Genomic DNA, 144,179 nt, shown 5'->3' with positions numbered 1-144,179 from the left:
ACTGTCCTACTCATTCCTAGGGTTCTGGACCCCAAACTGGGATAGCTCTCACCTATAGCTAAGATTCCCATGAATGTTGTCTCTGTCAACACAGAAAGAGACTGCTGGAGAGAGAGAAGGCACTTTCTCCTTACCCTGAGGTTATTTCCTGGTGGTGAGTGTTGGAGTCAGGCAAATGGGTTCAGACACACCTGATGGAGATTTTGTCTCTTTTCTTGATCCCAGGGTTCAGTGCCAATATATGTTAGGTTTTTCAATTTGGAAGAGAAGAGATGAAAACTTGAGCCAAAGGAGTTTTATTGCCTGGCTTTGCACAGGCAGTCTGAAGCCTAAGAAAATGGCAACAGCTTTCATTTCCTTTTAAGAGTTTTGAATATTTGTGCATAGGAAAAGCTGATTTTATGTGTTAATATTTTACCCAACAATATTGATGATTTCATTCATTTACTTTAGTAACTTTTGGTTCATTTTTGGGGGGTTATATACATCAAGGATCATGTCATATGAGAATAGAGAACTTTAATTATTTCAATTCCAATTTTGATACTATTTATTTCTTGTTCTTGCCTAATTACACTGCCTGGAATTTCCAGCACACTGTTGAATAGCAGTGGTCAAATTGGGAATCCTTGTATTTTTCCTATTGTTGGGGCAAAACTTTCATTTATCCATTACTCAGTATGATATTAACTGAGTTTTCCATAAATACCTTTTCATGAAATGTTTACCCATGAATGGGTGCATAATTTTGTTATTAAATCATATCTCTACATCAGATAAGATGATCATATGGGATTTAATTTTTTTCATTTTATTCTATTAATGTGGTTTATTAGATTGATTTTCTTTTTTTGAACCCCCTTACCATACTGAGATATTTCACTCTGCTTTGGTGTATAATATGTTTTATATTACCTTGGAAATAGTTTGCTGGATTTGTTGAGGGTGTTTTGCATGTATATTTTATGCAATTTTATTGAGATATACTCATAAAACACACAAAGTGCACACTCAGTTATTCACAGTATTGTCATATAATTGTGCTTTCATTGCCACAAACTTTGAATATTTTCATTACTCAAAAAATAAAATTAAAATTAAAACAGAAAAGAACATCCAAAAAATCCCATTCCCCTCCTACCCACATTGTTCATTTACTTTTTTAATACAGTTTAATTGAGATATATTCAAACACCCTGTATTCCTCTAGTGTAAAATCAATTATTCACAGCACCAACATACATCACCAGAATCAATTTTTTAACCTTTTCCTTACTGCAAAATACAAATAAAAGCATAAAGATCTCAACTCTTTCCATCCCCTCCATCCTACCATATTCATCTAATTTTTGTTGCCATTTTTCCACTCTTCTGTCCATATCCTGGATAATGGGAATGTGAGCTACAAGGTTTTCACAGTCACACAGTCACAGTATGCAATCTACATAGTTATGCAATCATCTTCAAGAGTCAACATCACTGGGTTGCAGTTTGACAGCTTCAGGTATTTCCCTCTAGCCATTCCAACACACTAGAGACTAAAAGGTGATATCTATATACTGCATAAAAATACCTCCAGAGTGATCTCTCAACTTCTGTTGAAATCTCTCAGCCACTGGAACCTTATCTTATTTCATCTCTCTTCCCTCTTTTGATCAAGAAGATCCTCTCAATTCCACAGTGTGCATCTAGGCTCATCTCCAGGACACATTTCCCTCATTGCCCATATCACTCTGGGACATATTGGGATTTCACCCCAGCCTGTACAAATGCACCAATCCCACTTCCCATTCAAAGCACCATGCACCTATGATGTTCAAACAAACTGACTGGGTATCACATCCCATATGGGGAGAATGTAATGAGTTCACATGCCTAGGGGTCTTAGTGTGATTAGGGGCCATATCTGAGCAAAAAGGAGACTCCCTGGGGAGTACCCCTAGGCAAAATTATATGTGGGCTTAGCATCTCCCTTGTAGTAACTAGCCTCATAAGGGAAAGACCCCTTATCAAGGGTTTGGCCCCCTAAATTGGCATTACTCAATGTTTGTGTGAAAATCAGCAATAGCCCTGGTGGGGAAGTCAAACACTTCCACATTTCTCCCCAGCTCCTCAGTGGGTCCCCGCAAAGACACTTATACTCTCTGTCTATATCACTCTGGGACATATTGGGATTTCACCCCAGCCTATACAAATGCACAAATCCTCCTTCCCATTCAAAGCACTATGCACCTTTGGTGTTCAAACCAACTGACTGTACAAGCTAAATTGTCTAGTGTGCTATAGAAAATATAGATCTGCACTAAATAAACACCTTCTTCCTTGGTCTCACACAGAAGTTGTAGTTTTAAAACCAAGTCAGTGTCATCCTTCACCCTTGGGCCTGTTTTGCCTTTGTCCTAACCAGATCCTCTTCATTCTATTTGTAATTAAAATCTGAATTCTTTTTCAGCTCTTTCAACAGTTGCCATATGGGGTAACACTGCTCTTCATAGCTGCCAAGATCTAGCTCTGAGTCTCTTGTGTCACAAAGATACCCAAAGTTCCAGAAACCAACCAGGTTGTACACAAGTTGCTCATCATCTCAGGATTTAGAGATAACTAATACAACTCAGGTATAAATGTGACTACTCTAAGAGATTACAATCTAGGGATGATTACAATAAGCACTTCCCTGATAAGCTGTGCTCTAAGATTCAGTTCTCAGAGTTTACACATTATAGTTAGTCCATGTTAGTGAGATATTACAATGTTTTTCTTCTCATTTCTGGCATGTTCACTCAGAATGCTTTACTCAAAGTCCGTTCACTTGCATGTCTCACAGCTTCATTTCTTATTGTAGCCACTCAGTAATCTATTGCTTGCATAAACTACAGTTCACCAATCTGTTCATCAGTCCATGTACTCTTGGGTCACCTCCATCTATTGCAAATATGAATATTGCTGCCATATATACCGGTGTGTAAATGTCCATTTGTGTTCCTTCTCTGTGATCTTCCAACTATATACCCCATACTGAGGTTGCAAGACCTTAACACCCAAATAACTAGCTTTTATGGGATCACACTTCTGTCCTCCAGAGAGTCTATGCCATTCTACTCCCTACCAACAGTGAATACACACATCTCTCTCTCCAAGTTCTCTCCAGCACTTGTGTCCCTCTGTTTAATTTTCCCTGCAGTTTTATAGGGATATATTCAAATACCATGCAATCATTCACAGTGTACAATCAATTGTTTACAGTATCATCATATGGTTGTGCATTCATCACCAAAATTAGCACTTACACAGGTTCATTACTCAAAAAAAAAAAATGAATTGAAACAAAAGAATAATAAAAAGGATAAAAGGAAAAGTTAAAACAAAATAAAACACAGCAATAAGGCCAGTCAGCAACACCACTACCAAGAATCCTGTACCCCTCCCCAAACCCCAACCTCTGAGATATTCAGCTTTGGTATATTATCCCTGTCACATTTAATGGGAGTATACTACAATGTTTTGTTAACCCCAGGCCCAAGTTGTATTACTTACATTCTTTCCCCTAATACCCTCCAATTTTCAACATCCCATAAGGTTACCTGTCATCTGTTCTCCCCATGTAAAAACATTTTTACATTTGTTTGCTTAGTCACCATCTTTGACCGCACTAGATTTCACTAAGCTACACAGTCCCAGTCTCTACTGTCCATCTGTCTAGTATCAGATGTGACCCCAGCCCTCCTCCCTCAATGCTACTTACAGACATCCTTGCTCAGTGCACCTACAATACTATGCTACCATCATACAACACTGCACTCTCTATTTCTAGATCTACACAGTCAATCCTCAACAAAATACTCTGAAATCAAATCAAACAGCACATTAAAAGAATTATACACCATGATCAAGTGGGATTTATTCCAGGAATGCAAGCAAGGCTGGTTCAACAAAAGAAAATCAATTAATGAAATACAGCATATCAATAAATTGAGACAGAAGAACCACATGATCATCTCAATCACTGCAGAAAAGGAATTTGACAAGATTCAACATCCTTTCTTGATGAAAACAATTTAAAGGATAGGAATAGAAGGAAACTTTTTCAATATGTTAAAGGAAATGTATGAAAAACCCACAGGTGACATCATAATCAATGGGGAAAGATGTAAAGCTCTCCCTCTAAGATCAGGAAAAAGACATGGATGGCCAATGTCACCATTGTGCTGGAAGTTCTAGCTAGAGCAATTAGGTGAGAAAAACAAATAAAGGACACCCAAATTGGAGAACAAAAATTAAAACTTTCACTGTTTGCAGATGACATGATCCTCTATGTAGAAAATCCAGAAAAATCTACAGCAAAGGTACTGAGCTAATCAACGGACACAGCAACATTTCAGGCTACAAGCTCAACATGCAAAAATCAGGAGTTTTCCTATACACAAATAATGAGCAACAGAAGGAGGAAATCAAGAAAAACATTCATTTACAATAGCAATCAAAAGAATCAAGTATTTAGGAATAAACTTAACCAAGGCCACAAAAGACCTATACAGCAAAAACTACAAAAATTGCATATATATTCTTCAGGGATGTTGGTCTGTATTTTTTTTTTTCTTGCAATGCTTTTATTTTTTGTCTTCTGTATTAGAGTAATGCTCCATAAGACCATAAGTTAGGAAGTGTTCCTTTGTCCTCTTTTTCATAAAAGTTTGAGAAGGATTTATGTTAATAATCTTGTTTTAAATATTTGGAAGCATTCAAGGGTGAAGCTATCTGATCCTGAATTTTTATTTATTGGGAGACTTTGATTACTAAATCAATCTCTTGACTTGCTGATGTTCAGTTCAGGTGATCTGTATTTTATTGAGTCTGTATTATTAATTTTCAGTGTATATGGAGTTAATCCATTTCCCTTGTATTTTTCATTCTTTTTTCCATCTTTGTTCATATAATTTGTTCATAGGATTCTCTTATATTCATTTTTATACTTCATGGCTTTTGCCATTTGCACACTTTTATTTCTGATAATTTTTATACTTGTATGTTTGTTGCCATTTGCACATTTTCATTTTATCTTTGGTCGGTCTATCTAGATGTTTGCCAATTTAATTGCTTTTTTCAAATAACCAAAATTTAATTTTGTGAATACTCTCTTTTTTATTCTCTGTTTCATTAATATTTACTGTAGCCTTTTTATTTATTTCCTTCTGCTTTCTCTGGAGGTACATTTCTGTACTTTATTTTCTATGGCTTGCAGTTAAGCCTTTGATTTTCACACCTTTCTCTTTTCAATGTATGCATTTAGGGCTATAAATTTCCTTCTGAGCACTGCCTTTACTGTACCCCATTACATTTTTTGCATTTTTAAAATAAATATGTGTATATATATTATTGAGATTGTTAACATAACATACAAGTATCCAAAGATCCAAAGTGTACAATCAACTACCAATTTTACCATCATACAGCTGTGCATCCATCAACACAATTAATTTTTTTCAATTTTTAGAACATTTCATTACTCCAGAAAAGAAAGACAAAAAAAAGGAAACTCAAATCCTCTCACATCCCTAAACATGCCCCCCTCCATTATTGATTCATAGTTTTGGTATAGTACATTTGTTACTGTTGATGAAAGAATGTTAAAATACTACTAACTGTAGTATATAGTTTGCAATAGGTATATATATTTCCTTCCTATATGCTCCTCTATCATTAACTTCTAGTTGTAGTAACATACATTTGTTCTAGTTCATGACAGAGATTTATAATATTTGTATAGTTAATCATGGACATTGTCTACCACAAGATCCACTGCTTTATACAGTCTCATCTTTTAACCTCCAACTTTCCTTCTGGTGACATGCATGACACTGAGCTGATCATTTCCACCACCTTCACACACCTATCAGCAATGTTAGTTATTCTCACATCATGCTACCATCACCCCTGTCCATTTCCAAATGTTTTAACTTCACCTTATTTGAACATTCTGCTCATAATAAACAATTGCTCCCCATTCTTTAGCCTCATTCTATATCCTGGTAACTTATATTTCCTGACTATGAGTTCACATATTATAATTAGTTCATATCAGTGAGACCCTGCAATATTTGCCTTTATGTGTCTTATTTCACTCAATATAGTGCTCATAAGGTTTCTTCATGAACCCATTTCTTTTGAGATGGTTTTGTTCACACACCATACACTCCATCCTAAGTAAACAGCAGTTGGTTTCCTGTATAGTCATGTATTTATGTATTCAGCACCATTGCCACTACCTATATAAGGACATCTCCATTTCTTCCACAAAGATGGAGGTAGAGTCAGAGGAAGCAGAGAGGCAAAAGAAAAAGAAAAGAGAAAGAGAGAAAAACAAACATACAAAAACAAAACAAAACTTGACAGCTAGAAAGCAACAAAAGGAAAGATAGCATTAACCTAAAGTAGAATAGAGTCAGGCAACATCACCAATGCCAGGAATTTCATACCCTTCTCGTATTCCCCATGCCCCATATGCATTAGCTTTGGTATATTTCCTTTGTTATATTAAATGAAGCATCATACAATATTTCTGTAAATTATAGTCTCTAGTATGCATTGGTTTTGTTTCCCCCTCAATCCCACCCTATTTTTGATACCTTGAAGTGCTGGCATTCATTTCTTATACCTCACGTAAAAACACATTTGTGCCTTTTATTACAATAACTGAGCATCCTAGGTTTCCCTGAGTTATACAGTTCCAGTCTTTATCCTTCATCTTTTATTCTGGTTCCCCACATGGTCCCAACCTTCCTGTTTCAAACATACTCACAGCCATCTTTGTTCAGTATACTCACATTGCTGTGCTACTATTTTCCAAAATTATTTAGCAAACCTCTCATTCCTGTCTTTTCCTTTGTGTCTTCAGTGCTTCCTTTAGTGTTTGCTGTAGAGCATGTATCTTTTTCAAAAACTCTCTGATTGCCTGTTTGTCAGAGAATATTTTAAGCTCTCCCTCATATTGTAAGAACAGTTTTGCTGGATATAGTTTTCTTGGTTGGTGGTTTTTCTCTTTCTGTATCTTAAATATATCACCCCACTTCCTTCTTGCCTCCATGGTTTCTATAGAGAAATCACCACAGTCTTATCAAGCTTCCTTTGTATGTGATGGATCACTTTTCTCTTGCTGCTTTCAGGATTCTCCCTTTATCTTTGATGTTTGATAATCTGATTTTTAAGTTTCTTAGGCCTATTCAGATCTATTCTCTTTGGGGTGCACTGCCCTTCTTGGATCTGTAACTTTCTGTCTTTCATAAGAGATTGGAAATCTTCATTGATTATTTCCTCTATTATTGCTTCTCCCCCTTTTCCCTTCCCTTCTCCTTCTGGGACACCAATTATACATATATTCTTACTTTTCATTTTGTCCTTAAGTTCTTGGTGACAATGCTCATATCTTTCCATTCTTTTCTTTATCTGTTCTTTTGTATGTAGTCTTTCAAGTGCATTGTTCTTTCAGTTTCTGAGTGTTTTCTTCTGCCACTTGAGATCTGCTGTTGTATGTTTCCATCATGTCTTTCATCTCTTGTGTAGTGCCTTTCATTTCCATAGAATCTGCCAGTGGTTTTTTAAACTTTCAGTTTCTCCCTTATGAACACCCAGTGTTTTCAGTATATGGCTCAGGTCTTTTGCTATGTCTTCCCTAAACTTTTTGAATTGACTTATTAGTTGTTTCAATTCCTGTATCTCGATTGAAGTGTAAGTTTGTTCCTGAGCACTGCCTTTACTCTATCCCATTACTTTGATATATTCTTTTCTTATTTTTGTTCATCTCAAGATATTTACTGATTTCCCTTGTGAATTTTCTTGTGCCCATTAATTGTTTAGAAATCTGTTATTTGGAACTTAGAACAGGTAATGAGGTCTTGTTATTCTCTACTTGTTAATGCAATATTCTGATACATACCAGAGTAATTTGGACAGAATATAAAAAAGGTATTTGCAGAATTCCTTGAGGGACCAGAGAAAAATGTGGAAACAGTGAACTTCCCTATCTGGGAATCTCCTTATATTCTCTAAAACATCAGGGACTCCCAATCTGATAAGCCAAGCCCTTAATCTTTATGCATGTCCTTATATAACTTATCTTGTAATGGTGAAGCTTAGCGTACCTATAATTATGTCTGAGTCACCCCCAGAGATCATTGTTTGCTGCCTAGCTGTGCTGTCTCTCTCACAGCCCTCACTGCAAATAAACACACTACCCTCCCCCATATGAGACATTACTCCCAAGGATGAACCTTGCTCTGCATCATGGGGTTGTGAATGCCTTCATGAACAGAAGGGGGGGAATGAAATAGAATACATTTTCAATGGTTATATTTCAAATAGAGCCAAGAGGCCATTCTGGAGGTTACCCTTAGGCAAGATTTAGTCAGATATTGCAATTTGCCATTGTATGCCAAGCATCAACCAACCATTCCTGAAAACCCTAAAGAAAGACCTGAGATCTATCTAAGACTATATAAAAGTCAACTTATTAAGTTTATTTTTTCAGAAACTTAAAGCCTCCAGATTGTTCCTATGACAGATAAGCCCTGAAATCCAGTGGTACCAGTCTCTTCAAGAACATCAACCTGTTTCATTCCTTACCACATAATGCTGACACCCTTTTCAACATGAAGTAGTTAGAATGGTCATTTCCATGATACCCAGAAAATTAAGAGAATGATTAGGAGGAAGGTGTTGTAATGGAGAAGTAAGTATTTAACAAACAATTATGACTTCTGACTCATCATATAGATATTTATTTTCAGCTTCTATTGTATTAAAGTAGTCAAAAGGAAATACATGAAATTGTTGAACTATATTCCTGTAGCCTTGATCTTTGATATTGACTGTATAACCATATGAACTTTATCTTTGAATGTGATTGTTAAAACCTTGTGAGTAACACCTCCTTTATCCAGTGAATGGGTAGATGAGAATTAAGAAAAGACATACATAAAAGATAATAAATAAAAGTTTGGAATATGGGGAAATTACCCCTGTGTAAACTATGGACAATTGTGACTAGTACTATTTTAATAATCTTTCATAACTTGTAACAAATTTATCCATTTCTTAAAATAAGAATTGCAAAAAATTGCTATCATTAATTATAACAAGTTTTCCACACCAACGTAAATGTTGATGGTGAGGTGGTGTATGGGAATCCTGTATTTTATGCATAACATTAGGCATAAACTCACAACTTCTATAATAAAAGGAGTGCATTATTTGACATCCATATATTTGTGGATTTTCTTGTTCTCTGCCGGCTAATGCTTCCCAAATTCATTCCATTGATGTCTGAAAAGATGCTTTGTATGATTTCAATCTTTTCATGTTTATTGAGGCTTCTTTTTCTGATACAACATGTGGTCTATCCTAGAGAACAGTGCATGTGTACTTGAGAAGAATCTGTGTTCTGTTTGCTGGGGTCTAATGTTTTGTATATACCTGTTGGGAGTAGTTCATTGATGATATTATTCAAGTTCTCTCTTTCCTAATTGATCTTTTCTCCAGATGTGCTATCTATTGATGGAAGTGGTGTATTATAGTCCCCAACTATTATTGTAGAGATACCTATTTATTCCTTCAGTTTTCCCAGTGTTTGCCTCATGGTCAGGTGCCTAAATATTTATGATTGTGATTTCTTCTTGGTTAACCGAAACTTTATTAATATACTTTCCTTCTTTGTTTCTTATTACAGCTTTTGACTAAAGGTCTATTTTGTATTACATTAGCATAGCTAGAAAAGCTCTCTTTTGGTACTATTCACATGGATAATTTTCTTCCAATCTTTCACTTTCAAGCTATTTGAATCTTTATGTCTAAGGTGTATCTCTTGTAAACAACACATACTCGGATCATGGTTTTTTATTCCTTTGTGAATATTTCTTTTGACTGGAGACTTGAATCTTTTAACATGCAACATTATTACTATAATGGCAGTAATTATTTCCACCCTATTGTCAAGTGGTTTCTCTTACATCATGTCTTTTTTGCCTCTCTTCCCTGTACTGATGCCTCCTTTCCATATAGTTTATCTTTTACAAAGTATCTGATACCTTTCTCATTTTTGATCTGTATATATTTTAAAATAATTTCTGTGGTTTCTATTACAAACCTCCATCCATAACCTACTAATTTGAAAAGATTTCAACTTACATTTAATAGCAACCATGACTTCCACTCTGATGTATGTTTATTTCCCCTCTTTATGTGGTTTTTGTTCAACATTACCAATTAATATACTATGATACTGTTATCAAGAAATGTAACCCTTTGTTAATCTATTATATTCTAACACTTATAGTATTGGAGAGTAGAATTCTATGTTGAGGACACAGTACTATTGTGTTTTGCATGTCTTCTCTCTCTGCACCAATTAGGAAGGTAAAATAACTGTCCTCCCCGCTATGTGGGACATGATTCCTAGGGATGGAAATTTCCATGTCCATATGTTACATGACTTCTGGGAATGAGCCTGGATCCAGCATTGTAGGATTGAGAAAAGTTCTTGACCAAAAGGGGGAAGAGAAATTAAACAAAATAAAGTTTCAGTGCCTGAGAGATTTTTCAAAAGGAGTTGATTGTTCATTCTGAGGGTAACTTTGATGCCTATATAGATATCTCTTTTAGATTTTAGTTTATAAGTATAGCTAGAAGGAAATGTCTGAAACTTTGAACTGCAATCCAGTATCCTTGATTCTTTTAAAACTATATAGCTTATATGGTGTCGCTCTGTGATTGTTAAAACTTTATGGCTCACACTCCCTTTACCCAGTGTATCAATAAATGAGTAAAATGAGGACAAAAATTAAATGAATAATGGGGGAGAGGCATGGAATATTTTGCATGTTCTGTTTTACATTAATTTTATAATTATTTTAATTTTTGGAGTAATTAATTTGTTCAAAAATTGATTGTGATGATGAATACACAATTATATGATGATGCTGTGAACATTTGCACACATTGGAAGATTGTATGGTATGTAAATATATTTCAGTAAAGTTGTATTAGAATAATACTTAATGATTATAGACTGCTTAAACCCTAGGATTGGGAACAAGGAAATGAGCTCCATTCCCAAACTACCTAGCCATATTAAGAAATCATGAAATATAATAAAATCATAAAACTGCAATTGTATCTTCACAGAGTACATGATTTTCCATATAAATTTCTCAAGGAATCTACACAGAAAAATAAACTTCCTGTAACTAATAAAGTTTTGCTGAAGCAAAGGTTTCAGGATCAACACCTAAGAATGAATTGTATTTCTAAGTAATAGCAATGAAAAACTTGAAAGCCAAAATGAAAGAGAATATTACAGTTAACTACAATACTAAAGGGAAATAAATACTAAGATAAATATCTAAATGCAATATGTACAAAATCTGTAGGCTGCAAACTGATGTTTGAAAGATATCAAATATCTTACTAAGTTGAGATACACATAGTGTTTATAGAGTACAAGAATCATACTAAGGTGCCAATTTTTACACTGATCTATACATTGATTAGAATGCTACTGAAAACATCAGCAGGCTTTGTGTAGGTCTAGATTAACCGATTTTACATCTTACATGGCAAAGTCAAAAAACTAGAATAGAAAAAACAATTTTAAAGAAGAATAGATCTGGATGAATCACACCTATTTTAAGACTTATTCTAAATGTAAAATTTTGGAGTATTAGTGACAGATTAACAAAGGTATCAATATATATAAACAGATAGCTCTGTAACTCATACAAATGTGGTCATTTGATTTTTGAAAAAAATATAAAGGCTGTTTAATGGAAAAATAATGTTGAAAAATTTGTGTGGGACTCTTTGGGCATTCATGTGCAAAAGAAAATAAAAGAGAGGTCATTGACCTAAACCTCACAAAGTATGCGAATAATTAATTCAAAATGTCAAATGTCAATTGATAAAATTTATCAAAGAAAATCATTGCGAATAAGGTTGACAAAGAGTTCTTAGAGAAGACACCAAAAGTACACTTCAATAAGGGGAAAACATATATCTGAATTCATTAATTTTTTAGAAATATTCTCTGAAAGACAATCAAAAGACAAGGAATAGATTGGGAGAAAATATTTGCAAATCCCATGTTTGATGAGTGAATATCACATAGAACATAAAAAGTCACTTAATGTAATGTAAAGAGGGAAAAGATAAACAACACAATTAGAAATGGACAGGCACTTCACCAAGAGTGCAAATCATGCAAATAAGCAATAAAAATGTGTTCCTCATCAGTAGCCATTATGCAAAAGCAAATTTATGGGAAAGTTCAATTTTTCCCATTCTTTTCTCTATCCATTTTTTTGTCTGTAAAATTTCAGCTGTCAGTCTTCTCATTTGCTGATTCTTTTTAATGCTTCAATCTGCTGTTGTATGCCTCTATGGTATTTTAATCTCTTTTATTGTGTGTTTCATTCATATCATTTCTGTTGTGTTTCTTTTTTATATTTTCAAATTCTTCTGGTCACATAGCATCTTGTTAATATCTTTTATCTCTTTATCCATGTTTTCTTCCATCTTCTTAATTGACTTATGATATTTGTTTGAACATTTTTTGATTTTCCAAATTCTTGTCTCCTCTGAAGTTTTAATTTATTCCTTTGACTGAGCCATACTTTCTTCTTCTTGGTTTGGCTTGTAATTTTTTGCTGTTATCTAGGCATCTGATTATCCTGATGATTTTAATTTGGAGGTCAGTTTCTCTTTCATACCTAGGGTTGTCCTGTTGATTACCTAGTGCTAGGCTTTTCTTTGCCTCTTGGTTGAACTTACTCTAGACTTAGAAGAGCTCGACTGTTTTCACCTTATTCATCTGATTCTTGCCCTGTTCTTATGGTACAATTTTTGAGATTGTACATTTTGTACAGATGTTTCACACCCAGGATAAAGCTTATTTTATCCTGTTCCTTCTCTGGGAATGTTGATTTGTTCTATTTAGTTTTTACTTTCCTTTATACTTTGTTATCCCTCCTTTCATTGTCTCTAGCTGCATTGGCCTAGAGAGCAAGTTCAAGGAGAAACATCACCTCAGAATGGACTTTCACAAGTCAGTATTCCCCCATGAAAGGGGCATAGTTTGGTTCTAAAGACTGCAATATAATTTGGAAAACTTTGGTAATGGTAGTAGCACTAGTGTAGTAATTACAAAATTAGTATTTTCATAGACTATGGAAAATGATAAAATACAGTGATATATTTGAGAAACCATTATTTTTACTATGGGGATAAGAACTTAAAAATATGATGGGATATAAGTCAGGGTACTATGGAATATTTGATTTGTGTTTATTTGGAATTGAGATAAATATTTTTATCCCATTAAATCCTAAAATATACGTTTAGGCATGTGTGCCTTAAATTAAAAATAATTTATGAGTGTTTACAATCTCATAGGTAATCAATGCACTGCTCAAAAATAGAGCTGAAAGTTATATGCTAAATTAAGATTGAAATACCACTCATTTGGATCAAAATCATAAAAACAACATTTTTCATGTTCATGGTATATAGTTTTATCACCATAAAAGTGTGTAATAATACATTAAAATAGTGTTAATATTTACTGCTCTTTCATAAAAAATGAAAATTTGTAGAAAGTTGGTTGTATAATCATATTTTATAGGACTGATTTTTCAGATTACAGTAAAAAATGCTAAAAACATCAAATTATTACTTCTTTTGGCTGGCAATACAATACCTAGAAAAACTTTCGTTGTAACTTATTCTATGATATAAAAGAACACAGAATTGTTACTCTTCTACAATTTAGATTTCTGTTTCCACATATTAAATTGATTATTTATAAAATGAATCCCCATTATCATGTTGGTAGCTATTCAGTTTTATCAAGAAGAGAAGCATATTTCCTCCAGGGTTCTAATTGTTAATTTTCCTAAGGGGAAAGGAAGCATAATACAAATTATATAATAAATCACAATATGAACTCTCTATATAAGCGAGGAGTTAATTTTCCTTTACCAATGCATTTCAGTTGATTGGATCATTTTACTTTCATCTTGTTGAAACCTCAGATAGGTAATGAAATCTCTGAAACTGAGAAAAAAAATAATTTTTTTGCTAAATTCTGGATTTTCTATGCCAAAAGAAACATTTAAATATTTGTAAAGAGGTTAATGTAATGTGAAAATGTAGATATTTGGGGAACTTTTGAAACCAAATATTAATTAGTTAAGGTAAACAGTGTGTTTTAAATAATATTAGATTGAGTGGCTAAATAAATGTATAAAAATTGTTTGAGGTCTTAAAATTGTGCAAAGACACACAAGTATGTCCAGTGTCAAATTACACATGTGGGAATTTATGCTCTATCTAAAGCATGTTTTTGACCCATCCACCTAAATTTATATTTCCTTATTGACTCCATGAGACCTAATTGTTAATAACTTTGTCACAAATTAAGTAGAGAAGTTACATTGTAGAGATGTTTTCTATCTTCTTGTTCATCACCTAGTAGCCCCTTGTGTTAAAAAGGAAGGGGAGTGAATGCTTCTTTAGTAATATATTTTAAAAGAAAATTCCATAACCTACCTAAGAAATTTTAAATGTAAGATTTCCTTGTTATTGATGTACTAAACAAATTATAAATTTTAAGTTATTTTAAGGTTTAAGATCTATCAGTGAAAGTTTTGCTTAAAGAACTCATTTTCTTTTTCTCTATATAGTGGAAACTTAAAGTATCTGCTACAGAGAAGTTTCATATATATGTTTGCCACCGACAATATTTAAAAATGTAAGTCAGAAATAACAGGAAAAATTTTCTGGGTAGTATGCACTGTAAGGTTAGGCCTAGCCATAAGCCCATCATTTTTTCTGTAACTGCTTTTATCTATTTATCTATATAAAGCTACCTGTAAATATTCCTCTTAATTTCTTTACCTCAATTGCATAGTACTTATCCTCATTTGCTTACTTAACTTGAAAACTGCATTCTTCTTCCTCTGCAAATTTGGTTTCCACATTCTTCATTTTTCTCCTTTTCTTGTGACCACATCCGTTCTTGTTTCTACCTGTTCTTCCAAGTAGAGCACCTACTTTTCCATATCTTTTATCTTAGAAGTCTAATTTATTTGAATTGCTATCATCTTAACTTTAACAATTTCACAACTGAAATTGTGTTTTATGTCTTTCATAAAAGATGGGAAATTTTCATTGATTATTTCCTCTGGTATTACCTCTGCCTCTTTTCCCTTCTCTTTTCCTTCTGGGACACCAATGATATGTACATTATTGTACTTTGTTTCATGTTTAAGTTCCCAGAGATGTTGCTAATATTTTTTTCATTCTTTTCTCCATCTACTCCTTTGCATGTAGGCTTTCAGGTGTTTTGTTCTCCAGTTCTTGAGTGTTTTCTTCTGCCTTTTGAGATCTGCTGTTTTATGTTTCCATCGTGTCTTTCATAGATTCTGCTAGTTGTTTTTTTGAACTTTTGATTTCTGCATTATGTATGCCCAGTGTCTTCTTTACAGCCTGTATCTCTTTTGCAAAATATTCTCTAAACTTTTTGAATTGATTTAGCATTAGTTGTTCAAATTCCTGTATCTCAGTTGAAGTGTACATTTGTTCCTTTGACTGGGCCATAGTTCATTTTTATTAGTGTAGGTTGTAGTTTTCTGTTGTCTAGGCACCTGACCTCCTAGGGCACCCCGATCAGCTTTTCCCATATGAGAATAGGCGCAGGTCACAGAAGGAGGAAATATTCAGTATCTGGTTTCCCTGATGGTTTTTCTTAGAGGATTGATACACCTGTGCTTTTCTGCCTGGCAGGTGCACCTGTCTGCTCATCACTTGCTGGTGTAAGAGGGTGTATCCTGTGGCTCTCCTCCCCCAGGCTTTGGGGTCTGGTTCCAGAAAGGCAGGCAGTAGAGCTGGGCTTCTCCCTTTCCTCTTGGGAAGCTATGCCCCCTCCAGAGAGGTCATGTGCATATCAATAAGTTCTTTGTTTCTCTGACTCTGCTGATCAAAGTATTCTGATTTTGAAATGGCTGAGGCTGTCTTTACTGCAAAGCTCTGTGGGCTGAAAATGGCTGATGTTTTCTCCACAGAGAGAGAAAGGGACAGAAAATCTCCCAGGTTCACCCATGAGCCAGAGATAGCACCCAATCCTCTGGGCTCCCCATCCTGAGACAGATATGTCCCCTGACTCTCCCAAGGTCTGTTGTCACCAAAACTTCTGTCTGCTTGTTGAGGATTTGCTGTCTGTATTGAGCAGTTAACATTAAAACCCCAGTTGGAGCTGGGCTGAGAGAGTGCTGCTCTCTAGCACCATGAAACTTCCATGAGGGAGGGGCTCTTGGCTCTTGGCTCTCAGTGAATGTCCACAGTTTTACTTACAGATTTTATGCTGCAATCTCAGGCATTCCTCCCAATTCAGGTTGGTGGATGATGAGTGGAAAGTCATGTTTGTCTCCCCGCAGTTATTTCAGGTTATTTACTACTTTTTTGGTCATTTATGAATTGCTCTGGGGGGGACTAACTGTCTTCCACTCCTCTCTATGTGCCATCTTAGCTTCTCCATCTCATACACATTTAAATTTGGTATATAGTCTTTTTTACATTTAATGGAAGCATATTACAGTGTTACTGTTCACTACAGACTTGTTTGCCTTGATCATGTTTTTCCCCAAATATCATCCCTTTTCAAAACTCTGCATAGTTGACATTCATTTGTTCTCCCACATGTGAAAACATTTTTATATTTGTCCATTTAGTAACAGTCATTGGCCAATCCATTTTTGCCAAATTATACAGTCCCATTCCTCATCATCTATATTTATGTCCAGTATCATACATTCCCCTATCCCACCTCTTTCAACCTTACTCAAAGACATCTTTTTTCAGTGTACTTACAATATTGTGCTACCATCACACAGTATTATGCTATCTATTTCTGGATCTATACAACCAATCCTGCTGAACATTCTTTAGTCCTCCATCATCAAATGCCTGACTTCTACTTTCTTTCTATCTCCTTGTAGCCTGTGTTATCAGCTTTTAACTCTCAAAGTTTGTTCACTAATATTCATTCATATTAAAGAGACCATACACTATTTGCCCTCTTGTTTCTGGCTAACTTCACTCAACATAATGTCCTCAAGGTTCATCCATGTTATTATATGTTCCATGTCTTTGTTCTGTCTTACAGCTGCCTAATTTTCCATCATGTGTATATGCCACAGTTTGTTTATGCACTCGTCCATTGATGGATGCTTGGGCTGCTTCCATCTCTTAGCAATCATGAATAATGCCACAATAAACATCAGTTTATAAATGTACATCTGTGTCTTAACTTCCTGTTGCTCTGAGTATATGCCTAGCAATGGAATAGCTGGGTCATATGGCAAATCTATACTTAGCTTCCTGATGAACCACCACACTGTCTTCCAGAGTGTTTACACCATTTTACATTCCCACCAGCAGTGAATAAATGTGGCTTTCTCCATATACTCCTCAAATTTTCTGTTTTTGGATAATGGCTATTCTGGTAGGTGAGCAATGATATCTCATTGTGGTTTTGATGTGCATTTCCCTAACAGCCAGTGCAGTTGAGCATTTTTTTCACATATTTTTGAGCCATTTGTATTTCCACTTCAGAATAGTGTCTGTCCATGGCTTTTGTCCATTTTTTAATTGGGTTGTTCGTCTTACTGTTGTTGAGTTGTAGGATCTTTTTATATTCATGGGATATTAGATGCTTACCTGTTATATGTTTTCCAATTACTGTCTCCATGGCATTGGCTGCCTTTTTACTTTTTGGACAAAGTCCTTTTATATACAAAAACATTTTACTTTGAGGAGCTCCCATTTGTCTATTTCTTCTTTGTTTCCTTGAACTTTGTGTGAAAGGTCTAGGAAACTATCTCATATCACAGGATCTTTCAGATATTGCCCTACATTTTCACCTAAGAGTCTTATGGTCTTAGTGCTAATGTTTAGGTCTTTGATCTATGTTGAGTTAATTTTTCTTTATGGTGTGAGATAGGAGTCCTCTTTCATTCTTTTGAAAATGGATACCCAGTTCTCCAAACACTATTTATTGAAGAGGCTGCTCTGTCACAGTTGATTTGTCTTCACTGCTTTATCAAACATCAATTGTCCATAGATGCAAGGATCTATTTCTTTTTTTCTTCCCAGAAATTGTCTACATAAACTTTTATTTTTTTAAAATTTTTATTGGGACTGTTCAGATACCATACAATTATCCAAAGATCCAAAGTGTACAATCAGTTGCCCCTGGTACCCTCACACAGCTGTGCATCCATCACTGCACTTAATTTTTGTTCAATTTTTAGAAACTTTTCAATAACTCCAGACAAGATATAAAGTGAAAGATGAAAAAAGAAAAAAAAATGAATAGGAAACTCAAATCCTCCCATATCCCTGACCAACCTCCCTCAATTGTTGACTCATAGTGATAGTATAGTACATTTGTTACTGTTTATGAAAGAAAGTTGAAATACTAACTGTAGTATATAGTTTGCAGTAGGTATATATTTCTTCCCTATATGCCCATCTATTATTTACTTCTAGTTGTATTATAATACATTTGTTCTGGTTCATGGAAGAGTCTGCTAATATTTGTACAGTTAATCATGGACATTGTCCACCATAGGATTCAGTTTTATACATTCCCACCTTTTGACTTCCAACTTTCCTTCTCGTAACATATATGACTCTGAGCTTCCTCTTTCCACCTCATTCACGTGCTGTTTGGCACTGTTAGTTATTCTCACATCTTGCTACCAACATCTCTGTTCATTTCCAAACATTTAAGTTCATCCTAGTTGAAAATTCTGCTCATGATAAGCAACCACTCCCCATTCTTAAGCCTCATCCTATATCTTCGTACCTTATATTTCATGTCTATGAGTTTACATATTATAATTAGTTCTTATCAGTGAGACCCTGCAATATTTGTCCTTATGTATCTGGCTTATTTCACTCAGTATATTGCCCTTGAGGTTTTGTTCACACACCATACCTTCCATCTTAAGCAAGCAATCAATGGTTCTCTGTATGGTCACATATTTATGTGTCCACCACCTTCACCACTATCTATATAAGGGCATCTATGATTCTTCCACAAGGCAGGAGGGAGAGTCAAAGAAGGTAGACAGGCAAAATAAAGAGGAAAAGAAATGACAGCTAGGAAGTAGCAAAAGGAAAAGTAACCTTAAATCAAAGTAGAGTAAAGAGTCAGACAACACCATCAATGTCAAGTGTCTAACATGCCTCCCCTATCTCCCTGTCTTATCTGCATTTACCTTGGTGTATCACCTTTGTTACATTAAAGGAAGCATAATACAATGATTCTGTTAGTTACAGTCTTTAGTTTACATTGATTTCATCCCTCCCCAATGCCTCCCCATTTTTAACATCTTGCAAGGTTGATGTTTGCTTGTTCTCCCTCATAAAAGAACATATTTGTACATTTTATCACAATTGTTGAACACTCTAGATTTCACCAAATTACACAGTCCCAGTCTTTACCTTTCCTCCTTTCTTCTGGTGTCTCACATGCTCCCAACCTTCCTGTCTCAACCATATCGTAATTATCTTTGTTCAGTGTCTTACATTGCTGTGCTACCTTCTCCCAAAATTGTGTTCCAAACCACACACTCTTGTCTTCTCCTATCACTCTGTAGTGCTCCCTTTAGTATTTCCTGTAGGGTGGGTGTCTTGTTCACAAAGTCTCTCATTGTCTGCTTGTCAGAAAATATTTTGAGCTCTCCCTCATATTTGAAGGACAGCTTTGCTGGATATAGGATTCTTGGTTGGCAGTTTTTCTCTTTCAGTGTCTTAAATATATTACACCACTTCCTTCTTGCATCTGTGGTTTCTGCTGAGAGATCCACACATACTCTTATTAAGCTTCCTTTGTATCTGATGGATTGCTGTTCTCTTGCTGCTTTCAGTATTCTCTCTTTGTCTTTGACATTTGATAATCTGATTATTAAATGTCTTGGTGTAGACCTATATGGATCTATTCTGTTTGGAGTATGCTGCAATTCTTGGATCTGTAATTTTATGTCTTTCATAAGAGATGGGAAATTTTCATTATTTCCTCTATTATTGCCTCTGCCCCTTTTCCCTTCTCTTCTCCTTCTGGGACACCAATGATACATACATTCTTGTACTTTATTTCATCTTTAAGTTCCTGGAGACTTTGCTCATACTTTTTAATTCTTTTCTCCATCTGCTCCTTTGTGTGTAATCTTTCAGTTGTTTTCTTCTCCAGTTCTTAAGTGTTTTCTTCTGCTTCTTGAGATCTGCTGTTGAATGTTTCCATTGTGTCTTTCATCTTTTATGTTGTGCCTTTCATTTCTGTAGGTTCTACTAGTGGTTTTTTTGAACTTTCAATTTCTGCATTATGTATGTCCAGTGTTTCATTTACAGCCTGTATCTCTTTTGCAAAATGTTCTCTAAACTTTTTGAATTGGTTTAGCATTAGTTGTTCAAATTCCTGTATCTCAGTTGAAGTGTACATTTGTTCCTTTGACTGGGCTATAGCTTTGTTTTTCTTAGTGTAGGTTGTAGTTTTCTGTTGTCTAGGCATCTGACCTCCTACGCCACCCCAATCAAGTTTTCCCAGACAGGAACAGGCTCAGGTAACAGAAGGAGGAAATATTCAGTATCTGGTTTCCCTGATGGTTTTTCTTAGAGGATTGATACACCTGTGCTTTTCTGCCTGGCAGGTGCACCTGTCTGCCTGTCACCACCTGTGTAAGAGGGTGTGTCCTGTGGTTCTCCTCCCCCAGGCTTTGGGGTCTGGTTCTGGAAAGGCAGGCAGTAGAGCTGGGCCCCTCCCTCTCCTCTTGGGAAGCTATGACCCCTCCAGAGAGGTCATGTGCATATCAATAAGTTCTTTGTTTCTCTGACTCTGCTGAGCAAAATGTTTTGATTTTAAAATGGCTGAGACTGTCTTTACTGCAAAGTGTTGCTGGCTGAAAATGGCTGATGTTTTCTCCACGGAGAGAGAAAGGGACAGAAAAGCTCCCAGATTCACCCATGAGCCAGAGATAGCACCCAATCCTCTGGGCTCCCCATCCTGAGACAGATATGTCCCCCAATTCTTCCAAGATCAGTTGTCACCAAAAGCCTCTGTCTGATTGTTGAGGATTTGCTGTCTGTATTGAGCAGTTAACATTAAAACCCCAGTTGGAGCTGTGATGAGAGAGTGCTGTTCTCTAGCACCATGAGTCTTCCATGAGGGAGGGGCTCTTGGCTCTTAGCTCTCAGTGTGGGTCCACAGTTTTACTTACAGATTCTATGCTGTGATCTTGGACATTCCTCCCAATTCAGGTTGGTGAATGATGAGTGGACAGACATGTTTGTCTCCCCACAGCTATTCCAGGTTATTTACTAGTTGTTTGGTCATTTATGAATTGTTCCAAGGGGGACTAACAGTCTTCCACTCCTCTCTATGCTGCCATCTTAGCTCCTCTCAAGGATCTATTTCTGAATACTCAATTTGATTCCATCAGTCAGTATATGTCTATCAATTTGCCTATACCATGCTGTTTTGAACACTGTAGGTTTGTAATATATTATGAAATCAGGTAGTGTGAGGTCTCCAAATTCATTCCTCTTTCTCAAGATATTTATGGCTATTCAGGGAATCTTGCCCTTCTAAATAAATTTGGTATTGGTTTTTCTATGTCTGTAAAGTACATTGTTGGAATTTTAATTGGTATTTCATTGGATCTACAAATTAGTTTAGATAGAATTGGCATCTTAGCTATATTTAGTTGTCCAATCCATGAACACAGTATACTCTTCCATTTTTTAGGTCCTGTTTGATTTCTCTTAGTGGTTTCTTGTAGTTTTCTGGGTATAGGTCTTTTATGGCCTTGGTTAAGTTTATTCCTAAATACATGTTTCTTTTGGTGGCTATTGTAAATGGAATTTTTTTCTTGATTCTCTCCTCTTCTTGCACATTACTTATGAATAGGAACACTACAATTTTTTGTGTATTGCTCTTCTATCTGGCCACTTTGCTATATTCATTGATTGTTTCTAGTAGCTTTGCTATAGATTTTTCTGGATTTTCTACAGATAGAATCATGTCATCTGCAAACTGTGAAAGTTTTACTTCTCTCCAGTTTGGATACCTTTTATTTCTTTTTTTGCCTAATTGCTCTAGCTAGAAATTCTAGAAGAATGTTGAATAATGGTGACATATGGCATCCCTGTCTTGTTCCTGATCTTAAAGGGAAATTTTTCAATCTTCCCCCATTGAGTCTATTAGCTGTGGGTTTTTCATATATTGCTTTTGTCATATTGAGAAAGTTCCCTTCCATTCCTATTATTTGAAGTGTTTTCATTCAGAAAAGATGTTGAATTTTGTCAAATGCTTTTTATGTATCACTTGAGATGATCATGTGGTTCTTCTGCTTGATTTATTGATTTGTGTATTACATTAATTTATTTTCTTGTGTTGTACTAGCCTTGCATACATGGAATAAACCCCACTTGGTTGTGGTGTATAATTCTTTTAATGTACTGCTATATACAATTTGGGAGTATTTTGTTGAGGATTTTTGTACCTATATTCATTAAAGAGATTGGTCTATAGTTTTCTTTTTTGCAGTATATTTGTCTGATTTTTGTATTAGGATGGTGGCTTCATAGAAGCCATTTTTTGGAAGAATTTGAGCAGCATTGGTACTAAATCTTTCTTAAATGCTTGGTAGAATTCACATGTGAAACCATCTGTTCTTGGGCTTTTCTTTTGGGAGTGCTTTTTGATGATTGATTCAATATCTATTTTTAATTGGTTTGCTGAGGTTGTCTATTTCTTCTTGAGTCACTGTTGGGTGTTTATGCTTTCCTAGGAAGTTGTCTATTTCATGTAAGTTGTCTAGTTTATTAGCATATAGTTGCTTATAGTATCTTCTCATTATCTCCTTTATTTCTGTAGGGTCAGTCATTATGTCTCCTTTCCCATTTCTGAGTGTATTCATTTGCATCCACTCTCTCTTTCTCTCTCTCCCCCCTCCCCCCTTTTTTGGTTAGACTAGCTAGGTGTACATCAATTTTATTCATTTTCTCAAAGAACACACTTCTGGTTTTGTTGAGTGTCTCTATTGTTTCCTGTTTTCAATATCCTTTATTTATGTTCTATTCTTTGTTATTTCTTTTCTTCTGTTTGCTTTGGGGTTAGTTTGCTCTTCTTTCTCCTATTTCTTGAGGTGAACAGTTAATCCCTCAATTTTTGTTCTCTTTTCTCTTTTAATAAAGGCATTTAGCACAATAAATTTCCCTGTCATCACCACCTTTGCTGCCTCCCATAAGTTTTGATAAATTGTGTTTTCATTGTCATTTGCCTTAAGGTATTTACTAATTTCTCTTGTAATATCTTCCTTTACCCAATGGTTTCCTAAGAGTGTGTTGTTCAGCTTCCATATATCTGTGAATTGTACAATCTTCTTCCCATTATTTATCTCCAGCTTCATTCCATTGTGATAAAAGAAATTGTTTTATATAATATCGATACTTTTAAATTTTTTGAGACTTGTTTTGTGACCCAATACGTAGGCTGTCCTAGAGAACATTCCATGAGCACTTGAGAAAAATGTGTATCTGGCTGTTGTTTTGTGGGGTTTAGTGTGCTATAGATATTTTTAAAGTCTATTCGGTTTTCATAGAATCCAACATCCGTGTTTTCTTTTTCATCCTTTGTATAGATGTCCTGTCCATGGATGACAGCAGTGTATCAAAGTCTCCAAGTATTATTGTAGAGGTATCTACTTCTCCTTTCAGTGTTCTCAGGGTTTGCCTCATGAATTTTGGGGCACTCTGGCTCAGTGCATAAATATTTATGGTTATGTTTTCTTGATTAATTTCTCCAACCTTTCACATTCAGCCTGGGTTTGTCTTTGTGTCACAAGGGAGTTTCATGTAGATAGCAAATAGATGGGTCCTGTTTTTTAAACCATTCTGCCATTCTGTGTCTTTTTATTGGGGAGCTTAATTCAATAATATTCAGTGTTATTACTCTAAGGGCAGTACCTCCTTCTACCATTTTATCTTTTGGATTTTATATATCATATCTTTTGTTTTCTCTCTCACTCCTTTTACCCTTCCTGATTATCTTCATTTCTGCATTCTTCTCTGAACCTCTCTCTCCTGTCTTTTCCTATCAGCCTGTGGTACTCCCTTTAGTATTTCTTGTAGCACTGTTCTCTTGAGTCCCCAGGTTTTACCTTAGGAATGGGAAATCCTGGTCCTGGGGCTGGAAGGGACTGGGCCCCTAAGTCCTCTATTAGCTTTTGGGTGACTCCTAAAGGAAGAAAAGCACTTAGATGATAGATTTCTGGGTCCAACCTTAAGTCTTGGGTTAAAATTTTCTCCCAAACATCATCTCAATGGGACTCCACAAGAGCAGCTCTTTTGTAGCTAAGTATGTTCTGAGGAGTGCTAAGGGAAGATTGGATACCTATGGTGTTTAGGTTTCATGGCACAGTGGAGGTGATATTTTATACCAAGAGCTGCAGCCACATCTTGGGTTATTTGACTAACAAAGGCCAGCCCATTATCACATTGGATGGAAACAGTCAACCTAAATCTAGGGATAATTTTCTTAATGAGGAACTTAGAAACAGTATGAGCAGTTTCTGTTCAAATAGGAAATGCTTCTATTCTCCCAGTAAAGGTATCTACAAAGACTAATAAGTACTTAAATCCCTGGCAAGCTGACATATGAGTGAAGTCAATCTGCCAATCCTCTCCTGCATATGTTTGCTATCTCTGCATTAGAGATGTTAGAGCTTGTGGCTGGGCAAGGTTCTGGAATGTGGACTGTTAACACATAAAGCACAACTCAGAGTAACTTTCTTAATGGGTTTGGCTAAAGTCTATCCTTTAAGTATTCTCTGTGCTAAAGTGAGGGCATTCCTGCCCAGGTGGGTGGGTTGATGGATGCCTTGAATGACCTTCCACAGCACCTCACTCAGCAGGAAATTCTCCCTTCTTTGACAAGCCATCCATTTGCCTCATACATACACATGCCCTGTTTCTTTATCTAGTTTTTCTTCTTCCTGGGGGTAAACAGGAGTACTAAGGGGAAGAGAGGGGTCAGGGTCTAATGCTAGCACAGAGATAGGGTCTTGGGTAGCTGCTTTAGCAGCTTTGTCTGCTCTCATTTCTTTTGGCTGCCAGAGAGTCAGACTTCTTGTGACCTGGGCAGTGGATTATCACATCTTTCTGGGGAAGTAACACAGCTTCTAGCAGGTTAAGAATTCCTTGTCTATGTTTGACAGAAGAGTTAACATTACTGAGCAGCCCTCTTTCCCTCCAGATAAGAGTGAGCATTCAACACAAGAAAAGCATACTTAGAGTCAGGGTAGATGTTAACCCTTTCCCTGGCTTCTAGCATTAACCCCCTAGTAGGAGCTATGAGTTTGGCCTTTTGGGCCAAAATCTGTGGGGGAAGAGGCTTTGATTCAATGCCTTCCTGCAGGGTGATGATAGCATATCCTGCTTTTCTGACTCCCTCTTTTACAAAGCTGCTTCCATCTGTAAACCACTCTAACTCTGGGTAATCTAAGGGCTGGTCTTGTAGGTGTGGCTTGCTAGAATAATTGTGAGATAGTGTTTCTGTGCATGAGTGTTTGAGGGGTGCACTTCTTGAGCTGGGTTTATTGACAATAGAGTAGCCAGGTTCAGGATAGTACAGACTTGGATTTGAACCTCTGGCATGTCTAAGAGCTGGGCTTGATAGTTCAGGAGCCTCCTATTGGAAAGCCACTGATGTCCTTTTGCTTCTATAATGTCCCTGATTTGTTGGGGTATATATACTGTTAAAGTTTGTCCCCAGGTTATCTTGATGGATTGTTCTATAAGTAAAGCAGTGGCCCCTACTGCTCTGAGACAAGGTGGCCAGTCCTGATCTGTGACATCTAACAGAATTGAAAAATATGCCACAGGTCAGGGAATGCTTCTGAACTTTTGCACTAAGCCTCCTAATACTACTTTTCAGTTATATACAGGAAAAAGGGCTTATCTAATTTGGGCAGGCCTAGGGCAGGCAATTTTGAGGATGGTGAAGGCAATAGCCTACTCTTTTCCCCACTCTAAGGGGTCATTATCTAGTCCCCCAGTGGCTTCATATAGAAGCCAGGAAAATTCTCCCAATCAGCATACATATTCTGCAATACTCTGCTATTCCTAGTAAAGCTCTTTATTGTTTCTTTGTTTCAGGGGTAGGTACTGAGAGCATAGCTTGAATTCCCTCAGATGATTACGAGCACACCACTGGGGTGAGAATAGACTGAAGATAAAGAAATTTTGCAAGGCAATCTGAGTTTTGAAGCTGAAACACTATACCCACTTTCAGCTAGGAAGTTAAGGGTAGGGTAGTTTTAGTGTCCCTGAGAGAGACTTTCCTTGTAGGACTGCAAATTAACAAATCATCCACATACTGAAGGAGGGAGCTAGATTCCAAATGCAGGAGGGCCAAACCTTGGGCTAGTGCATTTCCAAAACAATGAGGACTATTCCTGATTCCTTGTAGTAGGACTGTCCAGGTAAGCTGGTTGGGGTTGAATCCCCAGGCCCTTGCCATTAAAGGCAAATACAAACTGGGAATCTGGGTTTAAAGGTATGTAGAAGAAGACATCCTTTAGATCCAGAACAGAGTACCACTTGGTGGAGCTTGGGATTGTATTGAGGAGGATGTAAGGATTTGGGACGATGGGGTGGAGGGGAATGACCAACTGGTTTGTGGCCCTAAGATTTGCACTAACTGGTAAGTCCCATCTGACTTTTTAATGCATAGAATGAAAGTATTACAAGGGGACTAGCAGGAAATAAGAAAGCCTGCTTTTATAAATTTTTGGGTAAGGGTTTAAGTACCCTTAATGTCCTCCTGCTTAAGTGGGTACTGTCTCTTTCCTGGGAAAGGCAGGTCTCTCCTATACTGAATCACCAGGGGGTGATAAGAAGTTCCACTGTGTGTCTGGTTGGACTTGAATAAGGAGAGGGTGCAGTGGGCTGGGGAGCCTCTCCCTGTAAAGGAGGAGTCATCAACAGGAGCCTCAGATCTGGTAAGCTCAAAGGCTAGATTTGAGAATGTTTATTCCTGAGCCTTTTTGTTGCCTCAAATTGGGTAGGCCTGACTAGCAATGGGCCATTTAATATATCTGCTTCCTTTTCTTCCTGAGATAAAAATACATTCATCTATTTCCCCTTTAAGATAGCATAACTCACAAGCCCCTCTCATGGTCATGTCCTGATAGAGGATGATGAAAAGTTGGACATATGGAATTTCAGACTATTTCCCTCCTCTTTTGCAAAACAATCTAATTGGCCTAGTGTGCAATTTTGTGGCCATTCTTCCCTCCCTTCAAACTTGTACTGAGGCCAAGCATTGTTGCAAAAAAAGACAGTTTTTTTCTTCCTCAGTTCAGTTGTCAGCAGATTATTCCAATGTGTTAGGATACAGCCCAGGGGACTCTCAGTCAGAATGTTAGATGCACTGACCATATTCTGAAAGGAGAGAGATAGAGGTATGTTCACTCATTGCAGTCAGCATTCCATGTTTGAAGCTTAGTAGTACCCTCACCATGCTATACCTTCTCATTTCTGGGCATTCTCCAGGGGAGAAAGCTGTAGACTTGAGGAGACAGGTGGTCTGGGTTCACTCCTTGACTCCTGAGCCAGACCCAGAGGGATGGTGAGACAGACTTCTCACCCTGGCAGCTCTGAGCAAAATCTCTGATCCTTCTCCAACTCTTGGGTTGGAATTCTACATTTTCCTTTCCACACGTTATTTTACATTCTATTAGGAAGAGAAGTTGGGAGGTTTTGCAAAGAGAATGGAGTCCTATAGGGTACTATAGGGATGAGAATTGTCTAATAGGGATGGGAACATGAAAGAACAGAGAGGACTTGACAAAGACAGCAGAACTCAAGAGAAGGAAACTTCCTTTCAATTGCCTGAGTTACTCATTGGGGAAGAAAGATTTTTAAAAGCTATCTAGCTCCCCAGAGGGGAGAAAGCCCTGGAAAGATCAGTAGCAGGATAAAAACTGATGCATAAGTTCATTAAACAGTTTTAAGACCATGTAAGAGGGCATATAATGGGACAGGGCCAAGCATGAGGCTCCTGTCACCCCTTACAATATAGGTCCCTATTCACAAATTGAACACAAATCCAAAAATTACTCCTTCATTTACATTGGTCTAAAGCCAGGAAGGGAGGTATACGGATGAGTGCCAACAAAAAAGTCACTGATGCTTTGAGTGTAGGAGGGAGCAAAGAGATGGAAAGACCCATAATGCAAGCCTAGAGCCAGCATTCCCACTAGGGGTCAGAAAAAGGGACAGATAGTGTAAACATGTTCAATTAAAAGGAATTTAAGTTAGGTGTGTAAGGAACTGAGTAAAGAAATGGGAGTAGGAGGAGAATAAGGGATGCAAAACCTTTCATTTTTTAGGATTTGGGTAAATAAGAGCAGGCAGTTACATTCTGCAGCATCTAAGAACTTACAACACTGTGAGACTGACCCCAGCCAGACTCTTGGCTCTCATCCCTCCTAGGGGTGGGACACTTTCTGTAAAACTGTGCTCACAACATTATTGTAAACCCTTAATAGAGAGAGGGTCAAGAGAAGGGCCTTTCTGTCTTTCTAAGCATTAAACCTTGGTCAGAGATGAGGAAGATGGTAAGTAAGAAGGGAAGATGCTCTCTTTGCCTGGGACCTGTGAGATCTGTACATACATCAGGGAGAATAGGGAGGCAAATACTTGCAGTTTGGATGACCCAAGTGTAAAGCAGGTAGCAAATGTCCATAAGAACAGCAAGAATTAAGAGGAATACAGTGCTAAGGAGGAGAATGATCAGGAGGCACAGCCAAGCAGTACAGCAAGCATCAGTGTTGACAGGCATACCTTAGGCTGTCTTCTCACTCACAATCAGCTAAGATGGGCTTCTGACAAGAGAAGGTCTGCTGGGTTAAGCAGGATTAATCTGAAGAATTTCCTTTGGGGAAAGGGAAGAGAACAGAAAGTCTAGCACTTCTGTATGGCTCACCAGAAAGATGCTACCAGGTCACAGTTGATGCCCAATGTGAACTCCAGTGTAGGCTCATTTTCTTGTCTCAAGAAGAATCCAGAGACAAGAGGAATAGTAGTGAGCAGTCTGGTTTAATTTGAAAAGCCAGCACACACTGGGAAATAGCAAAGGTTGCTTGAGAGGTCAGTGTGGGTGTGACCAAGAGAGGGGATGCACCAGGTTGAGCTATGTCCATGTTTTATATGTTATCCTGTTCCTATGCTTCTGGCTAGGGTTCGGGTTGGGAATTTCCATTTTCCCCGCACTCTGGCTTACCCCTACTTTTCCCTCCACCTATCTCAGCAGATTCTCAGAAATTGGGTTTGGTCCTTTTGCTTGGCCCCTCCTTCTTGCTCCCCATATGGCTATCTATGACTTGATGCTGACTCTCCATCTGAACTGACAAATGCCCCAGGCCTGCCCAGAATTCCCTATTCTAGCCTGCCTCAAATAGATGGATATTATTTTAGTAGGAGAACTTTAAAGTTACTATCTCCCTTTTCAGATTGAAAAGCAAAATTATGATAGGTAAAGTGGTGTTCCTGCAGCCAGATATTTTGATAGATTTAGATGTGTTATTCAGGAGTGTAATTTATTTCTTTTAAGTACACATGGCTGACTTTGATAACTAAAATTGGAAAATGAGAGTTGAATAACCTTTACTGTAATTTTATGATGCTTTAATCAATCAGAAAAAATGGACAATTCATGTTTACATTTTGCAAATTTTGGTTATGTTCTAGGCCCTAAATATTTAGAAATGGGGAAGGCAATAGCTCCAATCCTTAAGAAAAACAGACAAAAGTGAACAAGTTCAGTATGATGTTGAACAGGAGCTCTTAACTTGAGATTCTGAAGATGGAATTCAGGTGTTTGTGAATTTGGAAAAGAAAATTATTGCACTAACCTCTAAATGAAAAATAGCATTTCCTTCAATTATGAATAAAGGCACAAACCACAGTAGTATTAAGTTATTAGCCTATAACTTTGTCAAGAGTAGAAACTATGGATCACTTTTGCATCATAAAATTGTTGCTGCAGATATTTCTCTTTATTGTTCAGTTTTGTTATGGTAGTTATTGGACTTATGCTAGATCTTGTTATTTATTGCATTAATAAAGAAGTACTTCTGTTACAATGCAAAATTTTTTAATAGTTGACAACTATATTTCAGTATAGGAGTTTTCTTTGTAATTTATTTTATGCATTTAAAAACATTCTGAGGGGTCCTTAGGCTTCACTGGGCATTACAATGGTATAAAAGGAAGAGGAACATCTGATATCAACTATGGGCTATGTTGGTCATTATGGGAGGACAAGGGAACCAGAGGCCTGGACTGGGGAGGTTCAAGATGTGCTTCTGTCCTGAGGAAGGGATGTCTGAGCAGTCTCCAAGACACAGTAGTGATTTACCTGGCTGGTGGTGGAGGTATCAGAGGAAAGGTGTACAGTTCTGAAGTGTATAATGGAGTATAAGGTGTATGAGGGGATATGGAAGGCTATATAACTAGTCTTCCTAGCTACATGTGAAAAAACTGGCATAAGAAGTTCATTTTTATCACTTCTTGGATGTAAACTGCCATAAAAAAGAAAAGACAATAGAAGGGTAAATCTTTTGTGTGTGTGTGTGTGTAAATATATATACACACACACACATATTCAGAAATATTTGTGTTTTCATTGTAGAATTTTTTTAATTTGCCTTTATACTATCTCTGACATTTTTACATTTTAGAATTTATGAAAAACTTATCTTTCATTCTGATCTCAACATAGTTGCTAGAAGAGACTAAGACTGAGGAATTTCTAAATTCATCACTTCCTAGAATAAAGGAAAAAGATTATGCCTTCTATTTTGAGATCTCTCATGCAATTCCTCTCTTTCCAATCTGATTCTCTTCAACTTGTTTTGGTTAACATTTGAACATTCATTCTATTTTAGTAGTGCCCACTGGCAAGAGTAAGATCTCCTGGAAACTGATTTTAAATGTTGCTAGCAAACTAATGTGACTCAGGCTTGTGATGGTGTGGGAGAGTGGAGGCAGGTTCTTGCTTAATCATCTTCTCAGTTCCATTCTTTGGAAATAGAGATCAGAGCCTGTCACGATCTGGTGATCTTAAAATTTTTAAATTGCTTCTCAGCACTTGACAGTAATAGTTCCCTACATAACATCTACTAGATGCCAGGCACTGTTCTAAGCACTTTGCATATTGAGTCAGGGGTCCCCAAGCCATATGCATGCTCAGTGATATTCAGGAAGATTCATAGAATTCAAAAACCTCTTGTCCTAACAATTATGGTTTATTACAATGAAAGGATACAGATTAAAGTTAGCAAAGGGAAATGGTGCATCAGGCAAGTCCAGGACAAACCAGGCACAGTCTTCTGTGTGTCCCCTCCCAGTGGTATGGTATGGGGATGCAGTCACCTGAGACTTTTATTGGGGCTTGTGGTACCACTTTGTTTGACCTTAGCTATTGTGTCTCCTGTCCCCCAGGCATGGTCCAGGAACTCTGGCATATGAGACTTGCATTCTCCATAAGTCAACTTGTTAGAAAAAATTACCTGTTCTAACTTACACAGCCTGGCCCAAGGCCTCAGGCATAGAATAACATGCTTATCTGACAGAATTTTCCAAAGGTTCACAGGTTATCTTCCAGTAGCAAGTCTAAATGGAATGTTCAGGGTGTGGGCTGCCCAGACCTGCTGAGTTCACCCTTTACTACACACATATGTACACTGTTTTAATCCTTTCAGTAACCCTGTGAGGAATATTCCATTATTGATAGGGTTTCCCTGGTTGTACACTGTGGGAATTTGTATACTAAAGAAATGAGGTTCAGGTACATTTTTTAAATTGTCCATCAATTGGAGAAAAGAAACTATGAAGATATTTCTGGAAGAGAGGAATGGAGCTGCAGTGCTGAGTCCATTCCCTAAGAAATAGAAATGTACTTCTTATATGTACTGTTCCTGCATGTCCACTTGAAAAGGAGGCAGATCATTTTTAGATATCTTGATCCATCTTCTATAGTTTTGGAGGTAGATTGCTGAATTTAATCATTCAAACCCTATCACACCATACTCTTAATAATAAAAATAGTTCCCAGCATTTTTATTGTCCTTAATATGGGTCAGGTACATTAAATCTCATAAAGACCCTACTCTGTAGGTACTATTATTATATCCATTTTGACAAGGCCAGTGACTTAATATAAGTTTCATTTGTACCAGTTAAAATGAGAAATGATCTATTGGAGGATGAAATGAAATAATGAAACTTCTGGATCCTACTTTAACAATTTCATTGCCCTTGTCACTTTTCTGTACACACTGAAGGAGCCCTATAGCTGGAATCTGGAACCCTACAGTGGAATCAAATTTCCTAACTCTACCTGGCACATCCTATGTCCTGAACTTTACTACCCTTCTCCTTTTCTCCTGCCAGGGAAGGGCTCTGGGTCTAATTTATACTTTCTGCACCTAACACACAGTAGAGATTCAATAAATATTTGCTGAATGAATAAATAAATCTGCAAAATCCTTTCTGCATCACTTTCCAGCTCCAACTTTACTTACACAAGGCATAATTGTTTGCTATTTTTCCCCTGCTATGGCATCTTTGATGCATCTGATGTAGCACTAACTTCATAATTTTTTTCAGCTGTATTGAGATGTATTTACATAACATAACATTCATTCATTTTAAGTGTAGAGTTTACTGATTTTTAGTAAATTTATAGAATTATGCAACCATAACCACAATCCAGTTTAGAACATTTCCATCATCCCAAGAATTTCTCTGAAGACCATTTGTAGTCTATACCCACTCCCAACACAATCCTTGACAGCCACTGGTCTCCTTACTGTATTTATATATTTGCCTTTTCTGGCTTCTTTCACTTAGTGTAATATTTTTGGTGTTCATCCATGTTGTAACACATATGCATACTCTGATCCTTTTCATTGCTGAATACTATGGCATTGTATGGATTCAGCCGTTGACATTTGGATTGTTGCCATTTTTTGGCTATGAATAATGTACTGAATATTCTCATATAGGTATTTGGGTATATGTTTTCACTCTTCTTGGGTAGCTTTTAGGAATCCAATTTCTCAGTGATATGTTAAGCTTAGGTTTAAACTTTTAAGAAACTGCCTAATTGTTTTTGAAAGTGGCTGTATTATATTTTATTCCTCCCAACAAAATATAAGAATTCCAGTTTCCCCACATCCTTACTATCACCTACTATCAATCATATGATTATCACCATCTTAGAGTGTATGTAGTAATAATTTACTGTGGTGTCAGTTTGCATTTCCCTATTGACTAATGATATAAAGCATCTTTTCATGTGGTTTTAGCAATTCATTCTCTTCAATGGTGTTCATTCAAGTCCTTTGCCCATATTTTAATTGAGTTGCCTATCTTGGAATTGAGTTATGGGTTGTTTGCTTTTCATTTTCCCCCATTCTCTGGCTTGTCTTTTCATTTCCTTAATGATATTCTTTGAAACTCAGAAGATTGTAATTTTAATGAAGTCCAGTTTATTGGTTTTTTCTTTTTTTTTTTCTTTTATGGCTCATGTTTTCAGTGTCATGTTTCTTCCATGCTTTCTTGTAGCACTTTATAGTAAGGTTCAGATAAATTTTTTAAATAGTCCATTAATTGAAGAAAAGAACTATGAAGATATTTCAGGAAGAGGGAGAGGGAGCTGCATTGCTCTGATTCCATGCCCTCAGGAATAGAAATGCACTTCTTTTTTCCCCTGAATATTGTGTTATACTTTCCTCTTTCTTTGGAGATTTTTTTCCTAATTTTTGTTGAATATTGGATTTTATGTAATATAGCAGCTCTGGATTCTGTCTCTGCCCCCTACCTAAAAGTTGCTTTTATTTTTTTGTGTGAATTTTTTAGGAAATCTTGGATTAAGTACATGATGTCTGTCTCCCCAATTGTTTGTGGCCACTGTGTCTGCTCAGTTTTTATTTTCTTCCTTAAAAAATTGTTAAACTTTGTAGTTAATAAAACATTAAAAACAGTTACAAAAATAATACAGAGAGCACCAACATACCCCTAATCACTCAGATACCCAGATCCACCTATTTTTACATTTTGGCACATTTGCTGTATCAGTCCATCTACCCATCTGTCTGTCTCTATCATTTATCAGTCCATTTTGTGAACACTTGAATGTAGGCTGTATGCATCTTTCTCATTGAATACTTAATACTACCATGTGCATTTCCTAAGAACAAGGATATTCACTTCTGCAACCTCCGTAAGTGCAGTTTTCAAGTTCAAGAAATTTAACAGTGATTTAAAATCTTACAGTATGTATTCTAATATTTCCATAGTGCTTTTGAGCCTTTACTCCTCCCTTATTAGATCCCATCCAGGACAACCCATTGCATTTAATTGTCATTGTCTTTTTACTTGCCTTTTTTAAAATTGTGGGAACATATATGCAACATAAACTTTCCTGAGCATACCATTCAGTGGGATTAATCACATTTTTCCTTTGTCTTTAGCCCTTGTAACTTTGAGATCACCCCATGACAGCTGCACCTTCATGTTCAGTCAAAGATTGGTCAGAGTTTATGCTCAAAAGTTAGGCTTTCTAGTGACTGGTGTGTTTGTGAGCTGGGAAGTACATTCAGGCTTAATGCTGTTTTCAATACTACTCTGCCCATGTGCTCAGACCAAGACCATGTGGGTGGCTTGGGTCCAGTCTGCTCTGCTATGCATACTTGCAGCTGCTGGCTAACCCAAGATACATGAAAAGCTTAGCACCCTTTCTGAATTTCTGATCTCTGGGAGCTCCCTGATTCATCTCTAGCTAGGCTGCCGGTACACTACCTGCTCTTCACATTCCTTCAGCCTCAGGTGAGCACAGCCACTGGCTCTCCCTGTCCAGATGCCACTGTGATCACCACTTTATCTACAACTCTCCAAATGAGGAACATTTCCTCCAGCAGTGGCAGCAAAGCTGCTAGTTTTCATATCCTCTTCTAAAATGGTTGAGCTATTGCTCTCACAGAGTATGGGGGAGCAGGCACACAGCTCCAGGCCAGAATAGCACAAACTTGCACCATTCTCATTCATACCTAAAGTACTTTTCAAAAATAAGCTCTTCCTTGTGTTTGTGTGGCTATGATCAATCCATAACCACTGTCATAGCATCTCTGTCCAGCTTTCTAGTTGCTTTTCATGAAAGGAGTTGAAGACTACTTCCTTCTGTCATGCCAGAAATGAATATCTAACATTACTGTATTTTTTAAATTTTTCATTGAGATTGTTCACATGCCATACAACTATCTGAAAATCCAAAGTGTAAAATCTATTGCCCATTGTACCATCATAGAGCAGTGCATCCATCACAGTTAATTATTTTTTTCAATTTTTAGGACATTTTCACTACTCCAGAAAAGAAATAAAGACAAAACAACAAAATTCAAGTCCTCCCATGCCCTTAACCACCCTCTTCCATTATTGATTCATAGTTTTGGTATAGTACATTTGTGAAAGTTGATGAAAGAATGATAAAATACTACTTACTGTAGTATATAGTTTGTAATATATGTATATTTTTCTGATATGCCCCTCTATTATTAAGTTCTAGATATAGTGTCATACATTTCATCTAGTTTGTGAGAGACATTTCTAATATTTGTACAACTAATCACAGATATTGTCCACCACAAGATTCACTGTTTTATACTTTCCCAACTTCTATCTTCCAGTTTCACTTCTGGTGACATATGTGACTCTGAGCTTACCCTTTCCACCACCTTCACACACAATTCAGCACTGTTAGTTATTCTTAACATGCTACCATCATCTGTGTCCATGTTCAACCTAGATGAACATTCTGGTTGTTAACAGAAACCCTCAGATGACTTTGTGAGGTTCATTTGAACTGTGAAAAAAGTGTACTGGTTAGGATTAATTTAGGTATAATTAATGTGTTTTCAAACTAGGAAAAAAATTGAGAATATAGCTGTCATAGATCTTTTCTTTACTCAAACTAGTTTAGAGAATACTTGCCAAGTCAGTAATTCATGTTCTTTATTTTTTTGTTTAAACACAGATGCACATGACAGAAACTAAGATGACAGCTGGGAGAGGCAGGGAAAAAAAAACACCTCCATGAAAAATACTTGATAAAAGCCAGGAAGTGACTCAGAACACCAGTTCCAGTGATGCACCAGCTGGGCAAAGTCTGCTAAATCTACAGGGACCATGCCCTTGGTGAAACTGGGAGTATGCATTCTGAAATGAGTGAGTAAGCTGGCTGAATGTCTGGCAGCCATGCTGCAGTGTGGGGAAACCATGTGTTGGTGTTTGGAGGTGGACTAGTTCTTTTTAAAAATAAAAACAAAAGTGGCTGCAGATACAGCAGTAAGAACTGCACAGTGAAGCATGGCAGGAACAGGCTGTGTGAATTCCTCAATATCTGGCATAGAAGATAGCCTTTCACACACTAGCTGCTAATTTTCTCAGAGCAAGGCAGGCAGAGGTGAGCCCAAAGGGCAAAATAACCATGACCCTTGCAGCCATCTTCCCAGGATGCTGGGAATGCTCCTGCCAGGTGACAGAGCAACAGCTCAGAGATGTGCCAAAAAACCCCAGTGCAATGGGAAGTGTTTCCAGCAACACACACATACCACAATATCAGGCATGGACAGTAGCCTTTTGTGCACCCACAGCTAATTGTCCCAGAACTGGGAAGGCAGAACTGTGCAAAAAGGGGAAATTAATGTGCCCAATACAGCCATCCTTACAGCAGGCTGGGAATGCACCTACATGGCCTGGAAGCCCAGAACTTCCCTTAAGGGATGGTGCACACTTGTGACATAGTATGACTTTCTCTGGGCAGAGGCCCTAGAGGAGCACAGCTTGGAAGATGGACCCACTCAGAAATCCCAGGGACCATATGCCGATACCAAGGACTTGTGGGTCAGCAACAGAGAAAATCTGTGGTGAGACTGAAATGAAGGTTTAGACTCTTGCAACAGCCATAATTCTCCAGGAACACTTGGAGGTTTAATTATTAAAGCTGCCCTCCCTCCCTAACTGGTCAGACACACAACACACAAACAGGGTGGACAGCACCAACAACACACCCAAACTTAGTGCACCAACTAGACCCCACAAAAATCACACCCCCACACACTACAAAGCCACAGTTGGGGACAAGTGACTTGAGGGGAATAGGTGAATCATGGACACCATCAGCTGGTAAGTTAAAGCATACACCACCAAGCTGTAGATCTGACAAATTAGAGATTAGGCTTTGAATAATCCTACATATATTAAGTAAAGCAAATACCAAGAGGCCAAAAACAACAGAAAATTTTAAAGCATATGAAAAAAAAACAGATGATATGGATAACCTAAACCCAAACACCCAAATCAAAGATCACAGGAGACAAAGTACTTGGAGCAATTAATCAAAGAACTAAAGACAAACAATGAGAGCATGGCACAGGATATAAAGACATGAATAAGAGCATGGCACAGGATATAAAGGACATGAAGAAGACCCTAGAAGAGCAAAATGAAGAAATTGCAAGAGTAAATAAAAAAAAAAATAGATGATCTTATGGAAATAAAAGAAAATTTTGGCCAAATTAAAAAAATTCTGGGTACTCATAGTACAAGACTAGAGGAATCTGAACAATGAATCAGCCACCTCAAGGGCCACAGAATGGAAAATGAAAGAACAAAAGAATGGGGAAAAAATCAAAATGGACTTCAGGAATATTATAGATAAAATAAAACATCCAAATATAAGTTTCATTGGTGTCCCAGAAGGGGAAGAGAATAGTAAAGGTCTAGAAAAAGTATTCAAAGAAATTGCTGGGGAAAACTTCCCAAACTTTCTACACAATATAAATACACAAAGCATAAATGTCCAATGAACTCCAAATAGAATAAATCCAAATAAACCTACTCCAAGACAGATTCTGATCAGACTGTCAAATACTGAGGAGAAGGAGCAAATTCTGAAAGCAACAAGAGAAAAGCAACTCACCACATAGAAAGGAAACAACATAAGACTAAGTAGTGAGTACTCAGTGGCCACCATGGAGGTGAGAAGGCAGTGGTATGACATATTTAAAATTCAGAAGAGAAAAATTTCTGACCAAGAATACTTTATCCAGCAAACCTCTCCTCCAAAATTGAGGGAGAGCTTAAACTTTTCACAGAGAAACAAATGCTGAGAGATTTTGCTAATAAAAGACCTGCCTACTGGAGATACTAAAGGTAGACCTACTGACAGAAACAAAGAAGAGAGAGATATGGAGAAAGGTTCAGTACTAAAGAGATTCAATATTGGCTCATTAAGGGACAATAAGAGAGAGAGGGAAAATATATCTGACAAACATAAACCAAAGGATAGAATGGCTGACTCAAGAAATTCCTTCACAGTTATAATGTTGAATGCAAATGGATTAAACTCCCCAATTAAAAGATATAGATTGGCAGAATGGATCAAAAAATATGAACCATCAATATGTTGCATGCAAGAGACTCATCTTAGACACAGGAACACAGAGAAATTGAAAGTGAAAACATGGAAAAAAATATTTCATGCAAGCTACAGCTAAAAGAAAGTAGGAGTAGCAATATTAATCTCAGATTCAATAGACTTTAAATGCAAGGATGAGAAACAAAGAGGGCCACTACATGCTAATAAAAGGTGCAATTCAACAAGAAGAAATAATCATAAATGTTTATGCACCTGATTATGGTGCCACAAAATACATGAGACAAACACTGGCAAAACTAAAGGATGCAATGGATAGTTCCACGATAATTTTGGGAGACTTCAGCACATCACTCTCTCCTATAGATAGATCAATCAGACAGAAGACCAATAAGGAAATTGAAAACCTCAATGATCTGATAAATGAATTGGATTTAACAGACATATATAGAAGATTACATCCCAAATCATCAAGACACACATTCTTCTCTAGTGACCAAGGAACTTTCTCCAGAATAGACCATATGCTGGGACATAAATCAAGCCTCAGTAAATTTAAAAAAATTGAAATTTTTCAAAGCACATTCTCTGACCACAATGGAATACAATTAGAAGTCAATAACCATCAGAGACTTAGAAAATTCACAAACACCTGGAGGTTAAACAACACAATCTTAAAATAAATGGTTTATAATGTAGAATATAGGGGAACTAGTGATAGCAATTGGTGAGGGGGAATGATAACCCAATAAGAACAGATAAGCTATCATGGGTGAGTTTAATATTCTGGGAATGCCCAGGAATGACTATGGTTTGTTAATTTCTGGGGGGTGTTGTGGGAACAAGTTCACAGAAATGTTACTATATTGGGTTATTTTCTTGTGGTAGAGTAGGAACATGATGGACTCCTTTGTTATGGTTTGTTTGAAACGTTTTTTATTGTTTTTTTAATTTTTTTGATATAGTTGATTAAAAAATGTGTTAATTGAAAAAAAATGAAAAATATGCAAAGCCCCCTTGAGGAGCTGGTGGAGAATGCAGGGGTATTGGTCTCCCCCACCTCCATTGTTGCTGATGTGCTTACAGACATAGGGGACTGGTGATTTGATGGGCTGAGCCCTCTACCACAGGACTTGCCCTTAGAAGACTGTTGCTGCAAAGAAGAGGCTAGGCCTCCCTATAATTGTGCTTAAGAGGCCCTCCTGAATGCCTCTGTTGCTCCGATGTGGCCTTCTCTCTAGCTAAGCCAACTGGGCAAGTGAAATCACTGCCCTCCCCCATACATGGTATCTGACACCCAGGAGAGTGAATTTCCCTGGCAATGTGGAATGTGACTCCCAGGGAGGAATCTAGACCCAGCATCATGGGATGGAGAACATCTTGACCAGAAGGCAGATGTGAAAGGAAATGAAATAAGCTTCAGTGGCAGAGAGATTCCAAAATGAGCAAAGAGGTCACTCTGGTTGGCACTATTATGCACAATATAGGCAACCCTTTTTAGTTTCTAATGAATTGGATTAGCTAGCAGTAAATTCCTGAAACTATCAAACTACAACCCAGAACCCATGAATCTTGAAGATGATTGTATAAAAATGTAGCTTTTGAGGGGTGACAATGTGATTGGGAAAGCCATATGGACCACACTCCCCTTTGTCTCATTTATGGATGGATGAGTAGAAAAAATGGGGGAAGAAAAAAAGGAGAAAAAAGGCACCAAGTGTTGTTTTTTACTTTAATTGTTCTTTTTCACTTTGATTTTTATTCTTAATATTTTTGTGTGTGTGGTAATGAAAATGTCAAAAATTAATTTTGGTGATGAATGTACAACCATATAATGGTACTATAAACAATTGAATGTGTGCTTTGTTTTGTATGACTGCCTGGTATGTGAATATATCTCAATAAATATGAATAATAAAAAAAGAAGTATGTTATTCCATACTGTCCCCTCTACTGTGTCTTTCTGATTCTCCTTCAAACAACAATTATGTGGAAACACCAAGAGATAAAGAAGTGGGTATGTTACCAAATGATTTAACATATAAGATATAAAAGAAGAATTGTTTTCATTACTTACATACTAGAAATTGAGAATTTTATAAGAAATTGTACAAATCAATGGGACTAAAATATTGGTTGCTTTGGATGCACTTGTCTCCTTTTGGAGAAGATAATTTCTATTAAAACATAAGTTCTTACTTTGCAAGTTAAACTACATGCAATTATATAAAAAGGAACATCCCTATTGGAAATATAAATGTTAGAACTTAAATTATTAGAATATCATTTTTTTTGGATGTTTCAATATATTTGAGTGCATTTTATTTTGTTTTAAGGCAAAATAAGTGCATTTTATTTTGTTTTAAGACTTTTTTCCTACAGTTTTGGCTTTTTTCCAGAAAGATTGGTGATTAAGCTGATGAGGTTCTTTGAATGCAGAAGTTTAGCAAATTAATATGATCAATTACCTAACTGTGCTACATGGTGGCATAATTTTGGAGTTACCATATATAAGTTGGAAGAGAGGGAAGCTGGAATCAAGTGAAGAAACTATCATACTCCAATAATGGAAAATAGGCAATACAAAGAATATAGTACATTCTGATTTCAATGATCTCTAATGTCCTTCACAAGTTAGACATTATTATGTGTGGAAGCAATGTGCTCACATTCAGCATTTTACCTCCTAATATCAAAGATAAATATGCTCATGTAACATCACACATCAATTAAAAGGAAAGATACAGGCATTGACTTTTAAGATTTCTTCATTTGTCAATAAAAAGGCAGGTAGACAGCATATTCATAATTATATTTTTATACTCCCCAGTTTATTTTGAAAACAACCTTCTCTGATATATATATATATATATATATATATATATATATATATATATCCAAATGAATTTCAAATTAAAGTTATATCAAAGTACACAGAAATTACCTATATTCTCCAATAAATGAAACAATGGTAAAAGAAGAATTAACATTTTATTTAAGGACTTCAACATAACAGAATTCTCTTTTTCCAGCTGTTTAAACTATTTTTCCCATTTAACCTAATATGTAATATTTGATATTTGGGTTATATGTGCATATAAATCAGACACATTTGTCAAAAGTGAGCATACAATGAAACAGCATACAACGTCCTTTCTGGATATAAATTTTCAGTGGTAGGGTGGTCCAAATGGGAGCAAAAAACTTACTTCCTCATGAAATAAACAACATAAAAAAAATTAAGAATAATGCTAAAGATCTATTCCATACCATAAGTCATTTTTCTTTCCTATGTGCACTCAGAGCATGTGTGAATCAAAATATTTCCAATCAAGGTTGTGAAGCCCTATGACTAAGGATTTCTAATTCAGTAAGACACCCTGGGGTAAAAAGAGAGGTAGTATAAGTGAATAGAGGACATCTGTCCATCAAGTTATACATATCTACTTAATAGAGAGGTAGAATATTTAAAAGTCTCAACAGGCTCAGATATTGACTTGGGCCTGAAAGTGATGTTTTAATTAGTTATTAAGTGTATTAGAATGCTAGCTGTCACTGGATTAGTACCTTAAGTCTAAACACTGGAAAGAAATGATTGTTATAAAACACACACAGAACATAGTATTTTGTGGTTCTACTGTTTTGTTTGTTCCACTATTTTTATAATTGGGGCAAGATAAGTTGTCCAACTTGTTTAAGAACATTTAATGTACCCCATAAATTGACTGCATCAAAGATTATTATTAATTCTTCTGTCAAACACATTGATTTCCATCTACAATTATTTTTAAGATAAAAAATTGAAAAAAAATTGTGACCATGAGCTATGAAGCATTGTACTTTTAACACACTGATTGAAAAACCTAGAACATCACTGTTTAAAATGTGAACCATTGTTAGCCTTCAGCAATGAATGGATACAGCTTTACTGTGACTTCTCCAAAAATGCTTTGCAGCAGCTAACACACTGCTGGTAAACAGTCTCAAAATTGGAGTCATTCATGTTATTTTCCTTTTTATCATTTTTTCTTATTGCTAAAAAAAGACAATTTTTCTTGTAGTAATCAGTATGTTCAAGTGCTGATTATGGTGATAAATGTACAACTTTATGATGATACCATGAACAACTGATTGTACACTGTGGATAAATGTATGGTATGTGAACATAACTCTATAAAATTGTAGGAAAATATATATATAGGAGTAAAAGTGTTGGAGAAAACATGGTGAGAGGGATGATGCCTCACCAATATGGACTAACTACAATGTGTAAACTCAGAATTGAATCTTAGAACATAGCCTAACGTGGACACAATAATTGTAATAGTCCCTAGATTGTAAGCTCTTACAGCAGTTAACTCTATCCCTGAATTGTAAGGCCTATCTCTAAACTTTGAGATGCTGATCCCCTAGCGTATAACCTGATTGGTCTCTGGAACAACGCATATCTCTGAGACACCTGAAACTCAGAGCTAGAGCTCGGCAGATATGAATGTCAGTATTAGTGCATACAGCCACTGTCAAAAAAATTAAAAAAAAAAAAAGCTGAAAAAGAGCCCCAACTTCAATTAGTGATATGAATGAAGCAGGTCTGGTTAAGACCAGGGCAAGCCAGGCCAAAGGGTAAAGGTTGAAACTAATTGTGTTTTAAAACTTCAACTTTCATATGAGACCAAGGGAATAGATATCTATTTGGTACAGGATCTAAATTTTCTAAATGGTACAACTCTACAGTCGATTTGTTCAAACACCACAGTTGCATGGAACTTTGAATAGGAAGTGAGATACGGTAGGTTAGTATAGGCTGGAGTGAAATAGTGACACATCCTAGAGTAATTTGGGCAGATAATAAAAAATATATTTACAGCCTCCCCCTCTCCAGCCCTGAGGATCTGGGGGAAGGTGCGGATGTGTTGGATGTCCTCACCTGGACTGGTGTTGATGTTGTCACAAACATTGGGACTGGCAGTTTGATGTGCTGAGCCCTCGAACATGGGACTTGCCCTTATGAAGCTCATTACCACAAAGGAGAGTCTGAACTTGTATGTAATGGTGCCTAAGAGTCTCCCCCTGAGTACCCCTTTGTTGCCCAGATGTGGCCCGCTCTCTCTCTAACTGAGCCATCTCGACAGGTGAACTCGCTGCCCTCCCCTCTACGTGGGACTGGACACCCAGGGGTGTAAATCTCCCTGGCAATGCAGAGTATGACTCCCGGGGATGAATGTGGACCCGGCATTGTGGGACTGAGAGTAACTTCTTGACCAAAAGGGGGATGCAAAATGAGACAAAATAGTTTCAGTGGCTGAGAGATTCCAAATGGAGTCGAGAGGTCACTCTGGCGGACATTCTTATGCACTATATAGATAACACCTCTTAGGCTTTAATGTATGGGAATAGCTAGAAGTAAAAACCTGAAACTACCAAACTCCAACCCAGCAGTCTGGACTCCTGAAGACAATTATATAATAATGTAGATTACAGGCGGTGACAGTGTGATTGTGAAGACCTTGTGGATCACACCCCCTTTATCTAGTGTATGGATGAGTGGAGGAATGGGGATAAAAGCTAAAGGACAAATGGGGTGGGATGGGGGGATGATTTGGGTGTCCTTTTTCCACTTTTATTTTTTATTCTTGTTCTGGTTCTTTCTGATGTAAGGAAAATTTTCAGAGATAGATTGTGGTGATGAATGCATAACTATGTTATCATACTGTGGACAGTGGATTGTATATCATGGATGATTGTATGGTGTGTGAATGTATTTCAATAAAACTGAATTTAATTAAAAAAAATTGGAGTCATTTCCATAATTGGGATCCTCAATAATAAGTTGTTTTTGTGCATGATAGCTCCCAAGTAGTTCAATTTCACTTTGCAGTTTTTAGCTTCACTAACTTTTCTATTCAAATAGCCAAGATTGCTTTCATCCATACATAGTATATAATCAAATGTGGCACACTCTTCTTTGGTAACCTGTCAGGCCACATGATTCATAGAAATATCATGCTTCTTCATGCAATTTTGCTCTTGATATTCAGGAGGATTTCCTATCTCATAAGTGGATGTTGCAGCTCTGTCTATCCTCCAATTATCTGAAATATTTTGATCAGTTACAAGTTTTTTGAAAACTGCTTCAGCAATGGGGGATCAACAAATGTTACCCAGACATACAAAACAGCACCAACTTGGGCAGATGCACTGCCATCTTCTCTGAAGTAAAGAGCAGCAGAGAGTGAGCTCTCATACACATCTAACTTTGATATGTTGTCTTTGTTATATTTAAGGGAAGCATATTACACTATTACTGTTGACCATAGGCTCCAGTTTGCTTTGGTTATACTTTTTCCACACTACCCTCCCCTTTCCAACACTCTGCATGGTTGACATTCATTTGTTCTCCCACAGGCAAGAACATTTTTATATTTATACATTTAGTCACAATCATAAACCACTCTGGTTTTTGCAGAGTTAAGAAGTCCCAGTCTTTATCTTCTATCGTTACCTCAGGTGTTATACATATACCTAGCCCACCTATTCCAGCTTTACACGTGGATATCTTTGTTCAGGGTACATTCAGTATTGTGCTGCCATCACACAGTATTATGATATCTATTGCTGGGTCAATACAGTCAATCCTGCTGAACATTCTGTAGTCCTTCAGCATCAAATGCCTGATCTTGACCCTCTTTCTATCTCCTGGTAGCCCATTTTATCAGCTTTTAACTCTCAAAGTTTGTCATTAATGTTAGTTCTTATAACTGAGACCATACAGTATTTGTCCTTCTGTTTTTGGCTAACTTTGCTCCACACAACATCCTCAAGTTTCATCCACATTATTATATGTTCCATGATTTTGTTCTGTCTTACAGCTGTGTAATATTCCATCATATGTATGTACCAGTTTGTTTATCCACTGATCTGTTGATGGACATTTGGGATGTTTCCATCTCTTAAATATCATGAATAATGCCACAATAAATGTCAGTTTAAAAATATCAATTTGTGTCTTAACTGTCAGCTCCTCTGGGCATATACCTTGTAATGGAATAGCTGGGTCATATTGCACATCAATACTGATTTCTGAGGAAATGCCACACTGCCTTCCAGAATGGTTGCACCATTCTACATTCTCAGTAAGAGTGAATAAGTATGCCTCTTTCTCCACATCCTCTTGAGCACTTGTAATTTTATGTTGTTTTGGATATTGGCCATTCTGGTAGATGTGAAATTATATCTCATTGTGGCTTTGATTTGTATTTCCCTAATAACAAATAAAGTTGATCATTTTTTCATATTTTTTGAGTCATTTGTATTTCCTCTTCAGAAAAATTTCTGTCCATGACTTTTGTCAATTTAAATTGTTTTTTTTTTTTTTTTTTGTCTTTCTGTTGTTGAGTTATAGGATCATTCTTTACATTTGGGATATGAAACCTTATCTGATATGTCATTTCCAGATATTCTCTCTGTTGTATAGGCTGCCTTTTTACCTTCCTGACAAAGAGTTCTGATGTACAAAATTGTTTAATTTTGAGCCCATTAGTCTATATGTTCTTTGGTTGCTCACAATTTAGGTGTAAGATATAAGAAACCATCTCCTGTTCCTTCTTGATGTTTCTAAAGCCATGATTTCCTGCTGTATATTGGGCATCTCTGGGTACATGGATTCATTTTTGGAGTAATGGAAAATCTTCAGTTATACTTGGTATGGAGTGTAGCTTATTCTGCAGATAAGGTTTGACAGAGAAGACTATATTTGAAACTGGGTATGAGAGATATGGAGTAGTGTATTTATAATTTGATGAAGAGAGTGGGAAATAAGAAAATTAGGACTGTGAAGCAATACACAAGTCACATATGAGAATACATGGTCTGTACCAACAGGACAGATTATAATATTAGAAATCACCTTTAATTGACTGCATTGATGATTCCACATAATGCATACTTTTACCATGATGGAAGCAAAGAGTTATTTCAGGTTATTTTCTTTTCTTAAACTTGCTTTCTTTTGTAATAATGTGATTTTTGATGTTTGCCTGCTGCCTTAGATCACAGATAACATTTAAAATAAAATGAATGGAAAGGAAATAATAAAAGTTACCATTTAGAAATTAATCACCCTGAAGGCACAATAATTTTCTTCCATTAATGGCTAAAATTCATAAACTCAATCTCATCATGAAGAAAGAGTGAATAAACAAAAATTGAGTAACATTCTTTTAAAGGATTATTTAGCAGTTTCCAAATATGTCCATCCAGATGAAGGAAAGAAATGGTATATATTCAGATGAAAAAGAATAATGACATCTTAAATCAAAATGCCATGTTTGATATGGAACTAGACACTCTCATATTTTTCTTTATTAATTTACATCATTATTATTACCATTAATATTTTTCTTGGTCTATAGGACATAATCGGGTATTTGGAGAGGAGTGGATAAGGCCTCAAGAAGAGATATTAGTACTACACCAAGTTTTATTTATTGATTGTGATAATATTCCTGTGAGTATACAAGAGAATGGCTCTGTTCTTAGATGAAATGCTACATGAATAATTAAAGAGATAGACATTTTGTTTACACATTAATTTCCAATGGCTAAGGACTCAGAGTTATAATAGCAAAAACATAAATCAATGTTAGCTCTCTGAAAATGTAAAACAAAATACCATAAACCTTCATCATATGAGTTTGTTGCCCATATCATGAAAGCAGTTGGTCATGAAAGAGTTAGAATACACTGATTATATGGGTTATGAGTAGAATGGTCTCAGTCAGTACCACCTGGGCCTACACCATTGGGCATCAGTACATTCAGGATCACACATGCCTTGGAAGTCTTCTTCCTTTCTAATAACCTTGCTTTAACAACTTGATCAAAAGAGTGCCACATCTGTGATTACTGTCTTCCAAGGCTGGCACCATGTAAAAGGGGGAAATTGGGTGTGCATTCACAGTTTCTTTGGGAACAAACTCATTTTCTGTGCCAGGGGAGAGCTGGCTCCCAGAGCAGGTATTTCTCTTTGTGCAATGAGTAATTGCTGGACAAATAACCAAATAGTATTCAGAGGACACCATCAAGCCTGTCCTCTAGGAATCTCCATTCATGTCCACAGTAATGCCTCCAACCCACTCAACTCTAAACCCATGGTCAGTCATCATCATATGGGCACTTCACCACCAGACTCCCTTGGCAGTCACTCATAAATTAGACTTCAGGTGTTCTACTGGTGAGCAATAATAGGGCAGGAGTTCCTGCCACTAAGACAGACTTGAACCAAATGCATGTCAACTAGATCTGTGGACAGGGCAGGCACATCCCTTGTGTCCAAGGCTCCCTTGGATTCAAGGGGGTTCTTGGAGTGTGCATGGGCATGCCTCATGTTGAGCTCTGGTAACACTGAGCACCCCAGATTCTAAGCTCCATGTCTCAGATCCATTGGTAACTTTGGGGACATTGAAAACTCTAGGAGGCCCCATGTTCAGCCAGAATAACTACTTTTAAAGCCCCACAAAACCCTCACCAACTAGGAGGTTGCCTTGGAGCTTCCAGGATATGATTCTCCATGGTGAGTCAAAAGCTCACCATCCAAAGGGTTGGCAGGAGATCCTGTGTGCTGCAGATAAATCCACATGCACCTAATCAGCCTGCATTGGCCACAACTCCCCCATCACATGCACACTAGGGATCCCCTTTACATATTCAGAAAACATGCACAGCCATTCTGCTAGAGATCAATCTCTTAGAAAACTGGGGCTCATTGTGAGGAGGGTATGGGTCAGCATAACTCATGCAGGTGCATTCAAAAGGCATGCCAGAATTCTAGGGACTTTGGGAATCTGTTCTTACTGCATCTTCTCCACAGGTTTTAGCTTCAGTGAGATTTCCTTCCTGAGGTTTCTCACACCAGGATTTCCTGTTGTATATTGGGCAACCCTGGGTATATGGATTGGTATTTGGTGTAATGGGAAAGTTTCAGTAACACTTGTTATGGAGTTTAGCTTATTCTGCACATAAGGTTCAGCAGAGAAGACTGTATTTGAAGGTGGGTATGAGAGATATGAAGTAGTGTATTTGGAAATAGTTGAAAAGAGATGGCCATAAGAAACAGGACTGTGCAGCAATAGACAGATCCCATACGAGAAGACATTGCCTGTAGAAAGAGAACAGATTATAATATTAGTAATATCTTTTAATTAACTGCATTGAAGATACCACATTAATGCATACTTGTACCATGATGGAAGCAAAGCAGTTATTTGAGGCTATTTGCTTTTCTTAAACTTTGCTTTCTTTTGTTATAACGTGGTGATTTTTGAAGTTTGTGTGTTGCTTTAGATCACAGGTAATGTTGAAACTAAAGTGAAGGCAAAGGAAATAAAAATAAAAGTTACCATTTAGAAATTAATCACCATGAGGGCACAATAATTTTCTACCATTCCTGCCTAAAATTCATAAACTCAATCTTATGATGAAGAAACACTGAATAAAAAAATATTGAGGAAAATTCTTTAAAAGAATGGTTCAGCAGTTTCCCACTATGTCCATCCAGATGTAGGAAAGAAAAGATATATATTCAGATGAAAGAGAATAATTACACCTGAAAGCAAAATGACATGTTTGATATGGCACTAGACATTCTCTTTTTTCTTTCTTCATTTCTATCATTATTATTACTATTAATATTTTGTTTGGTCTGTAGGACCTTGATGAGTAATTGGTGAAGTGTGGACAAGGCCTCTAGGATATATATTAGTAATACATCAAGGTTAATTTAATGATTGTGATAATATTCTTGTGAATACACAAGAGAATGTCTCTGTTCTTAGATGAAATGCTGCATGAATAATTAAAGAGAGAGACATTTTGTTTACACATCAATTTCCAATGGTTAAAGACCCAAAGATATAATACAAAGAACATAAATCAATGTTAACTTGGTGAAAAAGGAAAATGAAATACCATAAACCAATATCAGATGAGTTGGTCATCCTCCCCATGAATGCAGAGCATCAGATCAGAGTGAGATTACACTGCCTGATTTCATGGTTTATGAGTAGAATTGTCTCAGTCAGTGCCACCTGGGTCTAAGCCATGGGGTCTTAGGACATTCAGGATCAGAGAGGTCAGGAGAGTCTTCTTCTTTTCTAATAACCTTGCTTTCACAACATGAACAAATTTTTCCACATCTGTGATTACTGTCTCCCAATGCCAGCACCTTGTAAAAGGGGGAGTTGGGTGGGCATTCACAGTTTCCTGGGGTACACATTCACTGTCAGGGCTAGGGGAAGCTGGCTCCCAGAGCAGGTATTTCCATTTGGGCATTGGGCAATTCCTGAACAAATAAAGATATAGCATTCAGTGGACACCATCAAGCCTGCCCTCTAGGTGTCTCCATTGGTGTCCTCAATCATGTCTCCAACCTACTCAACTCTTTCACCACAACCAGTCATCATCATATGGACACTTCACCACTGGTCTCCCTTGGTAGTCACTCAGAAATTAGATCCCAAATTGTCTTCTGATGAGCAAAAATAGGGCAGGGAACCCCACCACTATGACAGCCTTGAACCAAAACTCATTGCATCTAGAACTGTGGACAAATCCCAGGTGTCCAACTCTCCCTTGGTTTCAAGGTGGTTCTTGGAGTGCACATGGGCATGCCTAATGGTGAGTTCTGATAACACTGAGAACCCAGGATTCTAAGCTTCATGCTTCAGATCCAGTGGTAACATCTGCAACTTTGAAAACCCTAGGGAACCCCATGCTTTGCCAGGGTCATTGCTCTTTATTCCCCCTGTAACACTCACCAACACTGTATTTAACTTGGGGCTTCCAGCATGGGATCCTCCTGGGAGAGTCAAAAGCTCACCATCCAAATGTGGGAAGGTGTTCCTGTGTACTGCAGAAGCATCTAATATACCTAACCAGCCTGCAGTGGCCACAAGAACTCCCACATGACATGCACACTAGGGATGCCCTTTACATTTTCAGACCACAGTTGCATCCATTCTGCTAGTGGCTGGTCTCTTAGAATCCTGAAGCTTATTGTGAGTAGGGTGTGGGTCAGCATAACTCACACATGTGCATTCAAATTGCACACCAGAATTCTAGGTGCTTGGGGAACCTGGGCTGACTCTGTCCTCTCCACAGGTCCCAGCTGCAGTGAGTTTCCTTCCCAAGTTTTCTTATGCCCAGATTGCCTGCTGTATATTGTGCACACTTGGATACATGGATTCATATTTGTAATAATGGGAAATATTCACTAACACTTGGTATGGAGTTTAGTTGATTCGGCACATAACGTTCAGCAGAGAAGAATTTATCTGAAAGTGGTTATGAGGAATATGAAGTAGTGTATTTGGAACTAGATGAAAAGAGAGGGAAATAAGAAACCTAGAACTGTGCAGCAATATACAGTTTCCATATGAGAATACATGGCCTGTATGAACAGGAGAGATTATATTAGAAATCTCCTTTAATTAACTGCATTGAAGATGCCACATTAATGCATACGTGTACCATGATGAAAACAAGGGGGCTATTTCAGATTATTTGCTTTTCTAAATCTTCGCTTTCTTTTGTTATAAGGTGGTGATTTTTTATGTTTGTATGTTGCTTTAGATCACAGATAAAGTTTAAAATAAAGTGAATGGAAAGGAAATAATAAAATTTAGCATTTAGAAATTAGTCACCCTGAGAACACAATAAATTTCTGCCATTTCTGCCTAAAATTCATGAACTCAATCTCATGAAGAAACACTTAATAAACAAAAATTGAGGAACATTCTTTAAAAGGATGTTTCAGCACTTTCCAAATATATCTATCCAGATGGAGGAAAGAAATGGTATATATTCAGATGAAAGAAAATAAGTACACCTGAAGCAAAATGGCATGTTTGTTATGGGACTAGACACTCATATTTTTCTTTCTTCATTTCCATCATTATTATTACTATTAATATGTTGCTTGGTCTCTAGGACATTATGGTGTAATTGGTGTGATGTGGACAAGGCCTCTAGAAGAGATACTAGTACTACTTCAAAGTTAATTTAATGATTGTGATAATATTCCTGTGAGTATACAAGAGAATTGCTCTGTTCTTAGATGAAATGCTACATGAATAATTAGAGAGAGACATTTTGTTTACACATTAATTTCCAATGCTTAAGAACCCAGAGTTATAATACAAATAAAATAAATCAATATTAAATTGGTGAAAATGTAAAATAAAATACTATAAACCCACATCAGATGAGTTGGTCACCTATCTCATGAGGGCAGTGGGTCAGATCACAATGAGATTACACTGAGTGATTTCATGGGTTATAACTAGAACTCTTTCAGTTAGTGCCACATGGGCCTATTCCATTTGGCATCAGAACATTTATTATCAGACAGGTCAGGAAAATCTTCTTCCTTTCTAAAACGCTTGCTTTCAAAACATGAACAAAAATGTGCCACATCTGTGATTACTGTCTCCCAAGGCCAGCACCATGTAAAACAGGGAATTGGGGTGGGCATTCACAGTTTCCTGGGGCACACACTTATGTTCAGGGCCAGGGGAAGCTGTATCCTGACAGGGGTTTACCTATGGGAAATGGGTAATTCCTGGACAAAAAACAAATAGTATTCAGTGGACTCCATCAAGTCTGCCTTCTTGGAGTCTCCACTTGTGTCCTCAATCATGACTCAAACCCACTCATCTTAAACACCACAGCCTGTCACCATCATATGGGCACTACACCAATGGACTCCCTTGGCAGTCACTCAGTAATTAGAACTCACAATTGTCTTCTGGTGAGCAAAAATGGGATAGGAAATCCTGCCACAATGGTAGCCTTGAACCTAAACTCATGTCAGCCAGAATTTTGGAAAGGGCAGGCATATCCCATGTGTTCAAACCTACCTTGGTTTCAAGGTGGTTCTTGGAGTGCACAAGGGTATGCCTCATGGTGAGCTCTGGTGACACTGAGCACCCAGGATTCTGAGCTCAATGTCTCAGATCCAGAGGTAACTTCGGGACCACTGAAAACTCTAGGGGTTCCCATGCTCAACCAGGGTCACTATTCTTGAAGCTCCACATAAACCTCACTAACCAGGAATTTTCCTTGGGGCTTCCAGTATAGTATCTTCCTTGGAGAGTCAAAAGTTCACCATGCAAGTGTGGGTAGGTGATCCTCTCTGCTGCAGAAGCATGTGCACATTTCTAACCAGCCTGCAGTGGCCACAACTCCCATTTCAAGCCCACTAGGTGTACCCTTTATATTTTCAGTGCACAGACACAGGCATTCTGCTAGTGGCCAGTCTCTTAGTAATTTGGAGGTCATTGTGAGGTGGGTTCAGGTCAGTCTGACTTGTGCATATGCATCCCAAATGCACCACAGTATTCTAGGAACTTTGGGAACCTGGTCTGACTCTGTCCTTTCCACAGATTCTAGCTGCAGTGAAATTTCCTTCCCAAGGTTTCTCACATCAGGATTTCCTGCTGTATATTGCACACACCTTTGTATGTGGATTCATATTTGGATTAATGGGAGAGCTTCAGTAACCCCTGGTATGGAGTGTAGATGATTCTGCACAAAAGGTTCAGCAAAGAAGTCTATATTTGAAAGTGAGTATGAGGGATATGACATAGTGTATTGGGAACTAGATGAAAAGAGGGGGAAATAAGAAACACACCTGTGCAGCAATACATTGTTACAATATGGGGATACATGGCCTGTATGAACAGGATGGATTATAATATTAGAAATATCCTCCAATGAACTGCCTTGAAGATACCACATTAATGTATGCCTGTACCATGGTGGAAGCAAAGGGGTTATTTCAGGTTATTTGCTTTTCTTAAACTTTGCTTTCTTTTGTATAAGGTGATGATTTTTGATGCTTGTATGTTGCTTTAGATCACAGATAAGGTTTAAAATAATGTGAATGGGAGGGAAATAAAATAAAGTTTGCCATTTAGAAATTAATCACCCTGAGGGCACAATAATTTTCTGCCATTCCTGCCTAAATTTCATAAACTTAATCTCATCATGAAGAAATACTCAATAAACAAAATTGAGGAACATTCTTTAAAATGATAGTTCAGCCATTTCCAAACATGTCCATCTGGATGAAGGAAGGAAATGACATATATTCAGATCAAAGGGAATAAATACACCTGAAAGCAAAATGACATGTTTGATATGGGACTAGACACTCTCATTTTTTTCTTTATTTCTGTCATTATTATTACTATCAATATTTTGGTTGGTCTATAGGACATACTTGGGTAATTGGTGAGTTGTGGACAAGTCCTCTAGAAGAGATACCAGTGCTACACAAGGTTAGCTTAATGACTGTGATAATATTCCCATGAGTACACAAGAGAATTGCTCTGTTCTTAGATGAAATGCTACATGAATAATTAAAGAGAGACATTTTGTTTACACATTAATTTCCAATGTTTAAGGACCCAGAATTATTATACAGAAAACATAAATCAACATTAACTTGGTGAAAAAGTAAAATAAAATACCATAAACCAACATCAGGTGAGCTGGTCACCAACCTCATGAAGGCAGTGGGTCAGATCACAATGAGATTAGGCTGACTGATTTCATGGGTTATAAGTAGAATGATTTCAGTCAGTGCCACCTGGGCCTGCTCCACTGGGCATCAGCACATTCATTAACAGCAGGTTGGGGAAGTCTTCTTCCTTTCTAATATCCTTGCTTTCACAATGTGAAAAAAATGTGCCACATCAATGATTACTGTCTTCCAAGGTTGGCAACATGTAAAAGGGTGAGTTTGGGTGGGCATTCACAGTTTCCTGGGGAACACACTCACTGTCAGGGCCAGGGGAGTCTGGCTCCCAGAGCAGGGATTTCCCTTTGGGGAGTGTGTATTTCCTGGACAAATAACCAAATAGTATTCAGTGGACACCATGAAGCCTGCCCTCTGGGAGTCTCCATTCATGTCCTCAATCATGATTCCAACCCACTCAACTCTAACACCACAGCCAGTCATCATCATATGGGCACTGCCCCACCAGACTCCCTTTGGCAGTCACTTGATAATTAGGCCCCAAGAGGGTCTTCTTGTGATCAAATATAGGGAAGAAAATTCCATTGCTTAGACAGCCTTCGATGAAAATTCACATAAGCTAGATCTGTGGAGAGGGCAGGCACATCCCAGGTATCCACATCTCCCTTGGTTTCAAGGGGATTCTTGGAGTGCACATAGGCATGCCTCCTGTGGAGCTCTGGTAACAATGAGCACCTGGGATTTTAAGCTCCATGTCTCAGATCCAGTGGTAACTTCTTGGCATTTGAAAACTCTACGTGGCCCCATGTTCATCAAGGGTCACTACTCTTAAAGCCCCACATAACCCTCACCGACAAGGAATTTGCCTTGGGGCTTCTGGTATAGGATACTCCTGGGAGAGCCAAAGCTCACCATCCAAAGGTGGGTAGGGGATACTGTGTGCTGCAGATGCATCTGCATATACCTAACCAGCCTGCAGTGGCCACAACTCCCACATTGCATGAACACTAGGGGTGCCCTTTACCTTTTCAGACAACAGGCATAGCCATTCTTTTAGAGACTGGTCTCTTAGCAACTTGGAGCTCATTGTGAGGTGGGTGCAGGTTAGCCTAACTCATGCATGCACATTCAAATGGCAGGCCAGAATTCTAGGTGCCTTGGGAACCTGGTCTGTCTCTGTCCTTTCCACAGTTTCTAGCTGCAGTGAGATTTCCTTCCCAAGGTTTCTCATGCCAGAATTTCCTGCTATATATTGGGCACCACTAGGTTCATTTATTCATATTTGGAGTAATGGGAAAGCTTCAGTAATGCTTGGTATGTGGTTTACCTAATTCTGCACAGAAGGTTCAGTAGAGAAGACAGATATATGCATATACTTTGCTATTCATATACCATCCCTGTACAATGGAAACAAATGTATTTTTTTGGGGGTATTATGAATTTATAATTTCTGTGCTAGAAAAGTTCAATTGAAGCAACAGTGTGGTAATTTGAAGCTGTATATCTCCCAGAAAATCATGTTCTTTAATTCATTTTTTAATATTCATTTTATTGAGATATATTCACATACCATACAGTCATACAAAAAATCATACATTCGATTGTTCACAGTACCGTTACATTGTTGTGCATTCATCACCAAAATCAATCCCTGACACCTTCATTACCACACACACAAAAATAACAAGAATAATAATTAAAGTGAAAAAGAGCAATTAAAGTAAAAAGAACACTGGGTGCCTTTGTTTGTTTTTTTCTTTACCCCTTGTCTCTACTCATCCATCCATAAACTAGACAAAGGAGAGTGTCAGCCTTATGACTTTCCCAATCACATTGTCACCCCTTATAAGCTACATTTGAATACAATCATCTTCAAGATGATTCATGGGTTCTGGGTTGTAGTTCGGTAGTTTCAGATATCTACAACCAGCTACCCAAATTCATTACAACCTAAAAAGGGTTCTCTATACTGTGCATAAGAGTGTCCACCAAGGTGACCTCTTGGCTCCTTTTGGAATCTCTCTGCCAATGAAGCTTATTTCATTTCCTTTCATTTCCCCCTTTTTGTCAAGAAGATGTTCTCCATCCCATGATGCTGGGTCTACATTCCACCCTGGTAGTCATATTCCATGTTGCCTGGGAGATTCACTCCCCTGGGTGTCTGATCCCACGTAGCGGGGAGGGCAGTGATTTCATCTGCCAAGTTGGCTTAGCTAGAGAGAGAGGGCCACATCTGAGCAACAAAGAGGCATTCAGGAGGAGGCTCTTAGGCACATTTATAGGGAGGCCTAGCCTCTCCTCTGCATCAACAGTCTTCCCAAGAGCAAGTCCTGTGGTAGAGGGCACATCCCATCAAACCACCAGTCCCCTATCTGTGAGCACATTAACAACCATCAAGGTGGGGCAGGCCAATACCCCTGAATTCTCCACCAGCTCCTCAAGGGAGCTCTGGATATTCTTTTCCTTTTTTTTTTTTTTTTTTTTTTAACTTTTTTAAAATCAACTGTATAAAAAATAAAAAAATTAAGAGATTAAGAAAACATACAATAAAAGAACATTTCAAACAGACCATAACAAGGGAGTAAGAAAAAGAAAACTAACCTAAGAAAACTACTTTACTTCGAACATATTCCTACTCTACCCCAAGAAAGTAACCTAATATAGTAACATTTCTGTGAATGTGTTCCTACTATACCCATCAGAAATTAACAGACCATAGACATTCCTGGGCATTCCCAGAACATTGAATTTACCCACAATAGCTTGTCTGTTCTTATTGGATTCTCTTTCCCCTTCCTTAATTGCTCTCTATCACTAGTTTCCCTACATTCTGCATTACAATTTGTTTTACATTTTTCAAAGTTCACATTAGTGGTAGCATATCTTTGTCTTTTTGTGCCTGGCTTATTTTGCTCAGCATTATGTCATCAAGGTTCATCTATATTGTCATATGTTTCACTTCGCTCCTTCTTACTGCTGCTTAGTATTCCATTGTGTGTATATACCACATTTTATTTATCCATTCATCTATTGAAGGACATTTGGGTTGTTTCCATCTCTTGGCAATTGTGAATAATGCTGCTATGAACATTGGTGTGCAGATATCTGTTCATGTCACCACTTTTAGATCTTCTGGGTATTTTCCAAGAAGTGCAATTGCTGGATCAAAGGGTAACTCTATATACAGTTTTCTAAGGAACAGCAAGACTGACTTGCAAAGTGGCTAAGCAATTACACAGTACAACCAACAATCAGTAAGAGTTCCAATTTCTCCATATCCCCTCCAGCATTTGTAGTTTCCTTTTTGTTTAATGGCAGCCATTCTAATTGGTGTGAGATGTTATCTCATTGTGGTCTTAATTTGCATCTCTCTAATAGCTAGTGAAGCTGAACATTTTTTCTTGTGTTTATTGGCCATTTGTATTTCCTCTTCAGAGAACTGTCTTTTTATATCTTTTGCCCATTTTATAATTGGGCTGTCTGCACTATCATCATTGAGTTGTAGGATTTCTTTGTATATGCAAGATATCAGTCTTTTGTCAGATACCTGGCTTCCAGAAACTTTTTCCCATTGAGTTGGCTGCTTCTTTACCTTTTTGACAAAATCCTTTGATGTATGGAAACTTCTAAGCTTGAGGAGTTCCCATTTATCTATTTTTTCTTTTGTTGCTTGTGCTTTGGGTGTAAAGTCTAGGAAGTGGCCACCTAATACAAGGCCTTGAAGGTGTTTCCCTACATTGTCTTCTAGGAGTTTTATGGTACTTTCTTTTATATTGATATCTTTGATCCACTTTGGGTTAATTTCTGTGTAGGGTGTGAGGTAGGAGTCCTCTTTCATTCTTTTGGATATGGATATCCAACTCTCCCAGCCCCATTTGTTGAAAAGACTGTTATGACCCAGTTCAGTGAATTTAGGGGCCTTATCAAAGATCAGTTGGACATAGATCTGGGGTTCTATCTCTGAATTCTCAATTTGAGTCCATTGATAAGCATGTGTTTGTGCCAGAACCATGCTGTTTTGACAACTGTGGCTTTATAATAAGCTTCAAAGTAAGGGAGTGTAAGTCCTCCCACTTCATTTTTCTTTTTTAGGTTGTCTTTAGCAATTCGAGGCATCTTCCCTTTCCAAATAAATTTGATAACTAGCTTTTCCAAGTCTGCAAAGTAGGTTGTTGGAATTTTGATTGGAATTGCATTGAATCTGTAGATGAGTTTGGGTAGAATTGACATCTTAATGACATTTAGCCTTCCTATCCATGAACATGGAATATTTTTCCATCTTTTAAGGTCCCCTTCTATTTCTTTTAGTAGAGTTATGTAGTTTTCTTTGTATAGGTCTTTTACATCTTTGGTTAAGTTTATTCCTAGGTACTTGACTTTTTTAGTTGCTGTTGAAGATGGTATCTTTTTCCTGAGTGTCTCTTCAGTTTGTTCATTTCTACCATATAGAAACATTACTGACTTGTGTGCATTAATCTTGTATCCTGCTACTTTGCTAAATTTGTTTATTAGCTCTAGAAGCTTTATCATTGATTTCTCAGGGTTTTCCAGATATAAGATCATATCATCTGCAAACAATGGCAGTTCAACTTCTTCCTTTACAATTTGGATGCCTTTTATTTCTTTGTCTTGTTGGATTGCCCTTGCTATCACTTCCAGCACTATGTTGAATAACAGTGGTGATAGTGGGCATCCTTGTCTCATTCCTGATCTTAGAGGGAAGGCTTTCAGTCTCTCACCATTGAGTACTATGCTGGCTGTGGGTTTTTCATATACGCTGTTTATCATATTGAGGAAGTTTCCTTCAATTCCTACCTTTTGAAGTGTTTTAATAAAAAAGTGATGTTGGATTTTTTTGAATGCTTTTTCAGAATATATTGAGATGATCATTCATTTTTTCCCTTTTGATTTGCTAAGTGTTGTAATATAGTGATTGATTTTCTTATGTTGAACCACACTTGCATGTCTGGAATGAACCCCACTTCATCACAGTGTATGATTTTTTTAATGTGTCTTTGGATTCAATTTCCAAGTATCTTGTGGAGAACTTTTGCATCTATATTCATTAGGGAGATTGGCCGGTAGTTTTTCTTTTTTGTAGCATCTTTGCTTGGTTTTGGTATTAGATTGTTAGCTGCATAAAATGAGTTAGTTAGCATTCCATTTTCTTTGATATTTTGAAAGAGTTTAAGTACGATTGGTGTCAATTGTTTTTGGAAAGTTTGGTAGAGTTACCCTGTGAAACCATCTTGCCCTGGGCATTTATTTGTGGGCAGCTTTTTGATGACTGATTGGATCTCTTTGCTTGTGATTGGTTGGTTGAGGTCTTCTGTCTCTTCTCTGTTCAGTCTAGGTTTTTCATATATTTCCAGGAAATTGTCCATTTCCTCCAAATTATCCAGTTTGTTGGCATACAGTTGTTTATAGTATCCTCTTATGATTCTTTTAATTTCTACAGGAAATGCAGTAATGTCACCTTTCTCATGTATTATTTTGTTTATTTGGGTCTTGTCTCTTTTTGATTTTGTCAGTCTAGTTAGGGGCTTGTCAATCGTGTTGATCTTTTCAAAGAACCAACTTTTGTGTTATTTATCCTCTTTTTTTTTTTTTTTTGTTCTCTATGGTATTTATTTCTGCTTTAATCCTTGTTATTTATTTTCTTCTACTTTGTTTAGGATTAGTTTGCTGTTTATTTTCTAACTTCTTCAGTTAATCCATTAGTTCTTTGATGTTGGCTCTTACTTCCTCTTAAATATATGTGTTTTGTGCTGTAAATTTCCCTCACAGTACCGCTTTTGCTGTGTCCCATAGGTTTTTGTATGCTGTGTTCTCATTTACATATTTAGCAATTTCTCTTGCTATTTCTTCTTTAACCCACTGATTGTTTAGGAGTGTGTTGTTTAACCTACAGGTATTTGTGAATTTTCTGTCTCTGATGATTTTTGAATTCTAATTGTATTCCATTGTGGTCAGAGAATGTGCTTTCAATAATTTCAACTTTTTAAAATTTATTGAAGCTTGTTTTATGTTCCAGCATATGATGTATTCTGGAGAAAGTTCCAGAGCACTAGAGAAGAATGTGTATCCTGGTGATTTGGAATGTAATTTTGTATATATCTCTGTTAAATCCAATTCATTTATCAGATTGTTTAGGTTTTCAATTTTATTATTGGTCTTCTGTCTGGATAACCTACCCATAGGAGAGAGTGAGGTGTTGAAGTCTCCCACAATTATTGTGGAAACATCAATTGCTTCCTTTAGTTTTGCCAGTGTTTCTTTCATGTATTTTGTGACACCTTGATTGGGTGCATCAACATTTATGATTGTTATTTCTTCTTGTTGAATTGCCTCTTTTATTAGTATGTAGTGGCCTTCTTTGTCTCTCATATCATCCTTGCATTTAAAGTCTATTTGATCTGAGATTAATATTGCTACACCTGCTTTCTTTTGGCTGTAGCTTGCATAAAATATTTTTTTCTGCCCTTTCATTTTCAATTTCTTTGTGTCCCTGTGTCTAAGATGAGTCTCTTGTATGCAACATACTGATGGTTCATTTTTTAATCCATTTTGTGAATCTATATCTTTTAATTGGGGAGTTTAATCCATTTATATTCAATGTTATAACCACGAAGGCATTTCTTGAATCAGCCATTCTAACCTTTGGTTTATGTTTGTCATATATATATTTTCCCTCTGTCAATTACTATCCTTTAATGGTCCCATACTGAATCTCTTTAGTACTGAATCTTTCTCCATGTCTCTCTCCTTTTTTTGTTTCTCTGTCGGTAGGGCTCCCTTTGGTATCTCCAGTAGGGCAGGTCTCTTGTTAGCATATTCTCTCAGCATTTGTTTGTGAAAAATTTAAGCTCTCCCTCAAATTTGAAGGAGAGCTTTGCTGGATAAAGTATTCTTGGTTGGAAATTTTTCTCACTCAGAATTTTAAATATGTCATGCCACGGCCTTCTCACCTCCATAGTGGCTGATAAGTAGTCACTACTTAGTCTTATGCTGTTTCCTTTGTAAGAGGTGAATTGCTTTTCTCTTCTTGCTCTCAGAACTTGCTCCTTCTCTTCCATATTTGACAGTGTGATCAGAATATGTCTCAGAGTGTGTTTATTTGGGTTTATTCTATGTGGAGTTCACTGGGCATTTATGATTTGTGTATTTATGGTGTTTAGAAGGTTTGGGAAGTTTTTCCCAACAATTTCTTTGAATAGTCTTCCTACACCTTTACCCTTCTCTTCCCCTTCTGGAACATCAATGAGTCTTATATTTGGATGTTTTATATTATCTATCATATCCCTGAGGTCCATTTCAATTTTTTTGATTTTTTTCCCCATTCTTTCTTTTTTCTTTCATTTTCTGTTCTGTCACCTTCCATGTCACTGATTCATTGTTCAGCTTCCTCTAGTCTTGTACTATGAGTATCCAGAATCTTTTTAATTTGGTCAACAGTTTCTTTAATTTCCATAATATTATCTATTTTTTTTATTTACTCCTGCAATTTCTTCTTTATGCTCTTCCAGGGTCTTCTTGAAGTCCTTTATGTCCTGTGCCATGCTCTTCTTCATGTCCTTTATATCCTGTGCCATTGTCTCATCATTCATTTTTAGTTCTTTGATTAATTGCTCCAGGTACTCTGCCTCCTCCGCTCTTTTAATTTGGTGTTTGTGCTTGGGTTATCTATATCATCTGGATTTTTCATATGCTTTAAAATTTTCTGTTGTTTCTGGCCTCTTGACATTTGCTTGTAGACTGATTGAAATCCTTATCTCTAATTTGTCAGATCTACAGCTTCATGGAGTACACTTCAACTAACCAGAAGGTGGTGTCCATGAGCCACCTATTCCCCTCAAGCCAGTTCTCCCCACTTTGTCTTTGTGGTGAGTGGGGGAGTGAGTCTTTTGGGGTCCAATTTGTGTACCAAGCTTGCATGTGTATTTGGTGTTGCCCACCCTGTATATGGGGCATGTTTCTGTGCAATCAGGGAAGGGGGCAACCCTAACAATAAAAATCTCTGGTGTTCCAGGAGATTTAAAGCTACTGCAATAGTCTAATGTTTCAGTTCAGTCCTGCCACAGTTTGTCTCTGCTGCTGACCCACAAGACCTTGGTATTGGCATATGGCCCCTGAGACTTGCATGTGGGTCTATCTTCCAGGGCTTGCATCCCCAGGTCCTGTGTTGAGGTATGACTATGCTATGTCACAGGTCAGTGTCATCCCCCCAGGGTAGTTCTGGGCTGCAGGACTGTGTAGGGAGGCTCCTAGTCTGCTGAAAGTATGGCTGAATTGGGCTTGTTTAGTCACAGTGCTCTGCCATCCCAATTCTGGGACTACCAGCTGAGGGTGCAGGGAAGGCCAATGTCCACACCCAATTTTGTGGTGTGTGCATGTGCTATTGGAAGCACTTCTGTCACACTGGGTTGTCTGGGCCAGCTCTGGTCTATGGGGCTGGTGACAGGCAGGAGTGCTCCTTGTCCACCAGTATGATGGCTGTGAGATGATGCCCCCCTATTCTTGGGAAGTTGTGGTGTTTAGTGAATTTTCTAAGCCACTAGACTATTGTCTTTTGTCTCAGATCTTAGTTCTGCTCTTGTCTTGACCTGCCCAAATTGCAAGTCTTTGAGGCTTTCTGTATTGGGCTTCTTAGAGTAATTGTTTTAGAAAAAGAGAAAAATATTTTAAAAAGGCCCTCCTTGCAGATCTAATAGATTATTGAAATGCTAAGAGACAAAGCAATTAGGGCCATTAAGGAAAGGTCCAGGAGGCAGACAAACTGGTTTTTCTTCTGGATTTGCATATGAGCCTGATTCTGAGCTCTGCCCTTCCCCTTTCTATGTTCACCAGGACTCCAAAAAGCCTCTGCTTTTATTTTGGGGGTTTTTCTTGCTGTTTTTGCTATCCCTATCTCCTCTCCACTGGGCTGTCTGCTCCCAGATTCTCTGGTGTCTGGTCTCAGTCTACCTATGCTTGGAGTTTGGATCAGTAGAATGAGTTTCTGATAAGGGCCACAACTGCAGTTGTCCCTCCTCATTCCCAACACTGATGGACCTCTTCCCATGGGGCTGAGCCTGGCAGGGATGGGTGTGGGTCCTCCAGCCATGAAAACTTACAGATTTTGCTGAACTCAGCAGTTCCACATGTTCATGAGTGTTGTAAGAAGTGTGCCCAAAGTCAAATTGCTCTGTGGTGTCTGGTACATACAGTACTTGGCTTTCTACCTATTCCCTGGAGGAGTAACTAATATGTACACCTCACCACTCCACCTTTAATTCATTTTAAGTAGGAAATTTTGGTAAGGTTATTCAGTTAAGGAATGGCCCATGTCAAGCAGGATGGATCCTAATCCTATCAATGAAATCTTTTATAGGAGGTGGCAATTGAGACAGAGAAAACCACAGAAGCAAGAAGCTTAATACAACAAAACCCAGAAGAGGAGAGAGAGAGCAGGAGAAACCACCATGGCCTTGCCATGTGACAGAGGAGCTAAGGATCACCAGCAGCTGGTCTTGGGGAAGACAACATTGCTTGATTTGGACATTTTCCTGGCCTCAAGCTATAGGCTAATGCATTCTATTTGTTTAAGCTGAACCATTTCATTGTATTTGTTCTGAGTGGCCTAGGAAACTGGAATAGTGTATTCCTTTGTTAAACTGCTAAGCTTATATTTACTATGACAACCTCTCAGTCTATATCAAACACCTTAATGAACAAGCTTTTTTTCTCATTATTGACTTTCTATTATAACACACTCTATATTTCTTAATAAAATTTATTTCACACATCTTTCTAAGTCTTTGAGTTTCTTTATTTTAAATTTCCTTATGTTTGTAAATAGTAACATAATCCATTGTTTTTCTGCCCTCACTGGATTAATATTCCTAAAACAACCCTTTGTGTATTATTTTCAGTTGTTACTTGCACCAGCACATTATCTAGAGATAAACAATGGGTTCACATTTCTTAACCTGACATTCTAGGATTTCTAAAATTGATTTATTTCTGAGACAATCTCATCTTGTCTCTTACAGTTTCATTCCAACAGTCATTTTCCTTTTCTTCCTCTTCTGCTACCAACACTATTGATTCCTAGATATCATCCCCCAAAATAAAACAGTGAGGAAAGACAATATTTCAAGCCTGCAAAAAATAATTAATATATTCTGGAACCACATATTCTTATCTAATACAATCTTGGGTTATGAATAAAATATAAGATCACATCTCATGAATTAGCATATTTTCTAGTTTGCTAATGCTGCCAGAATTCAAAACACCAGAAATGGATTGGCTTTTAAAAAAGGGAGTTTATTTGGTTACACAGTGATAGGCTTAAGGCCAGAAAGTGTCCAAAGTAATGCACCAACAATTGGGTACCTTCACTGGAGGATGGCCAATGGTGTCCAGAATACCTCTGTTAGCTGGGAAGGCACATGGCTGGAATCTGCTCCACAGTTATGGTTTCAAAATGGCTTTCTCCCAGGATGTTCCTCTCTAGGCTTCAGAGTCTCTCCAAATTGTCACTCTCAGTTGCTCTTGGGGTGTTTTTCCTCTCTTAGCTTCTCCAGAGCAACAGTGTGTTTTCAAAGGCCATCTCCAAAATGTCTCCATAAACTGCATTTCTGCTCTCAGCACCTGTACATTCCTCAAAGGGTCCCTCTTGCATGTAGCAAGACTACTCCTTCAACCTGAACTTATATAGTGCTCCAGCAAATGAATCAAGGCCCATGCTGAAGGGGTGGGGCCACAATTCCATGGAAATTGTCCGATAAGTTATCACCCATTATTGGGTGGGGTGCATTTCCATGGAAACAACCTAATACAAATGTTTCAACTTAATCCCCACTGATATGTCTGCCCCCACAAGATTGTATCAAAGAACATGCCTTTTTCTGGGGGACATGATATATACAAGCTGGTACATTCCACTCCCTGGACCTCAGAAAAACATGATCTTTCCATATACAAAATACATTTATCCCATCAAAATATCACAGAAACTTAAATCATTTCAGTAAACAATAGTTAAGTACAAGATCCCATCAAAATCAGCTGGAGGCATGGTTGGTCCTAAGGCATAATTCCCCTCTGACTCTGTACCTGTGAAATGTAGAACAAGTCATCTGCTTCCAATATACAAAGGAGGGACAGTCATAGGGTAAACATTCCCACTGCCAGGAGAAACTGAAAGGAAAACAGGGTTTAAGGGTCCAAAACAATTCCAAAAAACCACAGGGCAAACTCCATTAGATTTCAAAGTCTGAGAGTCATTTAGAGAATGGAATTTTATCCCTTGGGCTTGAGAGAGTGGGAGTCTAACCCTTCCTAAGGGCCTTTGCAGCAGCCTTTTCTCTCCAAATGCTGGGGTGAGTGCTCCAACATCCACACATTGGAGAGACAACCTTCTTGACCCCACATTACTCAAACTTTGTGGCATCACCCAGGTTCTCTTCCACCTCCAGGGCACATGCTCAACCCCTTCAGAACGGTGGGGTGGTGGCCAGCCTCTCCTTGACCTCCAGGGCAAACTCACCCTTTCCATGCATGTGGGCCACTCTGCTCTCCCAATCTGAGGCCCCTTGACTCCAGTCATCAACTTCTATGGCTACATCTTGGAAGGAAATTTTCCTTCAATTTGTTCCTTGCCTGTGTCCTCCAGTCCAGACCAGCAGCAGCTCTGTCTATAAAGACCTTGCAAAAATTCTGTTGGCTTTGCATGAAGAACAGAGATCAAAGCTGTCGGAAAATAGGACTTTCCACAAATCCTTTCTGCTTCTACTTAGCTTCTACTGAATTGGCAGCTGGGTGCCATGTTTGGTTCATCCTCACATTGGACTGTACCTTCTGAGGTTTCATCCCCTGGGAGCCTAGAGTTTTTCATGCCATCAATTTCTGGTTTCATTGAAATAGAGAGTTGATTTCTCAGCTTATCTTTGTCCTCTCACATTTTACCATAAGCTGCAAGTAAAAGCCAGACTACTTCTATATTTTGCTTGGAGATTTCATCAGCTAAATATTCCAGGTCACTGCTTTCAAATTCTGCCTTCCATCCAAAATGAGGAGTCAATTTTGCCAAATTCTCTGTCACTTTAAAACAACAATTGCCTTCCTTCCAGTTTGCAAGGACACATTCAGCATTTCTGTTCAAGGCCTCACCAAAAGCATCTTTTGAATCCATATTTGCACAGTCTCTTCAAAGAAGTTTAGGTGTTTTCTATGAAGCTCCTCACAATTCTTCCAGAATCTTCTCCTATCCATTTAAAAATCCATTCCAAAATGTTTGGTAATTGAAAACACAGCAGCACCAGCACCCCACTTCTCAGGTACCAAAATCTGTTCTAGTTTGCTAATGCTGCTGGAATGCAAAACACCAAAAATGGATTGGCTTTTATAAAAGGTGTTTATTTGGTTACACAGATACAGTCTTAAGGCCATAAAGTGTCCAAGGTAATGCATCAACAATCAGTTACCTTCACTGGAGGATGGCCAGTGGTGCCCAGGAAACCTCTGTTAGATGGGAAGGCACATGGCTGGTATCTGCTCTGGAGTTCTGGTTTTAAAAATGCTTTCTCCCAGGAAATTTCTCTCTTGGCTTCAGCTTTTCTCCAAAATGACACTCTTAGTTGCTCTTGGAGGGTTTGTTCTCTCTTAGCTTCTCCAGAGCAAAAATCTGCATTCAAAGGCCATCTTCAAAATGTCTCTATAAACTGCAGTTCCTCTCTCAGCTCCTGTGCATTCTTCAAAGGGTCCCTCTTGGCTGTAACAAGCTCACTCCTTCCATCTGAGCTTATGTAGTTCCCCAGTAAACTAATCAGGCCCATGCTGAATGGGTGGGTCACACCTCCATGAAAATTATGCAATCAGAGTTATCATCCACAGTTGGGTGAGGTGCATTTCCATGGAAACAACCTAATCCAAATGTTCCAACTTAATCCCCACCAATGTATCTGCTCCCACAAGTTTGCATCAAAGAACATGGCTTTTTCTGGGGGACATGATATCTATAAACTAGGACAGTATAGTTTGACATTTATCCCCAGTGTATAAGAAAGCATTTATATGTTCAACAGAGTTCATATTTTGTATGGCATTTCCAGGAATAGAAGTTTACTTTTAAATATCTTTTTATGGGAACTGTGAATTTCATTTTATAATGTAGTTTCTTAATACTTTAATCCACTTAAAATTATATTGGCAATGATTATTGTAGAGATGTGGCTAAAGGGCACTCAAAATCTATCCTAAGCATTCATTGTACCTTTGTATATTTCTGAGAATGGAAAGCAAAAGAAAAAGTTTCAGAGACACCAAAATAAATGTTTCTGAACATGATTTAAACTCCATCAATCAGGTTTTTTTTTTTTCTGCTGTATCTATGTGCTGGTTTGAATCTATTATGTACCCCATAAAATACTGTGTTCTTTCAATCCACACTTGTGGGGCAGACCTATTTTGGGCAGAACCTTTGATTAGGTGATTTCCATGTAGATATGAACCACTCAATTGTGGGTGGGACAATTTGATTATGTTATTTTCATGGAGATATGACCCTATCCATTCAAGGTGGGCATTAATTAGTTTACTGGAGTCCTTAAGAGTTCAGGGAGAGACAGCATTCAGAAGAGTTCAGGGAGAGACAGCATTCAGAGATGACACAGAGCCAGACACTTGGACATGAGAAGCTAAGACACATAATCCAGAGATTACCCTTGAGAAAAGCAAGGATTACTCACAGGATCTGAGAGAGTTCAGAGATGCTTAGACAGAAATGACCCTGGAGAAACAAGGCAAGAGCCCAGAGAAGCTGCAAGAGACACATTGGAGAGAAGCAAAGATAAGTGATCCAGAATTTACCACACAGAATCTAAGTGAGAACCCACAGATGCTTAAAGAGAAAGCCACTGGAATAAGAAGATGAAAGCAATGCAACCCGGGAGCAAAGAAATAGCAGACACCAGCCACACTGTCTTTTCAGCTGACAGCTGTTCCAGATGCCATCAGACTTTCTTCAGTAAAGGTATCCTCTTGTTGAGGCCTTAGTTTGGGCACTTTTATGGCTTTACAACTGCAAGTTTGCAACCTAACAAATCTCTATAAAAGCAAATCCACTTCTGGTATATTGCATTTCATTAGGTTTAGCAATGTGTATCTCTAGAATTCAATAGTAGAGCAAAGGATACCATTTTTCTGCTGTATCCATGAACCAGCAATCATGAATGTTGCCTTTTGCTGGGATGGATTGTAGCATGAGTGAATTTGGAATAGTAAGCAGCTTTACTATTACTTGAACTCCCACTTTACTCAGAAAACTACAAAGAAAAAAAAGCAACTAAGGTAGGCTGATGTGCTAAAGACCCATTGTTGTGTTGACTAAGGCCACTGCCTCTATGGGAAAAGGGGAACTGTGATAAACAAGTCATGCTGACACTAGAAAATCTGCTTCTCTTCATCAAATAGGCCCATTCCTACACAAACATTATGCCTTGGCAGCTTTTGCAGATTTGTGGTACCCAAGGACACCCTGCACCTGACAAGTCACATAGCTCAAGTCCTCTTTGCCTCCCCCTCTCCATTCTGCCCACACCCTTTTTCTGTTCTAAGCATATATATAACTCCTTCCCCTCAACTTTGTTTTGAGCAGTAACTTAGTTATGCTCCTGTGTGTGTCACCCACCTCTATAAATTACTCTGCACCTTGGTTTTCAGAGTCTGTTTTCAATTTACATGTTTGACATGATGCTGTAAAGGCAGGTAACAACTATCAAATATTTGAGAATCCAGGATTGATTACTGTTCAAGTTTGCTAACACTGTCAGAATGCAAAACACCAGAGATGGATCAGCTTTTATAAAGGGGGTTTATTTGGTTACACAGTTACAGTCTTAAGGCCATAAAATATCTAGGGTATCACATCAGCAATCAGGTACTTTCACTGGAGGATGGTCAATGATGTCCAGGAAACCTCTGTCAGCTGAGAAGTTATATGGTTGGCATGTGCTCCAAAGTTCTGGGTTCAAAATGGTTTTCTCTCAGGGTATTCCTCTCTAGGCTGCTGTTCCTCAAAGTTGCGGGTTGCTGGTGCTGAGTTCCAACTTGGCGGGCTGGGGCCAGGGAACCTGGTCAGCCCCTGGGGGAGGCGATGGGCATGGGCAGTAGCGCCCTCCACAGCCCCCCCCCAGGGAACCTGGCCAGCCCCTGGGGAGGGTAGTGGGCATGGGCAGTAATACTCTCCACAGCCCCCCGGGCCTGAGAAAGTGGAGCCGGCTACAGGCCCCATCTCCCTCACCCAAAATTACAACTGTTAGAGGAAGCTTGCCAGAGAAAACCGCCCCCTTTATCTTGCCTGCACACTCCCCGTTGCCAGAGCAACTCCCGCCCTTTTCAAACGACCTCCGCGCCCTCTCAGAACCAATCCTAGCCTTTATCCCCTCAGCATTGCCATGTAGGACCCCACACCCCTAACTCCGACCCTGCCCTCTATGCCACCCTATATAACTTGTGCTCACCCCTGAATAAAGGCTTTTTCTTCTACTACCCTGAAAAGAGAGTGTCTCGCGTCCCTCTCTCGCCGCCCTCCACACCTTGCACGCCTCTGCCGGGGACTCGGCCAAGTCCCCCGCCTCACCCTCGCCTCCAGGAAGAGCTGCCGCCGGTATCCCTCAAGCAACGCTGAGCGCAGAGGGTTCCGTGGCTGCCCGCCTCTAGCTGCGACCGCAAAAGTCACCCTCAGTAGCTCTTGAGACATTTGTCCTCTCTTAGCTTCTCCAGAGCAAAAGTCTGCTTTCAACAGACATCTTCAAACTCTCTCATCTGCAGATGCTCCCTGTGCTTCTGTGCATTCTTCAAGTGTCCCTCTTGGCTGTAGCTCCTCTTCAAAATGTCACTCTCAGATGCACTGAGGCTCTTCTGTTTGTCAGCTCATTTATATGGCTCCAGTGATTTAAGACCCACCCTGAATGGGTGGGGTAATACCTCCATGGAAATTATCCAATCAGAGTCATTACCCACAGTTGGGTGGGGCACATCTCCATGGAAACACAAAAAATTTCAATCTAATTTACACTGATAGGTCTGCCCACATGAGATTCCATCAAAGATGGTGTTTGGGGGGACATAATACATTCAAACTGGCACAATTACCTTACCTGCTTATTTGTTAAGAGTGAAAATATTTACAATGTAATCAGCATCAGAAGAGGTGACACCAGGAGTCCATGACATCTGGTGATATACTTTTAGGTGTATTACAGTAACATATCACTGATGATTCCAGCTTTCAGTCAACACAAGTTAAGAATCTCCAGTAGGCCTTTGCTGCAGGGTGTGGAGCACAGCAACTTTGCCTTTATGACCTAATGGGATTATCTTTTAGCAGATCAAGAAAATATGAGGAATGTGTTACTCTCAGGGTTTTGGAACAACACCATGGACAACTCAGGAACTAACATTTTTCATGAAGATAGATCTTGACTTGCTACTGATTATTAAATATGACCCATCTTTTCTTGGTTCCTTAAATGACTATAATTACAGAAATATTGGTCAAGAATTCCATGTTATCTAATCCACTGAGTCATAAATTTGGAAAGGACAGCATCACTCTTCAAATGCAAGTTGTAAATATGATATCAGCCTCAAGTAATTAATTGTGTCAGCTGGTGACTCTTCTCCCAGTATGCCTTTTCACTGAACTGTCACCTTTAACTCAATCATATCATAATGGATTATCTCTGGTGTCCAGATCATTGAACAAAATATTGATCTACATTTAAAGATACCATATTATAATAATTATGTTGTTAATGTTGATTCCATGTAACCTCAGATTAATTCACCTTGGCCCAGTAGTTTTAATTACTGATTAATGAACCGAGGAGGTTTCAGATTGTAGTAAATAGACAGTCCCAAAAATTCACCTTGCCAACCTGGGTATTCAAAATATCTTGGAGAAAATATTGATTTTGTTTTAGAGATAAAATATTATGATCTTTATGTTATGCTTGTTTTGAAACTAGGTGGAAATGGATTGTGTGTGTTATAGGTCAATGCTCTGAAGTCCTGAAAAAACCCTCCAAGGGTACACAAAAAATGAGCAAATGCATATATTTGTTGCATTTGTCTAAAAAAGCAACAAGGATTGCACAAAATCTGGATCAGATAATCAAGGTTGAGAGATACAATATTGAAGATTTGGTGACATAAAAGCTGAAGAAATGAAATGCCTGAGGGTAGAAACTTATTTTTCATGTGAATTTTCTGTTAAAATTATCCACTGAGTAAGGGGTATGGGACCCTGCCACTAATGGTTTCTAATCTGATAAGCAGCTAATATTCCAGGGATTTATCCCTGAGTTTCAGGCTTGGTCAGGCCACTCCATTAGGCCCAATATCTCTCCTGAAGGCAGAAGAATGGAAATAATGAAATATCTGCACACAATAGAAAGTTAGGCAAGGACCAGGAAATGGTTGCTAAGTGTGTCTTTATACCCATAAGATAGCTTCCAAACATGCAAGTAAAAGAAATAAAAGGATGTATTCAGAATCATAGTGAATGACCAACACCATTCACCCCAATGAACAAGGCAAAAATTAATGAGTATAAAATAATCTGAAAATGAGTTTGACTTAACTGATATGCATAGAGCACTTCTAAAATAACCTGAGTCAAAGTTTATAACACACCAGAAACTTAAAAGTATTTTAACAGATATATCAAGATTTCTGATCTATAGCTAAACCAGGTTTAGAAGAAAATATATAGTCTAAATGCACATATTAAAAGAAGGCTAAAAATCAATCCCTGGTGCTTCCATCATTAGGAGAAAATGGATAGCATATCAACATAAGGAAATAAGGAAGAGAAATATAATAAGAAGAAATCAATGATAGGGAAAAAATAGAGAAAATCAAAAGTGAAATGGTGGTGCTCTGAAGATATTAATGAAAATGCATAAGCTACTAACTAGATGGGTAAAGGAAGAAAACAGAAAAATACTAGAAAAAGAGTCTACAACACTATTGATCATGGAGGCAAAGCTAATGCAAGAAAACATTAAAAATCATTATGCCAATTTGGTAAACCAAATAAACTGGACCAATGCCTTAAAAAATAAAACTTATACAACTGAAAAAAAATAGAAACCCGCTTCTAATCTTAGAAGGTGGAATAATAGTTACCTTTGCAGGGGATAATGACTAATTTGGTTAGTCATTTTTATATGACTATTCTACATTTTCTTTGTGAAAATATGTAGTCATTTATTCCTATTATTTTTTTCACTTTGTGTGTGATGGTGAAGTTCAAGTGTCAACTTGGTCATATTAGGGTATCTAATTGTGTCACCAAACCAGCATTGGTCTGAGTGTTGCTGTGAGGATGTTGCATGGATTTAAATCTAAGTTAATTGCCTCTGTGGCTGATTAAATCTATCAACTGATGAGGATTTATTTCAGCAATGAGAGGTCTCATTTAAGTTGAAGGCCTTAAAAGGAGAAGTGATGATTTCAACAGTCCAAAGAGAGAATTTCCATCTCTACTTCAGCCAGTCAGCTTCTCCTGGGGAATTCATCTAAAACCTTCATTGGAGTTGTCAGCTTGCAGCTTTGTTTATGGAATTTGGATTTGCCCATCCCAAGTCATGTGAGCTAATTTATATTTAAAAAGTTTCATATTTACCTAATATATATACATATATCTCCTGTCAGTCACATTTCCTTAGAAAACTTTTTCTAATACACTGTTTTGCAATTTAGTAAAAATTTAGTTGACTATTTTAGAGACAAAATAAATGACAAATTTATTAATTTTAATAAGGATAAGTAACTATGAGTCCACACTGAAATAAATAAGTAAATAAGGGAGGAGTATTACATATGAATTTCAATTAAATACAGAAAGAATGAGGAAAATGGAAAGTCATCCATGCTAAAATTAGGGAGTAAGAGTTTAAGGAAAAAAACAGGATCTATGCATATTTCAAAATGTAGCATTATTTCCCCTCTGCTCCATATTCTCTTCCCTGGCTGCAGTATTCATAAACTTTTTGAGGTATTGAGCCCCGTTGAGTATACCTACCCTTTCCCCAGCTGACAATGCTCTGGCAAAGTCATGCTTCAAGAGTAGGACTTTTTATGTAGAAGCCTCAGGTTTATTGCACAATGATTATGGGATCTATATTGAACTCCCCTGTGAGAACCTGGGGACATTTGCTGGAGTTAAAGCCCACATTTGATGGGGTCCCTGTAAGGCTGTGTTCCCCAAGAATACTTCACACGTGCTAGTCTTTACTCAACTTTTAATTAACTTATCAACATAGCCATTTAAGTGTTCCGATGAGCATATGACTCCTGAATTCTCTATTCCAGGTAAGCAGATCTTGGCTGTCTCTCTCTGAATGCAGGTGTTTCCCCAGATTTGGGGGTCTTTGTTTGCCATGCAAACTCCATTCTCTGATGGGTCCAAGAAAATGTTGATTCCATTTATCTAACTTGTTATAATTATGGTTGTGATAACTGCAAGCTCTTTAAATATTAGAACTGAAACTGGATATCTCCTCCAACACTATTTTTCTAATCTGTCTAGGTTTGGCTGCTTTGTGTTCCTGAAACTAGTCACTATTCTTGGTAGCACAGCTTATTGCATATGCATTCCTCAGCCTCAAATGTCCTACACTCTCAATCTTCATCTAGTTAACTCTTCATGTATCACTTGCCTAGTGATTTCTCCCCCTTTATGATCCCAACACATGTGTTCAGGCAGCCAGGACCAACATTTTAGCATATACTGTCACAGCCTGGTGTATCTCATGTTTAATTTGGTTGCAATTTTGTATAAAAACCACAAATATTTTATTATGCTGTTCCAAATAGTGCATTAGATCCAGTAAAGAAAGCATTTTGTTCAAAGAAGTACACATCAATTTTAGACATTTTTTCATTTAATCAATGAATGTGTGGATAAAGAAAAAATGAAAATTATATTACTGAAATTTCTATTATAACATATCCTGAAAACAAAATAGAGCAAAAATCACCAACCTTACTTGGTGGAAGCAGTAGTTTCTTTTAAAAAGTAACACCATTGGTTCAATGTTTATTCTATAGGAGATTAACATTTCACTGCAATCAAATTTTTGATCTATAAATATCACTCAAAAATCCTATTGGTATTACTATAATGCATCACTCAAAATAATTGCTATATTCAGAATTGAGTAAAAAGGAAGTATTAGGACATTCATGTATATGTATATGTTTGATATATATATATACATAATATATAGTCTCATCATTTCTTCTGTAATTATGTTTTTTGTACAAAAGAAATGCTTTATTATAAACAACATATAAAGCACAAGTATTTATTGTATTTTTTATACATATAAAGTACAAGTATTTATTATAAACAAGATATAAAGTAAAAGTATTTTGCAAATTTTGAGTCACATGGATTTTGTTAATTAAGAGAAAATGAGGAAACTTTTTTGTTTTTCAAGGTCCAGGTTCTGATGTCAGAAAATCTAAACCCAATATACTGAAAAAAAGTTAAATGGGAAGACATGGTGACATTTTTCACTGTATTTTAAACAGTTTACTTTTGTTTCACCACTGTGTATATCAACCCACCATACAACAGAATATAACAGATACATTGTTAACAAAAGTGTCCTAATAAATTTTCTGTTCACCTAATTCCATATCCCCCAAAAAGTTCCTATAAATTAGCAGGACAGCTCCTCCAGGAAAGTAGGTAGAAAGCCAGGAACTGCGTGGACTGGACACCACAGAGCAATCTGACATTGGGCATACTTCATACAGCACTCATGAAAACGTGGAACTGCTGAGATCAGCGAAATCTGTAAGTTTTTGTGGCCAGGGGACCCGCGCCCCTCCCTGCCAGGCTCAGTCCCATGGGAGGAGGGGCTGTCAGCTCCGGGAAGGAGAAGGGAGAACTGCAGTGGCAGCCCTTATCGGAAACTCATTCTGCTGATCCAAACTCCAACCATAGATAGACGGAGACCAGACACCAGAGAATCTGAGAGCAGCCACCCCAGCAGAGAGGAGACAGGCATAGAAAAAAAAACAACATGAAAAACTCCAAAATAAAAGCGGAGGATTTTTGGAGTTCTGGTGAACATAGAAAGGGGAAGGGCAGAGCTCAGGCCGGAGCTCAGGCCCTGAGGCGCATATGCAAATCCCGAAGAAAAGCTGATCTCTCTGCCCTGTGGACCTTTCCTTAAAGGCCCTAGTTGCTTTGTCTCTTAGCATTTCAATAACACATTAGATCTCTGAGGAGGGCCCTTTTTTTTTTTTTTTTAATCCTTTTTTCTTTTTCTAAAACAATTACTCTAAGAAGCCCAATACAGAAAGCTTCAAACACCTGCAATTTGGCCAGGTCAAGTCAAGAGCAGAACTAGGAGAGCTCTGAGACAAAACGCAATAATCCAGTGGCTGAGAAAATTCACTAAACACCACAACTTCCCAAGAAAAGGGGGGTGTCCGCTCACAGCCATCATCCTGGTGGACAGGAAACACTCCTGCCCATCGCCAGCTCCATAGCCCAGAACTGCCCCAGACAACCCAGTGTGATGGAAGTGCTTCAAATAACAGGCACACACCACAAAACTGGGCGTGGACATTAGCCTTCCCTGCAACCTCAGCTGATTGTCCCAGAGTTGGGAAGGTAGAGCAGTGTGAATTAACAAAGCCCCATTCAGCCATCATTTCAGCAGACTGGGAGCCTCCCTACACAGCCCAGCAGCCCAGAACTGCCTTGGGAGGACAGCACTCACCTGTGACATAGCACAGTCATCCCTCAACAGAGGACCAGGGGGTGCACGGCGTGGAAGAGGGGCCCACTTGCAAGTCTCAGGAGCCATATGCCAATACCAAGGACTTGTGGGTCAGTGGCAGAGACAAACTGTGGCAGGACTGAACTGAAGGATTAGACTATTGCAGCAGCTTTAAAACTCTAGGATCACCAGGGAGATTTGATTGTTAGAGCCCCCCCCCCTCCCTGACTGCCCAGAAACATGCCCCATATACAGGGCAGGCAAGACCAACTACACACGCAAGCTTGGTACACCAATTGGACCCCACAAGACTCACTCCCCGACTCACCAAAAAGGCTAAGCAGGGGAGAACTGGCTTGTGGAGAACAGGTGGCTCGTGGACACCACCTGCTGGTTAGTTAGAGAAAGTGTACTCCACGAAGCTGTAGATCTGATAAATTAGAGATAAGGGCTTCAATTGGTCTACAAATCCTAAAAGAACCCTATCAAGTTCAGCAAATGCCACGAGGCCAAAAACAACAGAAAATTATAAAGCATATGAAAAAACCAGACGATATGGATAACCCAAGCCCAAGCACCCAAATCAAAAGACCAGAAGAGACACAGCACCTAGAGCAGCTACTCAAAGAACTAAAGATGAAAAATGAGACCATAGTACGGGAGACAAAGGAAATCAAGAAGACCCTAGAAGAGCATAAAGAAGACATTGCAAGACTAAATAAAAAAATGGATGATCTTATGGAAATTAAAGAAACTGTTGACCAAATTAAAAAGATTCTGGACACTCATAGTACAAGACTAGAGGAAGTTGAACAATGAATCAGTGACCTGGAAGATGATAGAATGGAAAATGAAAGCATAAAAGAAAGAATGGGGAAAAAATTGAAAAAATCGAAATGGACCTCAGGGAGATGATAGATAATATGAAACGTCCATATATAAGACTCATTGGTGTGCCAGAAGGGGAAGAAAAGGGTAAAGGTCTAGGAAGACTATTCAAAGAAATTGCTGGGGAAAACTTCCCAAATCTTCTAAACAACATAAATACACAAATCATAAATGCTCAGCGAACCCCAAATAGAATAAATCCAAATAAACCCACTCTGAGACATATACTGATCACACTGTCAAACACAGAAGAGAAGGAGCAAGTTCTGAAAGCAGCAAGAGAAAAGCAATTCACCACATACAAAGGAAACAGCATAAGACAAAGTAGTGACTACTCAGCAGCCACCATGGAGGCAAGAAGGCAGTGGCACGATATATTTAAAATTCTGAGTGAGAAAAATTTCCAGCCAAGAATACTTTATCCAGCAAAGCTCTCCTTCAAATTTGAGGGAGAGCTTAAATTTTTCACAGACAAACAGATGCTGAGAGAATTTGCCAACAAGAGACCTGCCCTACTGGAGATACTAAAGGGAGCCCTACAGACAGAGAAACAAAGAAAGGACAGAGAGACTTGGAGAAAGGTTCAGTACTAAAGAGATTCGGTATGGGTACAATAAAGGATATTAATAGAGAGAGGGAAAAATATGGCAAACATAAACCAAAGGATAAGATGGCTGATTCAAGAAATGCCTTCACGGTTATAACGTTGAATGTAAATGGATTAAACTCCCCAATTAAAAGATATAGATTCGCAGAATGGATCAAAAAAAATGAACCATCAATATGTTGCATACAAGAGACTCATCTTAGACACAGGGACACAAAGAAACTGAAAGTGAAAGGATGGAAAAAAATATTTCATGCAAGCTACAGCCAAAAGAAAGCAGGTATAGCAATATTAATCTCAGATAAAATAGACTTCAAATGCAGGGATGTTTTGAGAGACAAAGAAGGCCACTACATACTATTAAAAGGGGCAATTCAGCAAGAAGAAATAACAATCGTAAATGTCTATGCACCCAATCAAGGTGCCACAAAATACATGAGAGAAACACTGGCAAAACTAAAGGAAGCAATTGATGTTTCCACAATAATTGTGGGAGACTTCAACACTTCACTCTCTCCTATAGATAGATCAACCAGACAGAAGACCAATAAGGAAATTGAAAACCTAAACAATCTGATAAATGAATTAGATTTAACAGACATATACAGGACATTACATCCCAAATCACCAGGATACACATACTTTTCTAGTGCTCACGGAACTTTCTCCAGAATAGATCATATGCTGGGACATAAAACAAGCCTCAATAAATTTAAAGATTGAAATTATTCAAAGCACATTCTCTGACCACAATGGAATACAATTAGAAGTCAATAACCATCAGAGACTTAGAAAATTCACAAATACCTGGAGGTTAAACAACACACTCCTAAACAATCAGTGTGTTAAAGAAGAAATAGCAAGAGAAATTGCTAAATATATAGAGACGAATGAAAATGAGAACAGAACATACCAAAACCTATGGGATGCAGCAAAAGCAGTGCTAAGGGGGAAATTTATAGCACTAAACGCATATATTAAAAAGGAAGAAAGAGCCCAAATCAAAGAACTAATGGATCAACTGAAGAAGCTAGAAAATGAACAGCAAACCAATCCTAAACCAAGTACAATAAAAGAAATAACAAGGACTAAAGCAGAAATAAATGACATGGAGAACAAAAAAACAATAGAGAGGATAAATATCACCAAAGTTGGTTCTTTAAGAAGATCAACAAGATTGACAAGCCCCTAGCTAGACTGACAAAATCAAAAAGAGAGAAGACCCATATAAACAAAATAATGAATGAAAAAGGTGACATAACTGCAGATCCTGAAGAAATTAAAAAAATTATAAGAGGATACTATGAACAACTGTATGGCAACAAACTGGATAATGTAGAGGAAATGGACAATTTCCTGGAAACATATGAACAACCTAGACTGACCAGAGAAGAAATAGAAGACCTCAACCAACCCATCACAAGCAAAGAGATCCAATCAGTCATCAAAAATCTTCCCACAAATAAATGCCTAGGGCCAGATGGCTTCACAGGGGAATTCTACCAAACTTTCCAGAAAGAACTGACACCAATCTTACTCAAACTCTTTCAAAACATTGAAGAAAATGGAACACTACCTAACTCATTTTATGAAGCTAACATCAATCTAATACCAAAACCAGGCAAAGATGCTACGAAAAAGGAAAACTACCGGCCAATCTCCCTAATGAATGTAGATGCAAAAATCCTCAACAAAATACTTGCAAATCGAGTCCAAAGACACATTAAAAAAATCATACACCATGACCAAGTGGGGTTTATTCCAGGCATGCAAGGATGGTTCAACATAAGAAAATCAATCAATGTATTACAACACATTAACAAGTCAAAAGGGAAAAATCAATTGATCATCTCAATAGATGCTGAAAAAGCATTTGACAAAATCCAACATCCCTTTTTGATAAAAACAGTTCAAAAGGTAGGAACTGAAGGAAACTTCCTCAACATGATAAAGAGCATATATGAAAAACCCACAGCCAGCATAGTACTCAATGGTGAGAGACTAAAAGCCTTCCCTCTAAGATCAGGAACAAGACAAGGATGCCCGCTGTCACCACTGGTATTCAACATTGTGCTGGAAGTGCTAGCCAGGGCAATCCGGCAAGACAAAGAAATAAAAGGCATCCAAATTGGAAAAGAAGAAGTAAAACTCTCATTGTTTGCAGACGATATGATCTTATATCTAGAAAACCCTGAGAAATTGATGATACAGCTACTAGAGCTAATAAACAACTTTAGCAAAGTAGCGGGATACAAGGTTAATGCACATAAGTCAGTAATGTTTCTATATGCTAGAAATGAACAAACTGAAGAGACACTCAAGAAAAAGATACCATTTTCAATAGCAACTAAAAAAATCAAGTACCTAGGAATCAACTTAACCAAAGATGTAAAAGACCTATACAAAGAAAACTACATAACTCTACTAAAAGAAATAGAAGGGGACCTTAAAAGATGGAAAAATATTCCATGTTCATGCATAGGAAGGCTAAATGTCATTAAGATGTCAATTCTACTCAAACTCATCTACAGATTCAATGCAATCCCAATCAAAATTCCAACAACCTACTTTGCAGACTTGGAAAAGCTAGTTATCAAATTTATTTGGAAAGGGAAGATGCCTCGAATTGCTAAAGACACTCTAAAAAAGAAAAACGAAGTGGGAGGACTTACACTCCCTCACTTTGAAGCTTATTATAAAGCCACAGTTGCCAAAACAGCATGGTACTGGCACAAAGATAGACATATAGATCAATGGAATCAAATTGAGAATTCAGAGATAGACCCTCAGATCTATGGCCGACTGATCTTTGATAAGGCCCCCAAAGTCACTGAACTGAGTCATAATGGTCTTTTCAACAAATGGGGCTGGGAGAGTTGGATATCCATATGCAAAAGAATGAAAGAGGACCCCTACCTCACCCCCTACACAAAAATTAACTCAAAATGGACCAAAGATCTCAATATAAAAGAAAGTATCATAAAACTCCTAGAAGATAATGTAGGAAAACATCTTCAAGACCTTGTATTAAGCGGCCACTTCCTAGACTTTACACCCAAAGCACAAGCAACAAAAGAGAAAATAGATAAATGGGAACTCCTCAAGCTTAGAAGTTTCTGCACCTCAAAGGAATTTCTCAAAAAGGTAAAGAGGCAGCCAACTCAATGGGAAAAAATTTTTGGAAACCATGTATCTGACAAAAGACTGATATCTTGCATATATAAAGAAATCCTACAACTCAATGACAATAGTACAGTCGGCCCAATTATAAAATGGGCAAAAGATATGAAAAGACAGTTCTCTGAAGAGGAAATACAAATGGCCAAGAAACACATGAAAAAATGTTCAGCTTCACTAGCTATTAGAGAGATGCAAATTAAGACCACAATGAGATACCATCTAACAACGGTTAGAATGGCTGCCATTAAACAAACAGGAAACTACAAATGCTGGAGGGGATGTGGAGAAATTGGAACTCTTATTCATTGTTGGTGGGACTGTATAATGGTTCAGCCACTCTGGAAGTCAGTCTGACAGTTCCTTAGAAAACTAGATATAGAGTTACCATTCGAGCCAGCGATTGCACTTCTTGGTATATACCCGGAAGATCGGAAAGCAGTGACACAAACAGATATCTGCACGCCAATGTTCATAGCAGCATTATTCACAATTGCCAAGAGATGGAAACAACCCAAATGTCCTTCAACAGATGAGTGGATAAATAAAATGTGGTATATACACACGATGGAATACTACGCGGCAGTAAGAAGGAACGATCTCGTGAAACATATGACAACACGGATGAACCTTGAAGACATAATGCTGAGCGAAGTAAGCCAGGCACAAAAAGAGAAATATTATATGCTACCACTAATGTGAACTTTGAAAAATGTAAAACAAATGGCTTATAATGTAGAATGTAGGGGAACTAGCAATAGAGAGCAATTAAGGAAGGGGGAACAATAATCCAAGAAGAACAGATAAGCTATTTAACGTTCTGGGGATGCCCAGGAATCACTATGGTCTGTTAATTTCTGATGGATATAGTGGGAACAAGTTCACAGAAATGTTGCTATATTAGGTAACTTTCTTGGGGTAAAGTAGGAACATGTTGGAAGTTAAGCAGTTATCTTAGGTTAGTTGTCTTTTTCTTACTCCCTTGTTATGGTCTCTTTGAAATGTTCTTTTATTGTATGTTTGTTTTCTTTTTAACTTTTTTTTCATACAGTTGATTTAAAAAGAAGGGAAAGTTAAAAAAAAAAAAAAAAAGAAAAACAAGGAAAAAAAAAAGATGTAGTGCCCCCTTGAGGAAGCCTGTGGAGAATGCAGGGGTATTCGCCTACCCCACCTCCATGGTTGCTAACATGACCACAGACATAGGGGACTGGTGGTTTGATGGGTTGAGCCCTCTACCACAGGTTTTACCCTTGGGAAGACGGTTGCTGCAAAGGAGAGGCTAGGCCTCCCTATGGTTGTGCCTAAGAGCCTCCTCCCGAATGCCTCTTTGTTGCTCAGATGTGGCCCTGTCTCTCTAGCTAAGCCAACTTGAAAGGTGAAATCACTGCCCTCCCCCCTACGTGGGATCAGACACCCAGGGGAGTGAATCTCCCTGGCAACGTGGAATATGACTCCCGGGGAGGAATGTAGACCTGGCATCGTGGGACGGAGAACATCTTCTTGACCAAAAGGGGGATGTGAAAGGAAATGAAATAAGCTTCAGTGGCAGAGAGATTCCAAAAGGAGCCGAGAGGTCACTCTGGTGGGCACTCTTATGCACACTTTAGACAACCCTTTTTAGGTTCTAAAGAATTGGGGTAGCTGGTGGTGGATACCTGAAACTATCAAACTACAACCCAGAACCCATGAATCTCGAAGACAGTTGTATAAAAATGTAGCTTATGAGGGGTGACAATGGGATTGGGAAAGCCATAAGGACCACACTCCACTTTGTCTAGTTTATGGATGGATGAGTAGAAAAATAGGGGAAGGAAACAAACAGACAAAGGTACCCAGTGTTCTTTTTTACTTCAATTGCTCTTTTTCACTCTAATTATTATTCTTGTTATTCTTGTGTGTGTGCTAATGAAGGTGTCAGGGATTGATTTGGGTGATGAATGTACAACTATGTAATGGTACTGTGAACAATCGAAAGTACGATTTGTTTTGTGTGACTGCGTGGTATATGAATATATCTCAATAAAATGAAGATTAAAAAAAATAAATAAAATAAATAACTAAAAAAAAAAAAAGTAAACTGGTAAAATCATTAAATCCTCCTGGTGTTTTCAATTCTTGTTCAATCTTGGGTATTGGGCCCTTTGATTTTTCTGTGCTGTCACATCCTAATTCTTTCATGTCATTTATGAACTCCTGTTTGGAGAACTCAAGTTGTGCTGCTTCTCTCAACTTCCATGCAGTGGAATGAGTGGATAGTGGGATTGATTCTCAGTCATCACAGAATGGCTGTCTACTGTCTATTCCAATTCTATTTTCATCTTGGATTTCTTTGTATCTATTGCACAGTTGTTCTAACTTCTTTCTGTCAAATTATCCTGTTACATTCTCCCATGTCTGTTGCAACATCTAACTTCCAGTCATTTTGGGATAGACAACATACTGCTGTTTTTTCACTGGATTGTGTAAAGATCATAAACTGATCAACTTTACCCTCCTGCAATGATTTAAACTTGTTCAAGTTGGTGTCCCTGTGCCTCTCCTTTCTTTCTCTGGCTCCTCAGTGAATGCACTACCATGCAGCAGCTCCTCTTCCTAGCTGACCCAGATCCCTTTCTGCATGTTGCCAGGCAGCTTCAGGGCCACAAAAGAAGGCAGCCCCATACCATGGGGAGGCATACGGATCAGGAGGCTCTTTACTTATTTTTTTAAATTAATAAAACAATTTATTTAACAATCACATGATAGACTTAAGTGTTGTATATCACCTTAATTGAATGTAATTCATAAGTCATATAAAACAATATATATGTATACCTTAGCAGGAAATAAAGGTGATGCAATAATTACTGTTAATGACTTTCACTTGTTTTAATTAATTAATTTTTTATTTTGAAATAAATTCAAGGTTATAGGAACAGTTGCAAAAACAATACTAACCCCATACACAGAACTCCATCATACCCAGACCCCCCTCCCCCAATAGCGCAATGCACCAACTTTAACATGCTGTCACATCGCTGTTTCTTTGCCTCTCTCCCTCCCTATCTATCATCCATCATCTGTTGCTCTGTCTTCTGAACATATGAGAGCTAGCTGCACACATCCTTGAACAAACACTATAATTCACATATACACTTCCCATGAATAAGAACATTCTTTTATGCAATCCCATTAAACACAGCTAAGAAGTACAAGAGATTCAACAATGATACAAAGCTTACATTCTATATTTCCTTATGTCTCAACTGTGTCCCTTTTTTTATTAAATTCAGTTTTATTGAAATACATTCACACACCATACAATCATCCATGGTACACAATCCACTGTCCACAGTATGATAACATAGTTATGTGTTCATCAACACAATCTATTTCTGAACATTTTCCTTACATCAGAAAGAACCAGAACAAGAATAAAAAAATGAAAGTGAAAAAAGAACACCCAAATCATGCCCCCATCCCACCCCATTTGTCCTTTAGTTTTTATCCCCATTTCTCCACTCATCCATACACTAGATAAAGGGGGTGTGATCCACAAGGTCTTCACAATCACACTGTCACCCCTTGTAACCTAAATTATTATATAATTGTCTTCAGGAGTCCAGACTGCTGGGTTGGAGTTTGGTAGTTTCAGGTATTTACTTCTAGCTATTCCAATACATTAAAGCCTAAGAGGTGTTATCTATATAGTGCATAAGAATGTCCACCAGAGTGACCTCTCGACTCTATTTGAAATCTCTCAGCCACTGAAACTATTTCATCTCATTTTGCATCCCACTTTTGGTCAAGAAGATACTCTCAGTCCCATGATGCTGGGTCCTCATTCATCCCCAGGAGTCATATTCTGCATTGCCAGGGAGATTTACACCCCTGGGAGTTGGGTCCCACATGGGGGGGGGCAGCTAGTTCACCTGTTGAGATGGCTCAGTTAGAGAGAGAGGGCCACATCTGAGCAACAAAGAGATACTCAGGGGGAGACCCTTAGGCACAATTATATGCAAGTTTAGCCTCTCCTTTGCAGTTATGAGCTTCATAAGGGCATGTCCCATGCTTGAGGGCTCAGCACATCAAACCGCCAGTCCCAATGTTTTTGACAACATCAACACCAGTCCAGGTGAGGAAGTCCAACACATCAACACCTTCCCCCAGATCCTCAGGGCTGGGGGGGGGGAGCTGTAAATATATTTTTTTATTATCTGCCCAAATTGCTCTGGGTTGTGTCACTATTTCACTTCAGCCTATACTAACCTACTGTATCTCACTGCCTATTCAAAGTTCCATGCAATTGTGGTGTTTGAACAAATCAACTGTACAGTTGTACCATTTAGACAATTTAGATCCTGTACCAAATAGATATCTCTTCCCTTGGTCTCATATGGAAGTTGAAGTTTTAAAACACAATCAGTTTCAATCTTTACCCTGTGGCCTGGCTTGCCCTGATCTTAACCACACCTGCTTCGTTCATATCACTAATTGAAGTCTGGGCTCTTTTTCAGCTTTTTTTTTTTTTTTTAACAGTGGCTGTATGCACTAATACTGACATTCACATCTGCCGAGCTCTAGCTCTGAGTTTCAGGTGTCTCAGAGATATGTGTTGTTCCAGAGACCGATCAGGTTATATGCTAAGGGATCAGCATCCCAAAGTTTAGAGATAGGCATTGCAATTCAGGGGTAGAGTTAACTGCTGTAACAGCTTACAATCTAGGGACTATTACAATAATTATGTCCATGTTAGGCTATGTTCTATGATTCAATTCTGAGTTTACACATTGTAGTTAGTCCATATTGGTGAGGCATTAAAGTGTTTGCCTTTATTTCTGGTGTACTTCACTCAAATACTGTGTACAGGATCCATTCACCTTGTTGTGTGTCTCACAGCTTCACTCCTTCTTGTAGTTGCTCAATGTTCCACTGTATGCATACACCACAGTACACATTCCATTCTTCAGTCAGTGTACCCTTAGGTCATTGGCACCCTTTGCAAATCATGATTACTGCCTTCATGAACACCGGTTTGCAAATGTTCATTCATGTCTCTGCTCTCAGATCTTTAAATGACATACCCCATAATGAGGTTTCAGGACCTTTTGGTCCCCACATACTTAACTTTTTGTGGAACAACCACACTGACCTTCAGAAAGACTACACCATTCTGCTTGCTCATCAACAGTAAATAGGTACATCCCTCTCACCATGTTTTCTCCAACACTTTTACTCCTATATATATATTTTTCCTACAATTTTATAGAGTTATATTCACATAGAATACATTTATCCACAGTGTACAATCAGTTGTTCATGGTATCATCATAAAGTTGTACATTTATCACCACAATCAGCACTTGAACATATTGATTACTACAAATTGTTTTTTTTTAGCAATAAGAAAAAAATGATAAGAAAAATAACATCATACAATACAATATACTAGTAAGGACAGCAAATAACACCACTACCAAGAATTTCATAGTGACTTTCATTTTTAAAAATGAATTTGAAGAAATACATTTCAGGCATCATTAGGACTCCTTCATAGCCCAAAGACATGCAATTATCTCAAAATTTTAATCAGTGGATTATTAAAATAAAATATATACTATAACTATCAATGCATTTTGAATGAGTTCCAAATATGCATATTTTATACTTACTATTAAATATAAAGATGTTAACTCTCTGGTACATAAGAAAATATTTGCAACTAATAAAAAGCACATTGTATAATACACATGTTCTGGGTATAAAAATAAGTAAAATAGTTTATTGTCCAGACCATGAGATCTTTTCTGAAACAGGCTTTATCCATGCAATTCTATTACAGTACCATCTCATTAGCATCAGAGGAACACATACATGCATGGAAGAAATCTCAGTAATTTTGATTTAAAACTCAGAATGCCTTTTGAGAGCCTGTACATCTTCTAAAGTGAACTGGTTGTTTTGTGTTTCTGAAAGGTCACCAAATAGCTGTTTAATTTGCTCCCTTTGTCCCTTGTTAATTAGTGTCATTAATAAGGTTAGTTTTCAGAGACTGAATGAGGAGGAGGAACATATCCCCTTCAAGTTGATTACTCAACAACACTGGCAAATCTTTTGGTTCAGTGATGGCTAAAATGTCTGTGCAGCTTCTTTATCTTTCCTAGTATTTATAGCATTTAAAACTTGATGAGATTCTTAAGAATTTTTAGGCTTATGAAATATTATTATGATACTATTTATTATATTATTAACATTAATATAAGTATCATTACAATTATTATTACTTGCATGATTGCTGCTGAGTACTTGAGAGCCACCTCCATGAACTGCCCATTTAAAAATAGCTTCTTGCCCTGGCTCTTCTGGCTGGCTGGCACAACTGGGCAATAGAGTATGCCAGTGCATTGGGCTTGGGAGGTGCCTGGGCTGTGACAGGATGCCCAGTGCTCCACCCACCACCTGGGTGCCCACTGTGCCATGTGCAATAACCAGGGCTGGTGGCCAGCCAAGCTTGTAGGTGCTGAACCCCTGTGCCCACTCTCACTGTGTTGTGACCTTCAAGCTTGCCCCTGCACTTTATTTTTAATTACACACCTCTTCCAGGGAATTCCATCTTTTTGTACATAGAGATCCAGCATGTCTGATTTCCTGCTGTATCTCTAGGATTCAGCAATTTCCTGGTACAAAGAAATCAGTCAAAAGTACTCACTGAATGAATAAATGAAAGGCATTTTTAACTGTTTATGAGGTTTACATTTTTAATTATCTGAAAAATCCAATCAAAGTGAACAGGGTGTGTCCCACAGAATGAAGCCTTGGATAGATTTGGTATCTGTGTAATTAGGGTGTGTCACATCTAATGTGGCATTGATTAGGTTTATTAGTTGTTTTCCCCTATAAAAAAGGAAGACAATAAATTCAAAAACACAAGAAGATTGGAAGTGAGTGAATGGAAAAAATTTTACCATGCAAGAAGTAAAAAAGGAGAGCTGGAATAGCTGTAGTAATATCAGACAAAATACACTTTAGGTGAAAAAGAATTATGAGGGTAAAAGACAGTTATTATAAAGTGATAAATGGGTCAATTCAATGAGAAGATGGAACAATTATCAACATATATGCACCTAGTAGCAGAGCCCAAAAATATATCAAGCAAATATTAATAGATTTGAAAGGAGAAACTGACAGTTCTACATTAATAGTAGGAGGCTTTAATACACCACTGCCAATAATGTATTGAATACTAGTCAGTAAACCAATAAAAAAATACAAAATTTGAGAGATATTCTTAACTAGTTGGTACTAACAGACATACATAGAACACTTAGCCCAACAAAATGGCAACAAGAGAATATAAAGTCTTCTTGAGTGTGCATGGATCATTCTCTGAATAAAACAAACATTAGGTCACAAACAAGTTTCAATATCTTAAAAAATATTGAGAGCATACAATGCGTATATTCTGACAACAATAGAATGAAGGTAGAAATCAATAATAGGAGAAATGGAACATTGGCAAATATGGAAATTAAAGAACATTCTCAAACAACAGGTTAAAAATGAATTCACAAGTGAAATGAGGAAATATTTTGAAGAAAACTAAATCCATGGTGAGCAGAAGGATGGCAATAACAAAGATTACAGAGGAAATAAATGAAATAGAAAACATAAAAGATCAAAAATAGAAATAATCAACAAAACAACAAAAATAAATTTGTCCTTTGTAAGGATCAATAAAATTGACAAAACTTTACTTAGACTGAAAAAGAAAAAAGAGAAAGAATACAAAAAAGGAAAACCAAAAATTAAAAGAGGAACAATACTACTGACAATGCTGAAATAGAACAGACTATATGATGATAGTATGAACAAAGGTATATTAATAAATTAGATAACCTGGATGAAATGCACATATTCTTAGAAACACACAAATTACTGAGATTGATTTAAGAGGAAATAAAAGATCTTAGCTAACCAATTAGTAGTAAAGAGATTGAGTCAGTAATCAAAAACCTGCCAACAGAAATGCTCAGGACCAAATGGATTCTCAGGGGAATTCTACTGAACATTCCAAGAAGACAGCTCTAATTCTGCTCAAACTTCTCCAAAAATTTGAAGAGGAAAGAAATCCCCTTAATTTATTCTACAAGGTCATGGTTACCTTCACAACAAAGCCAGATAAAGATATCAGAAGGAAAGAATATTCTATTACAGTATCTCTTATGAATATAGATGAAATAACCCTCAACAAAATACTAGGAAACCAAATCCCATAGTATATTTAAAGAATAATATTCCATGATCAAGTGGAATTAATCCCTGGTATGCAAGGTTGGTTCAAAATAAAAAAAAAAATCAATTAATGTAATCTACCATATTAACACAATGAAGAGAAAAGAAATGACCATCTCAACTGGTGCAAAAGGTCATTTGACAAAATTCAGCATTCTTTCTTTATAAAAATACTTATAATACTAGGAATAAAAGGAATCTTCTTTTTCATGATAAAGGGCATATAAGAAAAATCTACAGCTAATATCCTACTCAATGAAAACTATTTCTAATATCAGGAACAAAGGTGTCTACTGTCATTACTATTATTTAACATTGCAGTGGAAGTTTTTGCCTGAACAAAGCAAGGAAAAGAAATAAAAGGCACCCAATTAAAAAAGAAATAAAATTTTCTCTATTTGCAAATGATGTGAGCCTATGTACAGAAAATCTGGCAAAATCCACAGCAAAACTCTAAGAGCTAATAAATGAATTCAGGAAACTTGCAGGGTACAATATCTACACCCAAAAATCTGTAGTGTTTATATAAGCAAGCAATGAACAATCAGAAGAATAAAGCAATAAAAATTCCATTCACAGTTGCAACCATAAGATTCAAATATCTAGGAACAAATCAAACCAAAAATGTAAAGGACTTGTACACAGACATCTACAAAACATGGTTAGAAGATATCAAAGAAGGTCTAAATAAATGTAAAGACATTCCATGTTAGGCAATAAAAGACAAGCAACAAAAGAAAAAAGAATAGAGAACAGGGACCACATCAAAATTAAAAACTTTCACAAATCAAAGGAATTTATCATGAAATTATAATGAAAATCTACAAAATGGGTGAAAACATTTGGAAACCACATATGTGATAAAATTTATAATGTAATTTATTGAGCTATATTCACACACCAAAAACTTAACCCGAAGTATACAGTCAATGACTCACAGTAATAAGGTTTTGATATCAAGAAAATATAAAGAATACTTTAAACTGAAGAGAAAAAGACAAACAACCCAATTAAAAAACAGACAAAAGACTTGAATAGACAGTGCTCTAGAGAAGCTATACAAATGGCCATAAAGCACTTGAAAAGATGCTTATTACCTTTTGTCATCAGGGAAATGCAAATCAAAACCACAATGAGATACTATTTTGCACCCATTAGAATGACTGCTGTTTTAAAAAATGGAAAATAACTATTGCTGGAGTGTATATGGTAAAATATGAACATTTTAATTGCTTCTGGCAATGTAAAATGGTGCAGCCACACTAGAAGACAAGTACACTATAGTACAACCTATATGACCCAGCAATCCCTCTACTAAGTATATTCCTACAAGAATGGAAAGCAGGGACTCAAACAGATATTTGCACAATTTTCACAGTGGCATCATTCACAATTGCTAAAAGAAAGAAACAATCCAGTGTCCATCAACCTCTGAATGGATAAATAAAATATGGTATGTATATTCAATGGAATATCATTCAACCATAAAAAGGAATGATGTCCTGGTACAAACAACAACACATGTGGTTCTTGAAGACATGTTTAGTGAAATAAGCCAGAAAAAAAGGACAAATATAGTATGATCTCACAGTTTATTTAATAATTAGAATGAACAAACTCAGAGAATCAGAACTTGTAGGCTACCAGGGGACAAGGAGTAGATAGTGAATGGGCAGTTAAGGCTTAAAATGTACAGAATTTCTATTTAGAATGATGGACATGTTTTGGTTGTGGATGGTGGTAATGGTAGCACAACATTATGAATGTAATTAACACTAAAATATACATCTGAATGATTTAAAGGGGAAATGTTTGATTGTGTGTATGGAAATGTAATATTTTTTTTTAAAATCCATAGAACTACAGTAGGGAAACAGTGAACATTAAGTTAACCATGGACTATAGTTAACAGTACAATTATAAAAATGTGCAATCAGCAATTGTAAAAATCTTCCACACCAATACAGGACATCATTAATAGGGCAGTATATGGTAACACTGTATTTTATGCATGATTGTTAGGTACATCCACAACTTCTCTAATGAAAAAAGATTTCTCAGTGCCTGATGCATAGTGTCTATGCATGAACCATTAGCTATTACTGTTATCAGTATCATCACTCTTGATACCAAAATATCAAATAAAAAAGCATGTTTTTTCATAGTAGATACTGACAAGTCATTTTTAAAATTCTATATTCCCTTTTCCACTCCCACCATAAATCTGTGAGAATTCCATCTCCTCCAATATGTCAAACTTTGTACTCAAATTCTTTAAACTTTATTGCATTCTGAGATTTGAAATGGTATTCACAGTGGTTTGAACCTTCATTTCTAAGATAAGAATTCAAGTCTCATTTCTTCTCAAGCTTTTACTGAGAAATTATGTATACTTTTTGTGAAATACCTCTTCAAAACTGTTATCAATTTTGTTATTGCAATTGTCATAGAAGTAGATGAGATACTGAACATGAACCTGCTGTCAGATATATGCTTTTAATGACCCATGATCCAATGTCTTACTTGTGTTTTAGCTCTAATGATGTTCTTTAAGGAACATAAATTAAGACTTTAAATACACCTAATTTCACTTGTTTTCATTTTATATTTAATGCCTTTAGAAACATAATAAAGAAATCTTTAATTATGACAAATGAGGAAGTCACTCTCATATATATAATCTCTTAGTCAAGATTTATTTCAATGCCTGGGAACACTCAGACCAAACAAAATGGTACTACTGTAATTTCTAAAATACATAAATATTTCATAAAAAACTTTTGAAATATTGATACTATCAGATTTTCAAAAGCAATGTTATTTATAAAACACAAGGCAACAATAAAATATCAAAGAACTTTCACATACTTATGAGGCCATAATTAGCAGCAAGCTAGTCAAACAAAATAAACACAAATATATTTTTACACTTTGAATGTTTAACTCTGCTTTATAAAAGTACAGATAATTTAGGCATCTTTTGTTCAAGTACTTTATTTCTAACATTAAGTTGCATTTTCTAATATTTTTATAAACAAATGAAAAATGCCAAAAATGCTGTTTGCCACATAGTCATACACCATCAAATAAAATACAACCAACTGAATTTATCCATGTTCCCCACTAATACAATGTTACTTTTAGATGTTTTTCTATTTGCCTTTTTCTAATTCATTCATGCAGATTAGGGAAAGCTGATTTATGAGTTGTTTTCATCTTTAAAATTAGTTTCTAAATACTGCCCTCCTTTCCAGCAAATCCAGTGTTAAGGTGAAAATTGATTCAACATACTATTTCAGGGGCTGAAAGCAATCTGTAGTCTTAATTTACCAAGTTTCAATTTCAAATTTATGCCTACAAAAAGAAAAAAAAAAAAAAAGACTCAAACATCAAAAAATCACATAGTTAGCAAGAAGGAAAATGTATAAGATGATTATTTAACTACAACTGTATTATTTATGCTTCTCTCCCAAGCTGTAGGCACTCTTTAGACTGGCATTGAACATACACAATTAGAGTTTAGATTTCTTCAGGCATGTAATTACAAGAAAGATAAATAATTTTGATGTTGAATTGGCTCTTAAGTATATTCAGGGGAGGGGAATCCCATGAATTTTGTTTTCTTTAAGAAACCGGTATATATAAATGAACTGCTATTTGTTCAATTAAATCTTGGAACTGAAAGAAGATTTTTTCTAAAAACAAAATGCAGATATGCATGCCCATCACTGTTCATATAGTGAAAAGATGGAATGGTAAAGACAGATTCAATTTCTTCTGAATGGGAAAAAAAAAAAAAAAAACACCAAGAATTTGCCAGTCATTTAAAAGAAAAAATCTGTACTAGTTTGAAAGTGTTATATACCCCAGAAGAAGCCATGATATTTTAATCCACCCTTTTGATTAGATTGTTTCCATGGAGATGTGACCCAGACATTTATTAGAGTTCCATGGAGATGAGACTCCACCAATTCAAGGCAGGTCTTAATTAGATCACTGGAGTCCTAAACAAAGCTGAGAACCCACACAGACCAAGACACTTGGAGATGCAGACAGAAAGATGTTTGGGGATACTAAGCTAAGAAATGAAGCTCAGAGTTTGTCCTGGAGAAGCTAAGAGAATTCCCAGATGCTTAGAGAGAGATGCCCAAGAAGAACCAAGCAGAGAACTGAAAGAAGCTAAGACAGAAGCTCAGAGACATTTTGGAGAAAAACATTTTGAAACTAGAATCCAGGAGCAAAGGACCAGCAGATGCTGGCCATGTGCCTTCACATCAGACAGAGGTGTTCCAGTTGACATTGGCCCTTCTTCAGTGAAGGTATACTCTTCTGGTGTCTTAGTCTGGACATTTTTATGTCCTTAGAACTGTAAATTTGTAGCCTAATAAATACCCATTATAGAAGCCAATCCATTTCTGGTATATTGCATTCCAGCATTTTAGCAAACTGAAGCAAGAACCAATCAAGAAAAATGTTGATGAACAAGAGTATCACCTCTTAAAAATGAGACACATATTATCCAATGCAAAAACAAAAACTTCAGATTTGAAAAGCACTCATTTGTCTTTGTCTTAAAACACCAACAAATAATAGTGGAAGGAGGAAGTCAAGACCATTTAGAACTGAGGCAGGTCTATGTAAAAAGGGAACACAGTATAATGATTTAATCTCTTGAAGGAAATTACTGAAATGAAATTTCACAAATCTTAATGTCTGTAATAAAATATGCTAATGTATATACTCTGGTTTCTCTTCAGATTTTATAAATCTTTTGCCTTTTACTAAATATTTCTGTGGAGAGAAACAATTCTGAGTTTATACCCAATTTTTTGAGGCCCTGTGTAAATAGGGCTAATAATAAAGTACAAAGGTAGATCGTTCTGAAAAAAATGTTAATGTAAAAAACTCTATTCACAGTTATTAAAAATATAAAGTCTGGGCTTTTTCTCTTAGGTTTATGATAGATTACCAAACCTCTGTGTAATGCATTTACTTCTACAAGCCTGTTCTGTTTAGCAGCACATTCTATACACAAGTACATACATACATACGTACACACATACATACTGGTATTTTACCAGGAGAATCACATCTCATCTAAAACTAATGATATGCCTTTCACCCACATTTATACATCTTATTTCCATTGAAATCACAGCCATCAATATTACAAAATCATCATGACTACATTTTACAAATCATAACTGCAGGTGAAGTCATTCCCCTGAACATTTTAGACCAGTTCCTTATTGGACAGAATGCCTGATGTGCAAAAGGCTGTATCAATAAATACTTATAATGAGAAACTAAATTAATTATAAAAAGAAGGAAATTCTGAAGAAATATTTAAGATAGAATAAAAACTTGAAGGGACAACTTACATAGACTTATACAGTTTAGATCAATACAAGTTGGTTTTTTATGCCGATGTAGTAATGTTATATTTGGAGGACATTAGACAGTCAAGCTTTTACAAACCCTTTATTAAATCTACATCAAAACTGGGTACTTTGAAGAGAGAACTATCCTGGAGATAACTGATTTAAAGATACATCTATAATAATAATCCAACATTTAAAACTTCATATACATCAGAATTCCGTAAGGAAAAAAAAACAAAAACAAAACAATGGGTATGAGCAATGCCACCCAGGGGTGTTTAAACCCAAGAAAATAGAAAAATCCATCCAGAGAAAAATGTGCACACATTGTTCTTAGCAGCAGTACCTATAATAGCTGAAAAGTGGAAGTAACCAAATACCCATAAACTAATGAATGGATAAATAAAATGTGGTGTATCCATATAATGGAATATTTTCCTGGTATAAGAAGGAATGAAGTTCCAGTACATGTTACAATATAGATGAACCATGAAAACATGATGCTAAGTGAAAGAAGCCAGACACAAAAGACATGTTATATGATTCCCTTCATAAGAATTGCCCAGAAAAGACAAATTCATAGACATAAAGTAAATAAGCAGTTGTCAGGGGCTGAGAAGGTGAGGAGGGGTATGGGTTTGTTTTGGGGGAGTGATAAAAAAATGTTCTAAATTAAGAGGGGTGATAGCTGTACAACATTGTGAATATAAAAAACTATTGAATTGTACAGTTGAAAAGGTTGAATATTGTGGTATATGAATATATCAATAAACCAGCCTGTATTACATGGTGCTATTTAATATATATATTATATATATATTTATATTATATATATATAATATATATATTTATATTATATATATATATTTATATATATATTTATATATATCCAACTACTCATTCATCCATTTATCTGCTCTTCAATCTGTATATTCCAGAAATGCCTGGAATAATGTCAACTTAATATTAAAATGTTTATTTCTGGGTGGTGGGATTTATGGCAATTTACTGTGCTATTTTTACTTTTCAGCATTTTCTGAATTTATTATGAGCATGTGTCTATGTGAAAAAATCAAGAATCATTTTTTACAAAATAGGTAAGAGATTTAAATAACTCTTCACTATAGAAGTTACATGGATGGGCAACAAGCCCACGAGAAGATGCTCAGCATCATTAGTCATCTCAGAAATGCCAACTACAACCTCAGTGAGATGGCACTGCATATTAAAATGGCTTAAAAAACTGACAACTCTAAGTGATTCTGAGGATGTGAAGCAGCTGGGATGCTTGTGCATTGCAGGCAGAAATGTAAAATGGGAAAGGCCATTGAAAACAGTTTGAGAGATTGTCATAAACTTAAACATCCCCTTATGATACAACACAGCAATCCCACTACCATGTATTGACATGAAAAAAATGGAATTCATTCACATCAAACCTGTACATATGTGCTTATAGCAGATTTATTCATAATGGCCAAAAACTGGAGATCAGCCAAATTCTAAAAACCGGTAAACAGATAAACTGTGGTGCATCCATGCATTTGGCACCAATCAGTAATAAAAATAAACAGACTATTGACACTCTCAACAATGCGGCTCAAATGCACTCCATTAGGTGAGAGAAGCCAGACAAAAAATAATACATACTATGATTCTGTTTATGGGGCATTCTGGAATGGCATCAGCCTTTTCCTAGCATTTATTACAAGAAACCTCCAATTGTGTCTGATTGCTCAAAGATTAAATTCAAATTCCTAGGTCTGAAATGCAATGTCCTCTATGACACCCAATTTACTTTGCAACTTTATCCCTACTTATCTCCAATTCTCTGTCCATCCTTTTTCTTTGGAACATACTCAATGTTGGCTTAAATCCAGGTAAAAAATGTTCTTCCAACCATCTCCACATATCCACATCCTGTCCATCCTTTAAAAGATAAGAAGGAGGCAGGGCAAGATGGCAGAGTGGTGAGGTGTATGTTTTAATTACTCCTCCAGGGAAGTAGGTAGAAAGCCAGGAACTGCATGGACTGGACACCACAGAGCAATTTGACTTTGGGCATAATTCATACAACACTCATGAACACATGGAACTGCTGAAGTCAGTGAAATCTGTAAGTTTTTGTGGTCAGGGGACCCACTCCCCTCCCTGCCAGGCTCAGTCCCATGACAGGAGGGGCTGTCAGCACTGGGAACAAGAAGGGAGAACTGCAGTGGTGGCTCTTATTGGAAACTCATTCTACTGACCAAACTCCAATCATAGATAGACTGAGACCAGACACCAGAGAATCTGGGAGCAGTCAGCCCAGTGGAGAGGAGATAGGGATAGAAAAAACAGCAAGAAAAAACCCCAAAATAAAAGTGGAGGATTTTGGGGGTTCTGGTGAACATAGAAAGGGGAAGGGCAGAGATCAGGCCCTGAGACTCATATGCAAATCCAGAAGAAAAACGGATCTCTCTGCCCCCTGGACCTTTACTTAATGGCCCTAATTGCTTTGTCTCTTAGCATTTCAATAACTCATTAGATCTGTGAGAAGGGCCCTTTATTTTCATTTTTATCTTTTTTCTTTTTCTAAAACAATTACTCTAAGAAGCCCAATACAGAAAACCTCAAAGACTTGCAGTTTGGGCAGGTGAAGACAACAGCAGAACTAAGAGAGCTCTGAGACAAAAGGCAATAATCTAGTGGCTGAGAAAATTCACTAAACACCACAACTTCCCAAGAAAAGGGGGGCATCCTCTCACAATCATCATCCTGGTGGACAGGGAGCACTCTTGCCTGTCGCTAGCCGCAAAGCCCAGAGCTGCCCCAGACAACCAATTGTGACAGAAGTGCTTCCAATAACATGCACAAACCACAAAATCAGGCATGGACATTAGCCTTCCCTGAACCCTCAGCTGGTTGTCCCAGAGTTGGGAAGGCAGAGCAATGTGAATTAACACATCCCATTCAGCCATCCTTTCAGCAGACTGGGAGCCTCCCTACACATCCCTGCAGTCCAGAACCACTCTAGGGGGATGGCACTCACCTGTGACATAGCACAGTCATCCCTCAACAGAGGACCTGGGGGTGTATGTCCTGGAAGAGGGACCCAATCACAAGTCTCAGGGGCCCTACACCAATAACAAGGACTTGTGGGTCAGCAGCAGAGACAAACTGTGGCTGGACTGAACTGAAGGAGTAGACTATTGCAGCAACTTTCAAACTCCAGGAACACCAGGGAGATTTGATTGTTAGAGCCACCCCATCCCTGACTACCCAGACACATGCCCCATATACAGGATGGGCAACACCAAATACACATGCAAGCTTGGTACACCAATTGGACCCCACAAGACTCACTCCCCCACTCTCCACAAAGACAAAGCAGGGGAGAATTGGCTTGAGGGAACAGGTGGCTCATGGATGCCACCTGCTGTTTAGTTACAGAAAGTGTACTCCATGAAGCTGTAGATCTGACAAATTAGAGATAAAGATTTCAATAGGTCTACAAATCTTAAAGAAACCTATCAAGTTAAGCAAATGCCAAGAGACCAAAAACAACAGAAAATTTTAAAGCATATGAAAAACCAGATGATATGGATAACCCAAGCCCAAGCACCCAAATCAAAAGATCAGAGGAGACACAGTACCTGGAGCAATTAATCAAAGAACTAAAGATGAATGATGAGAACATGACACAGGATATAAAGGACATGAAGAATAGCATGGCACAGGATATAAAGGACATCAAGAAGACCCTAGAAGAGCATAAAGAAGACATTGCAAGAGTAAAGAAAAAAAGATGATCTTATGGAAATTAAAGAAAGTGTTGACCAAATAAAAAAGATTCTGGATACTCATAGTACAAGACTAGAGGAAGCTGAACAATGAATCAGTGACCTGGAAGACAACAGAATGGACAATGAAAGAACAAAAGAAAGAATGGGGAAAAATTGAGAAAATTGAAATGGACCTCAGGGAAATGATAGATAATATAAAACATCAAAATATAAGACTCATTGGTGTTCCTGAAGGGGAAGAGAAGGGTAAAGGTATAGGAAGAGTATTCAAAGAAATTGAAGGGGAAACCTTCCCAAATCTTCTAAACACCATAAATACACAAATCATAAATATCCAGCAAACCCCAAATAGAATAAATCCCAATAAACCCACTCCAAGATATATTCTGATCAGACTGCCAAATACAGAAGTGAAGAAGCAAGTTCTGAAAACAGCAAGAGAAAAGCAATTCACCATTTACAAAGGAAACAGCATAAGACTAAGTAGTGACTACTCAGTGGCCACCATGGAGGTAAGAAGGCAGTGGCATGACATATTTAAAATTCTGAGTGAGAAAAATTTCCAACCAAGAACACTTTATCCAGCAAAGCTCTCCTTCAAATTTGAGGGAGAGCTGAAATTTTTCACAGACAAACAAATGCTGAGAGAATTTGCTAACAAGATACTTGCCCTATTGGAGATACTAAAGCGAGACCTATTAACAGAGAAACAAAGAAAGGAGAGAGAGACATGGAGAAAGGTTCAGTAATAAAGAGATTCAGTATGGGTATATTAAAGGATATTAATAGAGAGAGGGAAAATATATATGACAAACATAAAACAAAGAATAAGATGGCTGATTCAAATAATGCCTTAACAGTTATAACATTGAATATAAATAGATTAAACTCCCAAATTAAAAGATAAAGATTCACAGAATGGATAAAAAAATGATCCATCAATATGTTGCATACAAGAGATGCATCTTAGACACAGGGACACAAAGGAATTGAAAGTGAAAGGATGGAAAAAAACTATTTCATGCAAGCTACAGCCCAAAGAAAGCAGGTGTAGCAATATTAATCTTAGATCAAATAGACTTTAAATGCAAGGATGGTATGAGAGACAAAGAAGGCCCCTACATACTAATAAAAGGGGCAATTCAACAAGAAGAAATAACAATCATGAATGTTTATGCACCCAATCAAGGTGCCACAAAATACATGAGAGAAACACTGGCAAAATTAAAGGAAGAATTGATGTTTCCACAATAATTGTGAGAGACTTCAACACATCACTCTCTCCTGTAGATAGATTAACCAGGCAGAAGACCAATAAGGAAATTGAAAACCTAAACAGTATGATAAATGAATTGGATTTTACAGACATATATAGAACATTACATCCCAAATCACCAGGATACACATTCTTCTCTAGTGTTCATAGAACTTTCTCCAGAACAGATCATATGCTGGCACATAAAAAAGGTCTCAATAAATTTAAAAAGATTTATTTATTCAGAGCACATTCTGTGACCACAATTAGAAGTCAATAACCATCAGAGACTTAGAAAATTCACAAATACCTGTAGTTTAAACAACAAGCTGCTAAACAATCAGTGGATTAAAGAAGAAATAGCAGGAGAAATTGTTAAATACATAGAGATGAATGAAAATAAGAACACAAAACTCCAAAACTTATGGGATGCAGCAAAAGCAGTACTGAGGGGGAAATGTATAGCACTAAATTCATGTATTAAAAAGGAAGAAAGAGCAAAAATCAAAGAACTAATGGATCAACTAAAGAAGCTAGAAAATGAACAGAAAACCAATCCTAAATAAAGTAGAAGCAAAGAAATAACAAGGATTAAAACAGAAATGAATGACATAGAGAACAACAGCAACAACAACAAAAAAACAATAGAGAGGATACATAACACCAAAAGTTGGTTCTTTGAGAAGATCAACAAGATGTGACAAGCCCCTAGCTAGACTGATCAAATCAAAAAGAGAGACGACACATATAAACAAAATAATGAATTAGAAAGGTGACCTTACTGCAGATCCTGAAGAAATTAAAAAAATTATAAGAGGATACTATGAACCACTATATGGCAACAAACTGGATAATGGAGAGGAAATGGACAATTTCCTGGAAACATATGAACAACCTAGACTGACCAGAGAAGAAGCAGAAGACCTCAACCAACCAATCATAAGCAAAGAGATCCCATCAGTCATCAAAAAGCTTCCCACAAATAAACGTCCAGGGCCAGATGGCTTCACAGGGGAATTATACAAAACTTTCCAAAAAGAACTGACACCAAACTTAGTAAAACTCTTTCAAAGCATTGAAGAAAATGGAACACTACCTAACTCATTTTCTGAAGCTAACATTAATCTAATACCCAAACCAGGCAAAGATGCTGCAAAAAAGGAAAACTACCGGCCAATCTCCCTAATGAACATACAGGCAAAATCCTCAACAAAATGCTTGCAAATTGAATCCAAAGACACATTAAAAAAATCATACACTGTGACCAAGTGGGGTTCATTCCAAGTATGCAAGGATGGTTCAACATAAGAAAATCAATGTATTACAGCACATTAATAAATCAAAAGGGAAAAATCAAATGATCATCTCAATAGATGCTGAAAAAGCATTCGACATAATCCAACAACCCTTTTTGATAAAAACACTTTAAAAGGTAGGAATTGAAGGAAACTTCTTCAATATGATAAAGAGCATATATGAAAATTCACAGCCAGCATAGTACTCAGTGGTAAGACACTGAAAGCCTTCCCTCTAAGATCAGGAACAAGACAAGGATGCCCGCTGTCACCACTGTTATTCAACATTGTGCTGGAAGTGCTAGCCAGAGTAATCTGGGAAGACAAAGAAATAAAAGGCATCCAAACTGGAAAGGAAGAAGTAAAACTGTCATCATTTGCAGATGATATGATCTTATATCGGGAAAACCCTGAGAAATCAACAATACATCTACTAGAGCTAATAAACAAATTTAGCAAAGTAGCAGGATACAAGATTAATGCGCATTAGTCAGTAATGTTTCTATGTGGTAGAAATGAACAAACTGAAGAGACACTAAAGAAAAAGATACCATTTTCAATAGCAACTAAAAATATCAAGCACCTAGAAATAAACTTAACCAAAGATGTAAAGGGACTATACAAAGAAAACTACATAACTCTACTAAAAGAAATAGAAGTGAACCTTAAAAGATGGAAAAATATTCCATGTTCATGGATAGGAAGGCTTAATGTCAATAAGATGTCAATTCTACCCAAACTCATCTACAAATTCAGTGCAATCCCAATCAAAATCCCAACAACCTACTTTGCAGACTTGGAAAAACTAGTTATCAAATTTATTTGGAAAGGGAAGATGCCTTGAGTTGCTAAAGTCACCCTAAAAAAAGAAAAATGAAGTGGGAGGACTTACACTCACTGACTTTGAAGTTTATTATAAAGCCACAGTTGTCAAAACAGCATGGTACTGGCACAAAGATAGACATAATGATCAATGGAATTGAATTGAAAATTCAGAGATAGACCCCCAGATCTACGGCTGACTGATCTTTGATAAGGGCCCCAAAGTCACTGAACTGGGTCATAATGGTCTTTTCAACAAATGGGGCAGGGAGAGTTGGATATCCATATTCAAAACAATGAAAGAAGACCCATACCTCACACCCTACATAAAAATTAACTCAAAATGGATCAAAGATCTCAATATAAAAGAAAGTACCCTAAAACTCCTAGAAGATAATGTAGGGAAACTTCTTCAAGACCTTGTATTAGGTGGCCACTTCCTAGACTTTACACCCAAAGCAAAAGCAACAAAAGAAAAAATAAATAAATGGGAACTCCTCAAGCTTAGAAGTTTCTGTACCTCAAAGGAATTTGTCAAAAAGCTAAAGAGGCAGCCAACTCAATGGGAAAAAAATTTTGGAGACCATGTATCTTACAAAAGACTGATATCTTGCATATATAAAGAAATCCTATAACTCAATGATGATAGTACAGACAGCCCAATTATAAAATGGGCAAAAGATATGAAAAGACAGTTCTCTGAAGAGGAAATACAAATGACCAAGAAACACATGAAAAAATGTTCAGCTTCACTAGCTATTAGAGAGATGCAAATTAAGACCACAATGAGATACCATCTCAAACCAATTAGAATGGGTGCCATTAAACAAACAGGTAACTACAAATGCTGGAGAGGATGTGGAGAAATTGGAACTCTTATTCATCTTTGGTGGAACTGTATAATGGTTCAGCCACTCTGGAAGTCAGTCTGTCAGTTCTTTAGAAAACTAGATATAGACTTACCCTTCGATCCAGCAATTGCACTTCTTGGTATATACCGGGAAGATCTGAAAGCTGTGACACGAACAGGTATCTGCATGCCAATGCTCATAGCAGCATTATTCACAATTGCCAAAAGATGGAAACAACCCAAATGTCCTTCAACAGATGAATGGATAAATAAAATGTGGTATAGACACGTGATGGAATACTACACATCAGTAAGAAGGAACAATGTCATGAAACTTATGACAACATAGATGAACCTTGAAGGCATAATGCTGAGTGAAATAAGCCAGGCACAAAAAGAGAAATATTATATGCTGCCACTAATGTGAGCTTTGAAAAATGTAAAACAAATGGTTTATAACATAGAAAGCAGGGGAACTAACAATAGAGAGCAATTAAAGAAGGGGGAATGATAATCCAATAAGAACAGATAAGCTATCATGGGTAAATTTAACATTCTGGGAGTGCCCAGGAATGACTACGGTCTGTTAATTTCTGATGGGTATTCACAGAAATGATACTATATTAGGTTGTTTTCTTGGGGTACAGTAGGAACATGTTGGAAGTAAAGTACTTATCTTAGGTTAGTTGTCTTTTTCTTACTCCCTTATTATGGTCTGTTTGAAATGTTCTTTTATTCTATGTTTTTTAAAATTTATTTTTATTTTTTTATTTTTTATACAGTTGATTTAAAAAAAGTTTAAAAAAAAAACAAGGAAAAAAATATGCAGAGCCCCCTTGAGGAGCTGGTGGAAAAGGGAGGGGTATTGGGCTGCCACACCTCGATGGTTGCTAATGTGCTCACAGACATAGGGTACTGGTGGTTTGATAAGTTGAGCCCTCTACCACAGGACTTGCCCTTAGGAAGACTGTTGCTGCAAAGGAGAGGCTAGGCCTCCCTTTAATTTTGCCTAAGAGCCTCCTCCTGAATGCCTCTTTGTTGCTCAGATGTGGCCCTCTCTGTCTAGCTAAGCCAACTTGAAATGTGAAATCACTGCCCTCCCCCCTATGTGGGATCAGACACCCAGGGGAGTGAATCTCCCTGGCAATGTGGAATATGACTTCTGGGAAGGAATGTAGACCCAGCATCATGGGATGGAGAACATCATCTTGACCAAAAGGGGGAAAGGAAAGGAAAGGAAATAAGCTTCATTGGCAGAGAGATTCCAAAATGAGCCAAGAGGTTACTTTGGCGGGCACTTGTATGCACAATATAGATGACCCTTTTTAGGTTCTAATGAATTGGGGTAGCTGGTGGTATATACCTGAAAGTATCAAACTACAGCCCAGTACCCATGAATCTTTAAGATGATTGTATAAAAATGTAGCCTATGAGGGGTGACAATGGGATTGGGAAAGCCATAAAGACCACACTCCCCTTTGTCTAGTTTATGGATGAATGAGTAGAAAAATGGGGGAAGGAAACAAACAAACAGACAAAGGCACCCAGTGTTCTTTTTTGCTTTAATTGCTCTTTTTCACTTTAATTATTATTCTTGTTATTTTTGTGTGTGTGGTAATGAAGGTGTCAGGGATGGATTTTGGTGATGAATGTTCAGCTATGTAATGGTACTGTGAAAAATCGAATGTACAATTTGTTTTGTATGACTGGATGATATGTGAATGTAGCTCAATAAAATGAATAAAAATAAAATAAAATAAAAAAGGTAAGGACCACCTCCTCCAGATCATCCCAGTTAATTGGGTTCCCTTGCTCTGGGTTCATAAAAGCTTGGTGCTCCATTTATACAGACATTAACACATACATGCTGGAAAAGCCAGTGGAGTGTGATCTTGTTTCACTCTAAGATTTGACTTTAACTATATCACACAAAGATATCTTTTCTGTCCATCTATTATGTAAACTCACCATGGGCAGAAATGGTCTTCATATCTTCATATTTCTCCATGTCCTTGTTAAAGTATGGCAATGAGTATTTACAGAATAATGACAATCCATTCATAATATGCCTTTAAAATTACCTCCCATATACCATTTTCAAGAATCTGCTGGGAGTTGTCCTCCACAAAATTCAGTGTGTAATGCAAGAAAGAGGAAGGACAGAGAAGCATGATTATACCAGCCCCAACATAGGGAGAAATAGACAGCTCTCAGGCAAAGGGGGAAAGGTAATCCAAGAGAAGAGTCAGGGAATCAAATCAGAGCAGATCAGTTGGTCCCAACATGCCAGCATGTGCCTTCCTCTTTTGACTAAAAAAAAACACTACTGAAGGATGCACTCAGACACAATGATGAAATAAACCAAAACCACAACAAAACAAAAAAATCCAAAGCATTATATCCAGTAAATCAGGAATCCAAATGAATAGAAAAACACAGAACAACCAGGATGGAGGCTGTGCAACAGGTGTAGAAAGCATGTCCCCAAGAAAAAAATTTGAGCAGTGATGAATGGCTTACTATGCCAAACTTGATGGAAAACTGTATTTTTTGGCCACTGGAAAGGTAAGAAAAACTAGCAATAGGTGCAAAGAAAACCAAGCATATATAAATAATCCACTGGCATTCTGAGATCAAACAAAGAAAGAGGAAACAGTGATCCTCAATTCTTGGTGGTTAATGATGTTTGGGCAAGAAATAATTATGTCAATACTGAACACCTATTTATCTAATAATGTAATGCTGAGGGAGGAAAAGGGGAAGGTGGGACACAGAATCTCTATCAATCCTCATTTAACAAAATCAGATTTCAACACTTTTGAATATTCACTTTATTTAGAATATAGAAATGTAAAAATGACATAAGAGGAGACCCCAGGTTCTAAGAGGAAGGGGAATTGTGTTCAGTGGAGAGAAAGTCACCACATTTTTCCCCATTAGGCACTTTATTTGAGAAGTTTTTATTTATTACTTTTTGTACAATTATAGCATTGTGCTTAATTTGCTAATATTAGCAGGGAATTAAAAATAACAGGTGTGAAGAAGGGGAACTGAACTGGTAGTTCTACTTAACGAAAATTTTATACTTAATTTCACATACACTACAGTATCTCCTTATGTGATGACATGGGAAAATTTAGAATCATAACTTTTATAAACTGGAGGGTAACAAACAGAGCATCAAGATTCTCCTTCAACCTTATTTTATAAATAAAATCAAAGCCACAAGTGAGACAGTCATGGGTCATACAGTTAATTAATGACATTCATTTATTCTTTCAATTTATTTAAACATCACATAGTCAGCCTACTTAAGGATGTGGAGTACCTTAAAAGGAAAAAAGACCTTGCCTAGCCCTATAAGGATTTGCATACCAAGGGTGGAGATCAGACATCTGCCCACACAGTTATAATACTAACTGCTATGAAGTTAAGATCCACTAGAAAGTATATGGTATCTTAAAGGGTCTTAAGAGATACTGATATTCAGATAAAGGAGCTAAAACTTCAGAAAGGACAAATTAAGAATTCAGTAGTAAAGGCTGGGGAGGCTGGGTGAGAATCAAAAAGGCTTGTGAGCAGGAGGTAGATCTGGCTTCATTTGCAGCCTCAACAATGTAAACAACAGAGCTGGAGAGTTAGGCTGGGGTCACATTGTGGGAAGTCTAGAGCACCCTAAAAAGAAAGCTTGACTTCATTAGATAAAAAAATGAGGAGCCACGGCATCCTTACTGTCCCCCTCCATGGAGATGTGAAGCTCCGGGAGGTGAACCTGTCCCACCGTGCTCCCCAGGTGAAGTCTGGGGCAACCATGCCTGCTCAGGCCTCGGCACCTCCAAGGCCTCTGAACATGAGCTCTGATTGGCTTTCAGGTCCTGGTCCTGTGGCCGAGAGTGGGTCAGGTGTGTGTGCATTCACTCTGGCAGCGACCAGGTGCCACAGATGCGAGGCTGGACTGGAAAGATGAGCATCTCTGGAGACCCTGCTCTGGGCCCCACAATGCTCCCTCTCCCAGCTTAGCATCCCCTCCAGCCACCTGTCCCTGTGCCATCCTAGGCCTATGCCCTGCAGCTGATCATGCATTCTGAGTTTTTCAGCCCAGGTAAGACTCTGGAGAAGAGATTTGTTGGTGAAGTGAGAAACAAAATGAACAAAGAAGAATCTGAAGAGAAGGGACTCTGGGGGAGGGAAGCCACCACTTCTGGGGTGACAAAAATTGGGTAAAGAGCAACGAGCTTCCAGGCTGGTCGAGGGTGGATGTCTCCTCTGGATGAAGGAGGGAGCCTCTAGGATCAACCCTTGCCTTTTGCTGGTGAGCTCAGCACACCCCCACAGACCAGGCCCTGTAGCCAAATTCCAAAAGAGGAAAGTGGATACCAGAACAGTAGGCTGTGGAAGTGGGCCCTGGTCTCACCTCTTCCCATCCCAGAGCCCCACAATTTGGTTTCTGTGTCTCTCTTCCTCATCTCACAATTCATGTGGCTTCTTCATGAAGGCTCAGTTGGGACCCAGTGTTAATGAACCTCCCACTTGCCAGGTTGATGGTCATCAATGATGGTCTTTGTGGCCAACACCCTTGGTGAAGTTGTGGGTGCAGTCTGGGCCTGAAGCTAATGAGACCTCCTGACAATTGTTCTTTCAGTATTGTCAAAAGACAGAGGGCCTTACAGGCAGATATGAGGGTGGCACAGGCCTCCCACCAGGACATGGAGAACTTCCTCAAGTAGATCCAGGAAGCTGAAACCATGCTGAATGTGCTGGCAGAGGCCTCTAGTGAGAGAACATCTTCCAGGAGGGCATCCAGGCCAGGGAGTTCAGGCAGCAGGTGCAGGTGAGTGGAGGGAGCACAAGCAAAACCTTCACCTGGGCCATGCCAAGACCTGTCCACCTGCAGACTCATGACTGTTAAAATAGAAGCTGTGGTTGTCACCTTTCTCAGCTGTGAAATCCATGCTCTTCAGGGACTAATATGTTTCTATTAATAATACTTATAAATTCTTTTATTTAGTATTAGAGGCAGAAGAACTTGCTTTATGGAAATAATACTTGTTGATTAGACTTATGGGCTCATGATTATTCTGTTGTCCCTCATTTTCAGCAATATTCCAAATCAGCCTATTGAATCCTAAATTATTATAAGGGCATTTTCCCTTACATGAAGTTATTTCTTCCCCTTTTATTAGAAACTTAACTTAAAAAAATGAAAAAACACTCTGACTTGATTTACAACTAAGGATATATGTTCAAAGGTATTCATTTTATGTCTTTAACTTGATAGCTGATTATATTTTGTTCTACATGAAATGTGTTAATACAAAATCTTTTCTCTAAAAGAATTCATGTGGACCCCTGTGAAGCATGCCAGAAGTTTTCCTCTGCCCCAAAGTGCCCTCAAAGCCCCTTTCTCTGTGTAGAATGAGCCATTCTGCAGTCATGTAGACCCTGTTGCTTGAAACTTGTTTCAAGGCCCTTCTCACTTGAGAAGTCTCCTTGCCTGCTGTGGCTGTACTGCTCCTAGTTCCTTAGGCCATTTCAGTCTCACATGGTTTGAGAGTGACCCTTTCTGTAGGCTGGGACTGGGCATTCCCTCCACTCCCATTAATCATGCACTTCTCTGAAGGTGGCCAGATCTGACTCCAGCTGTTGCCTACACAGTGCCTTGGGTACAGTCCTGAGAATACACCACCAGCCAGCCTTATGCTATTGTCTTTCATATTTGTCTTTACACTTTCATATTTTTAAGATGAGTAAAAATTGATCAAGACTCAAGTCTTAAACCCTGGGCCTGTTTGGGTCTTTATTTGGGAAAGACACACAAGCTCATTTGAAGTGATGTTTGAGTCATGATGGGGTTCTGCAAAAGCCACTCAGAGTTGCACCATTTTACTTTGCTTCTCTCTTGTCTTCTTAGTTTTTCCTTGAAGCAGCTGCTGAATACTTGGTCATAGTCACATTTGAAGTTGTTCTTTCAGGACACATGCCATTCTTTCTGAACATTTTAAATTGTTATGTTTTATGCCTCATCAAGGGTAGCATTTTTTACTTTGCCAGATAAACTGAATTTCCCCCCTTTTATCTGGTGGAAAAATGACAGAAACTCTAATATTTGAAACATAGGGCTATTCCTTATATACTGAAAATGAGATGTGATAACCTGGTAAATAACAGAGAGACTTCTTGGAGATTGCAAAACATATTTATTTATTTATAACATGTCATGTGTGCTCTTGATTAACCTCCCTGCTCTTTCAGTTAAATCACAATTAACAAATACTTCTTGAGTGCTTCCAGTAGGCATCCCACCAGCTGCCTAGTACTTGCCCCCAGCTGGTTCAGAGCTGCAGCCCTGCTGGCGGAGGACTGGCTGTGTGAGGGAATTAGACCCCACTGGGGGTTTGATTTTGGGAAACCTCCCAACCACACACATGCACAGCAGCTCTACAGAGCACAGAAGCCTCTCTAAAGGCTCCTGCCACCTTGTAGAGCCAGTGACTTCTCTCGTACAGGCCAGAAACCCAAGGACAGGGAAGTTAGCATCTGCTCAGGTGAGCTTGCTCAGGGCAGGAAAGCAGTGAGGATGGTGCTCTTCTCACTAGTTCTCCTGGTGTTATTTCCAGGGAGAAAAATACTTTGGGAGGCTAATAAGGGATAAAGATGCTCCTGGGGCAGTGGGGTGCAGCAGAGAGGGGCTGGTGGGGAGTGGGGTGTGGGGACACTTTCTTGCTAGTCACTCCATGTTGACTGCAGTGGATGAGCCCCTCACCTTGGCTGAGCCTTGGTCTTTTAATCTTTTTTTTTCAGTTCACTCAAGAAATATTTACTGAGTACCAACAATGTGTCAGGTTCCCCAAGGAGCAGAAGTTCTAGAGGAAAATATCTGAGACAGGGTAATGCACTATCACCCAAGAGAAGAGAGAACCTCATGCTGATTGATGCTTTCTCAAGAGGAGCAAAATATTTTGATGTTAGTATAGGTCAAACATAATTATGGGGGTAAGACTGCTCAAGAGAAATACCACACACATTCCAAATTCTCCTGGATATGATTTTGAATTTTCAACTGATGAGGATATGTGTTTTCTCCCTTCCATGGATGTAGGTACAGTAATTTAGAGTTGAAAATCAGTATATTTGGTGTGTATATATGTGAGTGTGTGTATGTGTAAGGGGCATGGAAAAAAAGTGAAAGAAGCTGACTGTGTCCAATGCATATTTGCCAAAAACGTTTCTCTCCTGTGATTTAGGCAAGGTAATGCTTTCAGGATATAGTGAAACCCAGACAGAATAAGACATGGTTCAGTCTCCCTCTAGCCAGCTAGCCTAAGACTTTGTGGTCTCTTGTAAATGACAGATTTTCCTTTTGCATGCTCTTCTGAACACACTCTGCCTACAACTGGGTGTTACATCTAAAAGGAAACAAAACATGTGATCTGGGCACAGGCTGCATATTGATTTAATCAACTTCATAATTCTATTAATGTTCATTTTCTTTAAGTCCTGTAATTTGGGACCAAGTCACAACCTTCCCTCTCCCTTCCAATGGCAGTTATTACCAGATAGCAGCAGCTCCATGTTTAAAGTGAACAAAATATTTTCACTCTCAGAAACTATGTTTGTAACTCTAGGTTAACTCTGTTTCATAGAAAATATTAAGAAGAAATGGCTGGGAACTAGATGAAAAGTTTAATTTTAAAATACTTCACTTTTACTGTTTCTATTTCTTTTATTGTAGGCTGTCTCCAAAATCTTTTTGGAATTAGGCTGAGTATATGCATGAGTATCTTTTTTAAGTTACCCAGAAAACAAATTTATAAATAATAAACACATTGAACTCTGGATCTGTGATTTGCTTGTTCTTCATGATGCTGTGTTATAGAGGCCTAACTAATCCTCTGTGATTAAATGTGGAAAATTTTGGTTTAATCTTTGTAACAGCTTAGATCATGTGACAGTGAACACCAAAAAAATAAAAGCCTACACCTCCATAGTATTGAATGTTTTTTATTTTAATTTTTATTCGGATTGTTCAGATAGCATACAATTGTCCAAAGATCCAAAGTGTACAATCAGTTGTCCCTGGTACCCTCATATAGCTGTGCATCCATCACCACACTTAATTTTTGTTCAATTTTTAGAACGTTTTCATTACTCCAGACAAGAAATAAAGTCAAAGATGTAAAAAGAAGAAAAAAAAAAAAAAGAAAAGGAAAGGAAACTTGAATCCTCCCATATCCCTAACCAACCCCCCTCAATTGTTGACCCACAGTGTTGGTATAGTACATTTGTAACTGTATATGAAAGAATGTTGAAATACTACTAACAGTAGTACATAGTTTGCAATAGTTATATATTTCTTCCCTATATGCCTCTCTATTATTAACTTCTAGTTGTATTGTCATACATTTGTTCTGGTTCATGAAAGAGTTTTCTAATATTTGTACAGTTAATCATGGACATTGTCCACCATAGGATTCAGTTTTATACATTCCCATCTTTTGACCTCCAACTTTCCTTCTGGTGACATATATGACTCTGAGCTTCCCCTTTCCACCTCATTCACACACCATTCGGTGCTGTTAGTTATTCTCACATCTTGCTACCAACACCTCTGTTCATTTCCAAACATGTAAGTTCATCTTAGTTGAACATTCTGCTCATACTAAGCAACCACTCCCCATTCTTAAGCCTCATCCTATATCTTTGTACCTTATATTTCATGTCTATGAGTTTACATATTATAATTAGTTCTTATCAGTGAGACCCTGCAATATTTGTCCTTATGTGTCTGGCTTATTTCACTCAGTATATTGCCCTTGAGGTTTTGTCATCAACCCATTTTTTAAGATGGTTTTCTTCACATACTATACATTCCATCCTAAGTAAACAATCAATGGTTCTCTGTATGGTCACATCTTTATGTGTTCACCACCTTCACCACTATCTATATAAGGGCATCTACATTTCTTCCACAAGGCAGGAGGGAGAGTCAAAGAAGGTAGAGAGGCAAAAGAAAGGAAAAAAATGACAGCTAGGAAGTAGCAAAAGGAAAAGCAACCTTAAATCAAAGTAAAGTAAAGGGTCAGACAACACCACCAATGATAAGTGTCTAACATGCCTCCCCTATCCCCCTCTTATCTGCATTTACCTTGGTATATCACCTTTGTTACATTAAAGGAAGCATAATACAATGATTCTGTTATTCACCGTCTCTAGTTTATGTTGATTGCATCCCTCCCCCAATGCCTCCCCATTTTTAACATCTTGCAAGGTTGACATTTGCTTGTTTTCCCTTGTAAAAGAACATACTTGTACATTTTATCACAACTGTTGAACACTCTAGATTTCATCAAGTTACACAGTCCCATTCTTTATCCTTTCTCCTTTCTTCTGGTGTCTCACATGCTCCCAACCTTCCTCTCTCAACCATATTCATAGTTATCTTTGTTCAGTGTACTTACATTGCTGTGCTACCATCTCACAAAATTGTGTCCCAAATCATGCACTCCTGTCTTCTCCTATCACTCTGTAGTGCTCACTTTAGTATTTCCTGTATGACAGATGTCTTGTTCACAGTCTCTCATTGTCTATTTGTCAGAAAATATTTTGAGCTCTCCCTCATATTTGAAGGACAGCTTTGCTGGATATAGGATTCTTGGTTGGTGGTTTTTCTCTTTCAGTATCTTAAATGTACCACATCACTTCCTTCTTGCCTGCATGGTTTCTACTGAGAGATCCACACATTGTCTTTTTAAGCTTCCTTTGTATGTGATGGATTGCTGTTCTCTTGCAGCTTTCAGGATTCTCTCCTTGTCTTTGACATTTGATAATATGATTATTAAGTGTCTTGGCATATGCCTATTCAGATCTAGTTTGTTTGGAGTATGCTGCACTTCTTTGATCTGTAATTTTATGTCTTTCATAACAGATGGGAAATTTTCATTGATTATTTCCTCTATTATTGCCTTTGCCCATTTCCCTTCTCTTCTCCTTCCGGGACACCAATGATACATACATTCTTGTACTTTGTTTCATCTTTAAGTTCCCAGTGATATTGCTCATATTTTTTCTTTCTTTTCTCCATCTGCTCCTTTGCATGTAGGACTTCAGGTGTTTTGTTCTCCAGTTCTTGAGTGTTTTCTTCTGCCTCTTGAGATATGCTGTTGTATGTTTCCATTGTGCCTTTCATCTCTTGTGTTGTGCCTTTCATGTCCATAGATTCTACTAGTTGTTTTTTTGAACTTTTGATTTTTGCCTTATGTATGCCCAGTGTTTTCTTTAGAGCCTCTGTCTCTTTTTTGAAATATTCTCTAAACTTTTTGAATTGATTTAGCACTAGTTGTTTAAATTCTTGTATCTCAGTTGAAGTGTACATTTGTTCCTTTGACTGGGCCATAGGTTCATTTTTCTTGATGTAGGTTGTAGTTTTCTGTTGTCTAGGCATCTGACCTCCTAGGCCAACCCAATCAGGTTTTCCCAGATGAGAACAGGTTCAGGTTACAGAAGGAGGTAATATTCAGTATCTGGTTTCCCTGATGGTTTTTCTTAGAGGATTGATACACCTGTGCTTTTCTGTCTACCAGGTGCACCTGTCAGCCTGTCACTGCCTGTGTAAGAGGGTGTGGCCTGTGGCTCTCCTCCCCCAGGCTTTGGGGTCTGGTTCCAACAAGGCAGACAGTAGAGCTGTGCCCCTCCCTTTCCTCTTGGGAAGCTATGCCCCCTGCAGAGAGGTCATCTGCATATCAATAAGTTCTTTGTTTCTCTGACTCTGCTGATCAAGGTGTCTTGATTTTAAAATGTCTGAGGCTGTCTTTACTGCAAAGCACTGCAGGCTGAAAATGGCTGAAATTTTCTCCACAGAGAGAGAAAGGGACAGAAAAGCTCCCAGTTTCACCCATCAGCCAGAGATGACACCTGATCCTCTGGACTCCCCATCCTGAGACAGATATGTCCCCTGACTCTCCCAAGGTCAGTTGTCTCCAAATGCCTCTGTCTGCTTGTTGAGGATTCACTGTCTGTATTGGGCAGTTAACATTAAAACAACAGTTGGAGCTGAGCTGAGAGAGTGATGCTCTCTAGCACCAGAAGGCTTCCATGAGGGAGGGGCTCTCAGCTCTTGGCTCTCAGCACCGGTCCACAGATTTTATACTGCAGTCTCGAGCATTTCTCCCAATTCAGGTAGGTGGATGTTGAGTGGACAGTTATGTTTGTCTCCCTGCAGTAATTACAGGTTATTTACTAATTTTTTGGTCATTTATGAATTGTTCCAGAGGGGACTAACAGGCTTCCACCCCTCTCCATGCTGCCATATTAGCTCCTCCTCTCCTATTTTCATTTCTTTTTGCAGAGATGATCTTGGTTAGTGGTAAGTTGTATTTGCTTTTCTGTTCACCTTTGGTTGTTCACACAAGTGTGGACCATGAACAACCTGGCCATGAGGAATGGCCATTTTCTCCCATGTTCCCATATTTGGTTTAAAAACCTGTTTTCTGAGCCAGGGTTGGGTGAGCACTGCAGGCAGCAGTGGGCCAGGAATGGGGCTTTCTCCTGTCTGGGTTGTGGTCACAGGACCCAGGACCTAGGTGGTGGCCTGGCTGGGACCTCCTGGCACCACTGCAGCCAGTCATGAGGCCCTGCCCACACACCCCACTCTGCCAGTGCTGCTGGTGTTGGAGGAGGTGGCTGGGCAGCTGGCCCACAGAGCATCACCTTCTCCTTTTGTTGCTTCTTTGGTGCTGCCTGAGGAATGGCCCAGCCTTGGCAAGGCTGCAGTTGGGCAAAGGTGCTGGAGCCCAAGGCTGAGGCATCAGAGAGGGACTGTCTCCCCCTAGGAAGTGAGGGAGATAGAGGTTTGGGGACAGTGTCTGGGGTCTGGAATCCAGGATATAGGTGGCAGGGACCTGCTAACCCTCAGGAGAGCCCCAAAGTAGGTGCAAGGGGATAACCCGGCAGTGCATGGGGGCCACCCAGGACTAACACTTCCCAATGCAGGATGGAGAGGAAGGTCATAAGGCTAGGAGAAAAGTGGCTCAGCAGGAATGAGAGAGTGAGAGAGTGAAACCAGTGATCACCTGGTGGCAGTGATGATGGCTGCTGCTAAGAGAGAAGCAGGGATGTGGTCACAGACATAGGGGACTGGTGGTTTGATGGGCTGAGCCCTATACCACAGGACTTGCCCTTGGGAAGACTGTTGCTGCAAAGGAGAAGCTAGGCCTGCAGATAATTGTGCCTGAGTCTCCTCCTGAATGCTTCTTTGTTGCTCAGATGTGTCCCTCTCTCTCTAGCTAAGCCAGCTAGGCAGGTGAAATCACTGCCCTCCCTGCTACATGGGATCTGATACCCAGGGGAGTAAATCTCCCTGGCAATATGGAATATGACTCCTGGGGAGGAATCTAGAAGCAGCATCATGGGATGGAGAACGTCTTCTTGACCAGAAGGGGTATGTGAAAGGAAATGAAATAAGCTTCAGTGGCAGAGAGATTCCAAAAGGAGCCAAGAGTTCACTCTGGTGGGCACTCTTATGCACAATATAGATAACCCCTTTTAGGTTCTAATGAATTGGAATAGCTAGTAGTAAATACATAAAACTATCAAACTACAACCCAGAACCCTTGACTCTTGGTGATGATTGTATAAAAATGTAGCTTATGAGAGGTGACAATGTGATTGGGAAAGTCATATGGACCACACTCCCCTTTGTCCAGTGTATGGATGAATGAGTAGAAAAATGGCAAAAAAAAAAAAAAAAAAAGGAGAGAGAAGCAGGGACCATGGCTCTGGTGGTGGCAGTACAGTAACTTCTATGTATTTTGTTTTAATTTAATAAATTTTATTTTGAAATAAATTCAATCTTACAGGAAGAGTTGCAAGAACAGTTCAAACTGCATACATAGAACTCCATCATACCCCAACTCCCTTCCCCCAGTACCCTGATCCACCAGCTTTAATATCCTGTCACACCACCATTTCTTTCTTTCCCTCCCTCTCTCCTTCCCTCCTTCCCTCCCTATCATCCATCATCTATTGCTCTGTCCTCTGAACATATGAGAGCAAGCTGCACACATCTTTGAACAAACAATACAACTCTCATATACCTTTCCCATGGACAAGAACATTCTTTTATGCAATCTTATTAAGCACAGCTAAGAAGTTCAAGAAATTCAACATTGATACAAAGCTTACATTCTATATTTCCTTTTGTGTGTGTGTGTGTGCCCCATCTATGTCTCTTTGAGCCTCCTCTCCTCCATCCTCAGATCCCATCCAGGATCATCCTTGGCATTTAATTGTCATCTATTTAGAGTTTTTTTAATTGTGGAAACATATATATAGCCTAAATCTTCTCATTACACCCCCTCCCTATCATTCCATTAGTGAGATTAATCACATTTAGAAAGTTGCAATGTTATCACCTTCCCACCATCCATTTCTAGATGTTTCCCTTCACCCCAAACAGAAACCCTACTCTCATTTCTTAACTCCCCATTGCCCCTTCCCCCGCTCCTCAGAACCCCTACTCTACTTTTCATCTCTATGGTCATATTCTCTGATACTTTCTTTGTGTTTATTGTGGGGTTTAAATTTAACATCTTAAATCTATAACAATCTTGTTTTTCTTTGATATCAACTTAACTTCAATATGACACATAAACTATATTCCTATACACTCCATCAATCCCCCATCTTTATGTAGTTCTTGTCAAAAATTACATATTTTACATTGAGTCCAAAACCACTGATTTATCACTACAGTTTATGTAATTTAGATCCTGTAGGAAGTAAATAGTGGAGTTACAAATCAAAAATACAGCAGTATTGGTATTTATATTTACCATGTGATCTTCACTGGAAATCTATTTCTTCATATAGTTTCAGTCAGTTGTTTAGTGCCCCTTCCTTTCAGCCTGCTCAACTCCCTTTAGCATTTTTTATAGGACTGATTACTGGTGATGAAGTCCCTCAGCTTTTGATTATCCAGGAATGTTTTTATCTCCCCCTCATTGTTATCCTCCAGGTGTTTGTGAATTCTCCAAGTCTCTGATGGACATTGACTTCTATTTGTATTCCATTGTGGTTAGAGAATGTGCTTTGAACAAATTCATTTTTTTTTAATTTATTGAGGCTTGTTTATATGTCCCAGCATATGGTCCATTCTGGAGAAAGATCTGTGATCACTAGAGAAGAATGTGTGTCCCAGTAACCTGGGATGTAATATTCTATATATGTCCGTTAAAATTTTCTGTATCTCCCTCTCCTTTCTTTGTTTCTCTGTCAGTAGGGCTCCCTTTAGTATCTGAAGTAGGGAAGGTCTTTTATTAGCAAAATCTCTCAGCATTTGTTTGTGAAAAATTTAAGCTCTCCCTGAAATTGAAGGAGAGTTTTGCTGGATAAAGTATTCTTGGTTGGAAATTTTTCTCTCTCAGAATTTTAAATATGTCATGCCACTGCCTTCTTGCCTCCATGGTGGCTGCTTAGTAGTCACTACTTGGTCTTATGTTGTTTCCTTTGTATATGGTGAATTGCTTTTCTCTTGCTGCCTTCAGAACTTGCTCCTTCTCTTCAGTATTTGAGAGTCTGATCAGAATATGTCTTGGAGTGGGTTTATTTGGATTTAATCTATTTGGAGTTCACTGGGCATTTATGCTTTGTGTATTTATATTGTGTGGAAGGTTTGGGAAGTTTTCCCCAACAATTTCTTTGAATACACTTTCTAGACCTTTACCCTTCTCTTCCTCTTCTGGGATACAAATGAGTCTTAAATTTGAATGTTTTATTTTATCTATCATATCCCTGAGATCCATTTCAATTTTTCCAATTTTTCCCCATTCTTTCTTTTGTTCTTTCATTTTCTGTTCTGTGGTCCTCAAAGAAGGTGAGTTGTTGTCCAGCTTCCTCTGATATTGTATTATGAGTATCCAGAGTCTTTTTAATTTGGCCTACAGTTTCTTTAATTTCCATAAGATGTTCTATTTTTTTAATTTACTCTTGCAATTTCTTCTTTATGTCTTTTATATCCTGTGTCATGCTCTTCTTCATGTCCTTTATATCCTGTGCCATGCTCTCATTGCCTGTCTGTAGTTCTTTGATTAATCATGCCAAGTACTGTGTGTCTTCTGATCTTTTGATTTGGGTGTTTGGGTTTGAGTTCTCCATATCATCTGGTTTTATCATATGCTTTAAGATTTTCTGTTGTTTTTGGCCTATTGGCGTTTGCTTTACTTGATGTCTAATATGTCAGAACTGCGGCTTGGTGGTGTACACTTTATCTAACCAGCAGATGGCATCTGTGAGTCACCTATTCCCCTCAAGTCAGTTCTCCCCAACTTTGTCTTTGAGGTGTGTGGGGATCTGACTCTTACAGAGTCCAATTGGTGCACTTAATTTGGGTGTGTTGTTGGTGCTGTCTGCCCTGAATGAGGGACAGGTGTCTGAGCAGTTAGGGAGGAAGGGTAGCTTTAATAATCAAAACTCCCAGGTGTTCCTGGAGATATAAGTCTGTTCTCTGCCACTGACCCACAAGTCTTTGGTATTGGCATAGGTTCCCTGGGATTTCTGAGTGGTTCCACCTTCTCTGCTGTGCTCTTCCAGGACCTTTGCTAAGGGAGGGCCATGCCACATCACAAGTGTGCACTAGCCTCCAGGAAAGACCTGGGATGCCAGGCCATGCAGGGGTGTTCCCAGCCCACTTCAAAGATGGTTGAATGGAGCACATTAACTTCCCCCTTTCCACACAGCACCACCCTCCCAGCTCTGGGACAATCAGCTGTGGGTGTATTAAGGGCCACTGTCTGCAGCCAATACTGTGGCATGTGTGTGGTGCTGCAGGAAAGACTCCCCATCACACTGGGCTTCCTGGCATGACTCTGGGCTGTGGGCCTGGCCCTGGGCAGGAGCATCTGCTTCCTGCTGGGGAGATGGCTGCAAGTCATGTGGTCCTTTCTCCCTTTGGCTTCCCTTTGCTCCCCTTGGCCTGAGACAGTCAGCAGCAGGTGTGGGAAGGGGTATCCTCCATGCCAGACACCAAGACATTAGCCCAGCCTTTTCCTGCCATGCTTCACTGTGGGGCTTTCCCCATTGTATCTGCAGCTGCTCCCAGACTTTTTTTTTTAAAGAACTAGTCTGTCTCCCAATGTCAACCCACCATTTCCCCATACTGCAGCATGGCCAAGGGACTTTCATCAGACTCACTCACTCATTTCAGAATGCAGACTTGTGGTTTCACCAACTGCACAGTCCCTGTAGATTTAGCAGAACTTGTCTGGCTGGTGCTACTCTGGAACTGGTGTTCTGAGTCACTTTCTGGTTTTTATCTAGTATTTTTCACAGAGGTATTTTTTAGCCCTGTGTCACCTATCCACCGTCTTACATTCTCCCCCGTGTATTTTTAAACAATGAAAAACTACCCTTCATATTAGAATTCTCCAGTAACAATCAAATGTATTTAAGTATTATAAATGTTGCTTACATTGTTTCCCCAAACAAAAAGAACCACATTTTTTGTTGATCTCAACATGGTATTTCTGTTCATATTCTCATCCTTCACTGCCTGAGGTTATTGTCAGAAGTGTATATTTATTCATTGTCCATGACCCCCTCATACAAATGACACTGTAAAGAAATTCAGTTTACAAACAGTTCTCAACCATGTCCCATGTTAAAAAAATGAAAGAAAGAAAGAAAGAAAGAAAGAAAGAAAGAAAGAAAGAAAGAAAGAAAAACCAAATAAACTCAAATGCTCTCAAACTCAAATGTGCATATGGAAACAATTCAATGATATCACGCCAATCTTGGAGGAAAGTCGGTATGAAATTATGCTTAAAGAAGGCATTGTGGGAGATGCTGTCAGCTCAGCAATGTGTAAGTTTCCTGAAGAATTTGATCTTCTCATGTGAGGGAGAAGATATGGGTCATTTGCTAATTGGGGTACATCAAATTGATCTTCTTTTCAGTATGCCAAACAGCATCTTATGAAGGCCTTGGCTTTACTGCTTACAACTGGTTTTGAGGGAACTGGACCACCACGGCTTTTAATATGGTATATTCTTGAAGGATGGCTTGTTAAGATTGATTGTCATGAAATGGCTTTCTATCATAAAGATATTGAAAGAAGATGACTCCAACTGACTACACATAAAATTTATTGTAAACTTTTTTTGGTTCTTTTCCAACCACAAAACACTAAGGAGGTGCCTGCCCCTTGGTAAGTTAGATCCATTGCATCTACACCATAGCTATCATCATCCATAATCTTGGACAGACCAAGATCAGGGATTTTGATTTCTCCACATGCTGTTCCATCTACCAGAAATATGTTCCCTGGCCTATAATCATAATGTATCATAGGAGGTTTGATCTCACTGAGTTATCTTACTGCATTCACAGTCTGCCTTACAATAGACTGAGCTTCTTTCTCTGACATTAATTTAGGTCACTTCAGATAGAAATCCTAATCACTGCCTTCATGGTGTTCCAGCACTGTATAAAATGGGTCTGTATCCAAGGAAAAATAATCATAGAGTTTAACTATTCTGGGGCAATCCAGTTCTTTGTGTATTCTATACTCTCTGCATGGCATGTTTGTGGCAGTTTTCTCTTTTCTCATCTCTCCAGCTTTTATTAATCTGGTGGATCTTAAACAGCAGCATATCTTTGGTTAAAAAGGTCAAAAGTCTTATAACTTCACTAAAGCAACCTCTACCAAGTAGATGAAGTAATAAGTATCTTTCATTTAATGTTGGGTGATCTTCAAACTGTGAAATATCTTCATTGTTTATTTTTTGAATTTCCAAATGAGATTTCTGATTCTTTCCAAACATTCAAGCTCTGCCTGGTTTTGTCTCTTCCTTTATGAGATGTCCTAGTCTAAGTTTGAAAGTTTCTTCCTGTTCATGATATTCTGCCAAAGTAAACAGTTGTGGTGAAGTTTGGTCTAACAAAAGGATCATTTTCTCTTCCATTGACTGCTTTGTTTTGCCTTTGTTTGGGTTCAGAATTGTTAGAGGGTGCCTGAGAATTATTAGATATGGGAGGTTTGAGTTGGCTAGAAGTTTTCTTTGTCTTTCAATATCTTCCCTTTGCTGATTAAACCATTCCTATTGCTTTGCAAGATTCTGAAATGCAAAACCATCTGTCCATTGTTCAGTAAATGAAGCACCCTAACTGTTGTAGAGTGCCCAAGGCCTAATCTAGCTTGGATACTCTTCTCTCTGCTTGACAAATGTCTTGTTTACTCTTTTCAATAAGAAATTTCTTGCTCATTGATATGCACTTATTTAGTCATTATTTGTATTTTTCAAGTAATTTTGTTGTTCATTTATTTGCCATCTGACATCACAGTTAGCCCTAAGCAAATCATCTATACAACATGCCTTCTTTTCCAGGTCTTGGTTTTTATGACTTTCTAAAGCTGCTAATTTCAGCATTATGAGATCAGTCTGAGTAATTTTAAAGGAAACTGCTTTGGTTCTGCAATAGGGTGGTCCCCAAAAGCTAATGCAGTAGGAAAATGACTACTGGTCAAACAGATGAGGAAGGAGTGGAATTGAATGTGAATTTTGAGGAGACTGAATTGCAGGAGGGATGCCTCTTACTGGACTTGAGCCACTCCCACCTTGGTATTCAAAACAGTCACTAATTTTATGCCGAAGTTCCCCAATACTTTTTCTCTAACTATATCATTCTGGCTTTCTGCTATTCTCTTTCTTCCCCTGGATGATTCTGATGGTTTCTTCCTTGACATCTCTAATTCCTTGTCATTTAAAAACCCTGGGTTTCCAAAACTATAATTAGAACTTTCATTATTTGTTGAGGCTTTAGATCTAAGGCTTCAATTCACTGTGCTCCTGCTTGTAGCTGCATAAATCTAGTGTTCAATCATTCTTGCCTTATTGGATCCAGACTATGAAGCTCATCCATTGCACCTTCCCTAGGCCTTCTGGGTTGCACCCTGTGAGTCAGCAGGCTGTTGCACTGAGCTCAAGATTGGAGACATGGAGAGCTGGGACAAAGGTGGAGTCTCCTCCAAATTTCCACTGCTGCTTTGGAGACTTCTCAAGCTACTTTCTGGGAAACCAACTCCCACCCTGTGACCAAAGAGGCCACAACTGTATTTGCACTAGCCTCAGTCTTGGCAGGGGCCATGCTGAGAGCAAGAGAGAGAAGGAGGGCAGGGAGGGAAGAGTCAAGGGGATGGGGGAGGGAGCAAAGAAGAGAATGGTGAAGCAGGAAGAGGTGAAGGGAAGACAGGGGATGGGAAGGGAGGAAAGGGGAGTAGAGAGCAAATAGGCAGGTGCCATGGGGAAGAGGTAGAGGGAGGAAGCAAAGGGGCATACAGCAGGTGCTTACCAGGGCTGGGTTCAGGGCTGGAGTGTGGGCAGCACTGGAAGAGGAGACTCTGTGGGCAGAACCTACTGGCCCCTCAGCAGTGTGTCAGCCTCTGTCATCACCCAGGTGGCAGCAGGCCATGGGTGGCAGTTGAGACAACCAGAGTGGGGTGACCTCTGCATCAGTTACAGGGTGTGGTGGCTGCAGCTGCTGCTCAGTTTTAACACTCCAAAAACCACACCTCATCCATACACAAATTTAGTAGTGTTAAAATCAGATGGTCTGAATATAAATTCAAAGAGAGGCATAAATTTTCCAGTAAATGAAATATTTATGTTCCCTTGCAAAATTTATCCTTTGCTGGCACCAGGATAACATGCAGGCCAAATCAGCTATAATGGATTAAATGCTTTGGATGCATGAGACATCATCAGAGCTGATGCTCTATCCCAGCTGGTGGGAGCAGGCACCAGGCTCTTTGGACATTTCTCTGCTATAGGGAAACTCTCACTGGGAAATCCTCCATAGGGCCCTCAGAATAGTCCCAATTTACAAACAAGACTAGTGATTCAGTTAAAGGTTATCATAATTGTATTACTACATACTTTTCAAATGATTGGTTGCAGCAATCATTAATTCAATCTGACCTATTGTATTTTTTTTTTTTTTGACCTATTGTATTTTTACAGATTCAGTGATTTATTCATTCAAGGGATGGGAGAGAAAATGGATCAAGGGTCACAGAAGGGAAGAGGTCAATGATAAGAAGGAGGTGGCTTACATCCAACATACTATGTAAATGAAACAGACAGAAGGCTGAAAGTTAAATTTGGGAGAATGAAGAGAGGTGCCCAATCAAATGGACTTGGAGTTGAAATTGCTGTTCTTTAGACAGATACATCAAAAAAAAGAAAAACAAAAAAACAGGAAAGTGGGAAGGAAAAAATGACAGGTGAATATGAGGGGAAAGAATTTTCCAGACAGAGGGGAGGCCCAGAAGCACAGGTATTTCTTGGCCTATAGTAGGAAAAGCAAGGAGACAAGTGTGGCTCTAGCTAAAGGAACAGAGGGAAAAAAGGAGATAAGCCACATATATGACCACTGAAACAATTTTGGAATTTATACTAAATGAGCAGGAAATCTCAATGAAAGGAAGTTGTTTATGTTTTAGCCTTCATCACATTTGAAAAAACTTCTGCCATTATTACTTCCATTTCTCATTACTGTTGCCCTTTTTCTTTCTCTCTCTTTCCTCCTTCAGGGCCTACAATTACACATATTGGGCTGCTAGATGTCCCACAGCCAATTGATGCATTGTTCATTTTCTTTTTCAGTCCCTTTTTTCTTGATTTGGAGAGTTTCTATTGCTATAACTTTTGGTTCACTAATCATTTCCCCTGCAGTGTTTAATCTTTTCATCTTCTGTTAATCCTATCCAGTGTATTCTTCATCTCAGATATTGCAGTTTTCATCTCTAGAAGTTTGATTTGAGATTTTATTTTGTATCTTGCATATCTCTACTTAACATGCTCAATCTTTCCTCTACTTTGTTTACTAAAATACCTGTAAGAGCTAAGAAGGAAACACAACATTGTAAGGAAAGGATCAAGTATAGGAGAAAAGGCCTCTAAGAAAACAAAATCACTGAGGGGGCATCCAAATGATGCTACTTGATTTCATTTTATTTCAGCCCATTGAAAACACCAGTGCTGTTGATCAATTTCCCAACAAAGTTGAAAATCTGAATTTTTATGTTATCTCCCAATTTTAAAATATTAGTAACTTTAAAACATGTTAGTCATTTAAAAATATGATGAAGCCAAATAAAAGGTATCAGCATGTGAATCTGGCCTGTGGATTGCAGATTAGCAATCTCTGGTTTAAGGGAGAGGTAAATTTTATAATTCAGTTGTTTCAGAACTTACAGGTCAGTGGCATGATGGAAGATTGATGTGGAATGATGCAGTCCCTCCTGCTCCACAGAAGTATATCCAGCAATTGTTGTAGCTCAGTCTCATTGAAATACCCCATCTTTTGCCCCCAACCCTAAATACTTTAATAAGCCATTTTTGCAAGCCAAATAATACAGGATGTTTAAGCCTGTGACTCTTGCTGTTCCTCCTCATTAGACATGCCTGGGTGGCTTTTAGAAACACCAATGGACAGCCCCACCCCAGGTCAATTAAATTAGAATCAAGGGGAATCCCTTTCCAGATTCTAAACATCCATGTACACTCCACCTGAGAAAAGGTCAGTGGTGGGCCACTTGATGGGGAAAGGCTGAATCTTTCTAGTTAGATGGCCTAGGGTGTAAAATCCTCCCAGAGCACCAAACAATGGGATGATTTGAAATATTGGTGAGAACATGGATGCTTCTAATGACCAGGTAATATGCCTTTCAATTTTTAACATATAACTCAGATGGTGTTCAAATAAGTGAATGAAGCCAATTCTAACAGAATTCTTTTCGCTCCCATTGACTTATTTATTATACAATTCTGAGACTTATCACATAGAAAAATAAAAACTAGAATCATGCTGAACCCTGTATCATTCTGGAGCAATGAATCTCATTTGGGACAATTTGTCTCCCTAGGAGACATTTGGTAATGTTTGGAAACAATTTTGATTGTCACAACTGGGAGTGTTACCAGCGTTTAGTGGGTACAAGCCATCAATGCATCTTACAACACACAGGGCAGCCCCCCAGAACAAGGAATTATCAATAGTGCCAAAGTTGAGAAATCCTGGTTGAGTTGGGTTGGTTAATTTCATGTGTCAACCTGCAACTTGGCTCGGTTGTGGTGTGCAGTTGTTTGTTAAAGCAGTGGCCTGATTTTTACTGTGAGGGTATTTCACAGGTGGATTTAAATCCTTAGTTGGTTGCATTTATGGCTGATTGCATCCACTTCTGATTGCATCTACAATCAACAGGGAGACTGCTTTCAGCAATGAGAGGAATTTCTTCATCCCTTCAGTTAGAGGTCTGAAAGTGAGAACTGAGGATTTAGCAGTCAGAAAGACTATTTATACTTCAGACAGCCTGTTTCTTCTGGGGCAGTCAGTGTCACTTTTTTTGCAGTTCCCAAATTGCAGCCTGCCCTACAGAATTTGAACTGGTCAATCTCCACATTTACAAGAGCCAGTTCCTATAAATATTTACATAGATAGGTAGATAGATCTATATATATTTATATCATCTGTCAGTTCTGTTTCTCTAGAGAACCCTAATTAATAATAGAAAAAGATCTGTTCCACACTTAGCCTGTATGCCTTCTTGGTAACGTCTTTCTAGAAAGAAGTTAGCATTTCTGACATAAGTGCTTAGACAATTATCTGATGAACTTTAAGGAGAATAAGGTTTATTTTTGAAAATTAGCAACTTCTCTCTGCAGATGACTCTCAGTGGAGTTATTGACCTTTCCCTTTATTTATCTTTTTTGATTTAGTGAAATGATTACTAGGCTTTCTATTTTTCTACAGCATTTCCCTATCAAGAGTAAATCTTCCATTTGGCTTGGCTTGGTTTTGGCTGGCTTTGCTTTTCCTTTCCAGCAAGTTGTAATAAAACTAAGACAAGTGCTCACAACTAAACTGTCTCAATTTTTTTCTTTTCTTTTTCTTTATATTTGTAAGAAGAGCTCCATTTGCAATAAAATGTTATTTTTTACATTTACAACTTACATGTAAAAATTTGTAATTTATTTTTGTTACATTATCAATTCTATACTATTAATAATTTTTGTGATAACAATGAAAAACATTTAGCCTACACTCCTAGGAATTATTTTCAAAAATTAAATTTCTATTTTTAAATGTGTTTTTCTGTAGAGACATATAAGTGGGTAATTAATAAGAAATTTTAATCTATACAGTCCATCATATTATCACAAAATCTGTGAGATAAGTAGACTAGAAACAAGATTTGATGAAGTTAAAGCAACAGAATAAAAGTTTTAACTTTTAAGAAGAACTCAGTTGTGTATATGTTTCTTTCTTTTCTTTTTTTTTTTTGGTAAAAAAAATGATGGTAACTCTCAAAACCCTGCTATTTATATTCTTTGGATACATTTAGGAGGGTGATGTTAATAGTTATACTTAATGTCATTTTTTATAGTATGCCAGAAATGGCATCCTTTATATGGTTTAAACTTGTGAAGAAAAGTTTTGGATAGCAACTGAAAAATGTTTGATGATGAATATAACTTTGCAAAAGTACATAAGGGAAAAGAAGGAAAAATGTGAACACTACAGGTTTATACCATGTTTCTGAAAATTCTTCAACTGTTGGAATGACTTGGGACATTTGTTAAAAATACAGACCCTAGGAAATTAATACAAAGAAAATTCAATTATTCAGAGGAATTCAATATTCCTCCTCAGAATTTCCAGGAACCACACCTTCATTTTCAGGGACTTGTGGATGTCCTGCAATGTTGAGGGAGTTTGTGAGATAAAAGCAAAGCCAGGGACCTGTGTCTGTAGTTCTCACTTGTAACTGAGCTTTTGGGTCACTGAGGTCCTGCTTCTTAAGCTTCAATAAATAAAATGAACTGCTTCTGAGTTTGTGAAAGTGCACATTCTCGTCCAGTATTTCTGGGCTGTGTTTGACAGCCTGAATTTCTAACAAGCTCCCAGGTGATCTCCTGTGAACCAAATTTAGAGCTGCAGTGGCCAGGGAAATTGTAAAATTACCCATGTCCTTGTCCTCCCCCATACCAATTGAATCTGTCTCTCCAGGGGAGGAGTCTGTGTTATTAAACCTGCCAGATATTTCTGAGCCAGATTTCAGATATTTAAGATGAGCAAATGGGATGGAAAGCCACTACTGCAGGTGGGTACCCTCTCTGCTTAGCATTACTCAGATGCAGCCCTCCTGCCAATGAAGCTGTCACCATTACTTCCAAAACCAGAGCAACATTTTGCTTGATTCTACAAGTAGGCAATGGGGGTGATTCCCTCCAGGACAGGTAGGGGTTGGGCAGGTGGCAGCTCAGCCCCCAGGTGATTCCTGACCAAAAATAAAGAGGCAAATAACCCAACCCACTCTGCAGATGCTGGGAAGTTCTGCTAGGACACATGGCTACTTACCCAAGTTATTTTTCATAGAGAAGGACAAGGTACATTTGCAGACAGTTTGAGAGAAAATAAACATCATAAAGAATATGGGCCAGTATTCAGTAAGGGAATATGAGCCAGAGGAGGACTAGGAAGGGGGAGTATAATCCATTCAGATCTCTCCACCTGCAGAAGCCTCCAAATATGATCTGTGGACACAGGAGCTCCCTGGAGCCAGGCAGAAATGTCATCAAAGCCTGTAGCCATAGGAGCTGCCTCCCCCCAGCCAACATGGGGATGTGCTCCCACAGGAGGCCCAGCTCAGGAAATTACTTGCCCCCCTTTCTCCCATGGGTATCCCATGGCCAAGACGAGCCGTTCTGAGCAGCAGACAAGGAGACTACACTTGGACCTTCAAATTGTCTCTAGGATCTGTGGATGCAGTCAGCAGGGAACTGAGGCCTCCTTCCAAGTGAGAAAGCCATCTTGTGACAGGATCCTTCAGCCCCATTCAAGCAACCCCAGCCAATATTTTTGAGGGCAACCTTATGAGAGGCTCTCAAGCCAGAACCACTCAGCTAAACCACAGTAACCATTACATGCTAAATACTTATTGTTGTCACTAAGTTTTGGGGTAAAAATTAATGTAGCAATAGATAACTAATTGTTTTGGTTTCCCAGGATGCCTTAAGCAGATACAGAGAAATGGGTTGGCTTAAACAATGGGAATTTATTACTTTAGAGTTTGAAGCCAAGAAAATGTCCTAATCAAGGTATCATCAAGGTGATGCTTTCTTCCCAAAGACCAGCTGCTGGTGATCCTTGGCTACGCTGCCATATGGCAAGGCACAGGGTGATGTCTTGTCCTTCCCTTCCTTTCTGGGTTTCATTGCTTTCAGCTTCTTGCTTCTGTGTTTCTTTCTTTGTATTCATTACATTTCCTAAGGACTCCAGGAAGAAGATTAAGACTCATCCTGGATGGGGTAGGTCATACATTAATTGAAGTAGCCTCATCACAAGACTCTACATACAATGGATTCACACTTGTGGGAATGGATTAGATTTTAGAACATGTTTCTCTGGGGCCCATACATCCTCAAGCCACCACACTAATACAGCTGTATTTTTTACATTTGATACTTAATTATTAGCACTGCATTATGATATGTATATATATTTTATCACCATGTCAGTGCACCAGTGAAGAAAACAAAATTCTGTGTATTAAACTGTTCTTTCTCCTACTGAATTAAGTTGGCTGTAGAGGAGAAAAGTTCCCATCAGATTTCTTTTCATTTTCTTATTGTGGTAAAATATATATAACTCAAAATGTACCATTTTAACTATTGTTAAGTGTATAATCAAGTGGCATTAATTACATTCACAGTAATGTGTAATCCATATCATTACTTCCTGAACATTTTCATTACCCCAAACAGAAACTCTGTACCCATTTAGCAATAACTGTCCAGTCTTCCTTTCCTCCAGCTCCTCATAATCTCTAATTTGCTGTCTGTCTCTGTGAATTCACATATTATAGATATTTCATGTAAGTGGAATCATACAACACTTTTCCTTTTCTGTCTGGCTTATTTCACTTAGCATGTTTTCAAGGTACATTCATGTTGTAGCATGTAACAGAGAATGAAGTCAGTAATGAGTTTGGTATGTATTGCACCCAGCCATCATGTTGCAATAAGAAGCAATACTTTCTAGTGCTGAATGCAGCTAAAGAGTGAAATGGAAACCACTGTCATCCAGTTGGGTTCTGAGCAGCACTACACTTGGTATCTGAGAAAGCATGTAGTTATGATCACCTTGCAGAAGTATATTCAACCAGGATGGCCAAAATGCTGAGAGCATTAGATTTCAGAACATGTACTGGTTCTCTGAGACCATTGAATATGCCAAGTGGAAGTATTTACTAAGGATTAAAAGAATTTATGTTAAATAAATGGTATCTATTTTACACATTAAAGTTTATGGAATAAAGAAGCTATAATCTTGGCTTTCTTTTAATCCCCTGGGCCCTACTACATGGTTATTGTTCTTTTTTTTCCCAGAAGTTCCTGTACTTAGAAGGTGCCAGGAAATTGAAATGTATGAGGGACCACTTTATGTGTGTGTGTCACTCTATAAGACTCATAATCACAACCCATGTTCAACCCTAACCATGATCCATTCTCAATGCTCTTGTGTCCTCCCCAGTTCTGGGTGGGAGAGAACCATTTTATCTTATATCCTAGGTACCCTCAGCATGTTGCACAGAATCTGGCATGTTGAAAATGGTTAACAAAACTTTGTATAAATAAACCAGCACATATTCCTTCCCTGATTCATCTTTCCACATCCTATGGGCTATTACCCACCAACAAGAAACCAAATGTGCACCATGGGTTCCTCATTAGCAGGAGTCTTGACAGGAGGAAGTAATTATAGGTAAATCAGCCATCATCTTTACCCTGATTGATTTGTGGCCCTTTAAGGGTTGTGTGGAAACAATCCCCTATTCCTAAACTAAAACATTAGGGGAGTTGCCCAAAAGGAAGAAAGCAAATGGAGCTTATGCATCTTCACTCAGGGGTAAAATGAAAACACAGATCCATCTTGTCAAAGGAAGTTCTACAACTGAATAGATTGTGCACTAGATTAAAGTTATGCAGTTGCTCATCAGGGACAGGAAAGTGGGGGAACCAGCAGAGGCCTGACAGATACAGCATCTGCTGGATCCTAGCCTGGCTTATATGAAACCCAGCTCTGGCATTTTCAGGCCTCAGCCAGGGATTGAGGCTTACAGATACACTGTGGAACCATGTGAAGTGCTCAAGTCCAAGATCTCTGTGGAATTAACACCAAGGGCCCCTGCAAAGAACACTTCACTGCACTGCTGCTCACTACTGGCCACTAAGTATGTTCCAGAATCCTGAGTATGTACCCTGTGTGCACTGATCTACTTAGTAACCACAGAAATAAGTGAGGAGGTAAGAGATGCCTCAGAGAGAAGAAACAAATGTGAGGGAATGAAGATGCTGTGAGCTCTTGGAGCCAAATCTTGTCTGAGCACTTTGAGTTTCTAAACACCATAGACAAGCAGTGCCTTCTTACTGACAGAGTAACTGGAAATTCCTAAGGTTTTTAAACTGAAAAAAAACAGGTAAATATACATTGGGGTATACTAGAATGTTTATAATGAAATTTCCTTTATTTTTAACTGTTTCTTTATAAACATCCATGCAAGTGTAACTCTCAAATGTACCCCTCAAAACTCAATCCCTCTTTAGAAATTCAGATTCATATTTCTGACTCTATGGGGTGCATGTCCCTGGAAAGACCCATCAAAAAAAAAGCCCCATCCTGCCAGAATCACTGTTTCTTTTCTTGTTCCCATTGAATGACTGTCTTAAGCTGCAACCTCTGTTTCTTTATAATGAACTTACATCCAGGTTTGGTTTCCAAACACCTAGAATCAGACCTTTGGTGCATAAACCCAAGCTAGACAGGCATATAACAGGGGTGTAAGTGGGGTCCCAGATTATCAAATGTCCTGTTGCCACAGCAAGGATAGGAGTTAGCCCTAGACCAGATAATGCTAGGTTGGGAGTCCCATTGGTGTCTTTGTAGCTCTCCACAGGAGCAGGATACAGCATATGGCTTAATTGTTCAGCCAAATGGCAAGACTCAGCAGGTTCTACAGGACAACTATGGAGATGGGATTTCCACAGAAGCTGAGGGTCCTCAGTTGGGAGCAATGGCCCAGGTCAGGAAGGAGAACACTGATTTGGGAATCCATGTTTCCAAACTCATCAATATCCAGATCCTGGAGGGTGGCTGTGAATCATTCAAAGAGAACCTTGAGGGACCCAAGGTTGTGGGTGAAGCTGATGCCATTCAGACTCAGATCCTTTAACTGACCAACACCAGGCACCTGGGGAGACACAGAGCAGTTAGTGTTTGGAAATGTCATGGTGGGTAGGGGGTAGTGAGGAAAGACCCAGACCTCATGATGAGGGAAACAGCCATTTCACCCAAGCCCAAGGCCATTGTCACCATCTGTTGATGGTCAACTCTCAGGACACCACACAGTGAGTGTGGGCATTTAAGGAAGTCTGATTTTAGGTAGAAATCTCCACATCACTTTAATTGTCCTCTGACTGGGTCAAGTGAATGAAATCTCTGTTCCCTTTCCTCAGCTCTCAAGGACACTGCAATAAATCTATCCTTCTTACCCCTCTTACTTATCCTAAGAATGAATCAAGATAAAAATAGAACATGCTGAGAGGACAGTCTGATATGATGAGTCAATCAAAAGTCAACACCAGTGAATTTTACTCCAGGAAACAGGAATAAAAGTACTCCTAATCAAGCTTTCTTAGGGCCACTGCTTGGACCACAGCCACCCCTATCTGTGCCAGATGAGGCTCCTGGGAGAAGTGCATAAAAGAGAAACATGGGCAAGGCATACCCAAATGAGCTGAGCTTGCCAGCCTACAGGGTTTCATCTACATCCTTGTGTCATGGGCAAAGTGACTGCCATGTTTTACAATTTTTTGCTCTTGCGTCTTCACCCACACTTGCAAATTCATGTATTTCTCATATAATAACTTACTGAGAGCACAAGTCAACACTTTTACAGACAGAGAGGCTTGGAGGAGGTGGCTCATGTTCACAGAGCTGGTGAGTGCAGAGCTTACATTTGCTGGGCTTTCCCACTTCACCAATGCCCTCTTCTCTCAGTTGTTTTCATCTTAGCTTAGACATCAATTCCTAAAGCAGAATTCTTAAGTCTGACTTCATTAGGCCCAAATGCCCCCTCATAGAGTTTCCTAAAAGTATCTTCTTTAAAGCAACTATTCCACTCTATAGACAGTATTGAAGACAATGTGGAGACTGTGTCTCCTAAACTTTACATCTCTGGCAGCTGGCACATGGTGAATACATAATATTGTTTAAGGAAATGAAGATAGCCTGGTTCTGGTCTGCAGAAAAGCCTCACCACTCCTAACCTGAGCACCTGGTCCAAGCAACTTTCCACAAGGGAAACAGAGTCCAAATGGAGCACCCAGAGATGCTGCAGATAGAGGAAATTGGAGGTGAACTGGCCGACATACTGGTCCTCCTTTGCTGGAGAAATATCAGAAGAAATATGGGTGTGGGAGAGAAGCCTGTGCAGACTGACCATCTGGCCCAGGTGAGAAGCAAACCTCCCAGGGTGGACAGCTTCCAGTTGCAATTCACTTCCAAATTCTGGATTTTCTCCAGCTTCACCATCTTCAAGATATTCCTAATATTTTGGAGTGGTATGGCAAAAATCTTGAGTTTCTTACAGCACAGTAGTAAATCTTTTCTCTGCTTGACCTTCTTAATGAGGTAGGTGAGGAGTTCATCTGGGGTGCCCTCCCTGAGGCAAAGGTCCAGGAGCCCCTCCAGGGGAGCTGAGGGCTGCTTCTCCTCCACCTGGGAACCCTCCACATTTTGCCTCTAAGTCATGGAATTGGCTACCCCTAGCTCCATCAATGAGAACACATGGGTCAGAGATCCAGACCAAATGTTCCAGAAGTCCTGATGAGCATGCGTCCATAAACCCAGCACTTGTCATTTCCATCTCCTGTGGGGAAAACAGGTGATTGGCTGAGACACTTCAAGATCAATTCAGAGGAAGACTACTAGGGTCAGGATTCTATACTAGGACCAGAGACCTGATAGGTGATTTTAATTCCATATACCAGAAGCAGCTCTTCCTTTTCCTGCTTCTCTCTGCAATCCTTCATCATCCCCACATCAAGAACCTTTAAGTACCCCTGGGAAAAGGGGAGTACATGTTCATTCTGGGGCTTCTGCATTTTAATTTTTCTTCCATTTTCAGAAGCCCTTCCCTATGTGAATCTAGCACTGGCTCCAGGCTGGGTCAAACTTCCCAATGGCATGCTCAGAGTCTCTGGCCCACTCTATGGCCCTCCCTGAGTCTCTCTAATCCAACCCGTCTCTTCTTCTGACTCCCCTGGCCCTACTAAGTGACCTGGGTCACCCTCTCCTGGGGTAAACCTACTGGGCAAGCAGTCCATCAATCCCATCAAACACAGCATGTAAGGTCATCCATTAAAGCCACTCTTCCTTCACTAGGGCCCCCAGTGGGAGGCAGAAAAATGGCCATGCCTGCACCATGCCCTTCAGTGCCTCACAGTGTCTCCTGGTGAAGGCTGCCATGAACAGTGGTGGGAGGAGCTCTGTAGGCAGCTTCTCCAGTGCTGTGATGGCCAAGGCCTTGTCCCTCAGCAGGTTCCAGAAGCCTGGGTGGGGTCTGGCTGTTTATCCTTATGATTCTGCTTCAAAAGGAATCCTAGGGAAACATCCAGGGAACAAGGCATCCTCCACAGGCAAAGCACAAAAATCCCCATCTTCCCCTCCATTACCAGAGGAACCAACTCAGGGCCAAACTTACTGCTCTGGCAATGGGATGGGGTGTCTTCAATTTACCCCAGTTACATTCTGCACTCCAACAAGAAGAGTGTCACACAAAGCACCAAGGAGGTGTGAAGACTACCACTGGCCCAATTCCACTAATCCCAGTCATGAGTGAGTCCAGATTAGTCTCCATCTGGCCACATCCTTTAGGAGAATATTTCTGATAATCACTCAAGGAGCTTAAACAATGGGAATGGGATGGGAGGATCATGTGGCTCAGCAGAACCTACATTCTGTAAGTCCCAAAAAAAACCAGGCTGGGAAACATTAAGGGAGAGCTAGGAAATGGATGTCATTATTTCCATTTACAAAAAATGGAAAGAGATACCAGAAGTTGTATAACATATACTTTACATCTGATTATCAGAGATGATGACAATAGCTTTGAGATGATCATTTTAATGTCTATCTCAACTTTTATTAGGATCACCATTTTGGGATGGAGTTCAGGGAATAAATAGTTCACATACAGAACAAAGGCACCAATCTTGAAAATACCCTGCAGAACAATTATTAAGCTTTTAAAGGAGGCCAAACTAATAAAATCATAAAGCCACAAATGACATGAAATATAACTTTGAGGCACCAAACAGAATATTGAAAATGTCATTAAATAAAATCCCAAAGAGTTAGCTTTTCTACATTTCACAATCTCTTCCTGGTTAAGAAATAAGAATTTTAAACATTCACCATAAAGTGACATAAATCCAAACACAAATCAAAATGTTTGAGCTGAAGGTAAAACAAAACTGCATTTACAGGCCAAAGCACAACTGTAATGCTGTTCACCTGCAAAGAAGGAAAAGGAAAACTGGGTGACCATGGCCTGTGCAACTGTGGAGACTCTGGCTAAGATTGACAAGGTGGTGGTGTCCTCAGACTGAGGTCCTGACTCACCAGCTCAAGGCACTGCTGGCAGAGCCATCTGCTCTGAATTCATGGGGGACAACAGTGATGATGACAGCACTCAGGTCCCAGGTCCCTCCTCCACTCCTTGGAAGCTTTTATAGTCCTCTCTGCTCAAACTTCTCCCTTTTGGCTCCTAGCTTCCAATTGAAATGAAAAATTTAGTCACATTCCTGATTCTCCAACCAGATTGCTTGGGTCCTGAACTTCTCCAGATTAATTAATATGATTCAGTGACAGACTTAATCACTCATTAAGCTAGGGTGAATGTCAGGGACTCATTGACTTACTCAGCAGAAAGGATAACCCCCAAACCACAAGCTTAATTTTTGGGGCATATTTGGTTCCATCAAAATGGTCAAAATGCTCCAGGGTAAAAACAGCTTCAAGGCAACAGTGTGTCACCCTCAAAGAAAGCAGAATCAAGGAACCTCCATTTTATATCAAAGCAAAATGTTAAAAATAGAGAAAACTGTATGTGTATGTGTATGGCAGTCAATGAAGAAACATAATAAAAATATCTCTGTGCATCAAGCTATCACTTATACTTCATGGTAACTGACAGAGCAAATCATCATGTGCCTGTTCAGAGAACAGAGTTCAGTGGATGGGTAGTTGTTCTTCCAGAATCAGAGGGGCAAAACTTCTCTGAGGGAGGTCAGGTCAACGCTACAATTAGGAGTTCACCAGAAGGGTGGGGTGGGGGCAGGGTAGGGCTGAGTGTTTCCAATGGAGAAAGGGAATGACTGAAGGCCATGTAAAACATGTTTTGTCTGAGTCAAGTTTAGAAATTAAAAGAAAAAGCAGTGTAGACCCTTTAAACTAGTGGAATCACTGAGCACAGGGAGGGAGGTTTGATCTTTCATCCCTCCCTGGATGGGAAGGGTGTTTCATCCTAGAGAGATGGACTCTGATCAGCCAATTGGCTTGAGAAGATACATCTAGGAATGTGAATGGGGGGAAGGGGCAGAGAGCTATACTGGAGGCTAAACTGGGGAAGCCAGGGGCATAGAAGCTGTGACATCTTTTGGATACTAGAACCGAGGAGAGAAAAATTATAAGTCAAAATCCTACATCCCTGTCATTACCACAGCTGCTACCAAGAAACCCTCTCTTTGGAGGTTGGGGCTTCTCTTCACACAGTGGGACATTTCTCAGGCTGCAGTCAGCCAAGCACTTTCCAGGGGCCTTTAGTTTTGATGATGGATGTTTCCTCAACCTTGGATAGTGACTGATGCAAATGTAGCTTCAAAAAGCCCTTTCTTGCTGCTAAGTGTCTCCAATACAGAGATTCTGAACTGAGTGACACCATTAGGTCTATTAATAAAACTCAGTTTTTCTCTGTCCCTACTAAACACAGTGCACAGATACCAACACTTTCCTCTTGCAAAACTGGCTAAATTTTGCATTTAAGGATTCATCAAGTTTAGAGATGACTCCCACAGGGATGGCTCACACAGATTCTTTTGAAGTGTCAGAACACAAATGGAAACTTCATCCAGCCCAGGGAATTCCCCATGCCTTTTTCCTCCCTCAATTCAATGGGATGCCCAAACTATTTTTATATTCTACTGGCAGAGTCCAGCATTCCACCCAGGCTGTGCCTCTTTAAAGGAAATTCTCCAACTGGCTATATTTCTGGAGATTATTTTCTACATTTCTATCCTCAGAACCAGTGGGATGTGTGCTACAGATATTAACTAAAAGTTAATCATTTAAAAAAATCAGCTGCAAGAGACTAAGATGAGAAATAATGACAATCATAAAAATCTTTGTTATTGAGCATCCACTGGGCCCAGAAATAGTTCTGTGATGTTGCATCCAGTACCTTGAATGGCCTTCATAGGAAATTTTATGTTCACTGTTGTGTTCCCCACTTTTAGACTGGTGAGCCCCCAATATGCTGGAGAAGAGGAGCCTGACCAGGTTCACACAGTGAGTAAATAGTATCCCCCCACTCAAAGTGAGGGGTTCAGATAAATTCACAAATAGTCAGACAACCTAAATGTTACAAACAACTGACTGACTTCTTGTAAACCTTGGAGAAAATGGGAAAATTCCAGAAGTCCTGGCTAGGGATCTTTTTATGGGATCCCAACTTCTCTTAAATTCAAGTAGAAAGAGTGGCCACTGGTTTTGAATGACCTAAAAAATGAGAAGTATAAGCCAGACATTTTTCCACATTTCTCTTCCCCCAGGAAATAATGGATACTCCTCTATCCAGGGCCACATCATCCTGTTTGTCCTGATGCATCTAAGAAAGGATAAATACAGTAATTCCTGCCCACTATGAAGAAGGGGTGAAGACAATGGGGACCAGCCAGGCTTTCAGGGCCAGCTGAGAGGCATCAATTTGGGAGGACACTTGTGCCAGGTCCTTGGTGTCTGTTCTCATGTCCTCATCTGCTGCCCAGGTGAGAGTAGCCTTCTGAGCCCAAGAGGGGAGGTCCTGTACATTCTCCAGCCACAGAACCACAAGTGGGATCCTGTGGCTATGGTGCTGAAACATTCTTCCACTGGTATCAGCAGAAATCAATCGACTTTCCTCTGAGCTATTTTGGTGAACATGATGGGCCACAGTCTTGTTAGTTTCCAGCTGCTTTTTTGGCTCTAATGAGGCACCAGGATGCTGGAGGTCCACCCTTTTTGGGATCCAGAGGAAGAGACTAACCTGTCCTGATGGAGATGCCCATCTAATACATGGCCTCTGCACACCAGCACCAGTTGGATGTCAGCTGCTTTCCCATCATTAGCCTCTCTTTACCTAGCAGACAAGCTTCCCTTTGGGATTCAATAAGTGGTTGTGTTGTTGTTGTTGTTTTACCTCCAGTGTCAGATCTCTTCTTAGACTGAAGTGTTCTGTCCTCTGAAAGTTTTTAAAAGTCAGCATCTCTGATTTTATCTTGCTTGTTCTCTCCAGTTCTCTACAGGGTCTGTTTTGGCTTCAGCTTTAATAATATGTAGCCCTAAACAAGGATCTCTCCCTTTTTTATCTCACCAATAAAGACTTGTCTAACAAAAGGTGACTCTGTATCCTGCAAATAAACCCTAAGGGATGTTCTTTGAGAGGCATGAGGGGCAGGGGTTCAGATGACCCTCTCAAGACAGGGTAGTGCAGAGGAGCTAGGGTGGGAAAAGAAAGGATGAGCTGGGAATGGCCCAGGGTGAGGGAGTAGATGGCAGCAAGAGAAGACAGATTTCTGGCTCTCACAGAGCTGTGGCCCTTAGTGGCTGAGGACTTGTATCTGAGCTAACTGGGGCACAATGGCTGGGAGTGTCCCAAGGGACTGGCTTTGTTTGCCCTGCCCTGTGTGAAGGTCCAGTGACTGACCCCTTCTCCCTAAGGACACAGAGTCAGGCCAGGGGGAACCCCAGGGAGAGTCAGCATGGTGAAAATCCATACTGGGCAGTCAAAGGAGCTGTTAAGAGGGAAGGGGAGGGCCCCAGCCTGGGCATTCAGGCTCAGGAAAGGCAGATTCTTGAAACTTTTGCAGTTCAAAATCCTCAGTCACAGAGCCTCACTTGTCACTAAGACTGTGTTTTCTGGGAGTTGAAGAGAGAATGGCATCTGGTTCTGTGTCTTTTAGTGAAGTGCCCCTGGCCAAGATTGGGCCTGCCTTCATCTTCCAATGAAAAAAGAAATTACCACTGGATCTAAGGCATGCAGCTTACCATCATGTGTGCTAAAATACCAGGGCTCACCATGAGGCATGCCCAAGTGCATTCACTGAACCTCCTTGAAGTCAGGGAAATTTGGACAACTTTGATGTGTCTGCCCTGTCCACTGTTTATAGCTGAAATGATGAAGGGCTCATAACTGTCTTATTGGAGGGAATTCTGCTCTATTTGGGCTTGCAAGAAGTCTCACTCTGGGCCTAAATGCTGACTGACTGTCAAGGTGGTCCTGTGATGCAAAGACCATATCATGAGGACAGACTGATATATTTTGAGTGGAGTGGGTTGGAGGCAAAATTGGGGACAGGGATGGAGCCTCACAGAGGCATGCATGATGGTGCTCACAGAATATTCTTTGTTTCTTTGTCCAGGAATTATCATTGCCCTGAGAGAAATCACTGATCTTAGAGACAACATACCCTGGATCTGACAGTGAGAATGATCCACAGGTAAATATGAATGCCCACCCCAAGTCCCCCTTTCACATGGTGATGGACTTGGGAGAGAGTAAACACAGATGTGACACATATTTTGTCCCAGATCTGAAAGCAAGTTTATTAGCAAAGGAAGATCTCTTTCCCAACTTCTCTGTTCCTGAATTTGTGATGCCCAAGGGAGTAGGCCCAAGTGGCACTGAATGTGATCATTCTTCTCATATCCCATGAAAGCTGCTCAGTGTCATCTCACCCTGATCTGACCATGAGTCTTCATGATGAGGGAAACCAACACATTGGAAGTGCATTCATTTAATTTATTTTTTTTCACCAAGTTAACATTGTTTCATATGCCTTGTATTATAAGGTTATCTTTAACAATTGGAAATTTATGTGCAAAACAAGTCAATTTCTTTAATTATTCTTGTAGTATTTCACATATGAACAGAGACATTCTCTTAAGTATTCTGAGGAACATTACAACAATCATTAAATCAACCTGGTTTTAGTACAAATATCTCATCTAGGGGTCTGGTCTCCACCTCAACAATTACCCAGTCATGTCCTATAGGCCAACCAAAATGTTAATAGTAATATAATGATAGAAACGTAGAAGGCACACAACAAAAATATGTCCAGTCTCATGTAAAACATTTGCATTTCATTTTCAGGTATATTTATTCCCTTTCACCCAAATACATCTCATTTATTTCTTTCATCTGCAAATATTGGTAAACTGCAGAACCATCCTTTTAAAGAATATTTCTCAAATTGTGTTTTTTTTTTTTTTTCAGAGGTTATTCCTGATGAAATTGAGTTTATGGGTTTTAGGCCAGATTGGCAGAAATGTATGGTGCACTCATGGTTGATTATATTTAAATGAGAAGTCTAATTTTTGTTTCTTTTATTTCATTTTATAACATTGTCTATAAGGTACAGCAACACATAACATCAAAAATCACCACCTTATAATAAGGCAAAAACAAATTTTCAGGAAAGCAAATAACCTGAAATAACTACTTCTTGCTTCCCTCTTTGTACAAGTTTGCATTCATGGGTTATTTTCAATGCATTTGATGAAATATTTCTAATATTATAAACAGTACTCTTCATGGAGTCAATGTATTTTCCTTAGGGTACTGTTTATTGCTGCACAGTCTTACATTTCTTTTTCCCTCTCTTTTCACCTTGTTCCAGTTACATGACTTCACATCCCTCACAGCCACTTTCAAATAAAGGTTCTCTGCTGAGCCTTGTGTGCAGACTCAGTACACACCACAAGTGTTTCTGAACTCTCCCATTACCCAAATAGGAATCTCTGTACCCAGGTGTGCAGGAAATCCTGAGTTAAGAAACCTCAGAAGAAACCTCACTGGGGCTTGAACCTGTGGGGAGAGAGTCTGCCCAGGTTCCAAAGCAAACTAGAACTCTGCCAGGTGCTTGGAATGCACATACACAAGTTATGCTGACACTCACTTGCCTCACAATGAGCATCAGTTGCTAAGCAACAGGTTCTATCCCAATGGCTGTCCTGAAGTCATCCAAATATATGTCAATTATTTCCTTCATCTGGATAAATTAGAAAACTGCTGAACCATCCTTTAAAAGAATATTCCTCAAATTGTGTTTTTCTCAGACATTCTTCCTGATGAAATTGAGTTTATGAATTTTAGGCCAGATCGGCAAATAATTATTGTGCCCTCATGGTGATTATTTTTTAAAAGAGAAGTTTAAGTTTTGTTTCTTTCAATGTCTTGAATTCATTTTAAACATTATCTATAAGCTACAAAAACACATAAACATCAGAAATCACCACTTTATAATAAAGCAAAGCAAGGCTTCAGAAAGTGAGTAACCTGAAATAATTCTTTGCTTCCCACATTGCACAAGTTTGCATTAATGGGTATATTCAAGGCATTGATTAAAATTCCTAATATTATAACAGTATCCTTCATACAGTACATATATCTTCCTTTGGGTATGGTTTATTGCTGCACAGTCCTGCATTTCTGGTTTCCCCCTGTTGTCATCTAGTTCCAGTTACAAGACTTCACATCCGTCACATCCACTTTCAAATAAAGTCTTCTCTGCTGTGGCTTGTGTGCAGATTCAGCTATGAACCACACCAAGTGTTTCTGAATCTTTCCCATTACTCCAAATAGGAATACCTATTCCTAGGTGTGCATAGAATACAGCAGGAAATCCCATGTTAAGAAATCTCAGGGAAGAAATCTCACTGGGACTTGAATCCTTGGAGGAGACAGAGTCAGCCCAGATTACAAAGTGGCCTAGAATTCTGTGGAGTGTTGGAATGCACATGCACACTGATGCTGACCCTCTCTTGCCTCACAACAGACATCAGGATGCTAAGAAACAGGGCTCTATCCCATTGGCTGACCTGTGTTCTGAGAATATAATGGGCACCCCAAGTGTGCAGGTGATGGTGGAGGTATTTTGGCCCATGCAGTTTGGAGAAAGTATATGAGGATGATTCTGCAGCCCTGAGGATAACCTGCACAACCAGTGGATTGTGAGTTTTGACTCTCCCTTGATGATACTATATTGCAATGACCAAGGGCAAATTCCAGTATTGTCTGGCATAGCTGGAGCTCTAGTGAAGTGACCCTGGCCAAGCTTGGGCCTTCTTTTTTTTCCAATGGCACAGAAATTATCAATGGATCTCAGACATGCAACTTAGCATCCCAGGTGCTCACTTAGCAGAGACTACCATGAGGCATGCCCATGTTCATTCAATGAACCCACTTTAAGTCAGGGAAATTTGGGCAACTTTGATGTGTCTGCCCTGTTGACTGTTGATAGCTGACATGAGGATTAGTTCATGGCTGTCTTAGCGGTGGGATTTCTTGATCTATTTATGCATGCCAGAAGTCTCATTCCTGGACTAAACACTGAGTGACAGGGTGGTCCTGTGATGAAGAGAACACATGATATGTATAGAGGCTGATATATTTTGTGTTGAGTGGGTTGGAGACATGACTGGGGACAGGGATGGAGACTACCAGAGGGCAGGCATGATGGTGTACACTGAATATGTTTTTTCCCTTGGTCCAGGAATTATCATTGCCCTGAGGGATATCCCTGTCCTGGGAGCCAATATACCCTGGCTCTGTCAGTTAGAATGGTACACATCTAACTGTGAATGCCCAGCCCAATTCCCACTTTAACATTGTGCTGTACTTGGGAGAGATTAACAAGTGTGGCAAATATTTTTTTCCAGAACTGAAAGCAAGTTTATTAGCAAATGAAGAAGACTTCCCTGAATTCTGCATTCCTGAATTTGCTAAAGCCCAAGGGAGTAGACCCAAGTGGCAGAGACTGTGACCATTCTTCTCATATCACATGAAAGCAGGTTTGTTTAATCTCACCCTGATCTGACCTTATGCCTTCATGAGTAGGAAAACCAACACATGTAAATTGTCTTCATTTAATTTCTTTTATCACCAATTTAACATTGCTTCACATTCCTTGTATAATAAGGTTTTCTTTAACAGTTTTATATTTATGTTTTTAAAAGTGACAGTTTCTTTAATTATTCTTCTAGTATTTCACATAGAACAGAGACAGTCTCTATATATTCACAGAAACATTACCAGAATCATTAAGTTAATCTGTTTGTAGTAAAAATATCTCATTTGTGACTGAAACCCACCTCAACAATTACCCAATCATGTCTTATCAAACAAGCAAAATGTTAGTAGTAATAATAATGATAGAAATATAGAAAGGCACAAAAAATAAAACTGTCCATTCTCATATCAAACATGGCATTTCTTTCAGGTATATTTATTCTCTTTCATCTGAATATATCTCAATTATTTCCTTCATCTGGACATATTAGAAAACTGCTGAACCATCCTTTTAAAGAATATTCCTCAAATTGTGACTTTTTTCAGAGGTTCTTCCTGATAAACTTGAGTTTATGAATTTTAGGCTTTATTGGCAAAAATTATTGTGCCCTTTTTGTGATTTTTTAAATGATAAGTTTAATTTTTGTTTCTTTCATTGTATTGAATTCATATTAAACATCTATAAGTTACAACAACACAAAAGTTACAAAAATCACCACTTTATAATAAAGCAAATCAAAGTCTCAGGAAAGCTAGTAACCTGAAATAACTTCTTTGCTTCCCACATTGCACAAGTTTACATTAATGGGTTATCTTCAAGGCATTTGACTAAAATTTCTAATATTATGAACACTACTCTTCATGTAGTCCATGCATCTTCCTTTGTATATTGTTTATTGCTACACAGTCCTAAGTTTCCTGTTACCCCTTTTGTCATACAGTTTCAGTTACACAACTTCAAATCCCTCATATCTGCTTTCAAATAGAGGCTTCTCTGCTGAGCCTTGTGTGCAGAATCAGCTACACACCACACCAAGTGTTTCTGAATCTTTTCCTTTACTACAAATAGGAATCCCTGTACCCAGGTGTGCCTATTTACAGGAGGAAATCCCAAGTTAAGAAACCTCAGGAAAGAAAACTCACTGGGGATTGATCCTGTGGAGGAGACAGTGTCAGCCCAAGCTCCAAACAGCATAGATTTCTGGTGGGTGCTTGGAATGTGCAAATGCTTATTACACTGACCCCCTCCTACCTCACAGTAGGCATCAGGTTGCTAAGCAACAGGACTTTATCCCACTGGCTTCCCTGTGGTCTGAAAATATAATGGATCCCTAAGTGTGCAGGTGATTTTGGAGGTGTGTGGCCTGTGCAGTTTTTTGTAGGTATATGAGAATTATTCTGCAGCCAAGAGGATCACCAGCAGCCCCTATGTATGGTGAGGGTTTGACTCTCACTGGAGTATTGCTATACAAGAATGCCCAAGGGAAATTCCAATTGGGTTTGGTGTAGGTGGTAGGTTAATGAAGTGCCCTTGGCCAAGCTTCAGACAGACTTTTTTTCCAATGGCATAGAAATTACCACTTGATCTAAGACATGCAGCTTGGCATCCCAGGTCTGACTTGGCAGGGCCTACTATGAGGCATGTCCCATGTGTAGTCAATGAACCCACTTTAAGTCAGGGAAATTGGAAACGTTGATGTGTCTACCCTGTCCATTGCTTATGGCTGACATGAGGATTTGCTCACAGCTGTCTCAGTGGTGAGATTTCTTGGTCTACTTAAGCTTGCCAGAAGTCTCATTTTGGACCTCAATGCTGAATTACAGTCCAGGTGGTCCTGTGATGAACAGAACCCATGATATTTGGAGAGGCTGACTTTTTTTTTGTTGATAGAGTTGGAAGCATGATTGGGGACAGGGATGGAGACTCCTAGAGGGCAGGCATGATGGTGTACACTGAACAGAGTTTGTTCTTTGGTCCAGGAATTATTGCCATGAAAGATATCCCTGTCCTGGGAGCCAAAACACCCTGGCTCTGACAGTTAGAATGATACCACATGTAACTGTGAATGCCCACCCCAGGTACTCCTTTTACATGGTGCTGGGACTGGGGAGAGATTAACCACAAATTTGTCACATATTTTCTTCCAGATATGAAAGCAAGTTGATTAGGAAAGGAAAGAAGACTTCCCTGAACCTCTCCATTCCCGAATGTGCTGAAAACCCAAGGGAGTACTCCCAGTGTCACTGACTATGACCTTCTTCTCATATCCCCTGAAAGCAGGTCAGTGTAATCTCACCCTGATCTGACCCTGTGGACTTCACAAGGAGGGACACCAACACATAGGAAGTGTCTTATTTAATTTCTTTAATCACCAGTTTAAAATTGTTTTATATTCCTTGTATAAGGTTTTCCTAACATTTTAAATTTATGTTTTAAAAAATGTCGGTTTCTTTAATTATTGTAGTATTTCAGTAAGAACAGAGACAGTCTCTTATGTATTCATAGGAACATTACCACACTCATTAAATTAAGCTGGTTGTAGTAAAAATATCTCCTCTAGGGGCCTATATCCCACCTCAATATTTACCCAATCATGTCCTATTGAACAACAAAAATGTAAATAGTAATAATGATATAAAATTTATAAGGCTACAAACAAAAATGCTCATCTAGTCTCATATCAAACATAG

The 144,179-nt window shown here is 38.4% G+C and overlaps 1 non-coding gene and 2 pseudogenes across 1 annotated transcript; 1 reads left to right on the top strand and 2 right to left on the bottom strand.

Annotated features, from left to right (window-relative positions):
* The first annotated feature begins 93,614 nt into the window (after positions 1-93,614).
* LOC119533759 lies at positions 93,615-93,730 on the top strand. The gene has a single exon (XR_005216865.1). It is a non-coding gene; the product is annotated as a U5 spliceosomal RNA (small nuclear RNA).
* Positions 93,731-119,526: 25,796 nt separating this feature from the next.
* On the bottom strand, positions 119,527-121,704 carry LOC119532650 (annotated as a pseudogene).
* Positions 121,705-129,920: 8,216 nt separating this feature from the next.
* On the bottom strand, positions 129,921-136,520 carry LOC119532649 (annotated as a pseudogene).
* Between the last annotated feature and the right edge of the window lie 7,659 nt (positions 136,521-144,179).

Source organism: Choloepus didactylus, chromosome 4, assembly GCF_015220235.1.
Source record: "Choloepus didactylus isolate mChoDid1 chromosome 4, mChoDid1.pri, whole genome shotgun sequence".
Classification (NCBI taxonomy): domain Eukaryota; kingdom Metazoa; phylum Chordata; class Mammalia; order Pilosa; family Megalonychidae; genus Choloepus; species Choloepus didactylus.
The sequence above is the reverse complement of the archived record's forward strand: the minus strand, read 5'-3'. Positions and strand labels throughout refer to the sequence as shown.